Here is a 144,179-nt window from a genome sequence, read left to right on the forward strand (position 1 = left end):
GCTGTAGCCCAGTCCAATAAAACCTGTGGACTAGTAGTGAAGACCTAGTGATAGGTAATGCTAAGTCTGATTCCATTGAAGTACTCCCTTGTCATAATGCAGGACATGTTAGACCCAGCTTAAATTTTCAGTGAATGGATGGAGTCACTTTATTAAATCCTTTTTTAAAAAAAAAAAACTTCCAGGAAAATCTAAAATCAGCGGAACAAGTAAAGGCCAGAGCAAGACCTCTGCTCCTAGAGTTCATAGTTTTCCATTTTCAAACGCAAGTGAGATGAAGATAAATGGCATTTTTTATGTACAGGAGGATACCGACAATCCATTCAGCCAAATGAATGTTCCACACGGTAGCCTCTTGTTCATTCAAGAGATCCTTTGGGTATTGTCCAGCAGGTGGCATGACTCTTGCACAAACCTAATGCATAGAATAAACATGTGGCAAAAACAAAACATCCTTATAGTAGAAAAGTGAAAGGGATGGGGATGTGGGGGGAGGTGCCCCAGAAGAAATGAGCTATACTATGCTAAGTACTATCATATAAGCATTAAAGCAAGGGTGAAATTCAGCAGGTTCTGACGGGTCCTGGAGAACCGGTAGTGGTAATTTTGAGTAGTTTGGAGAACCAGCAAATGCCACCTCTGGTTGGCCTCAGAGTGGGGAGGGAATGGAGATTTTGCAGTATCCTTCCTCAGCCACGCCCACCGAGCCACACCCATAGAACCGGTAGTAAAAAAAAATGAATTTCACCACTGCCTTAAAGGCACAAGATCTGGTCTGAAAAACAGATTCTTCTGTACAGTCTTTGAATCTATACATTTAGCAACACTGCAGAGGCCATTCTTTTGTATATGCAAACTGGTGGCTTGCAATGGAGCCTCAGTTTACTCACAGATTCTCTATTTTGCTTTTGATGAAAATCCAACTTTGGTACGGATGAGTAGGATCTGGCCAGACCTGAGTGTTTAAGGGCAAAGGCATTGTGATAGCGTCTCAGTCACCAGCCCCTTGCTCAGATCCACTAAATCAGGGGCCTTTATTCAGCAGCAACAGGGATCTTTATCTCCAAGATAAATGTTCCAGTAGGATCTCTTGTGGTCTTCATAACTTCACACTAGCCTATCAGCGCTGATGAGCTGGATTAGAAGTGTCCCAGGGAAAGAGAGATAAGTGGCTCATCAAGGCCTCCCTTTATAAGGCCTCTTCAAGGGAAGAATGAAGGCTTGGAGAGATGCCCTGCTCCTGGAGTTATAAAGGGCTTTGATTTTATTGCTGTGCGTGGGCTCCAAATCACCACTTTGGCAAAACCTTTCCAAATATTTGAGTGCATTCAACGCTTGCATTTTTCAAGCAGATTTTGACCAAGGAATCCCCTGAGAAAACCTGCTAAGTTATAGACTCCCTGGAAACCCACCATCACTGGATTGCTTTGTTTTGAGACTCTTCCTTAGACCTCCTCAGAAATCCAGAAAGAAGCCTCGTTGAGCTCCTTTGAGCTTTTGAGCTCCCTAGTCAAAATTCGAACTTAGGGGAAAAAATGAGAAAGGTAAACTAAATAAAATGCTTTTTTTTAAAAAGCGAAAGTGTAAATTTAGGGTCCCTATTTAGCTTTCATCTAACTCTTAACCCTATCATTCCCATAGGTCAGTCTTGCTTTCCATAATAGCTGCCTGTTCAGATAATTACTATTGGTAGCTCCTGCTACTCAGGGTGGGTTTAAATTTTTTTACTATTTTGAGCATGACTAGGTGGGCAGGCATGTGACTGAGTGGGCATGGCCAACTTGACTTCCCTCATGCACACTCAGTCACATAACCCTATCACCAGCAAGCCATGCCCACCAAAATGGTGGTAAAAATTTTTGACAAGGAGGGGATGCCAGGCTGGGGCTCTTTGCTGTCACCCGGCGCTGGGGGAGAGCCGAGCAGCCTGTTCTTGAAGTGGTGGCTGTGGTCAATGGGTTTAGCCCTGGGCTCTCGCTCTGTCTGCCTGGGATGCTCCATTTGCTCCGTCTGCTTGGGAGATGGAGCCCAAGGAGGAAGGGAATGGCCATTCTGGCAATCTCAGGGCTCCCAGAGTGGCCCATGTGTGCAGGGCGCTTGGGTTGCTCCGGCAGTACCTGATCTGGAAGAGGTAGTGGTTGTGAAGCCTCGGAGCTCCCGAAGCAGCCCATGTGCTCAGGGCGCTCGGCTTGCTCCGGCAGCGCCTGATCTGGAGGAGGCGGTGGTTGCGAATAGGCTGAGGCAGGGCGAGCGTCCAGGTGTACCAGTTCGGGGGCATGGCTGGCCAGACAGCCATCACTACCAGTTCGGCGACCCAGGTCCAATTACCACCACTGGTTCTCACAAACTGGTACAAACTGGGAGCAACCCACCTCTGGTGCTACTCCATTGCTATTATTGACATATTATCCAGTTCCACTATAAGAACTGTATATTCTCTTAAGCATTCTTAAATGTTTACAGAATCTTCTTTACATCGAGAAGAGGAGTGGGATAGAAGAAAGATGGATAGAGAGGGCGGGAGAGAGGATGGGAGGGAGGGTGAGAAGGAAGGGAGGGAGTGGATCGGGAGAGAGGAGTGGTAGAGGGGGAGGGGAAGTAGGGTAGAGGGGGATGATGGAGGGAAGATAGAAAGTTGGAGGGGGGTGGAAGAAAGAGGTGTACGGAGAGTGGAAGAGGTATATTGGGTTTCTATTTTTTCGGGGTATTGTTGACAAGAGGAATTGCTGCGATTATTGTTTAATGTTGTATGGCCCCGGCTATGCACAGTATATATGTGAGTGTATGAAAATGAAAAAAATGGAAAATAAAACCCTTTTTCAAGATAGAATCTTCTTTACATCAACTAATGAATTGAAGAATGTAATATCTCTTATGCTGGAAACTAGAACAGGAAAAGCAGTTATAGAAATGAGAAATATTGCAAGTGATTAAGAGATTAAACGAAGATTCTCCTTTGAGAATATGGAGTCATGTTGCACAGCTAGTTGTGTAAATACTTCTTTATATTTCTGTTGTATAACAAAAGGCTCTTGACTTCTTCCACTTTAGAAGAAAGAAGCAATATGCTTATACTATATTGATGGGTTCGGCTCCAAGTGGGGAAAAAGACACTGGAGACATGGAGGCTGCTTGGAAAGATGGTTTATTGTTGGACAGGGCCACATGGCTTGAGCCCTGAACAGAAAAGGTGATCACATGCTTCAATGTTGGTGGAGAAGAAGGGAAGGGCTGAAGGAGGGGCTTGCTAGGCTTTTTATAACCTGTTCAGTCTCACCTCTCTGTTTCCTGTTCCTGTGTAAGAAATGTATTCCGATTGGGTGTCAGACTCCCATGGGGCCATGCAGGGGCTACTCTCTAGGCTGTGTTTTGAATCCAGGTATGGATGAGTTCTCAGATGCCATGTGGTCGGTTGAGTAAAGGGCCAATATTATCATGCCTTTACTCCCATCCCCCCTGGGGCTGCAGTGGAGAAGTCTTTATTATGTAAAGTGGACTAGCTTGTCTGTGTTAATGGCCCATTAACAGTGGGGATGGGCAGAAAACTACAGGCAACTATTCTGTCTTTTAAAACACTTTCTTTTCATCTCCAGAGAAATATTCTGCCTTTTCAATATTTCCTAGGATATTTCATTTTTCTGGGAGAGGGCTGGATGATAACTTCCCACAATATAATACAGCAATGCTGACTCCTGTACTGTATATGTGACTTACCCATGACCAGGTGGCCTGATGGATGGTGAGGCATTGAATGTATGTGTCAGCACTCCTCCATTGAATAATTAGGAAAGAAAACCACGAGACTCCATTGATAGAAATCAAGTGTACTTTTACTAATTATAAATGATTAGAAGCGTAGCAAAGCGAAAGACTGATTATTTAGGCGCGAAAGCAAATGATATATAGAATAACCCATTCCTCTTCCCTTGGCATCCCAGTTACAGTCCAATCATAATTCTCCCAAGTGTCAGGTGTGAGATAACTTCGAAAGGCATCACCCAGATGGAATGTCGGTGCTGTTGGCCTTAGCGGGAAACCTCCTCCACATGCGCAGCAAGACAGGCAGCAACTCCAGGACCTTCCTCCAGCACAATTAGTATTCCCCTCCCAAATACCATGCCCCCCTCCCCGTTTCAATGGCAGCCAAAGCAGCAGCAAAGCAGAGGCTGACAGTATGTTTATACATATTTTTCCTACCAATATCAAATAATATTTTTACATGGTTCACTAGACTAGAGGACCATCAATATTTTGATCTAAATAACATTTGTGGAATGAGGAGAGACAAGAAGGCAGAAACGATACTATCTCTGTCTGCCAAGAACATTAGCATTGTTGTTTTCCTCCAAGAGGGAAAGAAAAATAAAGTTTATTTTAAGATGAAGAAATCGTTTGGAGTCTTGGCTAAAGTCAAAGAGCACAGAGGTTAAAGGGGGACAAATGTGGTGAGATTGAAATATGATTGAAATTCTTTCCAGCAAAACACAGAAACACATGACAAATTTTTAATATTCTGAAGCTACGCTAAGTGACTCCATCTATTCTGATGAGAAATTGGTCAGTGATAACCAAAAGGCTTTTAAAGCAACAATAAATCAACCAGAGGAAGTGTGGTTGAAATGCTGAAATGCTTTTTCTTTCACGATTGTCAGGAAAACAGATTCTTCCCTTAAGAGCTACAGAAAGGCTTGAAAAGACATGTGATTGTAATCCATGTTCTTGGTTTCAACTGGGGGTTGTGCAAAGAACTTGATTTAATTCCTCTGAGCTTCCATTTTAAACATCTGCTCTTTTTGCATAAGGCTAGGGCAGAATGAAAACAGCTGTATTTTAACTGTCTGAGGTCTATGGAGTTAACATTGGGCAGCTGCACTAAACTAAGCTATAAATCAAACCATTCCTCCTTGAAGTCTCTATAGGAGGAGGGCTACACTAATTTATGGTGGCCAAAAATCAGGAAACCATTTTGTTTTAGGGCATATGCTTTAAGTGAAAGAAAGAATCTTTACATGACAAAAATACAGAGCAGTAACAAGAAAATATTTAAACTCTGGTACCTAGACAGAAAGATGGGAACAATGTTGATGCTCAGGAAATTTCCTCAAACCCTAACATCCACAATCTGATATGGCTAATTTATTCTTCTGGATAGATAATACAATGATAGATAGAATACATTGAAGTTATAATTATCCAAGACCAAAATAGTAGGCTTTCAGTATTGATTATCCTTCAATTAAAATGGAATATTGAAGGAATATTTGCAAATTGTAAGCATCTCATGAATAACAAAAAAAAATGCTGCACCAGTATTGCACCAAATAAGGTTCTTATTATTTTCTTGGGTAGACTGACCAGATATAACATATAACATTAAAATTATCTTGGGTATCTCTAAGCAGATTATTGGGTTAAACTGTCAGGGATTTCCTTTGGGCTGGAGACATTGGGAGCTATTTTCTGGTCTGGATGTTTAATAGTTCTTGTGATCTGATTCTAGTGGAAACATAGCAGTATATTTCTAAGTCTGGTTGACCAACAGAAGAACAATATTTAATAATAAAGTATCCAAATAAAAATTGGAGTTAACATTTATATACTGGTAGTTCTCCGCACTGGCTTTAGTGTGGACCTCATAAAACAGAAGAAAGACAATAGCCTACTCTTAAAGCACTGAATAATCTTCCTTCCTTCCTTCCTTCCTTCCTTCCTTCCTTCCTTCCTTCCTCCCTTCCCTTCCCTTCCCTTCCCTTCCCTTCCCTTCCTCCCTCCCTTCCCTTCCCTTCCCTTCCCTTCTTTCCTTTTCTGCAGTATGAGAAAAAATCTCTGGAGTAATACAACACAACCTCTGATCTCCTTCTCCCATTTCAATAGCAGGAAATATACAAGAGGGGAAAAAGGTATTTTATAAATGATAAACACCAGCATAGACCAAAGAGAGGAATGACAGCTGGTGGCCTTTAAAGCATCATGATTATTAATCTTATGCCTCCAACAGATAGTGTAGTTAGAACTGAAAGGCAGAAGGGAAATTCAGGTAAATTGCCATTACATCAGAATTAAAAGACTGCTGCTATCATTTTATAGATTGCATTCAGCTATTCCAATTCCTACTATATAATTTATTCCAAAAAAGGGCTCTAGGATTTGTATCCATTCCCTTTCTTGGCACTTGAATCCCAAATTCAATGTTTTTCATATAAGCTGTAGCCACTGTCTCTTAAGTCCTCTTAAGTTTCTACAGACACAACAAGGCATTACATTTCCATTTCCTAGAACAATCATTTAAATTGCAAGTAATATATGTATGCTTCTCTCCATGCCTGAGAACCCTTATAAGACAGACCGGGGAAATGTACTCACAATGTTTAATGTTTCAGGTCTTTATTTATTATTTAATCAATTTATGTAGCCTTCCTGTTCCACAGGTTTATTATGGGAATAACTGTATAATAGCAGGGTAGTTGCAGTAGGTTTTTAAACCTTACTGTCTCCAATCTCAGGTAAATCTTACCAACTACTCAAGGAAATTGTGTCTATTCAAACTTTGGTATGGAGAATTGGCTTTCAACATTACAGAATAATAGTAATTGAGATACCCAAGATAATTTGAGAGGGGGGGATAGAGCCGAGGTGGCGCAGTGGTTAGAATGCAGTACTACAGGCCACTTCAGCTGACTGCTAACTGCAGTTCAAATCTCACCGGCTCAGGGTTGACTCAGCCTTCCATCCTTCCGAGGTGGGTAAAATGAGGACCCAGACTGTGGGGACGATATGTTGACTCTGTAAACTGCTTAGAGAGGGCTGAAAGCCCTATGAAGCGGTATATAAGTCGAACTGCTATTGCTATTGCTATATAAATGTAATGAATAAATGTGAACAGATCTCTGAGTTTTTCAACCTTGGCATTTTTAAGATTTGTGAACTTCAACCCCCAGAATTCCCTAGCCAGCCATGATGAACACTATACTACTAGGGAGCATAGTGTGGTTCTTTTATTTACTCTTTTATATTATTTTATTGCTGGATATTATTTTATCCAGTTTCATTTCATTTGTATATCTTCCCAGGTCATCATCGAGGTGCATTAATTGTTCCATCCTGCTGGACCATCAAGTTGCTGGCAATGTAACTGTTTGAAATAGCAGCTCCCAGTGTAGAGATTCCTGTTGATGAGAAGGTGATAAGGAAAATATTAGAATGTGCAGAAATGAACAGATTAATATTAGCAATTAAGGAGAAAGAGCAAACTGAATATTATATGATTTGGAAATGAAGAAAGCCAAAAAAAAGTAAATACACTTAGAGATATAAAGATGAAAAGTTAGTTTGTGCATGATGAGAATAATCATGTTTAATGTGAATATGATATTATTACTAGAAGATATTAAGAAGAAAAATGGAGAATTACGTAACATTAAAATGCTCAATATATTATAATACTAAACTTAGGGAAACAATGTTAATATGAATGTGAAAGATGCGGCAAAAGAGGAATGATGTTGCACAGAGATATTTATACCCAGACGACACACTGCTTAAGGAAAGATAGAATGTTTATTTTTTTGTAACTAAAAAATAATAAATCTTTAAAAAGAAAAAAAGAAACAGCAGCTCCCAGGATTTTCCACTGTAATTAGTCAAATTCATAGACTGGGTTGGGACTTTAAAAAAAAAACCTATAATGTAAATACAAAGACTAAAACACACTACAAAAGGAAGAGAGAAACTGTTTTGAAGAGAAATGTTATTTCAAGTCAATTGTATTTATCAATATTTAGCTTCAAGGGAGACTTTCCTGCTCAAAGTGGGAAAAGGTCTTTGCTGCCAGATTTGCTAATGGTGAACTGAGTTTATACAAGCCGACACAAATGATATACCAAGAGGCCTGGGATTCCTTGTAACAGAAAATGAATTGGACGTTCTTTGGAATCATTTTCTTTTATAGACAAAGACATATGACTGATTGAGGCATATATTTGCTTTATAATTCTTTCATGGGTGTTCTCTACTAGTTGGCTGAATATATTTTAAAGAAATGTGCTGAGGAGGAGGGTGACCAAGAAATTACCATTTAAGGGTTTATTACAGTTCATTAATATAGGATTAGTGGGAATCCAAAACTGTTTAAACTAAAATAATCTAGCATAATCCCACAGCATTAGGCCAATGATTCTTAATAGTCTTTTAATGACTAGTAAATATATGTAAGGATACTGCCATGCATGCAAGTTCCCCTATTGTTACTTTAATCTTTGAAGATGCTTTTAAATAGCTGGGAGACAAACTTAATCTTAAATGTGTTCTTTAAAAAATGTTAAAGATATAAAAGTCCCTAAAATAAGGGTATATCTGAACTGTCAATCCTTGGAAGATCACAAAATGGCAGCAACCAAGTACAGCTTTCTTATCTTGTGGTTGTCATCTATGATTATCCAGATTTTGGCAGCCCCTATCTGTGAACTTTGCCTTGTAGCCTCCTGGGTTGACTGTATCTTGGAGAGCTAACACCATGAATGTTCATTGTATATGCTAATGTCTCCATACCAAGAAATGGTAATCTTCTACTTTTTAAATTATATTTAGATGTAGCTGAACGTTTTTTGGCCCAGCACTACAGATAGATAGAGCAGAGATCCCAGTGTGCCCCACACTGTCTGCTGTGTAGATATCTGCATAACAGGCGTAAAAACTCCGAAGGGACTGTCCTTAACTTCTCAGGCTGTAAAGGAGACAGTGGGAGACTTGTATTTTCAGATTTGCAAGGTTCTATTAAAGTAATATTAGCACATATGTTTCCTGTCTGATCTACATTGTTAACCTTATGAGATAGTCTAGACAACAAGCACACCCAGGAATACTAGCTCTAACTTTATCGTCAGTTTATATTAACATAAATTTGTAAATCAGGAAGTACACGTCTCTTCCTCATCACACTTACAGCCAAAGAAACTAGGGGAAGTCTTTTCGAGACATTTTCCACCCCACTATTCATTATGTAGATTCAGCTGCCACTTGCCTGACTGCTGTCTAGTCTGCAGCATTTCATCCTGTCTCCCAAGGTCATTCCCACACACCATCAGATTCACCCTCCCTCACACACACATGAAAGAGTATGTGTGTGAATAAGCTACCTAGAGTAACTGAGAATAAGTGGACAGCCAATATAAATTTTCATAAATAAATGGTAAGGGTTTTTTTTTTGGACTTGTTTTCTTCAAATGCTTCTTAATAACTCGGAAATACTAGAGGTACAATAATACAATAGCAGAGTTGGAAGGGATCTTGGAGGTCTTCTAGTTCAACCCCCTGCCTAGGCAGGAAACCCTATACCATTCCAGACAAATGGCTATCCAACATCTTCTTAAAGACTTCCAGTGTTGGGGCATTCACAACTTCTGGAAGCAAGTTGTCCCACTGATTAATTGTTCTAACCGTCAGGAAATTTCTCCTCAGTTCTAAGTTGCTTCTCTCCTTGATTAGTTTCCACCCATTGCTTCTTGTTCTACCATCAGGTGCCTTGGAGATTAGTTTGACTCCCTCCTCTTTGTGGCAATCCCTGAGATATTGGAACATTGCTATCATGTCTCCCCTAGTCAGTGGTGGGTTTCAAAAAAATTTGGAACCTCTTCGGTAGGTATGGCCTGCTTTGTGGGAGTGGCTTGCCAGCCATGTGACCAGGTGGGAGTAGCTTGCTGGCCATGTGACTGGGTGGGAGTGGCCAAGATGATGTCACTGAATTTTTTGCTCCAATGGATGATCTACAAAAAGATATAAAAAAGAAAATTTATTATGTTGTGTACTTACTACTTAAATAATATTAAAATAAGTACACAAAACAATAAAAAAATCTACTTACAGAAGGAAGATGATTGTCCTTGCCAGTCTTCAATATCACTGAATCCAATGAATTGCCTGCACAAAGAAGAGACACAGAAATGAACTCTTTCATTGCATGCACTGTATTAGGATGGAACCAGGACACAAAATAATAGAAAAGGAAGATTACTGTCCTTTTGTGTGATGAAGTCATCCATTGACCACATTGCTCCAATGAATGCCCTGCACAAAGAGATACAGAAAGGAAGACTTTAATTGCTTGCACTACTATATTAAAGATGAAACAAGCACACAAAGCAATAAAATAGCTACTTACATAGGAAAGATGACTGTCCTAGCCATCACACTCTGTTGCCTCTTCATCCTATTAAATAATATGAACTGCAGAAGAAATAAAACAATATTGGACGCGATTGTGGTTGTAAACTGAGGACTACACTACAGGTAACAGAAGGGACCTCTGTTTTCACCCAACAATGTACAGTCTTTTCTTCATTTGATGAACATCCTCAATTTTTCCATCAAATTTTGCTGTTCTAGGATCTATGTTCTCCAATCTCTTCTCAATTCCCTCTGTTACTTCTAATAATTTTTGAATTTCAAACATCTTCCCTATCACCCTCTCTTCTGGACGGTTTAGGTCCAAAAAGACCATCCAGCAGCAAAAGTATTGACTGCGACCTTGGAGCGCCAAGATCGCATGTCATGTCGTTGCGACATCAGCTCCTCCTATTTTTTTCCCTTTTTTGAAGATGGGAACCACATCAGCTCTTTTCCAGTCCTCTGGTAGTTTCCCAGTGCTCCAGGATCTCTGAAAGATATAGTTCAGTGGTTCTGAGATCTCGTCTGCCAGTTCCTTCAGAACCCTGGGGTGTAATCCATCCAGTCCTGGTGATTTGAACTCATCTAGAGAAGACAGGTGCTCACTTACCATTTTCTTCCCTATTTCAACGTGTTCCTAATCTGATTTTTGTGGTGCTGTTTTTGATAGGTTAGACTGGTTTTTCTCCCTTTGTGTAAAGACAGATGCAAAAAAATGAGTTAAATAGTTCTGCTTACTCCCTGTTGCTTGCCACCTTCGTGCCACTTTCTCCCAGCAATAGACCAATTGTTTCTATTGTATTATCTTTCCATTTATAGGTGTGTAAAAGTGAAATTTAACTGGCAAATAATTGAATTAAAAATACTATGATTGGGTCAATTAATTCTTTTGTTTCCCACCCATTTTTATAACAGACTAACAGATATAGTCTGCCTCTTTTTACAGTTAAGAAAAAGAAAAAGAAAAGGCCTTTCCAGGCTAATTAACTTTATTCAAAGGCATAAGCTCTTGTGAACTTATGCAACATATCTATAGTGATCATACATCCTTTACTATAAAGCAGGGGTCCACAACAATTGGTCTACAGACTGGCATCGGTCAGCGGCCTGCCAGGAAGCAAGGGAAGTCCCATCCACACATGGGCGGGATCCAAATAATCCAGTCCACCGAAAATCCTCCCTCCATGGAACTTGTCCCTGGTGCCCAAAAGATTGCTGCTATAAAGGGCAGTCCTTTATTTCAGAAAGCCGTCCTTTATTTATCTTTTATTAATTTATTTAATGTAATCATGTCTTTTCTGAGCTTAGCTCTTGAATTCCCCTTTGTAAAGTAACTTAAACTTTTTTTTAACCCTTATGAATCTTTATTTGTCCTATAAATTTTTTTCAAGAAAGTATGGCTGCTATAAGCATCCTGTTTGTCTTTTACTAAACTCCCTTCCATTTCTGCCTTCTTCCCGCCACCCAACCTGTCTCTCCAATGCAGTGTCCTCTTTTGCGTTGGGATTTTTGCTTACCACCGAAAGTTCGGTATGGCCCAGAGCCAAAAAAAATATGTACACCTCTGCCTTGAAGAATTTAGGAAGATAAAGATTTATATTCCCACACTGATAAAATTGCCTTTTTAATTTCTTATTTGTTTGATTTATCACATTTGGACCTTCTCTCTTCAAAGCCTTGTGTAATTTATAGTAAATATTAAAACCTCATATCATATTAAAACCTCATATCATATGAAAACATTTGTTCTCCACCTACAAAACAAAGAAAAATCCAATAAGGGGGAAAAAAAAACATTAAAAAGCCAACCACCCAAAAAAAAAGCGTCTTGAAAAAAATAAAACCAAATCTTGACTTATGTGGTCAAGTGGTTTCAACTATCTTTTGTACCAACACTGAGAGGTGCTCAAATAATTCATTTCTTTGACTAGTCATTCTTTTGACATTAAAAAGTGTTTGCTAATGAATATTTATGTATTTACTTATCAAATTTATATGACGAAGATGGTAATATCAGCAACCACACAATTCTTGGGTTGATGCTATAATGTATTAGCACTTTCTGACTCACTCGGTTTTACTAGTGCTTGAAAACCTGGTGGTTTTAGAGAAATTGTACAAGAGTCCACAGACAATAAACTCTCCAAAAATATGCCTTGTTCCTACCTACTTTGGGCACTAGAAGCTGTATAAGTTGATACTATGCAGAAATGTTCCTTCAGACCCCCAAGTTTTCCTTCCTTCTGCATTATACTTGGTTGTCCAACTCTGTTTCATGATGCTTTCAAATTATTATGGTGTTGTTGCAGATAGCAGAGAGTTCTGCAGCTGTTCTTGTCTCTCCGTCATGCTGCTTGCATGAGATCATGTGTGGGGCTTTCTCAAGCCAAACTAGATGATTTCAAAGCTGATGGAGAAACAATAGCTTCTCCTGAGATTTAAGTGAAGCCAAGAAAGCTGGAAACAAAATGGGAGTGTTTCTTTCCTCCCAGATATGGGGGGAAAGCATGTAATCTAATTTTTCTTCTTCTGCGAATAAATTGCTAGAATAAAAAAAATGATTTCCCCCGTCAAATTGAATTTCAAAGGTTAAAAAACAGAATTGCAGAATAAATTTTCAGCAAAGCAGTGATCCATGAGCTCCATTATAATTTCTCTATTATAACGAGAGAAAAATATAGAAAAGTTAAGCGTATAAAATTAGGGACAAATTTTAATTGGCTCAGTTTTGTGAGGAAGTTCTAATTAATAACCCCAAGGAAACATTTCTGGGACATTGTATCTGCTTTCTCCTTGCTATACAATGTTATGACAGCTCCACATCATTCATAGATACTAGCTGTGTAATTAAAGCCATAACATTCCAGTCACCTCGTGAATAGTTGAGTCCAACCCAGTTCTTTAGAAAAGATCTGTTTCTGTTCTCATTCTTCTGCCCACCTACAGATCCTGGCCATACAAAATAGTTTAAACTCCTTCCAACTTAGTGGCAAAAGCCATAAACATGATGCTTTTTGAAAACTGGCGAAGAAAGTTAACACCCTCCCCTCTTAGAAGAATGGAATATTCTAGGAAATATTAAAAAGGCAAAATATTATACTTCCCTGGGTGAGAAAAGGAGAAACATGTTTTTAAAGACAAAGCAGCTTCCTGCAGCTCCCTGCCCCCCACTTCAGTTCCAGAGTGATGGGATTAAGACATGGCCCTCAGGACATGATAGGATTAGCTCTCTACCCATCTAACAGCAGGGCTCACTGCATTGCAAAATCACCTAGGGACATTCCATCAGCCCACAGTTCAACCAGACTTAACTCAGATAAACTCCTAGGATTTGCACGTGACCCCTACAGCAACCTGCCCTTACATAGGAACAGGAAGTTCTAAGGCGGGGCACAAGAGAGGATATAAATCTCTCTCTTTCATGTGGTCAACTACCCAGGATTTCAAACCCATGTGGTCCTGTTCACCATTAAAACCATCCTCCCAAGCAGTCTCCATATTTCCAGTGCTTTCTCCCCACTTTGAATTGAACCCAGATGGACATTTCTTCCAACACTGGTCAAGTTGATGATTAACAATGGCAATGAATTCTATTTGAAGACAACGTAAATGTTGTTATTGTCTATGTCTGTTGAAACTTTGGAGTTGTTCCATTGACGTCACTTATCTTAAGGGCATGTCTTCTTGCTCCCTCTTTGGGTTCGGCCCTTTTGCCTTGACTTTCAGGCTATAAAATATTCTTCCCTAACAATCAAGGAAATAGCCTTTATATGGCTGGCATATTTTCCTGCTTATTTTCTGTATCTCTCGGACAGTACTTAAAATTTGTACACATGTGCTTGATTCATTTGCTGCTTCCTATGAATGCCCTTCTGACAATGCTAAGCAGATCCATCAGAGAAATCATACTTTATATGGAACAACATAATGCATCTTTGTTAGCTGCAATAGTCAATTTTGTAATAATAGTCTTCAAGAGAGGCCATAGTTATAATCCTACAGTAAACAGTTAGAGAGACAGATATACATATACAAAGGCAATAATTCATTCCAGTTTATTTGCTCTAGTTTTGAACTGGTTCCCCCACCTCTTTTTTGGTACAGATTGAGCTATATAATCTGCACATCCTGTTGATGCAGCCTTTGCGGTAGCCAGTGCCTGGGATCTGGCCAACAATTGTCCACTTTTGGCTTCTATAGGCATGCCTCTTCTCTTCTGGCCACTGGGTTCCTCCCTCCATGGCCTTTTAGTTTTGGCAACAGGAGAGAAAGGGCACCCTAGTTCAGTAGAGGCGTCTGCCTATAATATGCATAGCTAGTGTTTCACAAAGCCCTGATCAGACATTTTGTAGGTTCCTTATCTATACAGATCTACCGGTCTTGGTTTAATTAGATTTCCTTTTCTTTTCCATTCTTTTCCATTACTTTTAGTAAAAGAGTAACAGAGTTGGAAAGGACCTTGGGGATCTTCTATTCCATCTGTCCTGCTCAAGGAAGACACCCTATATACCTTCTCTCCTTGATTAGTTCCTATCCATTGCTTCTTGTCCTGCCTTCAGGTGCTTTGGAGAATAGATTGACACACTGCTAGATCACCCCTGATCTTTCTTTGCTTTTTTCTTTTAAACAATTTTTATTTATTTTTGAACAAGGACAAACAAACATAAAAATAAAAAAAACATCTTCCATTACAAATTGGTGAGAGCTAGGCCCAAAAGGCGGCCTCGCCTTACCCTGTCCACCCTAAGGCAGCCCTTTGGCTGAGTGCCTTACCTTTGCAGGCAGCTGCGGTGAGCAGAGTGGGAGAGGCACGGGGTACAGCTGGGCTGCGTGGTCTGGGTGAGCAAGCATGAGTCTAGCCAGAGAGTAGCTGGGCATGGGCATGACTCTAGCCACCAGCCAAGGTGGGCAAGGTAAGATAGGGTGGGCTGGGGCAGGGTGGGTGGGGCCAGCCAGTGTTAGGATTTGCTGTTTCGCCGAAGTTGCAGAACCAGTTCGACTGAACCAGTCGAAACCGGGTTGAAGCCTCTCTCTGATAGTACATGTGCAGAGCCAGGCATTGTGGCCTTTTTTAATTGACAGATGGAAAGTTTCTCAATGTACAGATTTTCTAGGTGCCATCCAATATTTTGGATATGGCACTGAATGTTCTGAAAATGACTAGCAACTACCTGCTTGTTTTCAACTATCTTTTCAGTTCTATGTTTCCACCAATTTTTCATTACTGATACATGATATTTTTTACAAATGTTCCACTGAATTGTTTTGGTTACTCTTTTATGTTGTTGATTATGATCAGTTTGGGTGATTTTCTTGTACGACCTGAATATATGATCCACTCTCTTTTGCTTTGCACAATCTGCACAATTGATTTTTTTTTAATTCTGGCTTTGACTGCATTCCTTCAAACAGCTTGCACAGCCAAAATCAAGCCATCAGCTTCTTTTTCAATGAGCTCCACTTCTCCCCTGCAAAGAGCTTTTGCAGAAATTAACCATTTAATGTTTTTCTTTGCAAGCATTCTGCTTTTGTTTTCATTACTTTATTTCGATATTCAAGTTTTGTTTCTAGTACATTCGGTAAGTTCCAATGTTTAACTTGCAGCAATGTTTGTTCATGGTGGCCTTTTACATAATCAGCCAATGCATGATGTTCTTCTTCAACAGTTTGTTTGACTTGAAATAAACTTCTGCCCCTATTTATGCAGGGCAGGTATAATCTATCAATATCACTACAAGGTTATAATACACATCATTAATTTTCTTGTTTTTCAGTTCAAACTATGCAGTTCATTTTGTGTTTGGTGAATAATGCTGGTAGTGCATCATATCAAAGGTATGGATGGGTGGTGTTTATTTTTTTTGCAATTTTCTCAATCTCTGAATATATATTTTTACTGATCAACTTGTCCATACTAGTTGTTATCCAATTGTAAAATGTCCAGATATTTATAGGCTTCATCCAGATGTCTCCTGATGATTTGGCCATTCGGCATTTCAATTCCAATCCTGTTTGTGATTTTACCCAGTGTATTGCTATTAATATTGTTTTTCACTATTTTAACTCACTATTATTTGCTCTTTTTCTATGCCATGCTTTTTCCACAAGGAAATAGCACAATGAGTATGAGTACAGCAGGGGTGGGTTGCTGCCGGCATTACTGCTGGTTCGGTGCATGCAAAATTTTTGCCCAAAACATTTTAAAAAGAAAAAATAAGAATTTGTGCAAAGAAAATAGTTCTGTGCATGCACAGAACCAAAACTCAAGATGGCGGCACCATATGAGAACCGGTTCAGGGGTGTGGCAGGCCTGTACTCCAGAGGTGAGAGGAACCCACCTCTGGAGTACAGGTAGTGATATGAACATTTTCATCAGAGTTTTCCTCCTCTATACGTGTATGTGCTTCTGCCATCTTAAGAGTAGTCTTCAAATGTTACATGAAGTAGATCCTAGCCCACAAAAGCCAACTTTCTCCTGTTACTACTTAAGGATGTCATATGTCACCTTGTTATTACCAAGAAAGAAATCCTCATCTAATAAATGCTGTCTTTGTGACAGATCTTTCAAGCCGTTCCTCATGCTTGAAAGAATTGGATTCTTAAATATAATTTTGTCTGAGCCCAGGAAATTCACAAATCAGCCAATAAATAAAATAAAATAATAGAATGTTTGCTGCCAAAGTGGCTACAGTAAGTCTCAACCAACCAATCTACTTAAAAATACATTTTGCTGAATTTTCTTCTGAAGAAACCAAAGTTTACAGTATCTTACAGAGCTTGGCTTTCGGTTTTTGAATGCTTTTAAATTTAATGGGAAAAATGACTTAATGATGACACCCAATTTTTTTGCCTGATGGGGCAAATTGTGTGAAGGAAGAAGGAAAAAACAGAGTGGATCTAAACGTTCTGTTTGTTGCAGGCTTTAGAGCTGACAGCAAAAGCTTCTCAGAGCATGTATCACACATAATGAACACTTAATCCAGCATTACCATTACCACCCAAGACTTTCAGGAAAAATATCAGTCAAGTCATAACCACACCTATGAAATAATAGAACAGGCTGACATGGCAGCCTGTGGTTATGAGTTATGATCTTAAACCCTTTCCTTTTGTCCTCGAGACAGAGAGTTCTTTCAAATGGAAAACAAAAAAACTCAATGAATAATGTAGCCATACAGCTAATTGCTAACCACACTGCTAATGAAACAATGTGCAGTGTGGAAACAAGGAGGAAAAATACATGAGATATTTGCACCAAGTTCAATGAATTCCAGGGTCATGCACAACCAGGTGGAAAGCTCTCTTATGCCGAAAAAAAGAACTTCATGCTAATGCAGGATTGGCATAAATCAGCTGCTCCAGTCAAATAGCTGTCACTGTTTATTTCCCCACCACCACCAACTGTGATGAGTCAGGGTTGATGCCAGAAGTAGAGTTGGTGGAAGCCAATTTCCCACCACTTCCTGTCCCTATTATGTCATCCTTGTAAAGGCAGGTAGGAGTGGGTGAAATGTAACATGAACAAGCATTACAAAAAAAACCCTGTTTTTGTAAGATCTTGGGAAGGTTTTTTTTGCCTCTATTCCTGCAATTGAATGGAGGATTGAACTAGGTATTGGTTGCAGGTGAGAAACTGTTTTGCTCTTTTTGTTTCCTTTTTGGATTTTTGATTGCCTCTTTCGAATGGTATGTAAATGTTGTTTATGTCTATGTGCTTGTTGATGGCCAATTTGTCTGAGCTCTCTTAATCTCACTAGCAATGAACACTCAGATGAATAGAGAGTAACACCAAGATTATCATTAGACTAATAATCAAGAAGCAAACAACAACCCAATTAAGGAGCCATCAGGACTACTCCCACCCAACACTGACAGGTAGATAAAATGAAAGCAAACTTCAGTTCCTTCTAGCACTGATGATATTATCTAGTTCAGTAATGAAAAGTCTGCCAGAAAATAACCAAGCTCAGAGAGTACCAATGATCCAGGAGCCATGGTGGCACAATGGTTAGAATGCAGTCCATAGCCAGGAGTTTGATTCTGACCAGCTCAAGGATTGACTCATCCTTCCATCCTTTCGAGGTCAGTAAAATGAGGATCTAGATTGTTGGGGCCAATATGCTGGCTCTGTAAACCACTAAGAGAATCTAATAAAGCACTGTGAAGCAATATAAACACTATTGCTATTGACCCCATAGTTCAACCCTAAACGACAGATATTATCTTCTATTAGAGAATGGCTAGGATATGGAAACAGGAAAGCACACCGCTCGCTCGCTTGCTTTGGGGTGAATATGGTGCTTATTCCAGGATAAGTGTCCAAACTCGTGGAACTTTTTATTTCTCAAGCAAGAATCCAAAGAAACCAAAATCAGTTTGAAAAATTACAAATCAATTGTTTTAAAAGGCCCAAATATAGTCATTTTCTCTCTCGTTTTGCATTCCCTTTTGTGCAACTTCGGTTTCTGGCTCCCACCTTAAATCCCTCTTGACCAGGTTTGCTATCGTCCCATTCTTTGCGCAGTGTAATCCATCTTGTAGGAGAGCTCATCATGCAGGTAATTTAAATCAAGTTCCCAGAAACTAAATCCTTCCCGTTGCACATTTGTGGGTCCTGAAAGTGACAAAAGCCCTTTATTCCTTCTATAGCAAGGCAAAAAAATAATTGCTAATAGTTTCCTTTGCTTCTCCCTCAGCCATTGTCCTCTGTAAAACAGAACACAACCCCTTTGGAATCTGTTAGTGAAGACCTGAATACTTACATTGTAAAAGAAAGCCTTTCAGAAGTCAGCTAGATAGGAGTGAGCTGGCAGGCAATCAGTTCAATCAGCCTCTGATTAATTTACACCATGAACTTAAGCCCTCTGGAACTTAATATCTGAATGGTGGTGGCGAGGAGGTGGCCAAGAAAATATGACTGAAATACTGTAGGAAAGGTGTATGTTTCTTAAGACAAACTTGCAAGCAGAAAAAGACATGGGAGGAAAAAGAGTACACCGCTTCTGACTGTATACTTGATCATATGTTACAGAGGTGGGTTCCTACCAGTTCGCACCTATTCGGTAGAACCGGTTCATCAAATCTACCAAACCGGTTAGAAGAGGTTCCACCAGTGGACCCAGGAAGCAGGCTACACCTACAGAAGAAGTTCCAAAAATTTTTGAAACCCACCACTGGCAAAGATCTTGTAACTTGACAGCTTTAAGACTTTCATGCTTCAATGCCAGAGTTTCTGAATATCTACTTGGACCGACCTAAGTACTAATTCATAATTTCATATCGGGTCACATGGGTGGCAAGCCACTCCCACAAAGGAGGCCACACCCACAGAGTAGGTTCCAACAATTTTTGAAACCCGCCACTGATATGTTATCTAAACAATGGAATGTTTATTTATTTATTTTATTTTTCCGGTTTCTAGAATATTTTGATGCACAATAAAGTGATTCAACCCAGAATTTTCACTCGAAGAACAAATGGTCAAATTCAAATTATCCCGCTTCTTATGTGAAGACTTAGCTCACTGAAGGAGGCTCTAATGCTGAGAAAGTGGGAAGGAGAGAAAAGAGGACAACTAGCAGCAAGGGGGATAGACTCAGTTATAGTAACAGTGGTGAAGCATGCATTGATCTGAAAAAACAAGTTAGAGGTAGACTGACATGTAGAAATTCTATCTATGTGATTTCCAGGAATCCAAAGCAAGCTTGATGGCATATAATGAATCAACAATAAACTGATTACGCTGAACAGCTCTTAGATGGTGCTTTCGTCAGCTGAGAAGTTTCTTCAAAATATATTTCAACAGTGTTTCAGTGTCATGATTCTATTTAGTTTGAAATCCATTTGATAAATTACTAGTTGAATTCTGACCAGGGTCATTCTTATGCCCCTTAGTTGGGTTCTGTCTGGTGTCAGTGATCAAATCTGATTCTTGTTTCATTTTAAAAGTGGGATAAGGATGAAATAAATTGATACACAAGCAAATATATTATGTTTGGCCTATGTTGTTGTGTGCATCATTTCTCCTCTAAACAGTATTTATCAGCTTAGCAGATCCAATATTCATAGAATCATCGAGTGGGAAGGTCCTAGAAGTCTTCTAATCCAAATTCCTGCTTAGTTTGGGATCTATAGCATCTTTAACAGATGACTACCCTGCTTAAAAATGTCCAGTGAAGAACTAATATAGTATCCTGTTCCACAGGATGATAGCTCATAGAGACAGGACATTCTTCCAGATCTTGCCTGAAGCTCCTTCCTTGTAATTTTAATGTTTCCTCTGTTTCCTCTGTGATAATAGAGAAGAAATCTACTTCCTCTTCTTTGTGACAGCACTTCAAATATTTAAAGACTGCTATTATATCTTCCTTGGCTCATATTCAGATTTTTTTTAAAAATCATTCCTCATAGTGCTTACTTGTCAAGGTCATGGCGCTTGGTTTTTTTATCCTTGTAGCTTGGGATATAAGGGGGCAGAAGGATTATAGGTAGACCTTGGATTACAACCACAGCAACTGTTCCAAGTTTATGATGGTGCTGAACAAGGGGTACTCATGACTGGTCTTCAAAGTTCTGTCCATCACAGAATGTCCCAAGATGATGTGATTGTGATTTAGACACTCAGTAACTCACATTTATGATGGTTGCAGTGTGACATAATTGCCACAAGCCAAGTCAACAGGGAAATTGGCAAAAAAAAAAAAAGTTTGCAAGTTGCTTGGGTAAATTGCTCCTGCTGCTTTTCCTCCTGAGGAGCCCCAGAGATCTGGTACTCTGTGTTCTGACCTAGCCTTAGCAAGCTGTTTACTTGCAAGTAAAGACAAACCCCTTTTCAAACAGGGTAGGAACAGTCTTTTATTCACGTGGATAAATGAAAAATCAGTTGTAATTAGTCCCAACAGACCTGGCCAAGAAATCCAAATTGCTTGTGGTCTCCTAAAAACAAACGGTTGTCTGCGATAACCAGTCACTCCCAAACCCCTACTAGTTATTTCCCAGCCCTGGAGGGGCTGGCTAGCATCTATGACTACTTTTCCTTGAGAGCCGGCTTATTGTTTTCCTTTGCTCACCTCTCCTTTCCTCTCTGCGCATATGCACATTTGGGATGGGCCCCATTTGTTCCTCCCCCTCACTCAGCTGAGGCACTGAAGATAGCTGCCTCTCCACCTGGGGAAGGACAGACAACCCCAGCTCTGCCTTTGTCTCTAATGGCCCAGGCATTTCCTCCATCTCCTCCTTGTCTGGCTCTGCTGTTAGCTCTGTTGGCAGCTGATGGGCCACAACACTCTGTAACCATCTGACCACCCATCCACCATACCCCCACCTCCCCTGCGGTACCAAATCACTGTCCCCATACTCCTTGCCTGGGACTCAAACTACTTCCTGCTTAACAAACTGTGGAGTCTTGGAGTTACAATGATGATGACAATTGGGACTGCCAAGATGACCATCACTAAACAATGTGGTCACGTGACATTGTGCTGTGTAACAGCATCACTTAGCGATGGCAATCCCAAGCTCAATTGCCATCGTAATCCGAGAACTACCTCCATAGGAAGCAGTCCATTTACAAAGCTGCTTTTAACAGGCCAGTGCTAATGACCCTCACTAAGAATCCAGCTGGTTTTATATTGTGACATATAAGAAACTGAATTAGCATATCTCAGAACAGCATCTCATTTTCTATTCGTTTAATTTATGAACCTGTTAAAAAAACTTCATTGATCTTGATGCAAAGGACATTTTCTGCTTCATCCTAATCGAATTTATTTTCCAGAGTTCTTTAATCTAAGGGCATACTGGTGCATGGCAGGGGGAATTGCATCAGTCTGTGTCTTTTTTTAATGTGAAGTCTATAGAAAGTTCGTTCTGTTTCATTTTGCATGGAATAGCTTGAGAATCAATGTGTGATGCCTCTAAACTTAATTACAAGACTGAATATAATATACAGGTATGTGTATCAAGTCACTCGCTTTTTGGAGGTGAGGGAATCACTGCTGTATGCATAGAGGTTCCTTCTTATTTGCCTGCAGTTACCTTCCTAATAAAAATAAAGGAGTTTAGCTGAAATGCCTTGTTGGTGTCATTTCTTAAAGCATGAACTATAACATTCTTTGTCAGCATTTCAGTTTTGGTATATCATTAGCAAATTCTGTTTTCCACCCATCCATTACATTATTAACTATGGTAGGTAAACACCCTTCAAATGTCTGCATGGAATAGGAGTGGGGACCTCATCCTTTCTTGCAAGCTTTAATTACGAGTTTTTCCCTTCCATCATTCCTTCCTCTTCTTGCCATTTCCAGAACATAGGCACCTGCCACCTAAAGACATGGACCCAGAGTCATATTCAAATGCTGGTGATTTCATCCCGCAATGTGAACTAAAACGGAATAAAATTTAGATGTAACATTTGTGAGTGGGATGCAGATACTGGCATATACAAGTAGTTCTCGACTTACGATCACAATTGACCCCAACATTTCTGTGGTTAAGTGAGACATTCGTTAAGTGAGTTTTAGCCCCATTTTACGACCTTTCTTGCTTCAATTGTTAAGTGAATTACTGCAGTTGATTAGCTGGTTGTTAAGTGAATTTGGCTTCCCCATTGACTTTGCTTGTTAGAAGGTCACAAAAGGTGATCATATGACCCTGGGACATTGCAACCATCATAAATATGAATCAGTTGCCAAGCATCTGAATTTTTATCACATGATCATGGGGATGCTGCAAAGGTCATACATGTGAAAAACGGTCATAAGTCACTTTTTTCAGTGCCGTTGTAACTTTGAACGGTCACTAAACAAACTGTTATAAGTTGAGGATTACCTATAAACTATTGAGGTGCTAAGGTTCACTGTCTTTATCCAGTCATCTTTTCAGTGATCTGCAACGTCTTTGACTGTCCTTCCTTCAGTCCAGAGGTGGTATTCAGCCAGTTCTGACAGGTTCTAGAGAACTGGTAGCGGAAATTTTGAGTAGTTCGGCTGGCCCCGCCCCTGCTGCCTCCCAGGCTCCCAGCTGATCTTCTTTCGTTGTCCTGAACAGGAGAACGGAGCTGGAAAGCAGGTTAGTGGGGGGGGGGGGGTAGGGAATGGAGATTTTGCAGTATCCTTCCCCTGCCACGCCCACAAAGCCACACCCACAAAGTCACACCATGCCCATAAATCCACGCCCACAGAACCTGAAGTAAAAAATTTTGAATTCCACCACTGCTTCAGTTAAGTCCCAAGGAAACTGATCACGATGGAATTCCTCGCATAGGGCTTTTCATAGCATGAAGTGCAGGCATCTGGAGAGGTGTTCACCGGGAAAGCAAAACTTTTGGATTGGGCAACAATAAAGCAAATTCTAAAGTACAGAAAGAAATGTGAAAGAAACTCTAAAGCTTAGAACAAGGTAGGGTAAAAAACAGGAACCCTTTTTGCAGTAAACCATGGGGGAATTGGGGGCCTTATTTCCACAGAGTATCAATCAAGGTGAAGGTCATGTCACTCCATCAGGCTGCATACCTCCTCTTTAGGACAGCATACACAACACAAACAGGACTGAAAAGTACTGTTGGTTTGTGAAGCAAGACTGGTTGATTATTGAAGTGAAATTGATTTTTGTTTACTTCAATTTAATTTAGCTCTCCAACCTTGTAAAAGGCCAGATAAAAAGCTGGAAAGGCTGTGTTAACAGTTCGCTGGCTAATGGGACAGTCAACCTTAGTAAGTCATCTGACCATTTTGCTATCTCATTCTGACCCTCTGCCAATCCTTTATCTGTCTACCAGGCCTTTAGAGAAATTCTTCTGTTCCTTTTGCTAATGTGCTCCAGTGCCATGTTTTTTAACTGCTGTGACTAGGAGGAAATACATGCAAACTCTTGTTAATTTTACATTGTGCAAAGCATTTACCATTCTATCTTTCCCCCCCACCCCAGCAATGAAGCATATATTATGTGTCGATGGCCAATTATGCACTTGGACTCAGACAAGCAGTTCTATGTTGTTCTCTTTCATTCCCTTCGGTCAGATGACCTCTTTACACAATCTGATTTATTTCTAATATATGTGTATATGTGACTTTAGGGAGAAAAGTAAATAGTCTTTGAGTACTCCAAATTTGGAAAGCTGGCAGGAGGATCTTGGATCCCTGGTGGGGTGAAAACAGAAACCATGCCTCAAAGGCATTTAGCAGCAGAGGTGTTGGGTATTTTCTTTGGAGTCTTCTGTGCCTTACATTAATTTGCAGTGCCCACAACCAATCTCATTATCAGCTGTGGTTGAATCCTAAGCTACCTCTTCCACTTCACCACAATCAGCATCTATATTATGTCACTTTATCCTTGTCCTTCTAGGAAAAGGAGTGGCTACTATCAAGCAGTGTGAGGTAACAAGAAAAACAAGGGAAATGTCTTACTAGTCATAGAATTATAATGTATAGCTCAAAGAGCATCACGTAAAGTGCAATGTGCATTTCTTAACTGGTGGGACCCAATGTAAACATAGTATGTCTATGTCTATGGAATTTTGAGGGTCAGAAAGGGAGGCAAAACTTATATTATGTACATTAATTATATGCATGAAATATACATTAAACTTAGGTTAGAATTATATGCCGCCCAGAGTTATTGGTCAAGATGGGTGGCTCTAGAAACTGAATGAATGAATTAATTAATTAATGAACGAACAGGTGTGTGATGGGGAAAGGAAATGGAACAGACACCAGCATGGATTCTGTACATTAGTTGTACCTTTGGTGCAATAGAACTCATATAGTTTTGAAAGAACTTTAGCTGTTGTCAGCTGTCTTAATTGACAATGTTTTCAAAAATAACAGTTGGGTTTGAATTTGGGTGTGTTGTTTTCTACCTGAACACAGCAGTTTGGAAGGATGGTGAAATGGGGCCACTCTTCTTAAGTGAGATGATCTACTGCAAAATAGAACTTCTATCGCTTACGTATTTTGCATATTAAGGGCATTAAATAATGTTCCACAACTACTGTATATGCATATTGAGCCTGCTTTCACTTTTGAAAGATAATTTTATTGAGGATTACTGTTAAAAAAATATAAATTAATACAAACTACCGGAAATACAAAATGAAATTGAAAATGTAGAAAATAAAAAGAGAAGAAAATAGAAGAAAAAAATAAAAATGTAAAGAAGTAATTCTTTACATTCTTATTCCCTTTCATCTTTACAAATAAAAACCATTTTGATAGTTTATTACCATCTCTTTAAAATGGTTGCTTTTTCCCATACCTCATCTTTTGACTGTAAACAGAAACATAAAACCTCATAATTTGTTCCTAGTGAGCAAATATGTAGTAAGGGCTATCATAAATAACTATATATCCATTTTAATCTTCATCAAATAAACCAATGCTATGTTCCTTTTCTGTACTTTAACAATCTTGGCTTTTAATCCCTTCAAATAATATTCCCAAATTTTAATTTTTTAAAAAAATCTTGGTCTCTTTTTAGCAAACCCTACAAAATTTTACAGATCTCTTTTGTAAATCCAGTAAAAGAGAGTTATGCAAATCATTCATCTGGCTTGATATTTCTATGTCCTTTTCCAATATCAAAATAATTGGTTTCAATTGTATATCCAGTATATCATATTTTTCCATATCATTTTTACAATTTGTGCAATGAAGAATTAAAACATCAAATAACATATGAGCATAGCCATAGAAGAGAGCATTGTATTCTGATTAGCAAAATCTGTATTTTTTTTTCACTAAAAGATTTATTCCTGACATTTGATTTCAGATAAAAAGGAGGAGGAGAAATTTCAGGGCATTAGTGGAACTTAGCCAGGTATATTGAATTATTAAGATAAAATTTCTATGTTTACTGTATATCAGCACTGAAAACATACAGAGGATGGAATTTTCTCCTTGATAGCAAGTGATATAACTAGTGACAATTTGTTCATTGTTTCAGCATTAATATCTCTCACACTCACAAAAACAACTACCCCAGGTTGCAAAAACACTTAGATCAGCTTATCAGTAGTACATGATCTGAGGCACCAATTTAAGCTTCTCTTATTATATAGCCAGAGGATAATTATGTTATGCTGAAAAGGAAAGCTAATCTGATAGTATTAGTTCACTGTGTAATCTTGTCCAAACTGTATATTAACAAGCTAGTACTCAAGGCTTATCTCTGTCTCTGTCATCACATCACTACTAAGAAGATACCTTCATACCCTTCACAAAATATCTAAAACTTATAAAGCTTTCAGTTCATCTCCTGACTGGATTTGCCCATTGTACTAACTAACCAGGCCATGAACAATTTTAAAATGGCTGGATTTGTATAATAAATTATAAACCATGGGTTAAAACAACAATCACAACATGTTGAACCAAAAATGGAAGAGAAAACTGGATTATTCTCATCTGAACAAATCTCTGTCTTTTTTAAACACACCTATACCATTGTGGAGCTTCTGGCCTATTGCTTTGGATTTTGCTGCTATTTTAATTTTCTTTAACTCCTAATGTATTTGCAGTGGAGATGGTGATCCGGTAGTATAAAAATAGAGACAGTGTTGGGATGAGTTGATCTAAACCTGATTTACCCACTAAGTAAATTCTCACAATGTACTGAACCAGTTAGATCCCGACAGGCTTGAACCACTGGGCCCTATCTAACAAAATGAAATTCAATGTAGAAAAAAAATAATGTTTTACACTTTGGCAAGAAAAATCAAAAGTACAGGTACAGACTAGGTGAAACGTGGCTCAACAGCAGTAACTGCAACAAGAAGGATCTTGGAGTGTTAGTGGACAATCCCTTAAATATGAGCCTGCAATGTTCTGCAGCTGCCCCCCAAAAACCCAACACAATCCTAGGCTGCATTAACTGCGGCAGAGGTGGGTTCCTACCAGTTCACACCTATTCGGTAGAACCGGTTCGTCAAATCTACCGAACCGGTTAGAAGAGGTTCCACCAGTGGACCCGGAAAGCAGGCCATACCTACAGAAGAGGTTTCAAAAATTTTTTTGAACCACTGGTCCCAAGGACCACTGGTCCTTGGATATGATTATTCTACACTATCATGCTCATATTTATGAAACTCAGTGCCTCTGTGAAAGGTAAGGATGGTTCACCCACAAATGCGCAAACAACAAAAGCGCGCCTGACTAAACCGCGGTGACAAAACCGTGAGTTCTAAAGCGTGCTGACGAATGTGCACTAAAGCGCGCCAACAACAGCGCACCAACAGAAGCGCGCTGTAACCCTAACCCTAACCCTAACCCTAAACCTAAACCTAACCCTAAACTTAACCCTAAACCTAACCCTAACCCTTACCTTAACTTAAATTGCGCTTCTGTCGGCGCGCTGTTGTCGGCGCGCTGTTGTCGGCGCGTTGATGACATCACGGTTTTAGCGCCGCGGTTTTGTCGGCGTGCTTTTGTCATTCGCGCATTTGTCAGGTCATGGGTAAGGATGACTACTGCATTTGTGGTGCAATCAGAACATTGTGTGTGTTGAAGTTGTTTTAACGCAAACCAAAGATGCCTTTTAAAAAACAAGTTTACATCATATTCTTATGCATGCCAGTGCTGTGTGTGAGGTAATTTAAGGTGGTCCTGACAAGTGTTGTTGGCATCTTCATATCCGGTCACATGGGCAGCAAGCCACTCCCATCCAGTCACATGGGCAGCAAGCCACTCCCACAAAGGAGGCCACGCCCATGGAGTAGGTTCGAACAATTTTTGAAATCCACCACTGAACTGCGGGACAGCATGAAGATCACAAGAATTGATATTACTGCTTTATAATGCCTTGCTAAGACCATACTTTGAATACTGCGTTCAATTTTGATCACCGCAATGTAAAAAAAGAGAGAGAGTTGAGACTCTGGAAAGAGTGCTGAGAGGAGCGACAAACATGATTTGAGGGAGTGGGGGATGATGGTTAAAACAAATGAACAGTTGCAGGAATTGGGAATGGCCAGTCTAATGAAAAGAAGAACTAGGAGTGACATGATAGCAGTGTTCCAATATTTGAAGGGCTGCCATAAAGAAGGGTCAACCTATTTTCCAAAGCACACGAAGGCAAGGCAAGAAGCAATAGATGGAAACTTAGCCTAGAAGAGAGAAGCAACCTAAAATTAAGGAGAAATTTCTTGACAGTGGAACAACTTGCCTTCAGAAGTTGTGGATGATCCAGCACTGGGTGTTTTTAAAAAGGGACTGGACAACCATTCATCTAAAATGGTATAAGGGTCTCCTGTTTGAGCAAAGGCTTGGACTAGAAGACCTCCAATGTCCCTTCCAACTTTGTTATTCTATTATTACCTAATCACACTGGCTGAGTTTGAACAACATGTTGGGCTAGCCATTTGCACACACAAAAGAGAATATCACCGAAATTACAGGAAATTCCTATGGTCCTATACTAAGGCCTATTCTTTTACAATATTTAATTATGGTAAAGTTGTTCAGGCTAGCAGAAGTCGTCTCTGCACATTAAAGATAGTGCATAGAAACAGGATGAATTACCTCCCACTCATTTGCTGTGGCTGCAAGTAGAATCTTGCTGTTTTTCAGAACGCCTGGAGCAAGCTTTTATCAGCCTGTCATTTTTGCTAGAATTCATGGTTGCTAAGAGAGACCTGTGCTCAAATGAGACGGCCACTTGATGTTTCTGCACTGAAGAAAAAAGGTCATGGTTACCTGAGTTCAAATTCACCATTCTTATTAATGGAGTTTCTAAAACAGTATTTTTTCCGGGGGGGGGGGATTAAATTGGAAGATAACAATTTGTAGAAAGCTTAATGAAGATCTGAAAACTCCTAAAAGGAGGAGAAAAGAAAATTAGGATTGCTAAAGAAGAGGATCCCAGAATATTAGATAAAACCCCATGCCCTTGGAGGGGAAGTGCCCCCCTCCATTCTTTGCTTTTCTTCCCAAATATACTTTTTAATTCCCCTCCATTCTTCTGTCCTTCAAAAAGGGTACAAGACTTTGCTCTGTCATTTGAGGAGGGGGGGAGAGAATCAAAGAATGGCATGCAATTATGGGGATGATTGGTATCATGATGGTGTTCCCCCACCCCACCTTTGAATTTTTTAAAAGGTTTTATACTGTAACCCTTCCCTTTAAATCTTGTTTTTAACTTTGTTCTTATACATGCTTTAGTTCTTCTTTTTACTAGACTAAACATTCCCAGTTCCTGCAACCTTTCTTCATTTGTTTTAGCCTTTAGCCTCCCCCCCCCCCCAAATCATCTTTGTCACTGTTCTCAGCACTGTTTCCAGAGTCTCAACTCTCTCTTTTTTTCATTGCAGTGATCAAAATAGTTAATTCAGAGTTAACTAATTTTTAGTGGTTTTTTTAAGTGCATTAAAAGTGTCAGTGACAATGGCAGGTGTGTAATAATAAAATTTGGGAAGTGATACGTTTTCAGGTCCTAAATGAACTTGCACATCTTTGAGAACTGGCATTTGACAATGTAAGGAAAAAAAAACCCTTCCCAGACCAGAAAATTATATAAATATATGCACGGACATAATCAAAAGTCTTATTTTAAATCCAAGAAAAGTAATCCTGGAAATAAAAAAATAATTAAGAAAGAGGACATTAAAAAAAAACAATCCTCCAGCCAAGCTTAGTCTTTTTCATTGCTGAAACACAGAAAAGTCCTTGGCACACAGATAATAGAATAAATAATAAATCCATCCACTTACAAGTATTATCTGAAAATATTCAAATGACTAGAGAGCATGTTCTTCACCCCCAGGTGGCTTCCTTCAAGAAATGTAAATGTTTTCCTGATCAGTAATAAGCTTCATGGAAGCAGAGTGTGCTTCTAGAACAAATTATTCCTTCCTATGAGTACAATCATATTTAAATTTTATTGCCCTGCCAATTTCGGGGCACAGGAGGGCAGAGGGAAGTAGATCAGGTTTATCAAGTAGGGAATTTGGGAAGGAAGAGTATTCATTTCATTGGCTTCTGCTAAAGATTTTCAGTACTTAATAGAACAATTCACTTAATTGTGAAAACAACCGCTTTTGATTTCTTTTCATTTTCTTTTCATTTGTTTCCAAAATACCCTTCAAACCTTTGAGACATCTCTTTTATAAATCCACAATAATAAAGTTATCCCAGTCACTCTACTGGCTTGAATATTCATATCTTCTTTTTAATTATTAAGAAATCAACCAATTTAATTTAAATATCCATTGTAACTTAATCCTGTAATTTTTAAATTCAATTTAAATCAGCCTCAACCTCTGTCTTATCTAGTAAAATGTGTTCCCCTTCTATAACATCTTTTAAATCCAGTTTTATGATAGCAGACAATCTTAAGGGTAACTTCTGAGTGCATTGTTCCCATATATCCCTAAATTCATTCAAAATTATATTGTGCCCTATTCTATATTAATGGGTCTCTTCACCTTTACTTAATCTTTATTTCTGACTGTTCCCACTAGTGTACAACCTTCAAAGTCCAATCTTATCTGGGTTTTTATCCCCTAATCAACAGCATTTTCTCACAGGAAAATACAATTTCAAAATCTTTATTTATTTTTTCAATAGAATTCTAAACTATCACTTTTCCCACAGGAAGAATTATTTTAATTTTTCAAAATCATATTTCAGATCCATCCCCATAGTTTGTATATAGCTTTCCAAAGTCAGCACTATAATCACCTTTTTTCCTGTTTATTCAAAATGAGAATTTTTAAGTCCGTGAACTTGCATAAAACTTCTTTCACTAAAAAAGAGACTCACAGAATGTAATGCAGTTTGCCATTTGGAAGGTTCCTAACAACCAAAAACCAGTTAGCAAGCAATTTGCAGAAGTTATTAAGAAAGGAAGTATGTGAATCTTGTAGCCATAAAAGCACCAGATGGAACAAGGAACAAGATGGTGATCCCTCAGCTCCCAGACCCTTAAACCACTACATTGCAGTATTTTCCCAGGGAGCTACTGCACAGAATGCATGTGGGCCATCCTGAGTCCTCTCTTGTCCAGAGGGGAATTCTCAGAAGCCATTCACTGGCTCTTCATTCCGCAGTGGTCATCAGCACTGCTCTCAGTGAATTGTCTTTAGTTCACGATTGCTTCCCTGGCAATCTCCACTGCATTTTTTTTTCAGGAATTGTTCTATTAAGTCCTGTTCATGAGAAATGGTTAAGTAGGTTTTCTTCTATTGGATAAATGCGGAAAATTACATATTAAAAAACTGAGAAAATAATGAATTAAATTATATCCTTCTCTCCTTCATAATGTTTATTAAGATAACTGGTTCCATACTAATAGAAGCAGATCAGAGGCAGGGACATTAAGCAAGATCATTAGGAGGGATGGAAGTTAAGCCTTCATTTCCAGCTTTGGATGTATGTGGCAAACAGGTGTTTGTTTTACTTCTGCATCTATGAATAGCATGAGAAATCATCCTGGACTATTTTTGTGTTCTTCTAAAGGTTTCCATAAGGCTCAGGGAACCGATGTCTCCAAGAGAGTGGTAGATCTGACAGAATATCACACAAAAATAGGTCAAAACCTGTTCTCTTTCATTCCAGAGAACAGGACAGAGAACAATTGTTTTAAGATACAGGAAGACACATTCTATTTGAATTTTAGGGGTAAAAAAAAAAACCCAAGTAAGAGCAAGAGACATTGTACATTTCTGAGAGGTTCATTGGACGCAATGATCTCTTCCAATTCTATGATTCTGTGGGAAGCTCCACCCCACCTCAGAAGAATGAAATATTTTGGGAAATATTTAAAAAGGCAGAATATTATATTTCCCTAAAGGAGAAATGGAAAAGAATATGTGTTAGAAGCAGAAAGCAGCACCCAAGTCTTTCTTACTGGCCCACAGCAGATGCCAGCACTTAAGAGATAAAAAGCTTATTGAAAGAGAAAGACCAGTATCTAGACAGCTCTATTCAAAAGCAAAGCAAATACTGCAGTTAGAACTCCATTCAAGACAGGCTATTTTAAAACCCCATGGCAGAATGGTAGGATTAGAAAGCAGGCTCTCACCCAACCTCCAACACAGGACAAAAGCCATTAGCCAAAATAGGAATTGCCCAACATCCTTTCAGAACACAAGCCCCTTCATTGCACCACTCTCAGAGCAGTCCAAACTTCAAAGTCACAGAAACCTGGGAGCTCAGATAAACAATAAGCCAGAGGTTGACCAGATTAGCTCAGACAAGCACCTAGGATTTGCATTCCCTCTTTTGCCTATAGAGCCAGCTATGACCCCCTACATAACCCCTACATGATCCCATAGGAATCTGACAACAGCCAATAGAATATTAAAGGACATGTTCTTGCACAGGAACAGGAAGCTCAAATACAAAGCCCCAACAAGGTATAAAATCCACCCACTCTCAACTCCATTTTGTGAGCTGCCCCAGAACCCTGGTGGTTCTGTTCACTAATAAATGGACTTCCTTTTCAATCAGCCTCCAGCCTCCATTTTGTTTCCAGCGTCTTTCTCCTGGATTGGAACTGAACTAGATGGATTTTCCTTCCAACAATTCCTTAATTTTATAATGGAGATATGATATGTAGTGGTACTGATCACTGGACAGTACGATGAGCATCTTTCTGAGCACTTTAATTACAGTTAAATGCCAACTGTAAGTTTGACTTGGCTAGAATTCATAGTGCTGTCCTGGAACATTGTGGAATTTGATAGGAAATCTATTGGTCATGCCTAAAAGATTTCTAGATCTGGTTTTGTGAATTATGCCACTTGAAATGGCAATTTAGATGTAAATTGTATGACTTGGTCTGGTTCTTTTTTATTTATTAGAATTATTTCCTGCCTCAAAGCAACAAATATTACATTCCTGCACCAAATTTCTTTATAACAACAATCCTGTGAGGTGGGTTGGGATGAAAAGAATAGCCCAAAGTTACCAAATGAACTTCTACGTCTGAAAGAGAATTTTACCCAACCCACTCCTATTGCATCTCATTGGCTTCAAACAAATTCCCATCCTTCCCCAAACTAAGTCTTTTTTAAATAGACATTTTGGACTACAATTCCCACTGCTGCAGCCAAGTCCAGTTAGGGAATACTGGACACGCATGGTGTATCTAAATGCACACCTGATTTTTAATAAGAGAAGCGTGAGAATAAAAATATCCCTCATTTGCCTCTGCACAATTCTCCTCCTCAATAACCGTTCCACTGAGTTCAATGGTGTGTATTCCTATTTAGAAGATATATGATGCAAGTAGTCCTTGATTTACAACAGTTCATATAGTGACCGTTAAAAATTACAATGGTGCTGAAAAAAAAGTGACTTATGACCATTTTTCACAGTTACAACTATTGCAGCATCCTCATGCTCACGTGATCAAAATTCAGATGCTTGGTGGCTGGTTCATATTTATGACGGTCACAGTTTCCTGGGGTCATGTGATCACATTTCCGACAAGCAAAGTCAATGGAGAAGCCAGATTCATTTAACAACTGTGTGACTAACTTAACAACTTCAGTGATTTACTCAACAGATGAGACAAGAAAGCTTGTAAGATGGGGCAAAACTCAATTAACAAATGTCTTGCTTAGCAACAGAAATTTTGGGCTTAATTGTGATCGTAAATTGAGGACTACCTTATTCAGTTACAGCAGAAGAGATCCAGGGTATGATTTTCTTCTGCCTACAAATTTCAGAGTCATTTTATTCTAAAGACCATCTTCTAAATGACCCTTTGGAACATGCTCTGTTCTCAGATTTTCTCTTTAATTCAGTGCCACTTGTTGAATGAAGCATTAATTCCAATTTACAGGAATTTAATCTTAAGGATTAGTCTTAAGGATCAGGGCAACATTTGTCACCTCAGACTTTGAGGAATGCAGAAGCCACATAGTTAATATCAAAAGGACCAGCCCTCGTCCCTGCTGCTTCATGATTGGCTACCCATACTTAGCTTCATCCTTTTTATACTAGCTGTTGAGCTGAAAGGTGATAATGTGTTGACACAGAGAGAAAGCGGGAGAAACACAAAGAGCATCTACAGCAAGCAGCAACCCAGATTTTTGTGGAAGTGAGGCCGGGCAAGGGGTGCAGGAGCCCCGTCCCTCTTGCTTCCCAGCCATGAAGGGCAGACTGAAAGGACCCTGGATCCTCTCTTTGCTCTTGGCTGGTTTATTTCACCCCAACTGGGGGCAAGGACAAGAAGAGGTAAGACATCGTAGCGCTGTTTCAAGGAGGGAGGTGCCTGAGTTGTATAGAAGAAAGATATCATCAGACCAGACAGGTGATGCTTTCTGGTTTTACGTCTTTTTGCCTGCAGAGTGCAGACCCAGAGGTTTACAGTATTTGGGATAAGAGTAATGATGCAGACATCTTAGGAATCTATAGCTACTAGCAGTCCATCCGAACTGGTTAAACGAGGGTTAAACGACTCCTCCAGAGTCACGCTATTAGGAAGAGAAAGACTGAGATGAATCCTAATTTAGCTTAGCCAACTGGCATTATTTTATTTCAGCGTTGTTATTGTATTGTCTATTGCAACCAAGTGCATCTGGGGGCTGGCATTTATTTACTACAATAAGACCCACGTTTGAAGCTCTACTGTCAGACTACATCAAAGGATAAAAAGGGTTATTTCTCCCAGTATGAACCAGCAGCTCCCCAACAACCATGAAAGGTAATGAGGGTGTTTGCCTAACAGTGGTTTAGCCTGCCGTCCTTTCACCCCTGACATTTTCATCTGTTGGCTACCATGAAAGCAGTTTGTGACCTCAGCAGGCTTGTTTCAACAAGACGGAAGATACGTGCACTGATGAAATAAAGGCAATCTTGTAAATTTCATTTAAGATTAAGGCTCTGCTGATGCTGCTGGCCCAAGCACCAGGTAAACCTGGGCTGCAAATACACTTTTGCGTAATGCGTTCTACCTCGCAGGGTGGTTGTGAGATAAATGAAGTCATTTTTTTTTCTTTCAAAAGTACAATTCAGCATGATGTTAACGATGATGGGAAAGCAAAGATGGAGGCATCTTTCTCAATGGCTTTGCCCTACCTGTCCAAGCAGAGAAAGGGAAACCCTGGAAATAAGAAAGGAACTCAGAACTAAAGAGCTCTCTGGTCAGGCAAAAGGAAAAAGAAAACTATTCCAGGAGTGTGCTGCAATTAGCAAAACAAATATGGTGGAACAACTCTTCTACGTGGCCACCTGCATTTAGCACAGTGGACAAGATCATCCTCAGAGGACTTGTTTACACCAAGAGGTGTGTTATTTGCAGAGGCAAACTCTGGCAAACATTGTGACTGTGCTGAGGTCAGGAGAGCAGTGAAAGCTGCCAATGCTGACAGAGGAAGTTTAATGGCTGATCTATCATGTAAACTAGTGTTTCTCAAACTCAGTAGTATTAATATGCACGGACCTCAACTCCCAGAACCCCTCAGCCAGGCTTATAGCAAGTGGAATATTATATTCTCAGTGTACATAAACTGGCAGGTAAAATATTGCATTCTCAGAGTGCATAAACAGGTCCTCTGGAGCCAGAATTCTTTAATAAGATTCGGGCTCCAGTTTTAAGCAGTAAAATCTATGTGAGAACAGAATTAACATCTCAAAAGTTTTGTGGCATATTCAAGGATAACACTTTTGTTATAGCATATTTTTCCTGAATTACCTGGAATTTTTTTTAGTTGTTCAAGTACTTAGGATTGGGCTAAGAACATGATTATTACTTCTTTGGAATATAAATTTGAACCTTTCCAAATCTATCGCCCACCCTTACACATACAACTGGTTGTCGACTTACGACTGCAATTCTGCTCAGCATTTCTGTTGCTAAGCGAGACATTTTTTAAAGTGATTTTTGCCCCACTTTACGACCTTTCCTGCCACAGTTGTTAAGTGAATCACTGCAGTTGGTAAGTTAATAACACAGTTGTTAAGTGAATCTGACTTCCACATTGAATTAGTTTGTAGGAAGATGACAAAAGGTGACCACGTGATCCCAGAACACTGCAACCGTCATAAATATGAGTCAGTTGCCAAGCGTCTGAATTCTGATCACGTGACTATGAGGCTGTTGCAAGGGTCGTAAGTGTGAAAAATGGTCATATGCCACTATTTTCAAAGCCGTTGTAACTTTGAAAAGTCCCTAAATCATCTATTGTAAATCAAGGACAACGTATGTGTATAACATATTTTCCCTCTTCTAATTGTTATACTTGATTTCTTTTTTTGTCACCTGAATTTTTTTTTCAAAAAAAATCAAAGTATCATTTCATAAAGAAGAGTGAAAAGAAGAACTGTGGGGCTAACTGGCGTTCTTCGATCCAGGTTGCGCTGTACTTTCCCACATTTCTACCAATCTGCCTCTCTGGGTGGCACCAAAGTTGGGTGGATATCAGTGGTGGGTTGTAGGCGGTAGGCCCCGGTTTGGACGTACCAGGGCCTGCCCGGAGCACCAGTTTCGGTACGGTGCTCCGGAGGGATCACCCACTCACCTGTCATCCTTACCTGTCTTTAAACTCTTCGGCGCTTCTGTGCACAGCACATACAGCACCTGTACACTGCTCCCCTGAGCAGCCAGAGTGTCACGGAGGTTCACGGAGGCGTCGCTGGAAGATAGAAGGCATGCGCGCGCTGCACACATGCACACTGCATGCGTTCATGTGGAGGACACCGGGCCCCATTGCAACTGTACTGGTTGCAACGGGATCCGGAACCCACCACTGGTGGATGTATACATGATTTACAATAATGACATTACCCTTGAATATACAAAGATGAGTGTGCAACTCATGGTAGAGTCTAACCTATACACTCAGCTGGGAAAAAATACTGAGAGTCTCAATGTTTGAGAAGTTTCATAATCTGTCGATCATGAATTACAATTTCTTACAGCCATTACTCAGAAAAAATTAGTAAACATGTCTAGAACTGTGATGGTATGGACTTTAATGATGATATAATATGCACCCCCTCACACACAGGAAATGCTAATGCATTATAATTGTTCTTAATGTGTACATGACTTGCTACCAAATTGCCTTATTATTTTGGTTCTGAATCAGATTTTGACAAGACTTCAGTTATCTCATCAACATGAGGAACCAAGATCTTGCCCGCGTGCTCCTAATTCTCAACCGATCCCAGATCGAGCCAAGGTAGGATCTTCTAGTGTCTATTGATTCCTTAAATGTTTTAGGAACAATGTACTTTGGCCTACTTGTATATTCTGGAGTACTAGATGCTCTATTTAGAGAAGAATGTAGTTACCAACTCTTTCTTTAACATCTTGAGCACCATATAGGAAACTAGGCTGTGGTTTTCTAATAGGCTCACTATTGAGGAAAACAATGCTGGTCATAATTAAGATTTCCTAGGTTTGCAAATAAACACTCAAACATAAAATAGAAACTAGAAACTCAAAAGAAAATAATTATGATGACTACTTTTTCACACTGCACAAAAAGTCTTCTTTATATTTAGGTTAATTCACATTTTTAAAATTATTTTGGTCACATTTCAGATCTGAGTCTGATTTGCAAATCTCCATTGATCTATGGGTGGGGGGGGGGAGGAGGAGGAAAGAGTTCATGTAGAATCCTGGGAATTTACCGATTCAGACTTTTTTCTACATGTTTTACTTTAGCCCATGAAAGCAAAATCCATCTTGCCTTGCATTGTTTGAAAAGTGTGTGTGTGTGTGTGAGAGAGAGAGAGGGGGGGGGAGGGAGGGAGGGAGGAAGAGAGAGGGAGAAGGAGAGGAGAGAATAGTGGTACAGAGGGAGAGAGAAAATGAAATTTCATCTTGTTGGCATTTTTCCCAGAGTAAAATAGGAAATCTTATTTCTTGAAACTTTTCACCAGTGCCTTTTCTTTCTCTAAAAACAATTAGGTCAAGGCAATAGTATGAAATCGCAACTTTGAAATTTGGCTGGCAACTTACATTATTTCAGTTTTCCTGCTGGTCAGTGTCAGATGCCAAAATCTCCCTCCCAAATAAAAAAAAGAATTGCTAAGCTACATAAAAATTGAAATAAAATATTCTGAACAAGAGACTTGAAGTAATGTGCTATAGGTTTTAAAATTTCTTAATTTGTGTAATTTACGGACTGATACATTGCCTGTTAAACTACAAAGGTTGAGTAAAGAGAAAATGAATGTTGTCGAGTTATTCTTTAACCGAAGATTGCTTAGACGTCCAACACTTTACCATGACACTGGCCCCAAAATGGATATTATTTTAGAAGCGTAGAAATTTGACTTTGTGATCTAGCTTTTTCATAAGTCACAAAGTCTACTTCTGGACATACCAGATACATCATTCTTAGGCCTAGATGTCAAGGGATATTGCACACATTACTGCAAGCACTGTACACAATAAGGAACTACAGGTTAAATTAATATTCAAACTTAGCATGTTAAGCAATCTTATAACCTTAATCCTTATTTATTAAAACTGAATTAAACATATATGGTATTTGTCCAGTATGCATTAATTTTTTTTTAATTTTTTTTAATATAAATATCTGGAATAATCCAAAGCCTCTGAATTTTCATATTTTATTAATCCAAAGCCTCTGAATTTTCATATTTTATTAATATACTTCTTTAAGATATGAAATTCCTCTGAGGCTGAACATGCAGTCCCCACAAATGTTTCCCAGGCATTTTAATGTCTTCCTAACAGACAAAACTGTCATGTTGATGAAGAGGCATCAGTTCCAGCTTTTCGGTATCTCAAATTACAAATTTAGTCATTCATTTTGGATCATGTTTGCAATTATTTTGCCAATTTGGTAAAAGGAAAACAAAAAAAAAGTGCATGAAATGGAACAAAGATTTGTGTGCATGGTTGCTGTACAATTTATCGAAGGAAATGTTTTAATGGGAACAAAATGCCACTATTTTTGGTGAAGAGAAAGGACGCAAGAAAAAAAATGCAGTTCTGTTCCTATTATTTCTACTGATCTTCAAAACCAGAGGTGGGTTGCTCCTGGTTTGGCCCAGTTCGGACGAATCGGTAGTGGCAGCAGCGGGAGGCGCATGTGCAGAAGTGTCACGAGAGAGAGAGAGAGAGAGAGAGAGAGAGAGAGGGAGGGAGGGAGGGAGGGAGGGAGGGAGGGAGGGCCGCAGGAGCAAACTGGTAGTAAAACCAGTACAAACCCCCCCCCCATTGTTCCAAACCTATAGTTATATTTAGCAGTAGTGACACATAGCAGGAAGCTATGCTTCAAAGCGTTGAGCACTTAAAGACAGAATGGTTTGCTCTCAATTTGACACACTCCGGATACCTTGGACTTCAGCTCCCATAATGACAGTGGTTTCTGGGAATTATGGTTGAGAATTATGGTTTAACGCTTTTCTCTAGTAGAGGAAAGCTGATGTAAGGTTTTTCTTTTTTTCTTTCCATAGATCCTACATATATAGCTGGTAGGTTAAACATGACATCATGAATGGTCCAACACTGGAAATTTTTAATAAGAGTTTGGACAACCATTTGTCTGAAATGGTGTAGGGGTTCCTGCCTTAGCAGGGGGTTGGACTAAAGAACCTCCAAGGTCCCTTCCAACTCTGTTGTTCTAAACCTCTGACTTAGTACTAGAAACCTCCTGAAGTAGTTCCATGAAAGAGAGAAGTTGTAGCCTCTTTTTTCGTCCTTTAAGTTGAAATGTTTCTTATATCCACCTGCTCCTAGATTGTGCTTCTTGCCCTTTACACATTCACTGTCTTGCAAGGAGAAGATCTTATTAGTATTATTGGAAACATATATTGAGTTATTGCCCCAACACATTGCTTTTCCTACTGATGAAAGCTTCTGATGAAATTTGAACAGCCTGTTTCATTTCAGTGGCTGGAGTTTGCATTATAGACAAGATACTGAACTGAACTGGAGTTGGTGTGGGAATCTGGACCAGATGTTAGAGCTCATGGAAGTAGGACTATTATGACTTGTATTGTCTTCCAGGTGGATTGCTATGACTCAGTTCAAGGATCAGCCCATGATTATGGGGCTCTGTCTATAACTGGTGAATACATCGCCTTCCGGAATTTTGTGGGGAAATATATCCTCTTTGTAAATGTGGCCACTTTCTGAGGACTCACAGCACAATATCTTGGTAAGAACTTGAGCTAGGAAGAGAAGCACACTCACACAATCATAGGTGAGTTGCTACCAGTTCACATTGGTTCGGGCGAACCGGTAGTGGACATTTTGACTGGGTCGCCGAACCAGTGGGGCTGGCTGGCTAGCCATGCCCCCGAACAGGTTCTCTGGTCACCCATGCCATTGCCAGCATGTTTTTTATTCATTTTGTAATGTTCTGCGCATGTGCAGAACAATTAACAGGCAAAGCGCATGTGAAGTGAACCAGCAGTAACGCTGGCAGCAACTCATGCCTGAACACAATCTATTGGTAAAGTAAGCAGGCAGGAGTGGGATTTGGGGGTTCTCCAAACTGCACAGAATTTTAGCTAGAGGTTCTCCCGAACCCTTGCGAACCCCCAGCAGCCCATTCCTGTTAACAGCCCTCTCTAAGCTGTTTACAGAGTCAGCATATTCCCACCCCCCAACAATCTGGATCCATATTTTACCAACCTTGGAAGGATGGATGGCTGAGTCACCCTTGAGCTGGTGAGAAACAAACTGTCAAACTGCTGGCAGCCGGCAGTCAGCAGAAGGAGCCTGCAGTACTGCATTCTAACCACTGTGCCACCACGGCTGACCATATGATGGTCAGATAACAGTTTTTAAAGTTTTCTTCCTTGAGAAAGAACAAGATAGGGATGGACCATCTCTTTACTGCCTATTTAGGCCTCTCCTTTACAGCCACCATGAAGATTTGTCAGGTCAAGGAGAAAAAGAGCTGCTAGGCCCTATGCTGTGATTTTTAAAAAATGTCGTTTCAAATTAAGAAGGCAAAGATTGTGGCTGTGTGAAATGCCTTACAGAAAGTTCAGCAATGCTCAATAAAACGTTCATTAACTGTTAGGATGTTCAAAGTACAGTCCTATTGCTGAAGTATCCTATTGCTTTATCTCACAGAACTGAATGCACTACAAACTACACTGGGACCTGACCGACTGGTCATCTTAGGCTTCCCATGCAATCAATTTGGAAAACAAGAACCTGGACAGAATTCTGAAATCCTTCAAGGAATAAAGTGAGTTTATGCAAGAAATGCCTTCCTGACTATGCTACTCATATAAGATTATGTTAGCTTTGCCAGATTTCCCAACAGCTAGGTGGTTGTCTCCTTCTGTGGCTTTACCATTTATTCCCTAATGGGCTTGTATTTGGGTAGCCTATGTCTTTCCCATTGCTAGACTCTTTGACCTGTTCCTAAGCCAGAAATGATTATTCTCCAAGCATACATCTCAGTCTCTTTCACAAGACTTATTGAGAAGAAAGAGATGGGAGTTACTTGTAGGATTCTGGCAAATGAATTTGTTTTCATCGAAAACCAGTGTCTCCCAAAAGTTAAGGTGGAACTTTTCTGTTTTCTTTTGAACTACTTTCCTGTACACTAGAAAGCCACTTAGTATTTTCACTAATAACTTGAACTTCAGCTAGTTAATTAAACAATGTTTTCTTATGCTTTTATCAGTCTGGAACCAGCCATTATATGTATCCTTTCTGCATCTTAATGAAAATTGGGCAACCAATGGAACGCTTCATCCAAGAATAGATGAGAATTTGGTACCCATGGGCCACACTTATATAGGGTAATTTGGGGGATACTTGAAGACTGGTAAATTAGTAGAATGATGAGCTGATACTTTCACAAATCATATTTTTAGGAAGTTCCTCAACTTTGTCATGGATTAGATGCACTATATCAAACATGTCATTTTTGTTTGACATCATTACAAAAGTTTTTTTTTAACATTCAGCAGTTTGCCAACAGTTTCAATACTGTGAGTTGTTGGGCCTTCAAGAGTTGTGACATAAAATAATGGGCACTGCAGGTTTCTTACCCATGATGCAACTCTTTGAACTTTTCTCCAAGCAATGGTTTCTAAAAAGTCATATTAATAGCTGCACAGGCAGATACAAGGGCCCTTGGTGGCAAAGGCACTAATGATCAATTCTAACATAGAAGTGAGATGTTCCCCTCAGAACAAAGTAGGTCGTTTCTTGCTGCATTCCCTCTGAAAGGTTCTATTAATGTTCTTCTTTTGTTCCAGACATGTCAGGCCAGGGGGAGGTTTTGTCCCCAATTTCCAACTCTTTCAAAAAATTGAAGTAAATGGGGAAAATGAACAGAAAATTTACACCTTCCTGAAGGTTTGTATTGGCTGCATGTTTCACCGATGATGGACAATATTTGGAAGATATTAAGGACAAACTTCGGATGCCTCAATCTTAAAATTTCACCTACTTATGCAATGTTCCTGTAGGCATGTGGATAGTGGGGAAAAAATTTCCCCATATTTTCATTTGTTTCTCCCAAAAATTTCCTCTGGAGGGCTGGAAAATCTGGGTGTTGTAATACTGGAGAGCTGCAGAGAATTAGTAAAAAATTAACTTTCTCCCCTGTGATAATTTGAAGTCTTAATGCAGCAGAAAATCTTATTCAAGACAGAGCAATGTTGAACTCAAAATATGTGTGTTACTTATGCAAACCAAAATTAAGATGGAATTGCTTAGAAAGTAAGGGATAGCTGGATTTTAAGAATCATTCTACAATGCTACAAGAAATCAGCTTGGAATAGAATATATAACTTCATAATAAGGATCATTGATGCTCCCTTTGCTTTATTGTTTTCTTGCAGAAATCTCATTACCCAAACTAGATAACATCTCTGACGATGTTACCTTGTATGAGTAATAAAATGTCTGCAAGAAAACAATCAAGTTCAGAGTGTACCAAGGACTCTTCATTTCAACCCTGAGTTACAAATATTCTCCTGTATTGGTAACTTTGTAATAAATATTGACTATAAGCCTTAGAAACTCAAATATCAAAGTATGCTGTCTTTATAGATTTTGTTCCCAGTTTTCTAAATTTATCTCTCTCTTCATGCTACCAACCCTATGACCATTAGATTAAAGATGAAAAAAAATACAATTCTAAAAACACTAACAAAATTTAGCTTTTTTTTTCCTGATAGAACTCCTGTCCACCAGTTGTGGAAACTTTTGGTGACCCGGCAAGACTCTTCTGGACACCTATGAAGATCCATGACATTAAGTGGAACTTTGAGAAATTTTTGGTTGATCCTCAAGGAAAGCCGGTGATGAGGTGGTTTCACCGGACAAATGTTTCCACTGTAAAGAATGATATCATAAGATACATGAGGAAAAACGTAAATGGATAGACTCCATACAAATGAAGATGGATTCAGGCGGGGGTGGGGGGGAGGCAGGCTGTAGACATATCCAGACATATTCATTTTCTTCTGCCAAACAACTGAACATCCAAATATCCTTTATTCAAAGCTAAAATAGGGTTGTTAGGATTTGCCTTACAAGGTGCCAATTTACATACTAATAATTCTAAATATTAATATCAAAATTCTTAATCTTAACCTATTTTCAAGCATAACTTTATAAAATCTCAGTTTACTCAACGATAGCAGGATGGAAGCAATATGTATTGGGAAACCATTTTAGTAACTTCTGATACTGCTTCAAACTTCTGTAACTTGAGCATGAGTAACAAGATCAAGATAATATTTTGATTTTTGCATCTCTAGTGTATTATGGTACTAAAGAAGACTATTCCTCCCTTTCATTATTAACATATTGATGCAGAATATACTGTACAAATTTTAAAAACAACAAAATTAAGATGTCTATGGAGATTTCAGTTATAGGTCCCAAAGTTGCTTTTTCAAGAGGCAACTGGACTTTCTGGTTTTTCTTTGAAGAGGTTTCATTTCTCATCAAAGAAGCTTCTTCAGCTGAGAAGTGAAATGTCTTCAAAGAAAAAACAGAAAGTCCAGTTGCCTCTTGAAAAAGCATCTTTGGGACAACAAAATTATTTTTTTTTAAAAAAAATTACAAGCTAAACACTGGCCTATTGTGTCACAGTATTAAAGTCAATCTAGTTTATTTTTAGCAATTTAAACACATTTTTAACATTGGATGAACATGAAGTACTACATTCATTAAGGGTTTCCCACTTAATTTTGTTAAGTTAAATTTCATCTCTAATATAGATGAAATTAATACTTTTGGCATCTCTGGATAAAGTACAGTTTACCTCCCTTCCTCAAAATGTAGAATAGAGACCCCTTCTGGACAATTTATGAACTGGAATTTCTTAAATAACTCTCTTTCTGACAGTGGAGGAAAATAGGGGACAAAGGATTTTGGGGCAAGGAAAATGCATCAGAATGATGGTTAGATCTAAAAACTCTTTACGAGTGGGACCTGGCCTAAGACTGTAAGGCAGTGGAGTAGCTCTTTAGTGCATTCGGCTACTTCACTACAACCTTTGCAGAGATGTATTTCTTCCTTTTATTCCCAAGATCCCAGCCTCTCTAACCTTCACATCTTCTGTCTAAAAACACTGCCTAATAAAAACAGTTAATTCTCAGTGCACTTCTGTTGTGAGAGACTCTTTCAATGCAGTTCAACCCTCCATTTTACTACTTTCATCATGCAACCGTTTTCATATTATGAAAGAATCGAGATTTTAGGTTTGACCGTATCGGATACATCGTATTGCTTCTTGGAAAGGCGATGTGTGTATACAGTTACACACTCTCTTTCATACACATATATAAGCTATATAGGCAACCATTCCATATTCAACGGCAGAAGCTGAAAAAGACTGCTTTATATGAGCTGCAGGATGCCCACTAAATGACATCATAGTCTGCTGCACTTTTTTCGTGCCTTCTAGAAGTTTTTCTGGATTTTGATACCTCAGATCTGTTAGCAGTCATGTTTGCAGGGTTGAATAGAGAATTTCTAGGTTGATATCGCTCACAATGCTGGAGTCAAGATGCCATGCACCAAAAGCACATGTATGAAGACACTACCGTGTTTTCCTAAAAATAAGACAGGGTCTTATTTTCTTTTAACCCCAGAAATATGCAGTCAGCCTTATTTTGGGGGAGGTCTTATTATTTTTGAGGTGCAGGAGGCGTCAAGGGTGGTCACCTCATGGCTGCTGCTGCGTTGCAATATTTTCAGGGGAGGGCTTATTTTAGCTCAAAAACCGAATTAGGCTTATTATCTGGGGAGATCTTATTTTCAAGGAAACGGGATATATTAAGCTAAATATATTTTTCATGATTTAAACCACAAATTCTTAAGGGTAGAAAAGGCAGCAGTGCTTTCCCCTGAATTTATTTTCATAATAATAGCCACATTCAAAGAGAAGAAAAGATCCAGCTGTGTATGAACACTTTCCTTCCCCTTTACCAACATTGTACGGAATTGTTTGGGGGGAGGCATACCACATATCTTTGTCTCCTTTCATAGCAATCTGAAAGGTATGCAATAAAAACAAGCATTCTACAAGGAAAATATTTCATAAGAACAAAATTCAGATACAGAACTCCAGGCACTGCCCACGAAAACTTGCATTTTATTAAACTGAATATAGTTAAGCGTTGTGGCCCAGCAGGATCCCGTTGAGCTGCTGATGGATTTGGATAGTGAGGAACCATATGAGTCTGCCATGGAAGATGTGGAGGATCCTGTGCAGGGTTCAGACTCAGTACAAGGACCAAAAAGGCTGTTTGGCCACCAGGAGACGCCTGAGGCATGGAGCAGTGGGGAGGATCAAAGGCAGTTTGTCCCTGATGCTCGATTGAGAAGGGCTGAGAAATGCAAGCAACTCCGTAGGCAAACTCATAGAAGACAATTACGCACAGGTGGTTATGGATGGGCCCCTCCCAAGAGGGTTTATAAGTGAGGCGTTGGGAGGGGACATTTGCAGGAAACAACCGTTCGAACTAGTATTGAATAAATCTGTCTGTATTCTAGCCGTGTCATGTGGATTATCTGTGTTGCTTCATTTGAACTTTCTGGGTTGCTGCCAACCTATTATCTTGAACGTGAGTTGCCTGGGCCCTCAGCCAAAGGATTTGTTATCGCATTAATTAAATAGTGGCAAACAGCCAAGCCTGTGTTCTGGTTTATTCACAGGCTGGGGCGGGGGGTGGGGTGTCAGAACAGTTAAGGTAATTTTATACAATTTTTCAAAAGCTTTTTTGAAACCAGAATGTAGTTGGTAAAATATTGGCCTGCATAAATACATAAAGACAACTTATACTTAGAACTTCTCAAAATGTTATATAAAGATGCCTCCATGGAGAGCAGTGTTTCTCAACCTTGGCGACTTTAAGTCCTGTGGACTTCAACTTCCAGAATCCCCCAGCCAGCACAGCTGGCTGGGGAATTCTGGGAGTTGAAGTCCACAAGACTTAAAGTCACCAAGGTTGAGAATCACTGATTTAGAGACTGTAGACCAGGGGTGTCAAACTCAAGTGCTTAGATCTGGCCCTTGGGGACTGCCTGGAAATAGCAAAGGACTGGGCCTACGGTGCCTCTGCTAGCAAAAATGGGCTCCCCTGCAAACTGTTTTGGCCACTGCAGGAGGCCTTCCAGGCCCAAAACAGGGCCTTTGGAATGCTGCAGGAGGCCATCCTTCACAGGTTATAAAAGGGAAGAAAAGTTAAAATATTTTATCTTTCAGGCTTGCAGGATTCTGCTACTATAGCCTATGTCAATAAACTATAGTTCTAGTCTTCCTATGGAGTCAATTTCTTGATCTGGTCTCTTTCTCATAAGGTGATCAAGTAGATCAAGTAAGTATTAAAAAAAACCAAAATCACAGAAATGTATGCCTCTCTATTTTTATAACTCTATAATATCATGTGTACGGAGGTATGGTCCTGTATCAGGCCCACCGTGGCCATGGCCAGCTCCACCCCCCAGCCCTCTGAGGTCAAACACAACCCTGATGCAGCCCTCAATGAAATTGATTTTGACACCCCTAGTGTAGACAGGCCAAAAATCCTATTATATCTCTTCTTTCACATCTTCCTACAATTTATTCTATAATAATTGAAAGACCTAGGACAAAAAGTAAACTCAGTGAAAATGTTTTTATTTAAAGAGGTTTTTACAGATTCTTCAAACACTGCATTTTCTTTGCACCGTGAACATTCTGAAATTAATTTTCCTTTTCTTTATTTCATAAAGAAAAAGAAAACACTCAATTATTTCTCAATTATGTGCTTACTGGTGAACATGAATTCTGTTTTCGAATGAGCATATATATTCCATGTATGAGAGCAGCATGTAATTGTAACAAGCAATTTATGTCACTTCTAGTGCTACACATTTTGAAAAATGCTTGACTGGTTCAGCATTTTGTATGATTGCTCGAAGAGATCAGTAATCTGGGGGGAAAAAAGACCATTCTTCATACCTGCCTCCCACTTAAATCATGGGAAGGCCAAAGATAACCTTTCACTAACAAAAGGAAATTAGAACTGAATTGTTAGATCAGGGAACAAATCTATCTAGTCCACCAGTCTGGTTCAATAGTAACTAGGAATGGGACGAAACAGAACCAAGGAAGTGAAATCTGAAGCCATTTTCCACTGAGCAGGTTAAATAAACATATATAATTCTATTAAGCAACATGCATGCAATGATAAACTGGTATATTATTCCAATTAAGACGGAGCAAAAAAGGCTGCCATATTTTAGGGGTAGGTAGAAGGGTAATTAAAGCAGTATTAAACAGTTTTCAACTCAAATTAACATTCAGTGGGGCAAAAATATTTATTGACAACTGCAAGTTTTAATGTGCATGTGACTGTTATATATATAGATATATAATTCATTCAATGTAGGAAAAGTATCTTTCATTCTTATTCCTATACATTATTTAGACAAACACAGGAAGATTTTTTGTTTTCCTCTGTCCTTGGGTGAACACTGAATCCCAAATTTGTACAGGCCCAAAGCATGCTTCCACAGCCAACAAATGCAAAACTGCCACATCCTAGATATACAGCTGCCCGACTGTAAGAGAATCAGCTCAACATAGGTCCTGTCAATCCAGAATTCCTAGTCTTCACTGCTGGGCCTCAATGGTTACAGCTGAATCCTTAAATGCAGGAGCATCAAATGCCGAGAGTAAACAAGACCTGGCGATTTCAAAAAGAGAGATTTCCCAAAAAACTCTAGGTCACGGTTGCTTCTTGGTAGCCGTTCAGTTTCAGAAAATCCTGCTTATTATCCCCAAGTATCCAAGTGCCATGGATCTTTTTTTAATAAGCAAATAAAGGCGACCAATGTCCAGAAGGAAAGGCGTTGAGATGGATTAACACATGATGCTGTTTTGCTTCTGCATCTTACACGTATCACCACAAAGTTAAACGGGTCTTTGAGCTTTAGTTAAGCCGAGACCTGTAGGGTCTGAAAAGCAAACATATGTATTAAATCTTCAAATCTTCTACAGATAGTCCTCAATTTACAACAGTTCATTTAGTGACTGTTTAAAGTTACAACAGCACCGAAAAAAGTGACGTACGACCATTTTTCAGAGTTATAACCTTTGCGGCCTCCCCATGGTCCCGTGATCAAAAATTTTGTTGCTTGCAACTGGTTCATTCTTTACGACGGTTGCTACGTCCTGGGGTCAAGTGATCCCCTTTTGCGACCTTCTGACAAGGAAAGTCAATGGGGAAACCAGGTTCACTTAAAAGCCGGATTACTAACTTAACAACTTCAGTGATTCACTTAACTGTAGCAAGAAAGGCTGTAAAACGGGACAAAACACATTTAACAAATGTCTCACTTAACAAGAGACATTTGGGGCTCAATTGTGGATGTAAATTGAGGATTTCCTGTATTACCAAGGCCCTAATTCTCCTACTCAAGATTTGCTAACTTTACACAGCATTCCAGGTGAAATGGATTTGTCACCCAAATCCTCTCTCTCATTTATTAAATAATACTCTCGTTTCCAAAGCCAACTTTGGAATTCAGAATGACTTGACTGATATACAATAACTGACATACAGAAAAATTTGAATGCCTTTGTGTGTATGTGAAAGCACACGTTAAAGAATTCACTGTAGCTATAAAAGAGCAGAAAAGTATATACTCAGAATTGCAAGTGATGGCTCTTCTCTCTCCAGATTTAAACATGCAACCAAACTAGAATGAACTTAGAGCACCCTGAGATCAAATCAAGGAAATGTCTGAAGGACAGACTCATAATGATCTAATTTAAAACAGTTGTGAAGACTCTCCAAACGATATACAAATCACCGTCATGCCAAAATTCCCCACGTGAACCCATTAAGAAGCGAATTGATCCTAAAAATGAGAGCTAGATACAGCAGCACTGAAAAAGATATTCTAGTATGCCGTGAAAGAAATAGAAAGCTCTTACCAGATTCCTTGGTAAACTGTTTCACACCATCCCCTCCTTGTGTGTTCTGATTGTGTGCTATAACACATGCCGGAAACCACGTATAATCTGGCTATAAGAAGCAGGGAAAAGTAAAAATAAAAATACAATACAATACTGTATAATAGAGATGTGTACAGGTTTGCTGTTAGTTGTGAAGTCGTGGCTGACCCATCGCGACCCCAAGGACAATGTTGCTCCAGGCCTTCCTGTCCTCTACCATCCTCTGGAGTTCATTTAAGCTCATGCCGACTGCTTCAGTGACTCCATCCAGCCACCTCATTCTCTGTCACCCCTTTTTTCTTTTGCCCTCAATCTTTCCCAGCATTAGGCTCTTCTCCAGTGAGTCCTTCCTTCTCATTAGGTGACTAGGTAATGACTGATCACCTAGAAACCCTTCAAAGGTACAACAGAGCTACTTATGATTTTGAAGTTTTGATAGTCGCAACACCCTTCCCCTTCCTAATGATCACATTTTTGGCACTTGGCAACTGGCTCATGTTTACAGCTGTTTGCTGCATCCCACAGTCATGTGACCCCAATTTTCAGGTGGGGTTGATGGGTTCTGGTGTTTACTTTCTGCTGCTTCCGGGAAAAAGCACCCATTGTTTAAAATGGATTTGCTTTATGACCACAACATTTTCTCAATGGTCGTTTCAAAAAAATTAGCAGTCATAAAGTCATATCATCAGGTGTAGTCATCTGGTGACCCACTTAATGACAATCATGACTTACAACTGTACTTCCAGGTTCATTTATGTTCACAAGTTGACTAGCTGCAATTCATTTCAATTTGAATTTTTTCCAAGTTCAATCCTCCACCGCTCTTTTGAGCATGAAATGCTTTATTTCAAGCATGAAAAATATTCATATTCAAATATTCATGGGAAATTGGCTGTTTTATGCTTCCTGGGACTCATGAGAAGGACTGAATATCATTCAGCCAAAATGGACAAATATGTACATCAGACAACTGCTTTATGCTTAAAGATGGGACGTTTTAAATCAGAAAAGGGGTGTTTCAATCTCATAACAGTTTGAATTGGAACATCTCTGTTGTATATTTTCTACTAGAAACTTCCCAGGTCTTCATAATGAATGGCAGCAAATAGAAGAAAGCATCAATTGTTGAATAAGGAAGTTTATATTCTTGTATTTCCTTCTACACAAATTTTGACACAGAACCTGGGAATTCCAATTCTACCATTTTTTCCCCCTTTTCTTTTGGATAGAAGAAAATGCCTGGCAATTACATGCTGTTCTTATTGCTTCTAGTCCCTTCCACTGATTCTTCACATTTTATTAACTCACAGGTTGGACACGATGATAATTCTGAACTGGAGGATGCTCATTTGCCATCGCTGGTGGTGGGTACCGGATCTGCCACTCCTCAAAACCACGATAACCGGGTGGTGGGACTGGAGGAGAGCATTGAAACTGGTACATGGGGCAGACTGGGGTGATTTGTCCTGGCTGCGGCTCAGGATGCAATCTGTCACCAGAATGCTGCAAGAGAGAAAGCAGAAAGTTGAAAATGAAGGACCTTTGTGGAAATCCTAGGTTATAAAGGTTAATGATTTATCAACCTAATCAAAGCAGGTTGTTTTGGTTTGGCCTGTTTCTTTTTTATCCCCTTTTAAAACCAACTAAAGAAACATTATGTCCCCTGTGCAATATTCAATCCATTCCTAGGATAAGGAAGAAAAAATCATCACTAGAATAGGCAGCATATAAATATGCACACCCTTCTATTGACAGATGATAGACCGACAGACACAGAGATAATGAAAGGTGGGGGGAAGAGTACTCTCTCACTGCCATAAGACCAAGACAAGAAAGAAAAAAAAAACAAATTAGGCCTGATCTTGGTTACAATTTAAATTGCACCATCTTACTATATAAAACAAAATTCAATAAATTCTTAAAACAGGACACTCTCCAAATGTATTGGACTTCAATTCCTAGAATTTTAGGAATGGCCAGAGTAACTGGACTATTCTGAAAATGGAGGTCCACATTTCTGAGCAGTGCACAAGTTAGGGAAGGTGTCTTTAGATCAGTCCAGCCTGACTTTAGATATGATTTTATTATAATGCAGTATGAAGAATTGATAGACCATGTCAAGCGACTATGACATATATTCAGTATTGGGAAGCCATAATATTAAGCCAGCTGGCGTTTGCATTTCCATAGTACAGTATCCCATACCTGTTTGTGCTGTTTAAGCAGTTTCTTAAACTTATCCTTTTCTTCCTTCTCCTTATGGCAGTCCCCTTTAACGATTCGCAGCTGTTGTGAGATAGAGGAGGGGAAAAAAGAATATAGGCTTCCATGAGCATTGCATTCTAGAACTCAGAACAAGCAGACCAATAGAAGTATTCTGCTCAAATCTGCAGTTTAGCCAAACTAGATTCTGGGTGCCCATTGTGGACCATTAACTCAGTAACAAGTTATTTTTATTCTATACCTCTTGGAAGAGAGGGAGAATATTTTCATAGGGAGCAAATGAAATTGGATGGTAACACAAGAGACAAGACTAGTACAAGTACACATGAAACTGTCCTGACAAAAATTGCACTGACCAAAAGAATAATTTTCTCTAATAAGTAACTACAAATTCTTATGGGTTCGAGTGATTTACAAAGCAAGTATTTAAACACCTTTTAACTCTACTTACTGACCTGCCTTTTCAAGTTCCATTTAAAACCTCTTTTTAAAAAGCTGCCCGAGTATGCCCTTTAGTGCATTTTTTTTCAATTTCTTTAAGAATAAAACAAGTGGCAGAGGAGAACTACATAATCAAACAATAACTCATGAGATGCATTCATTTAAGAGAGCAGATATTACACAGGAGAAGGAGATTGAGAGAAGATTTGGGTGGACAAGCCTATCCATGAACCTATTGTGGCTAGGATTAGGAGGGGAATGGGGAGCAAGAGAAAATATAAAGAGGGAAGGGGAGAATGCTTGAAAGGACCAAGAAATAGGGGAAGACACCAGAAGCAACTGGTAATTGCTCAGAAGGCTGTATCTCAGTTTTCTGGAAATTCTGGTAAGCATATCACAATAACAAAAAGTATTTACTTTAGATTACCCAACAGAGTGGAGTTTTGCATGAATCAGGGCCAATGATCTAGATTTCATCTCTCCCATAGAAGCCATCTTCAAGGGATTCCATGGAAGAGATTAAATTTAGATCAACAGATTTTTCAAATGCAGGATTATTATTTTGGTTTCCTACCTGATTATTAGTCAGGGTCAGCTGCTTTTGAAGTTTTTCTAGCTGCTTCTTCAGCTCCTCTTTTTCTTCATTCATCCTTTCCCTGTCACTCCGCTCCCGCTGGAAATCCTCCTCAAAAATCTTCACCTGGCAAAAAGAGAGGGACTTAAATCCTAGAATCAGACACTTACATCCCCAAATGTTCTACATATTTCAGGAAAACACAAAATGCAGAAGCCTGAATTCAAAACCCGTGCCATAAGTTTTGTAAAGCATGTGGTCATCTGACAAAGGAAATTTCCTCCTAAATTCACAAAATACTTTCCGTTCTGGTTTAATCCATTTTTACCCTATTTTCCCAAGATTCTATTTTGGAGAGAAGAGGAGAGGGTGAAGGCGAAGGGGGAAAAAAGGGGAAAGGGGAAAGGGAAGGGGGAAAAAACTAATGTTGTGAATACAATAAGAACTGCCTGTTGTTACTTTTTAAAAAATTATCTTTAAAGATAAAACATTTTCAACATACTTTCCAACTGAAACAACACACACAACTTTTCAAAATGGCACTTAAAGCAATTAACAATATTATTTCTGATACTAATAGTCAATTAATGCGATCCACCAGTGAAACTAGTACAGTATTAATACATAAAGTCCTTGGCTTAAAACCACAACTGGAACCAGAATTTCTATTGCTAAGCAGGACAGTTGTTAAATGAGTCGCATCTGATTTTATGACCTTTTTTGCCACTGTTGTTAAGAGAATCACTTGAGTCAATCACAGACTTTGATCCTTACTTGTTGTTTCAGAAGCTCGTTCTGGGTCACCACTTCCTGGTGCCGGAGACCTGAGCTAGGATCAGTAGGGTTTTTCAAGGCTGAGGAGGAATGAGGAGGTGCTTGGAAGTTCAGAATCTCTTCTAGGGCCTGAGGAAAAACAAAGGGACTGTCAGAAACCTCTCCCTGGCATAACATGTGTTATTTGCAGCAATGGCAAGAGATATAGCATCGTTCTACTGCCTTGGAAAGACCATCAACCGCAGGGAAAAGATTCACACAGCTTTAAAAAAAAGCAGAAGAGAAACCAGGTACAAATCCTCTAAATTCTTTAATAAGGTCTACCCACCTTATTTAGTCGGAGAATCTCCTTCTCCTGGTACTCTCTTTGCCTTGTGACTGGCGCCAACTGATCCTGAAGAAACTTCACCTTGTGCTTGAGCTCTTTCACCTCCCCACTGAGTCTCTCTTTTTCTGCCTTGAATGGAGTGGAAGGGAGAGAGAGGAAAATGTACAAAAGGAGAAAGAGCTTTCCCTCCCATTCCCATCAGGTGTGGAACAATGAACCACCTCTCCTGCCTGAAAGCCACTTCAGAAGAAACGTGAGGGGATTAAGGACAGGGTCTGCCTTCACAAGCATGTCAGTTTATACCAAAAAGCCCTTGAAGCTTCAATACCTGTCAAATGCAACTGGGGGTCATAACTGTCATTCTCAAATATCCCCCCCCCCATAGAAAAACTCCTATCTACTAAAAAAAAGGGGGGGTACTCGGTGTCTCATTTGTGTCCTGAACCATACATAGCAATATGAAGACTGATGGAAAGAAAGAGAAAAAGTCCCAAGAGAGTAAAGCACCTTCCAGAAAATACAAAGAGAAAAATTGAATCTAAAAGTAAGAGTTCCCCATGGATTTTAAAAAAAAAAATTTGGTAGTTACTACAGCACTGTAGAATTTGAGCTGCAAAAGCCTCTTTTGTCCACCAGAGGGCAGGCCTTTGCAGTACTTTATGTGTTACTCATCTCTACAAGGCCTAATGAACTGAGATCTATTTAGGTAGTCCTCGACTTACGACCACAAGCAAGCCCAACATTTCCGCTGCTAAGGGAGACATTTGATAAAGTGAGTTTTGCTCCATTTTACAACCTTTCTTGCCATGGTTATTAAGTGAATCACTGCAGGTGTTAATTAGGTAACACAGTTGTTAAGTGACTCTGGCTTCTCCATTGACTTTGCTTGTCAGAAGGTCGCAAAAGGTGTCACCGCAACGTGTCATAATTAAATGCTAGTTGTCAAGTGTCTGAATTTTGATTATGTGCCTTCATGGGTGCTGCAATGGTTGTAAGTGTGAAAAAGAATCAAAAGCCGATGTTTTCATTGCTGTTGTAACTTTGGTCACTAAACAATCACTAAACAAATGGTTGTAAGTTGAGGACTACCTGTAGAAGATATAGAAATGACTGATTCTGTCACCACTTTCTACTACCAATAATCTTTTCTGAATGTCAGCTTTGTTATTTGCATCTTGGCATTTTTAAGGATTGGAGACACATTCTCATAGTGAGTTAATACAGAGGAACTGAAGGCGGGCATAAAAGAAACATGCTTTTAATGCTACCTGTCTGTCAACCCATTTAGATTTAAATCCGATGCAAACGCTACTGTTTTAGGAAGAAACGCAAATGTGTTCCAAGTGGGATTTTGGACTCTACCTCTTCTTCTTCAATTTTGGATTTTGCCAAGAGAAGCTTGCGGTCAAAATCCCTCTGTTTCTGCTCCCGCTCTGCCTCCAACTCGGCTAGCGCCTTTTGGGAGTCAGCAAATTTCTGTCGTAACTCTGTTATCTGTCGGGATGGAAATTTTTAAAAATGAAAAACACCATCATGCATTTTAAAACCAATTTAAAGGCTACATTACCCAAAGGACAAAACCATGTACATGGTACATACATACATACATATATGTGTGTGTGTGTGTTTGTATGTGTGTGTGTATAATTTTAAATCATTCCTGCATTTAATGTGCAATTTGGGGAATAAGTGCATAAAATTTGGCAGAGATCCTATGACATATTTTACAATGTAAGTGGTCCTCAACCTACAGCCACAATTGAACTTCAAAATGTCTGTTTTTACTTGAGACATTTGTTAAATGAGTTTTCCCCCATTTGATGACCATTCTTGCCATAGTTGTTAAGTGAATCACTGCAGTTGTTAAGTTAGTAAAATGTTAAGTGAAACTGTCTTCCCCATTGACTTTACTTGTTAAAATGTTGCAAGGGATAATCATATGACTTTGGGACACAGCAACGGTCAAAGGGAAGAACCAGTAGCCAAGCATCTGAATTTTGATCGCATATCATGGGGATGCTACAGAGTCATAACTCTGAAAAATTGTCATAAGTCACTATTTTCAGCAACACTGTAACTTGGAACTGTCCCTAAATGAACTGTTGTTAGTTGAGGACTACCTGCAATACCTTGTTCTGTCTATATTATTGTTTATTATAAAAATAAACATACAATTTTTTTTAAAAGCACAAAACTGCATACCTGTATTATTGGATTTATATTTTCTAAGTCTATAGTTAGCAGCTCTGATAAGTGTAATATTCTTTTCTCTTCTTTAAATTCCCGGAAGTGTTTATATCTTCCCAGGACAATAAAAGAAAAGTATCTTAAAGCAGATTTCAAACAGATAGCACTGTTGACTCAACTTATGACTCAACTAGCATTCCTGTGTATTCCTTCATTTGGATAAGAACAAGGCCACACTCATCTTGTGTTGTGCTATCAAAAACATCTCAGACAGAGCTGCCTGGGAGCTTTGTCATTACCTTCTGCTCATACTGCTGCTTCATGGACCGGAAATGGTGGTCCCATTGTTTATTCACCTCCAATAGCTAGAAAGAAAGAAAATGCATCGTTATTTTGGACATATCCCCTTACAGCCTTCCTCCTCTGACGCAAGCAGTCACAAGGCTGAAACATAACTTTCTTTTTATTTATTTTTTAAATCAGTAGCCCTATATTCTGCATGGAGTCATTCAGGTATCACCCTTACTGCTAAACTTGCTAGTTATCACTATTCCAAGGCTTTCCTGGACAGGAAGAGGGATTACATAAAGCAGAGGGCATACTTAAGAGGACACATTTAGGAAGAGCTCTGGTGATGGTTAGATTAGGACCATGATGGCAAACCTATGGCACGCGTGCCCGCAGAGTCCTCTCTCCGGGCATGCGAGCCATCGCCATTGCTCAGTTCCTCCCTGCATGTGCGTGCGCCTCCTGCCATCCAGCTGATTTTGGGGTCTGCTGCGCATGGGGAGCGCATGCAGGAGACGCATCCTTATATACATGGGGCAGTGGGGTGCATGTATATGGGTTGCGCGTGAATGCATGGGCGGGGTGCATGCAGGGGATCACACATGCATGTGCGGGGGCAGGGCACAGGCATGGCTCACGCGCACATTGCATTATGGATGTATGCATGCACACTTTTGGCACTTGGCACCAAAAAGGTTAGCCATCACTGGATTAGGAATGTAATAAATAAACAAGCAAGAACAGCAAGTAACATGACAGGTTGGGAATCCAGAGAATCATTCAGAATAGTTCTGGAGTAGAAGGTAAATAACCTCTATTGTTTATCTAGTAGCAGTTATCACCTGATATAAACTCTTTATAATTCTAAGGGGAAAAAAACACCTTGTATTTGGCTTACCTCATTGCGTTGATGTTCGAGTATCTTCACTTTCTTCTCACTTGCTCCCACCAAGCTCTTCCCTGCTGCTTGCTCCTCTGTGGCTCCCTTCTAAAAGGCAGATACATATCAGACCTTGAGAAATCATCCAAAGCAGCCAGCTCAATATTCAGAAGTTGGATCTATGCTTCTTTTTCCAAAATCTACAATCTAAGGTACTGTGCATCTCAGTTCCACCTTTCCCCCAACATCCTGCACATGACAGAACTGAGATGGTTACAAATACCAGTGACCTCATAAGAGAAGTTGCCATTTGACTGTTTCTCTCATAAACACCCTTAAATCTTCTATTTCTGAAAGCAGGAATTATTGAGCATAAAAGATTCCTCCCTATTAGAGATTCATTGCAGGAAATGATGGGCGAGACTGGTAGCCTTTTTATAATTTAAGATATTATTCTTTTATTTTGATTTTGTTATCTGTTATTTATTGTAAACCACTGGATTTTGATCCTGAATCTGTCTCCATATGCATTTAGTAAAATACATGTTATGCATTTTTTTCTTAAAATTAAAGATTCTACATTCCGAATAAATGCTATAGTTAAATCACACACCCTTGCAGCATTGCGTCAAAAGATGAAAAAATATGATTATTTGATATTTAAGCTAAGATTATATTCATCCTTTAGTTTTAAATACACGTTACCTTTAATTTTTTTAAAAATCTATCCCTTTTACTGTAAAGCTGACTTTCAGATATAGCTAGGCTCACATTACTGAGAGATAACTTCAAGCAATTTGAGGCTAACTTTTATCAGCACAGGGTATGTGATTCAATCTAGGCTAAAATTTTCTTACCTGTTGCTGGCTGGCATATTCTATATTTTCTGCTTTCACGCTTTCCTTACTTCCCGTTATCACCATTTTTCTGAGTTCCAGATTCTCACTCCTACATTAGAAAGACATCATTATCATTAACAAACACAGTATTACATTTTAAGGAAATCATTTTAAGCATGTAAAGGCAGCTGTCACAGTAGTCATCATTCAGAATAAGATTTACTTAAAGATCATGGACCAAAAATATCCTCATCTCACCGAGGATAATGATAACTACACTGAGTGTCCGCTAACATTCACATGCAACCTGCCTCCAAATGCTATTCATTGTAAAATTTTGAGTAGGAGAGGAATATATTCTTCACTTCCTGCTGATGAGTTTTTGACATGCAATATTTAGAGTAGTGGCCTACAATCTTTTGGGCACCAGTAACCAGTACTGTGGAAACACATTTTTCTGTGGCCTGGAGGAGGCATGGATTTGTATACTGCCTGCATCCCACGGATGGGGCTTCGCTTTGCATGGTTGGGGCCTGCCAGTGCCAGTCAACGGACCAAGGGTTGGGGATCCTTAATTTAGAGGACACAGAATGCTGGAGGAGATAATCCTTTAGTCTGATCTAGCCCTATTTTCTTACATCACTATGATGATATGTACTTATTTTTTTTCCCCGTATCAAGAGCCGAGGTTAAGTGGTTAAGAATGCAGCTTTTTCTGCTGACTGCTACTGACTGCAATTTGGCAGTTTGAATCTCACCAGGCTCAAGACTGACTAAGCCTTCCAGCCTTCCGAGGTGGGTAAAACGAGGACCCAGATTGTTGGGGGCAATATGCTGACTCTGTAAACTGCTTAGAAAGGACTGTAAAAGCACTGTGAAGCGGTACAGAGGTCTAAGTGCTATTGTTTGCTATGGAGCAGGTCCTCAAAATAGCACCATCCTATTTATTAGATTTCTATTTTGCATTGCCAAAGACATGCTCAAAATATCTACAAGGAATTACCATGTTTCAGTATAACATCAGTGGGGGAAATTCTATAATTATATTACAGAAATTATTTTTAAATGGAATGTTGTGATTTGGCTCCTCCTTCAGCAATTAAATGATAGTGACAGAGTTCAATCTTATTAAACAGGAGGAATTCAACCTTTGAAAGACACTTATGAAAGATATGAGATTTGATAGTCAACAAAAGGATTAGCATACATACTACCTATGTATGTGCACAAATACTCATAGTCAACCAATATTTACATTTGATATCAACTGCGCTTTAATAGAGCTCAATAGGCACTATTAAAAATGTCAAATTTTTATTTTTTAAATATTTCATTGTGACCTTTGCTTGCTTTTATTTTTGAGACGCTATCTAATTCTTCTCTCCTTCTGTATGTCCATGCAACCCTATAGGTAGGTCAAATAGAGAGCTGCACCTACGTCATTTTTCTCTGTTAGCTAAACAACCAAATATATTTATTTTCAACTGCAGGGAAATTACTAGTCTAAATTAGTACAGAATTAATGGGCTTGGTTTTTCAATAGGAAATCTCCGCTTGCTTTTGTCCTTCCTTGTCTCAAAGTAACTTAAAGCACAATTCTTATTGCATTAGTCTATAAGAGCTCTATTACTGCCTAAAGAATAAAACAAGACTCCTTCAATTTTTATTATAAAAACAATTCCAGAAATGTTCTTATGTATATGCTATTTTAAGCTACTGCTGGAAAGGCAGAATATAAATTTAAGGAAGAAAGAAAATGAAATAAGATATGTAACTCAACATATATGCATGCCATATTGTGAATTTAAGGCTACGTTTACTCTAAGAATGTTGGTTTGGTTCTATCCATCCATCCATCCATCCATCCATCTAACAATCCTAGAACATAGGTTGCTCAGGGAGTGTAGAATTCATATCAGCACTGGGTACCAAGGGCACTATCTAATGGAGAATTTAACACATAGCTTTTTAAAAAGAAAATCCAATTGTTAGCCCACGTTTCTAGCTAAAAGATAATGTTTGGCCTGGAATAATCATGGTATTGAAGGTAGGGTATTCAGAAAAGCTTCATTTTTACTAGTTGAAACCAGTAGGATACAAATGATATCTGTGTGACTAAAACCAAATTATACAATGTTTCCATATAGTTTCCATCAAAAGTAAGGAAGGTTCATGATACTCTGGATCAAGCTCTTGTAGTAATTCTCAAGTATATTCACAACTGTGAAAATAAACCCTGTGCCTCTGTTTCTATAATTAGAATCTTTAGAACCATTTCTTTTTGGTCAGGGAGAACAAGTGAGCCGCTATCATGCTGGTCTTGTTGTATTCGGGTCTTTTCCTGTGTAAGATTGAGATTGTCTTGGCAACATTTCGGCGAGGTTTTACTCGCCATGTTCAGGCTGGGTTTTGGGCTTAAAGTGTGGTCAGAGCTGCCGTCTTTCTATAAATCTTGGTGTGTGTGTGTGGAGTGCGGGCTTTGTTTCAGTAAGTGGAATGATTGGTCATGTGGTTGTATCATGATTGGTAGATTGGTGCTGATTGGTGCTGGCTGTGTGTCCGTTGTTGTTTCATGTTGTAACGGCCTGGGTGTTTGTTGAGTAGGGCTGGTTTCCAGATGTCTAGTAGGCAGGAGGTATCGCCACGTTTATTCATGTTGTGGGGATGTTTCTCTATTTCGATAGCTTCCATAATTATTCTCTTGTTGAAGTGTTCAGTTTTGGAGATTAACCTGGTTCCTTCAAAATTAATTTCATGTCCTATAGCTTTAAGGTGCTGGGAAAGGGAGGAAGTTTTTTCTTTTTTTCTTACTGTGTTCTTGTGTTCTGCGATGTGTGCATTTATTCTCCTATTCGTTTGTCCTATGTATGTTGCAGGGCAGATTTTGCAGGGTATTTCATAGACTCCTTAGTTTTCTAGCTGGATTTTGTCTTTGGGATTTCTTAAAATGTTGGCTATTTTTTGGTAAGTGTTGAAGGCTGTCTTGATATTGTGTTTGTGGAGAATTTTGCTGATTTTATCTGTGGTGTCTTTGATGTAAGGGAGGAGGGCGATTCCATTGTCCTGTTCTGTGTCTCGGTTTTTGGGGGGAGTCTTCCTTTGGATTAGGCTGGTAATTGTTTTTCTTTGGAATCCGTTGGAGATTAATACATTTGTGAGAGTGCATAATTCAGTTTTCAGGTGGTCTTTGTCGGCTAGGCATTTGGTTCTGGAGATCAGGGTCTTGGCTACAGAGTTGATCTGTGCAGGGTAGTAATGGGATTGTGCGTTTAAGTAGCGGTTGGTGTGTGTTTTTTTTCTGGTAGATGGTGTGTCCTAGAGAGCCATTGGGTTTTTTGTAGATTAGGACACCCAAAAAAGGAAGTTATTTGTTTGCTTCTATTTCCATAGTGAATTGTATTTTGGGGTGTAGGCTGTTGAGATATGTGAGACAGATGTCCAGTTTTTCTTTCTCATGTGGCCAGAGTGAGTGAGACCTCACCGAAACGTTGCCAAGACAATCTCAATCTTACATGGGAAAAGACCCCGAATACTATATATATATATGGAAATTCCCTTAGAATTCTCTGGGGCTTCCCACCATTGTAACTTTTTCTATAGAGTACTGGCCACACTGCTGCTCCTTCCTATTCAGGTAGATTAAAGTGGTAGATTAAAGTAGATAAAAGAATAAAGTTGATACTAGAATCAACATGTGTAGTAGTACTGACATATCTACTCCAAGATAAGGGACTTTTCCCCCCTTTTTCCCAGTGTTATATTTGCTCACCAACTTATTTCTTTCCCACCCGATGTTCACTCACCTTAGTTTCTCAGATATCTCGTTCCTTTGCTCTAGTTCCCTTTCCAACTTTGTCCTCAGCTCCTCATTTTCATTCCGCAACTGTTCACACAATGTCTGTTAGAACAAAAAAGAGAAATTGAGGAAGAGATACAGGAAAGAAAGAGATAGATAGAGAGAGAGAGATATAGAGAGATAGAGATAGAGATAGAGATAGAGATAGAGATAGAGATAGAGAGAGAGAGAGAGAGAGAGATACCCTGTTTCTCCAAAAATACGACCAGTCCTGGAACTAACACCTTGCCACATTTTTTGCATGGGCAAAAATATAAGCCCATCCCCAAAAATAAGCCCTCTGGACAACCCCCCCCCCTCCAGCCAGGCAGAGCACCGCTCACCCACCTAGCGGTATCCCGAAGACACCAAACCGCAGGAGCCAGGGGGGAAGGCGCCTCTCTGTCTGGAAGATTCTTTGTCCAGAAGACTCTCTGTCTGGCAGCTGGCCCACAACCATACAGCGCACTCCTAGAGGAGCTGCTGCTGGAAGACTCGGCAGCCGGGTTTTGGAGTTTGGAAGCCGGAGAAGAAATTATGCTCGGAGTGCGGTGGCAGCAAGCATGCCTCCCAGCCTCATCATGCCCTGGTTCTGCAGGGAGAGCTGGGCCAGGGCATGATGAGGCTGGGAGGCATGCTTGCTGGGGGCGGAACAGGCGCTCGTGCAACCCCCTTTTCCAGCCGGGCAGAGCTCCATGCACTGACCTAGGGGGTATCCCTAATATCCCAAGCCGCAGGAGCTGGGGAGCAGGCAGTGCGCCACGTGCCTTGGCACCTTAGGGATACCCCCTAGTTCAGTGAATGGCGCTCTGCCTGGCTGGAGAGGTGGTTTGTCGGGCAGTTGCTTGTGAGCATGGTCACCACATGGCTTCTTCACCTCTGAGGCTGTCCAGCAACCCCAAAACAATAAGCCCTCCTCCTATAATAAGCCCAAGGCAATATTTCATGGAGCAAAAGAAAATAAGACCCTGTCTTATTTTCGAGGAAACACAGTAGGTAGGTAGGTAGGTAGGTAGGTAGGTAGGTAGGTAGGTAGGTAGGTAGGTAGGTAGGTAGGTAGGTAGGTAGGTAGGTAGATAGATAGATAGATAGATAGATAGATAGATAGATAGATAGATAGATAGATAGATAGATAGATGATAGATAGATAGACAGACAGACAGACAGACAGACCTATGCTTTGTACCATATTTGTCAAGAGCCATTTGAATGTTTGTTGAACCATATAGCAATACACATAGCAATAGCACTTAGACTTATAAATCAACAAAGATGATTAGAGGACTGGAGACTAAAACATATGAAGAATGGTTGCAGGAATCGTGGCACGACATAACCGCGGTAGACTAAAGCGCGCCGACAACACCGCGATGTCAAAAGCGTGATGTCAAAAGCGCGCCCACAACAGCGCGCCGACAACAGCGCGCCCACAGAAGCGCGATTTAACTTAAGGTAAGGTTTAGGGTTAGGTTTAGGGTTAGGTTTAGGGTTATTTTTAGGGTTATGTTACAGCGCGCTTCTGTCAGCGCGCTGTTCTCTGCGCGCTGTTGTCGCGCGGTTTTGACGGTGCGGTTTTGTCACCGCGCTTTAGTCTACCGCGGTTTTGTGGTTGAACCACAGGAATTGGGTATGCTAATTTAATGAAAATAAGGACTAGGGGAGACATGATAGCAGTGTTCCAAGATCTCAAGGGTTGCCACAAAGAAGAGGGAGTCAAACTATTCTCCAAGGCACCTGAGGGTAGGAGAAGAAGCATTGGGTGGAAGCTAATCAAGGAGAGAAGCAACTTAGACTGAGGAGAAATTTCCTGACAGTTAGAACAATTAATCAGTGGAACAACTTGCCTCCATAAGTTGTGAATGCCCCAACACTGGAAGGTTTTAAGAAGATGTTGGATAGCCATTTGTCTGAAATGGTATAGGGTTTCCTGCCTAGGCAAGGGTTGGACTAGAAGACCTCCAAGGTCCCTTCCAACTCTGCTATTGTATTATTGTATTATTATTATTATATACCTGTTCTGACATAAGGTTCCGAAGAGTATGAAGCAACTCTTTGTCATGACAAAAACCTCTTTTATTAATTTCCTGTGAATTCTGCTCATTCACATCCAGTAAAGTCTTTCAAGGGAGGATTTACAATAACAGACCTTATCTAGCTTGGAAAGCTGACAGGCCGAATCTGCAAAACCTGGCAAGGAATCTTGGAGAATCCCAAACCAATTAAGTGAACTAATTGTCTCCTGCAAACTTCACTCCCCTTTCGCTCCTTTTTTATTTCTTCTGGGAGGGCCATTCATCATCCACCTGTGGCCTTATGGCACGGGTGGGTTCCTGCCAGTTCTAACCTATAGAAGAGGTTCCACAAATCTACAATGCCGTTTAGAACTGGTCCAGCTCCCTCCCCCCCGCCCGTCTGCACATCATCAAGATGAAGAGCAAGAGGAGTAATTCTAGGAGTTGAAGTCCACAAGTCTTAAAGCTGTCAAGTTTGAACACCCCTGGGGTTTTTTTTTCTAAAGGGTTAGGAGTGCAAGAGTCTTGTAACTTGACAGCTTTAACACTTGCGTGCTTCAAATGCCAGAGTTTCTGCACCAACATTTTGATTGCTAAGCAAGAGTGTTGTTAAGTGAGTTTCACCACATTTTACAAGTTGGTCACGCCCATGCATTCACATGGCTGACAAGCCACTTCCACCCAGTCACATGGCCGGCAAGCCACTCCCACCCGGTCACATGGCTGGTAAGCCACTCCCACAAAGCAGACCACACCTACAGAAGAGGTTCTAAACATTTTTGAAACCCACCACTGCCTTACTCCCAAGTCAACCCCTATTCTTTAGCTGTTCATCTGGCAACTCTGCGCATGCGCACACCGGGAACAGGCACCAGCTGTTTGTTTGCCTCACTGATGTCTGACTGTGAAGACAGCTGTTAATAGGCATATGGCTCTGGACCCCTCTCTGCCTCCAGCACTGGCGGCCACAACAATACCACTCCAGAGGGCTTTATAGCATTCTGTGAGTGATTTACAGGTATTGCCCCCAACAATTTAATACCTCATTTTGCCGATCTTGGAAGGATGGAAGGCTGAGTCAACCTTCAGCCAGTCAGGATCGAACTGCTGCCAGTCATCAGAACTAGCCTGCAATACTGCATTCTCACTATGCCACCACATATATATTTCATTTATTGTTTTTATTTCATAAAAACAATTTCTCAAACAAACTGGTCTTTTTTCAATCTGCATCTACACATCTAATTTAAAATAGCAGAATAACACACATAATAAAAAAGGAATATGGTATAAGCACCTCAAGTAATCAGAAAAGTTACTAGATTGCAAAGAGTTAAAAACATCTCCGTCACACAATGAAACATCCAAAGGCTGGAGAGAACAAAACTGTCTATTGATTTGTCTTACAATTAAATGGCCTCTTTGGGAAGAGTATCTCATAGAAGCAGCGAAGCTAAGAAGTTTTAGTAGCCATGTATTGCACTGTAACATTAGAGCATGGAGAACAGAGCTTCTAAAGAAGTAGGGGGTAAAAATATGGATTTATTTAGGTCTCATGAAAACAGAGAATGGTTTAAATATTTTCAAAAAGCTTCTAGCAAGAGGTGGCCTACTATTTTTTCTTGGTACCTATTTTTTAGTCTGAATTAAGCACAAATTTCACCACCTCTTTTTTCAGATGTTGACACAAATATCCAACTGGATTCTTTCAGTTCCTTACCCAAGAAGCTCAAAATGGAGCTGAGAAACAGTGAGAAATCTAATTTCATTTACAAGTAACTGATAAGTACTAGATCTCCTCAGACCTAACTGGACACCCTCACTGAATATTAAAATTGTTTATGCTTCAGAAATCCAGAAGTGCTTCAGATCTCATGGAAGTACAGCATTTCTGTGTTACTCATGAAAGCAGCTCAATTTCTATATGAAGTTAATCTGCTTTAAAGAATAGCACAGAAGTCCTGCATGTATGTATATTTATCAAATTTTAAAATGTGAGAATATAAGATCTCAAGCAGTTCTTCCAAATAATTATTGAAAGTTTTATGCTTTATGCTAAAGAAGGAATGTACTGAATGGTTATGGACTGTTGTGATTTTATATGACTTTTGCTAAAATCTATGATTGCAAATACATGTATATATAACTGTGCACACTTTATGCTACATTGGTTTGCTCTAATCATGAAAACTTGGATAGAAAGAAAGATCAGGATTCAATCCATCTCTGAGAAGAGAAAATTTCTGTATTTGCCAGGATCCCAAATGGAATTCTACACATCCCAAATATATAGAACCCTTTTTATAATAAGAGAAAAAATTTTATTGACTTCAAAGGGATACGGTCTCTTTTACTCTAGCCTGGCCTAGCTTGCTCTTTTCATCCCCATGGGCTACTGGTAGTTATTGCTAAAGTTAAGTGACATGAGCAAAGCCATGTCAAAGCGGCCCCCAAGAGAATTTCTTAGAAAAAAGGATAAGCTTCATTTCCAGGGGTGACACAATTGCTCCTGCCCATTTTACTAATAGAAAGTGTATATCACTGGCAAGGAAATATTATTATTCTTTTTATCCAAAGGTTTCACTGATTAGTTTGTAGCGTAGAGGAAAAGAGGGTTTTTTTATGCTTTAAACACCTGACTGACAAAGGCCACATCTTATAGCCCTTGAAAGTTTCACATCCTTGTTGGAAACTGAATGAAAGAATGAACAAAGGAATACCTTTGTGCTTCCTAATTGTCATCAGGGAATCTTTAAATGATGATTATTTAGCAATAGCAATAGCACTTAGACTTATATACCTCCTCACAGTGTTTTACAGCCCTCTCTACATGGTTTACAAAGTCAGCATATTGCCTCCAACAATCTGGGTCCTCATTTTACCCCATTCCATCGGAAGGATGGAAGGATGAGTCAACCTTAAAGTCAGTGGGAATCAAACTGCTGAACTGCTGGCAGCCGGCAGTTAGCAGAAGTAGCCTGCAGTACTGCATTCTAACCACTGAGCCACCACAGCTCTTATGGTAGGAACCGCTTTAGGACAATGGAATGTCACCGGGCATGACAACATGATTTAGAGCAGTCACAGAGTTTGCAATAAAATCTCTGCCCAGCATGAGTTCATGGTAGGGACGCAGGCAAATAGAATCTAAGCTAAGAGCAATAAAACTGGACCAAAAGGATTTTATTCATTTTCTCAAAAGATAGATGGGAGAGAGCAGTATTGAGGATGTCACAGACATAAAAGAATGAGGGGGGAAAAGGTAAAGGGCCATAAAGGGCATGATAAAACCAGATGAGCTGGGATGGTATAGTATGGTTGGGTGCATAGGGAATATTTTTACGAGATAGCCTGTACCCCACCTGTTATGGCCACTTAGGGGAGAGGAGAAAAAAAATAAAAATGAGATGAGAACTCAGGAATACAGAGAAGCAAATGAATTGTGCACATCTACCAGCAGCCTTCGAACCTGAAGAATGGATGTCCTCTGCTCATTCTTGTGCACTTTGGAGGCCAGGCGGTTAAACTCGAGAGCCATGCGCCCCAGATGGGCGAAAAGCTGGGTTTTGTCAGACTCCTCAGCGAAAAGACTGAGTGTATTCTCAAAGCGCTGAAGGTGGAGCATAAGGTTGGTGTCCTCGTTCAGAAGTGGCTCTACGTCCTGCGGAAAACAATTCAAAGTAGAAAATTATATTGGAAAAGCATTTGATAATTTTTGACTTTAATTAAGATCTAGAAAATTCCTAAAATATGAATTACTTGGTGTTATTCTGTTCTGTGCTTTTAAAAAACCAGTTTTGTTTGTTTGCTATGGGAGAGAAACTGAAAAAGATTTATGCTGTATAGGGAGATGGAAGACAGATCTTCCGCCTCATCTATGTTCTCCTCACACACTCACATAGATAATTGCTTTTTGCCCCTTAAGGTCCTTTTCACTTAAGCGGAGATAAGAAAATTGTCCCATTTGGAGATTGCTCTGGAGAAAACCCAGTGTATTATGAAGAAATTCATTTTTCTATACTGGGCATAAATCTATCAAATCTATTGTAGCCCCTTTCCAAATTGTCTCTTTCCCCACAAAGTAAAAAGCCCATCACATAGAACATACTTCAGACACTCTTGATTCCTCTTTTCTCCATATCTTCAACCCAGTGGTGAAATTCGTTTTTTTTTTTTTACTATTGGTTCTGTGGACGTGGCTCGGTGGGCATGGCAGGGGAAAGATACTGCAAAATCTCCATTTCCACCCACTCCAGGGGGAGGATACTGCAAAATCCCCATTCCCACCTTGAGGCCAGCCAGAGGTGGTATTTGGTGGTTCTCTGAACCATTCAGAATTTCCGCTACCGGTTCTCTAGAACCTGACAGAACCTGCTGAATTTCACCCCTGCTTCAACCTATACAATAATTCAATGTAAGGGACTTGGAGGGGGGTGTCTCTTCAAAAAAGGAGGGATTTTTCTCTTAAAACTGGATTACAAATCCAAGGCTAGCATTTATTTCCCTCTTCAATGAAGACATGTATCTGGGTTGATGTTGTGATTCTGTGGTCTATACTTACCTTTGTCAGTAACATTTCCAAAATGACTCATTACAGAATTTTTACCTCTTTTACACCTTTATGATTTCCCTGTTCCTGCTTTCCCAGACAATTTACCATGCATACAAGCTAATATTTACTTTCCTTATACAATTTTTTGAAACTCAAGAAGCTGGCAGACATACCTCCATTGAACATAGCAAGGTTTCTCTCTTTCCATAAAGAAAAGTCAGTTTACAGATTCCCAATCAACCAATCTAGGTTAAGTTTCAACAGTCAAAACCTCTCAGTTCAGGACCGAGTAGAGGCTGAATTGGACATTTAAGGATTATTGTTGCTTGGAATTCCCACTGTTGCTGTCTTTAGGACATATTTTTGTTGTCATTTGTGACTGAGCTATCCAGAGCTTGGTTTCAAAACTAGTTTGCAAGACCAATCCTAGAAAACCTTTCCCCCTCCTCATTGAGCAACTCTAATCCATGCCCCATTTAGGATGATAGAAAATGGTTTTTATGGGCAGACTGTTTTGTGCTGTGAATCACAGATTACTTATTCTAGAAACTAAGCATGCTATGTACTCCTAGAAAGCTTAACTCTGACTGCGCACTGCTGGAATGCTCCTTTTGCCTCAGCAAATTTCCTAAACAGACACAGGGAAAATAACAATAAAACAGCCTGCAATGACCTCTGCTCCAAATTACATTTCCAGATAAGATTCCCTGCAATCTCAGACCTCATCAAAGAAATTCAGAATACTCACACAAAGCTAGAAGTGGGAGAGGAGACAATTGTTTATGCCTTACTTGTAACTCCCTACTCCTCAGGCCCCACGTTCCCTTGCCGAAGTGGGAGAGCAAAGGCACAATTCTAATTGCATCATTTGAATGGAGACAAAAGCCATTGCATAACTAGAGGTTTGTTTTGTGAGAGCAATCCCATTCTGACAAAATATCCGCCTCTATTTGAAGAGATATAGATGCCTCCTTCAGACTTTCCCCATCCAAATAAAGGATATGGAAGATTCTGAACAAGATTTCCAGCCCGAGGTTACCATTTTCCAACAGAGGTAAAAGCACGAAACAAAACATACAAAACCATTTTTTTAAAAATCCTTAATTTGAGGTTCCCTAAAGGTCTCATTACTAACATGTCAACATGGCCACATCCATGCTAGCATCCATTAACAACCTGGTCCCAGATCCTACAGAAGAGCTGGGTCTTTCCAGCCTTCCAGAAAGCTGAAGGGATTGAGGCTGCCATATCGGCATGGGAGAGGGGCTGTTCCATTAAATAAGGTAGCATGAGAGAGAAGGTCCATTTGCTGGAAGCCTCCAAGTGACAACGCTTCACCGATGGGACTGGAGCATGCCGATCTTGCTGAAATGGGCAAAAACCATCAGGGATGTAAAAGTAACCACCACTGCTTTGAATTGCATCCAGAATCCTACTTCACTACTACTTTCACTCTAATGGACGATCCTTCCACATCTGGACCAATGTTTCTTCTCTCTCAACTTAAGAAAGCCTTTTCCCACCTTTTCTTCTCCAGTTCCAGGACTTTGTTTTACAGTTGCATTAGCCATTTTCATTTTCAATATTGCAAGTGGTCTGTTGCTCAGGTATATCTGACAGATGGACCCTCCTAAACTTACCTCCTTAATTTCAGGAAGCCTGCCAAGCCTTTGCTACTGGAAGCTACAGTTCATTCTTCAGAGTTTTGACCACATAGGACTGAGCCTTTGCTCAACAGCAAGCCCAGCCAGCTTGGATTGCCACCTCACAGGCAGCCCATGCAAAAGGAATCTTTGAAAGTGAAAACCAGGGAAATGCAACGTTTTACTGAGCACCTATAGCTGACTCATGATCTCCTCCCCTCCAGAGGCTGCCCCAATGAACTTGGTTCAGGGAGAGAGAAAAAATCCAGTCTTGCAAGAGACTTTGCCCATTTCTCTGCCAGATGATTCATGAGGAAAAGACCTCAAGGAGGAACCATAGCCTGTATATCTATCTTCAGTCTAAGGTCTTTATTGCCTTGTAAGGCACAATATAAGGGACTTTCAAGGGACATAACAATGCTCAAAGCAAGATTCTCATTAGATTTTTATCTACTTCTCCCTGGGCAATTTCCCCCCAAACTCATGTCCTGAAGATGTGGCAGACTAACACTTCTGTAATCTGCCGATATGGCAAATAACCAATCATTATGTGTAAGAAACAAACAAGTTGATTTATGGGGTTTTTTCAGGGTGAGGTGAGGAAAATTACAGATGTAACTGTACATTTGTAAATGTAGGTCCCGTGGGTTTTTTTCCCCCTCAGATATCATAGCTACATTAAAGTACAATAAAGAGTATTTAGGCCCTCTGTTGCTGTGGAAACGGAAGTCTTTACCATTTTTATGCCATTGCCTAGCACTTGATAAGTATCTTATTACAGGTGCTTTTTATGGTTTTAGTCTGTGAGATTCCAGAAATGCCAAGCTAAAATCCAAGGCCTTTCTCCACTTTACCTTTAATTATGGGAACAAACATGCTCTAACAATTTCTTTTTCTATGGAGACCCCAGGCCTTTGGGGTCTTCAGCTCATCCCCAGTACATGTGAAAGAAGCTCAAATCCTTTTTAGCTCTACTGGTGTTAAAGTAATATTTTCCCCATTATTCCAACATTGCCAATGCTCAAGCTACACATAAAACATTGCTCAAGCTACACATAAAACCTATCAACTTTTTAAAAAAAGATTTTTATTAACAAACATGTAAAATACACACACACACACAAATTAGACGTACACCACATTTGCACAATACAGTACGAACAGGAACTTCCTGTTCTTTATAATAGCAATCATCAATCAATGCCGCTCACCTTATATTATTTCCCCTTCTATTGTATTTCATTTGGATTTCACCATTCTTAACCCTCTTATTTTACTCACAACTATTGTTTTTTGAGTTTTATTATATTCCTTCATTGATTTTTGTTTCTTTCCTCCATCCACCTATACCATTTATCCCATATCTGGTAGAATTCTGATTCTTCTTTTCCCTGGATTTCTTTAGTTAGTTTATCCATTTCGGCACATAGTCCATAACCTTTCTTATTATTTCATCTTCGCTTGGTATTAATTTGTTTTTCCATTTCTGGGCAAAGGCAATCCTTGCCACCGTAATTATATGTAGTATTAAATACTGGATTTCTTTTTTGTATTTCACAGACATAATTTCTAATTAAAAAAACTTCCGGTTTCCATTCTATTTTAACCCCTGTCATTGTCTCCAGCCAATTTTTGATCCTTTTCCAAAAATTTTTAGCCTCCTCACAGGTCCACCATAAATGGTAATATGTTCCGTGTATTGATTCGCATTTCTAGCATTTTGGGGAGGTATTTGTTAAGATTTTAGCTAACCTTGTTGGTGCCAGGTGCCGTCTGTAAAACATTTTGTACTGGTTTTCCTTGTATGCAACTGATAGTGTCGTTTTCAAATTTATTTCCCAAAATTTTTCCGATTTGTCTAATTCAATATTATAGCCAAAGTTCTGTGCCCATTTTATCATTTGTTCTTTCACAATTTCCTCTTCCATTTTATACTTCAGGAGGAATTTATCAACTATCAACCTATCAACTTTTGTCTTCTAGTAACATTGAAAGGAGTGGCTAGAGAAGGGAGGTGCAAATCAGCAACATATATGCCAATATTATTTGTGGGGATTTAAAAACAGGGAACTTTCAAGTCAGGCAAGATCTCACAGTCTAGGTGTCTCAGACTGATATATTGTTATATGGGAATTGGGTACGTCTAGTCTAGTGAAAAGAAGGACTAGGGGTGATATTATAGTCGTGTTCCATTATTTGAGGGGCTGCCACAAAGAAGAAGGGGTCAGGCTATTTTTCCAAAGCACCAGAAGACAAAACAAGAAGCAATGGATGGAAACTAATCAAGGATAGAAGCAACCTAGAATGAAGGAGAAATTTCCTAACAGTGAGAACAATTAACCTGCATTCAGAGGTTGTGGGTGCTCCATCACTGGAGGCTTTTAAGAAGAGATTGCACAGCCACTTGTCTGGAAAAATATAGGGGGTTCCTGCTTGAGCAGGGGATTGGACTAGAAGATTTTCAAGATCCCGTCCACATCTGTTATTCTGTTAAATTCAGATGAGAATTTCCTAGATTGTTGTATTCACAATTAATTTCAACAAAGTTTGTTGTGTGAATCACCTTTGGTGAGATGAGCAGTTATATAAATTTGATTCATTAATGAATAAACAAAACTCCACCCACCTACCCCTTCGACAACGTATTGCCCCTTTAGACACTTAGTATGGGAATCCTTTGCACTTGCCAATGCTCCAGAAAATCTTACTGCAACAACAACAAAAATGAAATTTTTTGAAAGAATCTAAAATAATCATTTCATCATCTCTTCTAAATACTTCCTGTATTTCCACATGAACTATTCACACACATTTCCAAACATATTATCATTAAAAATCTAATGCAGTTTTTAAAAATCGCATTGGTATCTAATCTTGCTTCCTGTTCCAGAATCCGGGAGTTCCTTTTTTTAAATGTCAGAATGGTGAAATATTTACTCATGAGAACTCAACTGTGATTTAAAACACACATGTTGTGTTTTAGCTACACTATGTAGCTACGCTATGTAACTACGTATAAACAATCTCTGCTTGCTTTATGGAATTATAAAACCTGAAGGTGGATCATGACATTCCTGGACCACCATTAAGGTTGTTATTACAATAATTAATTATAATTGTTTGTAATAATTAATAAAGCTATGTGGTTGCCTGGCATTTATTATGTGTTTACCTCTGGATCAGGAGCTGTACAGTCATTACCAAATAGATGATAGATAGATAGATAGATAGATAGATAGATAGATAGATAGATAGATAGATAGATAGATAGTTTATTTATATGCCGCCCTTTTCCCTGGGGGGACTCAGGGCGGCTCACAATCAAAAGGGAAGGGGGGACAGACTTTTACATATAAGACAGTACATGATTAAAAACGCAACATTCATACCATTCGGGCGGGTAACAATCTTTAGCCCCAGGCCTGATGGGATAGCCAGATTCTAAGGGCTGTGCGGAAGGACTGGAGGGTGGTGAGGGTACGAAGCTCCACGGGGAGATCGTTCCATTGGGTTGGGGCTACCACTGAGAAGGCTCTCCTCCGCGTGGTGGCCAGTCGGCATTGGCCAGCGGATGGAACTCGGAGGAGGCCTAAACGATGAGATCTAATGGGTCGTATGGAGGTGATCGGCAGTAGGCGGTCTCTCAAGTACCCAGATCCACTACCATGAAGGGCTTTATGGGTGGCAAGTAGCACCTTGAAGCGTATCCGGAGATCGACAGGTAGCCAGCGCAGCTCGCGGAGGATAGGTGTTACGTGGGTGAAACGCGGTGCACCCACGATCGCTCGCGCGGCTGCATTCTGGACTAGCTGAAGTCGCCGAATACTCCTCAAGGGCAGCCCCATGTAGAGCACATTGCAGTCCAGCAGTCCAGCAAATGTCCAGCTAAGGGCCAGTTTGCTTAACATAACTAAGTGCTTAACATAACTAAGTGTCTGAGAAAAGTTGCTTTGTCCATTTCTACCCCAGCCAACAGAAAAACAAAACATCAGCAAGTTTGGAAATGCAACCTCCCGATTATGCCTGACAGGCCTATGATAGCTCTTTACCCCATTTAGTAACTTCACTGTTGATTTCTTGTCTGTTCCACACCAGTCCAGATTTCGAAAAAGTGGGTATGTTTTATTTTTATAATAATATAGTTGCTTCTTTAAACCTTCTGCTTGACTAGCCTCACCCATGCTGGCCCGGTAGCAACGCATGAAGAGACTCGCGCTGTTTCAGCTTTAAAAAAAACCCGGCTAGGAGTTCCCCCTTCCTCTGCTTAAGAGCCCTGAAAAATACACAAGCAATACCAAGTAAACGGGACTCACCTTTGAGAGCAAACATGAGACCTCTGGCAGGATAAAGAACTAGTAACTGTTAAGAAAGAGCTATGATAAATTATATCCAAGGAATCCTTCCATACTTCCTGAAATAGAGACCGTGGAAGGCCTTGTTTTAAACTGGAGCAATATGGCAGATAAAAGGGAAACTAAACCCCTAAACAAGATGTATTTACTTTAGAATGTAAACATCAGAAGGTTTGTTAGGATTTTGAGGGTGGGGTGGGGTGTTTGCCTGTATCCTGATTATACTCCTTGGAGGAAGAAAAGCTGCTCTGTCTATGTACAGGACTGAGAACCAGCAGGGGGCTGTGCTTGGTGGATTTCTCCTCCAATAATCCACAGCACAATTGTTCCAGAGGAACCCTGTGCCTTCCCAAGCACAGGAGGAGGCTATGATCATGCTGAGGATTATGAGCATGGTATGCCATCATATGTTGTTGAGCAAGAAACATGTGGGGCATTTCCAAATTATTATTTAAGACACTAATTTTCCATCCCAGCCTAAAGATATTGCTAGTAGAAAATTGGCTGTCCAGAGTGATGGCCCTGGCTTTCATTCACTGCAACTCATGCTCAACAATCACTATAACCACACTGCTTTTGTCCTCTAGTTTTATCATATCCTATTTCAGCAAATTACTATTCAATGGGACAGCGTTTAGAAATCAAGGCACTGCGGTATGGATGGTGCCATGCTTCAGATCTCAAGTTGAAAAGGTCTTAGTGTGGGTAAGGAATTTAGGGCGTGTTAATTTTTTTCTACGTTCAATTTCCAAACATTAAAGGTGCTCAAAAGTTGTGACGTGTCTTGGAGATTGTGAAGATATTTTGGTTAGTGTAATATAATTTAGATGTGCTTGGTAAGTAACTACATAAATATCATAACTTTTAAACATTTTGTTTGTTTCATTTAGCATGCTGTACCACTCAGGAGCTTTGTCAAGAAGCTATAAGTTTTCCCGGCCTTGCAAAAAAAAGCAGGGCAATTCCTGGAAAAATGCTTAATTGAATTAAAGAGGCACTCATATTTACGAGATAAAGATGCAGATCTCTAGCTTAGTGTAGAAGCTAAAATTGCAAAGGTGTCCAGTGTTGGAAGCAGGATCTTAAAAAAAATGAACAGTTCAAACGTGGAATTTCTAAAAAAATAATTAAAAATATAATTTCTAAATGCCAAAGATGCAGTGACCAATCCACATTTCAATTTATATTACGTCCTGCAACAAGCAGCAAAAAAATATTTATACCCTTTCACACAAATACAGTTATATACTCCCCAAGACCCGATATAATAAAAACTATGTTTTCTGGGATTGTCCAAAGCAGGGGTAGTCAACCTGGTCCCTACTGCCCACTGGTGGGCGTTCCAGCTTTCATTATGGGTGGTAGGGGTTTGCTGTAACTCTGCTTTATAAATTTTATAAAGTAAAGTTACTTCCATACTTTATAAATCACCATTACTGTGGAACCAGTGGGCAGTTAGAAAATTTTACTACTAACAGAGATACAAAAGTGGGCGGTAAGTATAAAAAGGTTGACTACCCCTGGTCCAAAAAATATAAAAGTAGGAAGAAGTAGACAGCAATCTCTAATGGTTACATAATTCAGGAATCCCAGACTTTTTCTCAACAAAGAGAAACCGCTGGTGGAAATGGAGGGGAAGATGCAACTTTCCTGTGAGTGCTCATCAATAAACCCTTTCAGGCAAATTAATTTTGTCCATTGACCTGGGTAATTAAGTTTTTCAGGAAACAGAGCTCTAGGAAACCAATTGACAGTAGCCACAAAATTGGAGAAGGAGGCAGAGTCTGTACTTCTTCCTTTCAAAACATGAGAGACTAGGCTCTGTTTTTGGCAGGAGAGAGAGGAGAAGTTCCTGATGCGGAGTGGTGAGGATTTGAGGCCCTGCAAGCCATGAGTTTTGCATGCTGAGGAATCAAATGTTCTGATGTCCTGCACTGTGGTTCTGAAGCCAGCCCAATTTCCCAAGATTACAGGAAATGGGGATGCTACATAAAGTGGCAGTCTTTGCTGGTGGTGAGAAGGGGAGATCCAATGCACTCTATGATGAGTCTTGGTCAGAAGAGTCAACTGGCAAGAGTCTCAGCTCTACAGGTCTTAAGTGCTTGGCTTGCAAAAGGCCATTTCCTCCCATAAGTGCAAAGCGGCGTAAGGCGTAAGACAGATCATTAGACCAAATGCAAATTTGACTTGAAATCAGTCCAAAGGAAAATCCTCCACTCTTAGGAATAGACATGTATTAAAAATAGGGGGGGGGGGGGGTGCATAGGGAAGATAGTTACAGAAATTAGGAGGAGAAAATGGGTATAGGTTGCAGGTATCTAATTCTTACTTTAACATAGAGGGAGGAGGGGACTTCTTAAGGGCAAGATTTTTATGACAGTGGAATAGTCTACATATGGAAGTTGTGGGTTCTCATCTCTGGAGATTTTTAAGAAGAGTTGGAGCAGTCACTTCTCGGGACTGGATTAACTGGCTTCTACGGACTGCAGAGGGATGAACTAGAGCAAATCTGCCAGGATTTTTCACAGTCAGGGAAAGTGGTTGCTGATATTTCTGCCATATCAGCAGAAGTAGCAACTACAACAGTGAACAGATATTGGTCTGGAATTGATACAGAAACTGTCCCACACTCTAATGCAGTGGTCCCCAACCTTTTTATCGCCGCGGACCAGTCAGCCTTTGATAATTTTACCGTGGCCCGCTGAGCTATCAATCACCTATCCACCATCTATCTATCTATTCTAGCTGGCTGGGCAATTTGGGGAGTTGAAGTCCAAAAGTGTTAAAGTTGCTGAGATTGAGAAATGAGGATGAAACAAAAGGGAAGAGAATGAAACAAGGTCGTAGAGAGAGATTGCAAAATGAAAGGGCAACTTCTCTTTTTATTTCCTTCCACCCCCACCACCCCCAACGTGCCTCTCTGGCAATTGGCTGCCCAGGAGGTGGGGAGGGGAAGATGTTTCACAGACAGCTGCCACCCGCCCATCTCTCTCTCTCTCTCTCCGCCTCCCCATCTGACCTCGGCTGCTCCACGGCGGAGACCCCAGAAGGCAAGCAAAAAAAAAAAAAAGGGCTCAGGAGTGGGGGAAGAAAACAAACCCCATCACGTTCCTATCTGTGAAAGCTCCCCGCTCCCTTCCTGGGCAGCCAATTGCCAGAGAGGCAGTGTGTGTATGTGTGTGGGGGGGGGGGTTGGCAGCCCGCGGCGCGCCTAGTCCGCTGTGGAACGCGCTGCCACCCGCCCAGCGCTCGCTCTCTCTCTCTCCCCCCCCTCCAATCTCCTGCTTCTGCTTCGACCGGCCAGCAACTTGTCCCCGCTTGCCCGGGGACTGGCCTCTGATTGGCTGGTGGGGAGAAAGCCTCGCCAGGGAAGGAGGCGAGGACTCCACGGTGACGTCATGGGGACGGCGCCCCCAGGTAGCGGCGAACCGAACGCGCTCCGTCTCCACGGGCTACCAAGGCGGCTGGGCGGGCGGCCGGGGTGGGAGTGGGGTTTGGACCGGAGAGGCGGCTCTCGGGTTCGAGTCCCGGGGTTGATCTCAGACTGCGCGTGTGGGTGAAGAGGCAGCAGGGATCATGGCCCCCGGCCGCTGCAGCGATCATGGCCCCCGGCCGCTGCGCGGCCCGGTGCCAGGTACTCCACGGCCCGGCACCGGTCCGCGGACCGGGGGTTGGGGACCACTGCTCTAATGCATCATCTAAGCTAACTGGTCAGTTGGGCTGCAGTTTGAGTCCTGATACTGGAGCAAGAAAATGGTTAGCTGATTCGTGTTTATGGAGTTACAACAGAATCTGCAGGCATTGTTCAATCTCGAGTGTTGAAGCAAAAGCTTTCCTCCCGCAGCGTTGGGAAGACGAGGAGGCACATCATGCTGTCAGATTTCACCCCAGATATGACAAGAGAATCTCAAGTCTCCAGAGACTCGGTTCCTCAGTCAGGAACTTGCTTACAACACAAGCATCATGGATATGGTGGAGGCTTATGGAAAATCCAAAAATAAAGCCGGTCTGGTCTTCCTGCCTTTTCGAGTCAATGAATTTTCGGCAGTTTTTCCAACAAGGGGAATGAGCTTGATCTGCTTATTGTTGACACAATCTTACTCAAGCAACACTGGTTCTTGCCCCACCTTTCTCAAGAAAGGCTTTAAGATCTGTGCCCGTGATCTTACCTGCCATTCTGCTGGGTGATTACCTAAGCTTGTAAATGTACAGTATATTGTTACCAAAGACAAGGAAATAGCTAATCTGCTAGAAGCTTTGCATATATAATTAAAAAGGAGGGAAAAAACCCTCTTGACAATATCACCTTTAGATTATTTTCTTACACTATGTTCTAACAGTTTTTGTAAATCCGTTCTGGGAAAGGGCCAAGTAAAGAAATCCTTTGGCACACAACAATAGCAATAGCACTTAGACTTATATAGCAACTCATAATGCCTTACAACACACTCTGGGCGGTTTATAGAGCCAACATATTGCCCCCAATAATCTGGTTCCTCATTTCTTTGACCTCAGAAGGATGGAAGGCTGAGTCAATCTTGAGCCGGTCAGGATTGAACTCCAGGCTATGGAGAGAGTTTGCCTGCAATACTGCATTTCAACCACTGCGCCACCAGGTTCCTTATGTATGATTTGTATAGTTGTGTGCTTTTGGGGGGCAAGAAAATATCAATAGTAATAGTTATGAGCAGCTGATGGTTCTAGACAGAAAAAGCCAGCTCCTTGGAAACAGAGCATACAGGGCAATCACAGAAACTAAAGCAGCAATGAGTGGGGCAACCAAGCACATTATGTATGAACGCACTACACCTCCCACTTGTACAATTGGTAGGATTGATCACCTTCTCCCTTAAACCGAAGAATCTCCCTTGTCTTCACCCTTTGTCCGCCATGAAGAAAAAAAAGAATGGGAACATAGGTACCCTTCCCCAAATGATCAAAAACGCATTTGGGCAGTATTTTGAATCTTAACAATGGGTTACAGAGGAAAATTTTCTCTTTTTCACACACATACACTTCTGCACATATTGTCTCTAGATAGGATGCCTGACACTGTTAATTAAAATGTTAAGACTATTAAGCTCATTAAGAATGAGCTTAAAGTTTTTCTACAAGATGCTACATGGTGCAATACACTTAAGTATTCCATTCTAATTTTTTTTAAAAAGTAATCTGTCAAATCCAGGTAGATATCAAAGTTAGCCTGTTTTCTGTTAATTGCTCCATAACTACCTGCTCCTATTTTCATTTCTAAAATTGCACAAGGAAGTTTTGAGAAACGTTTCATTACTTACAGATTTCCTACTACTCTCTTGAGAGGACCTCTTATCTTCATTGCCAACAATTTCAAATTCAGATGAGGATCCCTTAAAAGAAAGAGACAGGGGAAGAAAGCACATGTTTTGCTTTAAATTATGTAAACCAGTGGTTAGATAGCCTCCGAACAGATAACAAAACAGCAACCTACAATAAAATGTTGTAGTATAGTTTTATCTGTTAACCTGTTAAGAGTTTTTGTCAAAGCAGTGCAGCCAAGTAGTCACACACTGTACTACGATATACGAAAGACTTATCGTATTTTTCGGACTATACCTTTTTCCTTTTTCCCTCAAAAAAGAGGCTGAAAATCTGGGTTTGTCTATACACTGAATACAGCATTTTTTGCCTCCCGAAACCCTGCCTCTTCACCAAAATGGCCATGCATTGCCTTTAGGAGGCTTCCAGAGTGCTCCTGGGGGCTGGGGAGGGCAGAAATGAACAAAAAATAGGCAGTTATTTGCTCACTTTTGTCCCCCCCGCAGCCCCCAGGAGCACTCCTAAAGGCTATGCATGCCCTTTTTCTGACAAAAAATGGGCCTGTTTTCACAAAAAACGGCTATTCATGCCCTTTTTTGGGAAGAGGTCTGCAGAGAGCAAAAACTTTTTTTTTTTAATTTGCCTCTTCAAAATCTTGGTGCGTCTTAAACTCCGTTGCATCTTATACTTCGAAAAATACAGTAGCTACCCAATCTCCCCACCCTGTGCTTTTTCAATTAACTATCAACAACTTTTGAAGACTGAGATTTTGGGGTAGATTTTGGGGAAGAGTTACATAGTTTTATATGGTTCACCCACAAATGTGCGAACAACAAAAGCGCGCGTGACAAAACCGCGAGTTCTAAAGCACGCTGACGAATGAGCGCTGAAGCACGCCGACAACAGCGCGCCGACAGAAGCACGCTGTAACCCTAACCCTAAACCTAACCCTAAACCTAACCCTAAACCTAACCCTAAACCTAACCCTAAACCTTACCTTAACTTAAATCGCGCATCTGTTGGCGCGCTGTTGTCGGCGCGTTGATGACATCGCGCTTTTAGCGCCGCGGTTTTGTCAGCGCACTTTTGTCGTTTGCGCATTTGTCGGGTCACGGTTTTATATATTTCTGTAAGCCTCATGCTAAAGGTGCTTTAGCCCAGTTCTGGCGACTTAAGAGTCCATTTCAAGTCAGAATAACAGAAGTCATGTGACATCTAATTCCAAGTGAAATAAATAAATTGCCCCAATCATTATGGTCACTGAAGTTACTATTAACTGCTATATCTTCATTGCATTCTAGCAGACCAATTCACTTCCTAAACGTCATCCCCCAAATAAACTGAGGCATCAACTACTGTATATACTCGAGTATAGGCCGACCCGAATATAAGCCGAGGCACCTAATTTTACCAAAAAAACCTGGAAAAGTTATTGACTCGAGTATAAGCCTAGGGTGGGAAATGCAGCAGCTACCGGTAAATTTCAAAAATAAAAATAGATACCAATAATGTTTTTGAATATTTATTTCAAAGAAAAACAGTAAACTAGCGGTGTATTCAATGAAATACTTCACTCACCTCATGATGCTGATGTCCCGCTGTGATGATGTCCCGTGCAGCCGCGGGAGCGATGTCCCGCCTCCTATGACACACGGCACAGTGATTCCTATCATTGGATCACTGTACCAGAGGAGGTGGGACATCGCTATGTGGCTGCTTGCCATAACAAGGAGGAGGTGGGACATCGTTGCAGAGCGGCAGGAGGGGGAGGAAGGGGAATCGTAAGACAGCCCTGCATTACATTAGAACGTGAGGAGGGGGGATGGTGCGGTGCGCGCTGCGCGGCAAACTGACACAGAGGGAGGGGAAACTCACAGGGGCACTGGGCCATTCACGAGTGTCACCCAGTGGCATGGCCCCGCCCCTTTTTCTCCTCCATTTCGGGCAAATTTTTCACTGACTCGAGTATAAGCCGAGGCGGCTTTTTTCAGCCCAAAAAGTGGGCTGAAAAACTAGGCTTATACTCGAGTATATACAGTACTATGTACCATTTGGTTCAATTGTTTATTTGTGGTTATAGCTATAAAAATACTCAAGGCTGATTTCTTACATTGGAAGATGGCTTTTGTGCTGCTTTTTCTTGGGTCTTCTCACCCTCCACTGGAATATCGGAGGACGAGCAAAGTTCTGGAATCTCACCTATAAAAAGAGTGAATTAGTGAGCCTTGGAGTCCTGATTCTGTGAGCAGAAATAAGCACAATGATAAGAAAAAGAAAGGAAGGGGGGAGACATAGATATTTGGACCGAATAACAAATCCATGGTCTGCAGTTACAGGAAATAAATTCTGAAGTTTCACAGCAAACACAACCATTATTTGCACTTTAGCAATTCCTTGTTTAAGAAAACCCCAATCAGATATGCCAACAAGTCTAAAGTCCTCTTCACCTTTTTCTTATTAAGAGGTTCTAATAAGCCCTAAAGACTAACAAAAATCCACATGTCAAATTATCTTCCCATATGGTGAAAGTGGCTGGTCTCTAGGGCAACATTTGTGTATGATGCAAATGTATATAAATGACATTTGATCAAAGTCAGCTGGAATTTCCCCCCTTTCCTCCTGAGCTTAACACACTGTAATATTGAAAGATCAAAATTATTCCTCAGCTTTTCCATTTGCTGTAAATTTACCTTTCAAAAGGAGATAATTATCGTGGTTAAAAAACCTCTTACATATTTTAAAAGTTACTTAAAATACAAGTATGTACACTCTATTGAAATAAATTGTACACTAATTATTACATTTTCTAAGATTAACAGAGGCTTCCCTGCGAGCCTTTTCATTTGGATCTATCATTTTAGTCATGCATTTTAGCCTTTAAGCAGTACTTCCATCAAATCTCTATCGCACTATGTGTCTTTCTAGAGATCTGGTTACAGTTATTTTGATGCCTGGCAGAAAATTGTAAGTTACATCTCCAACAACTATTAAAAGTATTCAATTAAACCATTTAAGATATGTTTCCTTTAATCCCATGACTAAACCACGTGGACACTTGACTGATTTTGTTTTTTCAAGAAAATATAGGCTTGGGTTTATAGCATTCTCTGATACAATGTTGAACAAAGTTAAAACAACCCCACCATTAGGGACCATTCCCTCGACCATAAAACATTTAACTACTCTAAGCAAAAAAAAACCCACCTATATAATATTTATGCTATATAAGGCACATACATATGGGGAGGGGTATTCATTTACTTGCTCTACTTGTTCGCAAATGTGAGCGAGCATGTACCCAGTCCACACATGCTCTCTGCCCTCCGTGCATGCACTTTGATTACGTGTGCACTTGCATGCATGCACGTGGCTTGAAAATATGCCTAAATAGGACGGTATAGAGCCGGGGGCGGGCCCACCTGCAATTTTCACTACCGGTTCAGGTGAACTGGTCCGAACTGGCTGAATAACATCTCTGTACATACATAGTACTGACATCACCATACAAACAGTTTACATATTGAATGAAAGAAAGATACTTATTATGGGATAAGGGCTTACATAAGGATTTGATTTTCTTCCAGGAGCCAGAGATTACTTCAATCCATACATTTAGTTATGTTTCCTATTGCATAAGGAATCTTTCCCAACCATTTGATCTTTCAACTGGGGTTTCCTCAGATGAGATTTTCTTAACCTTTAGTCAGCGTCTCACAACTAAGGATAATGTATGTATAGCAATCTTCCACTAGCTCCACTTCCTCCTGCTACTGCTAGCTCCTTGGATAAAGGTTTCAAATATTTCAAATATTGCTACAAATGTCCTTTGGCCAGATGTCCCTCCTTCAATTTTTTCCCCCTTATGACGTTAAAGAGTGGCTTCATATTCTGTTAAGCCTCTAGTTCCAATCTTCCGGTCACCTCCCAGGAGGTTCCTCTTAGACTCAGAAGGCTGCTCTCACCTCCATTCTGAACTCTATTCCTTCCAGCTTTCAAGTTTGTTCCTGCAATAGGCTGTCATCAGCTGACTTTTCTCTGTTCATGTTTGGGTTTGACACCTGAGTGCTATACAACAAGACAAGCTCTCGTTATTTGACTAATCAAGAAGAGAAGCAACCTGGAACTAAGGAGAAATGTCCTAACAATGAGAATGATTGATCAGGCTTGCCTTCAGAAGTTGTGGATGCTCCATCACTGGAGGCTTGTAAGAAGAGACTGGACATCCACTTGTCTGGAATGGTATAGGGTCTCCTGCTTGAGCAGAGGGTTGGACTAGGTCCTTTCCAACTCTGCTATTCTGTTACTTGCCCCAGCTTCTGCCTATCTAGCAATGTGAAAGCATGCAAATGCGAATAGATAAATAGGTACCATTTCAGAGGGAAGGTAACAGTGTTCCATGCTCCTTGGCACATAGCCATGCTGACCACAGGCCCACATAAATGTCTACAGACAATGCTGGCTCCCTCGGTTCAGAAACAGAAATAAGCACCGCCCCCTAGTGTCAAGAATATCTGGACAGGGAAAACCTCTACCTTTATAAACCTGGGGGGGGGGGTGTTGACCTAGTTATGGTTTCTACAGGAATCACAGTGACTCAAGCCCAATATGTAGCAAAAGAGGTTCCATTCTCAAAAGAAAAATATACATAAACCAGTAATATCTCAGTAGTATAATTTTCTGCCAAGTTTCAGAATTCCAAAAGAGATACAAAACAGGCCATCTACATTCGAATTGAACAGCCTTCTCTCAACTGAGGGGAGGAATATGACACCACTTATCTCCTGTTTACAACACAGTCCTTTCAGCAGTTCCAAGAAGGTTCCACACCCATTTACACTATTAAAATGACCCTTAGGGCACAAATGAACCTCCAAGCGGCCTCAACAACTCTCAGAATGAGTACTAATGACCAGATGGTTGCAAGGAATATAAATCTTTCCATCCTCCTCCATTCAATCACAACTGAAGAAGCTTCTTGGATGAGAAGCGAAACTTCTTCAAGAAAAAAATGAAGTGTAGTTGCCTTTTGAAAAAGCACCTTTGGGACAACTATGATCTGAATGACTGAGAATCTCCATAGACATTCAGAATTTCCAAATTAAAAAAAACACAAATATTCATATATGGGGTGGGAAAAAAACAAAATGCTGTAGAAGTGGGGGGGAGGGAAATCACATTTTGAATATTAATTAGTCTGGACTTATTGTAATGTGTAATATAAATTCCTTTTATAAATGACTTTTCAAGGCAATGAATTTTTGATGGTTCTCAGAGTCAATTATAATTTTAATGTAAAAGTTGAAGAGGAACCGTATGCTATACAGTTGGAAGATTCACAATCAGAACTTGCAATGAATAATGACTAATAGACTTCCCTACAAAAAATAGGATGTATGTCCCTTAATAGATTACTTTCCAACAACAAAAGACAGCTTTTAACCTGGACATCTTCAAATGGGTAACACTATAATCAACATAATATATCATGTAACAACAGATGGAAAATATCTATACTGAATTGCAGAATATGTTGGGTGCCGACTGTGAATTAGATCATCTACTACTAGTCATAGAAATACACCAGTCTGAAAAACACTAGAGAAGACACTGTTTTAGTGGGATACATACTACAAACCCACTGCAAAAGAATACAACATTGAGATGAGAAAGAGAATCAAAGGGCCGCACCTAGTTGACAGAAAGCTCAAGGATTTGTTGGATTTAGTTAAAATGTTTGTAAAAGAGAAAGCTAAAAAATAAATATTTAAAGCCAGAAGAAAACAAATAACACACTGGCTATCAAACAAGACCATAGCAATGACTAAAGAAAGAAGGCAAATGCCAAAGCAGATCTGTTCAGGCAAACCGGTAGCGGTGGCTGTGGGAGGCTCCGCCCCCCACCCCGACACTGCGCATGCGCAGAAGGTGGTGTGCACTTTGAAGATGAGGTGTGTTCACTCAAAATTCTGGTTAACCTACTGGGTCACAGTGTTTCATCATACAAATTAATATTGCACTGTAGAATGAATTCACAGGTACAGCACAAACTACAATCGGTAATGTCAATGCACAGAAGATGTCTCAATTGTTACTGATCTATTTTAGAACCATAGATATATTCTCTCCCATCGGGCTCCCACTCCAAATTAATTTAACCCCCAACACTGATGACATTTTATAAAGCCTTGAAGATGTGGATAAACCCCAGCTTATGGCTCTTATAGGCTGGGCGAAGTGGTCATTCTGGGTTTTTTCTGACTTGAGTTTATATGGTTTGAGTTTGATTGTCTTTGAGTGTTACTGTGCTATTATTGTGTTTATATTGCTTATTCTGTTATTATTTATACTTATTCTACTGGGTTTTCTATCTTTATTCTCTGGCCAGAGGTTTGATTGGAAAATGGACAGCTATATCAATAAATCAATCAATCAAATAAATAATTTGATTTATTGCCGAAACTCAGGTGAATTATGTACAATTCTAGAACTCTTCAGAACAGGGCAGAGCGGCATAGGATAAGGGACACTTGAAGAATTCATCTATCAGACCAATTTTCACTTTCCAAATTAAATGTGTGAATTAGAATGAAGTACATAATTAGAATGAATGATACAGAGCATACATTACAGTACATTCATAGACATGCATATTTTAAGAAAAATGCACACTTAACTTTGTTTTTAAATATATGTTTATCTAGTATGTAAATGTGGACGTTTGTGTACTTAAAAAAAATCCACGCTGATGAAGAAACAGGATGCACTGCATTTATGACAACAGATAAAATTGAAAGGCCAAATTGAAGTGATCTATTCCTTTCTATCTCAGACAGGCAGAACCTGTCTTGACAATGTCAGCTTCTTTCCTTTTCTTAAGAACTGAAGAGAGAGTTTTGTGGCTTCAGCAATGCAGTAGGAGAAAGTGCATCATTTTGAAGATTAAGCGTATAACTTTTCTTTTAAAGTTTCAAAGCAATGAAAGTAAAGCAACCTGCCACTTATTGACATTTGAGCACAGATGCTCTAAATTATCCAGAATGGGGTTATTATAATTTGCTCTACATAGGGATGCCCACGAAAACTTCAGCTGATCTCAAATATAGCAGCCATTGTGCCTACTAGGAAATCTCAGCACTGTTATGTTATACAACTGCTGCATTGGGTGCCAAGATGTTCTCAAGTGCAATTCATGATGCTGGTTACAACAACACTCTATATGCTAGATGGGTAACAAACCACCTCTCCCTCATAGCTTCTGTTAACCCTGTCCAGTACTTCAGGGGAAAGGTTGCTATCCCCACCCCCATTATGAGGTCTAACCTGAAGATGGTAGTGATGCCTACATTGGAGGAGAAAGAATGGGGACACCAGACATTTGCTTTTTGTGTTTATTGCATTTATTGGGATTGACCATTGGCTTACCTGAAAAAAGTCCAAGCAAGGGTTAAATTCTGTCTTCTGCCCAATGGACTGGATTGAAATGTCTGACCATGCCTCCTGGTCTCCCGGTATGTTGTTTTTCAATGAAGGCATGGTCCCGAAAAGGTAAGTCAAAGTCAATGCTCCATCCTTCCCAACAACGTCCACAGACAAAAAAAGAAGAGCAAATCCGATGAAAGTGAGAAAAAAAAAAACCAGGGTGGGATTGGACTCTCCCGCAGCAGACAGAAAAGGACCCTTCAGATAAGTCAATGGTCATTTTCCTGTGTGCTGCTTAGAGAGTCAAAGCAAGGGATATACCCAAGCAAAATATGTCCAAGGGTGGGAACAAAAAAGGAGTAACAACCCAACCCTAATGGCTCTCAGAAATAACGGAATGCAACACTCTCCTGCCAAAGGCAGCTTCTGCAGATGCAAATTTGTCCAATTTGTAATGTCTGACAAATAATGATGGGGACACCCAGGTCGCAGATCTCCTCCACCGCCGCCTGAGTGGCCCAGGCCACTGTTGTGGCCGCACTACATGTGGTGTGCAGTAACTCGAGAAAGAATGGGTCTGCCCTGCTGTTCGTAGGCAAAGGAGATGCAAGCCTTGATCCTTCTCCCAATGGTAGATGAGGTGACCTTTCGACCCAACAAGGTTGGTTGAAAGGTGATGAACAAGGCCTCCGACTGGTGAAGGGGGGCTGTGCGTTTGATGTACCTCTTAACTACCCTCCGAACATCGAGCAACATCCCTTGGGTGATTCAGGTGTGGACAAAAGTCTGTAAGGACAACTTCCTGGGCACGGTGAAAATACTAATTAACCTTCAGCACGAATGACGGATCGAGACAGAGAACAACCATGTCTGAGTGGATGCTACACAAATCATCTCAGACCAATAGGGGCGCAATTTCTGATACTCTGCGGGCTGAAGTACTGGCAACAAGGAAGGCAGTTTTAAGAGTGAGGTGTCAGAAGGATGCATGACCTAGTGGCTCAAAGAGAGGGCAAGCAAGAGCCCTGAGGACAGTGGCAAGATCCCAGGAACGATAACAATGGACGACCTGGGGACTCAGGTTGGAGGCTCCACACAGGAAACTGTGTACTTCCGGGTGCCTGTTGAGCGGTTGATTGTTGCCATGTGAGAGCACGGTGGACAAAAGCTGCAACTTGGTGTCGTAAGGTGTTAGCGGCTATCCCTCTATCAAGGCCCTCCTGTAGAAACTCTAGAGTTTGAGGAAGTGAAGTGGTAGTTAGTTGAAGATGACGCTTCGTGCACCAGCTAGCAAAGGTGGCTCAGGTGGCGTCATAGATCTGTGTGGTGGAGGGTCTTCTGGAGGCTTGGATGGTGTTGATGACCTTGGTAGAATAGTTGGCTCTCCTCAGGAGGTCCCCCTTAAGTGCCATACTGAAAGTCCCTTTCAGGAAAACTGGGGATAGCCACCACCGGAGAGAACGAAGGACTTTGGTAGGTAGACGTACCTTGACCGATGAATTGCTGGTCTTCGCCCTCTGCATTGGCAGGAGAAACCATTGCAGATCTCTCATGTGGAGTCTCGCCCAAGGAATGATCGAGAGACACGAGATCATCTTCCCCAGCAACAGCAGCAGGATGACAATGCGAGTGCTGGGGGAGAGGCAGACTCTTTGGACCAGTTCTCGGAGACTTTCAACGCGGTCTGGTGTCAGGAAGACTTGGCAAGATGAAGTGTCTATCACGGTCCCCAGGTGCAGAATCCTGGTGACTGGAGCCAAGTGGTTCTTTTCGAGATTGATGGTAAAGCCGTAGTTCTGTAATGTCCGCATGATGATGTGTAGATCTTGTGCTGCTTGCACCAGCGACGAAGACTGAATCAATATGTCATCTAGGTAGCACTGTAGGCAGATTGGTCGCATTCTTAAGTGGGTGGCGACTGCAGACAGGATCTTTGTAAACGTCCGTGCGGTTGACGATAGGCCGAATGGAAGAGTTCTCTATTGAAAGTGGGATCTGGAGTAGAAGAATCTTAGGTAGCGCTTGTGCTTGGGTCTGATGGGGACATGAAGGTATGTCTCCTTCAAGTCTATTGATGTTAAGAAGACTCCCTGTCAAATGCAGCCCAAGATGGATTGGAGGGACTGCATTTTGAACTTGTTGTAAGCCACATATTGGTTCAGTTTCTTCAAATCTAGTATCGCTCTCCACCCCCACCCAAGTTTTGAGCACTAGAAATAGAATAGTGTTCTTGCCCCAGGGGAACTGTTTCTATGGACCTGATTTCCCTGAGGTGATGGATCTCGGCATCCATGAGGCCCCTCTTGGTGGTACAGCTGGGAGTCGGGCAACAAGTCAAGTGGTACCGGGGGGGGGGGAAATTCCAGAGTGAGGCCTATCCGAATCGTTTGGAGCACCCACGCATCTGAGGTAATCTCCTCCGATCGGGTGGCAAAGAGTTGCAGCTGTGCCCCAATGGGAGGATTGGGATGGTGGTCACTTGTTTCGATGGAAAGGTTTGGTTCCAGACCCTCCCCGAAAGGGATGACGGGAGTAGGGCTGCTAACAGGCCCTATCCCGAAATTGATGTCTATTCTGGTTGCAATCCGTCCCCTGAGCGTAGGAACGCTGAAAGGAGGAATTGTTAATCGGAGGATCAGCTGGGCAGGAAGTCTGCCTGCAGGAGGAGGAGGACGACCTGCGGTCTGGTTTCCTAGAAACCGAAGGCATCACCTTCCGTTTATCCTTGTTCTCAATCAAAACTGAGTCAAGGGCCTCCCCAAATAACTTGCCCCCTTTAAAGGGGGCAGAAGCTTCCATTTTGAACGCATGTCCGCATTCCAGTGCCAGAGTCATAGGAGCCTACGAGAGGTGACATTAGAAGCCATGGCCCGCGAGGCAAACTTTGCAGCGTTAAGGGTGGCATCTGCAGAGTATTCCACCGTGGCCACAATTTTGTTTATGCCATGCCACAGTCTGGCGTACCCTGTCAGGAGTCTAGTAAGTAACTGACGAAGCCAGGCTATAGTGGCCCTATTAAAGAATGAGGTGGAGGTGGCTGCCTTAATGGCCCTCTAGAAAGTCAGGTGGCAGCACTGAAGAGGAAGTGAGAGCTTGAACTGGAAGATCAACAGAAGGAAGCTTAAGAAGCTCCTCCATGGTGGGACCCACTGAGTAAAGGTGTTTGAGACCCAGAGTCCCAGGCTGGACCCACTGGCACTGGACTACGTCTTTAAAGAGTTTGGGAGAAGGAACAATCTCCTGGGCGGGAACCTTCTCATCAAACAGGCCTTTACTGTGATCCGTGGGATCCGCAGCGGCCTGGTCCGGGGAAACCTCCACCTCCATGTGGGTGGACACCTTTGCCTTAATAGCAATAGCAATAGCAGTTAGACTTATATACCGCTTCATAGGGCTTTCAGCCCTCTCTAAGCGGTTTACAGAGTCAGCATATTGCCCCCAACAATCCGGGTCCTCATTTTACCCACCTCGGAAGGATGGAAGGCTGAGTCAACCCTGAGCCGGTGAGATTTGAACAGCCTAACTGCAGAACTGCAGTCAGCTGAAGTAGCCTGCAGTCCTGCATTTAACCACTGTGCCACCTCGGCTCTTTTATTCTTAAATAGAATAGCCTTAAACAAGGATAGTTGGAACAAGCCAGTAAAGGCCGGTTTATCTGGGATGATGTTCTCATCGTCTGATAACTCATGTCCCCCAACAGCTGCCTCATCCCACACTAGTCAGCACTGGCCACCGATGGAGGTGGAGAGGGCGGCCTGTGGGATCACTCCCGGGAACCCTGAGAGGGTTGCGGAGCTGGAGGAGCCTGTCGGGCTGGAGGGGCCCGGGGGGCTGGAGGGGCCTGTGGAACGGGTAAAGGAAGCTGGGGAACTTGTGGTTGCAGTTCACGCCTCTGGAGACTCTCAGCTATTCCCTGGCTGATTGCTGCAGAGATGATTTCCCTCATTTCTGCTGATAGGCCTGGGCCCTGGTCCTCCACTGGGCGGCTCCCCGTCACAGTGGGTCTGACTGTGGGATCTCTGGCTAGGAACAGGGGAGGGAGAGCCCTCCCTCTCAGAGACCAACTCACACTCAAATAAATCAGCACACACCCCCAGGGAGGGAGAAGGAGACCTGGACCCCCCAGATAGGGAAACATCCCGGAGAAAAATTTCACTCCCTGATATAGAAGGAGGAGGAAGGGCCCCCCACTAGATCTTGACCAATAGGGCTTCCTGGCTGATCTGGCTGGTGCCACAACCTGCCTTTGGGCCTTTGCAAATTCCTTCTCCAGGGCTTTCTGGTGCCTGATAGCATATTTTTCCTGTGCTTTCATAGGTTTTCCGGAGTAAGGATTAGTGGCCCTGGTCCCCCCAATGGCCTCCCTTGCAGCCCTGCCCGCCTTCTTGAGATAGGACCCCATCTGATTAGAGGACTGGCCTGCCGGAAGAGGATCCAAGGAGATTTCATCTGCCATGGTGGGTAATGCGGGTGTTGTGCTTGTCGGGCTGAGAAGTGAATTGATTGCCGCCAAGTCCATTGATGGATGGGCAAGCGTGCACTGAAAGGACACAAAGAACGCTGCTGGGGGGAAGAGATGATGAGAGATGCCATCAGGAATTGAAAGGCGATGCGTAGAGGATGGCCGCAGCCAAAGACCTCTGAAATTTTCGCCTGGTAACCCGCCACTGTTGCCAAAGAACACGGTAAACAGAGCAGAAGGTGGAAAGTTTGGTGCCCCAAAATAGCCACTGGAAGGGGCTGGCCAAAATGTCGGCGCCCAAAAGACAATCATGTTGTCCTGGCTCCGCACGGAGGAAAACCGACTGCTGGTTGCCTCTTCGTCGCTGGAGAAAACCCAACAATGTCTTGGGGTGTCTTGCCATGCGGGTTGCCAACTGGACGAGCCCCAGCGGTAAAGAGCCAGTCGGCTGCCTCCCAGCACCTGGAAAAAAACTCCGGAACGCCTGGGGAATCAAAGGTGCTCTGTCGGCTCCTTGAAAGGTCTGAAACCTGCAAAGGAAAGTCTATGACCTGAACTTAAAGAACTAATTAAGGAAATAAAGGAGAAAAAACTTCAAAGGATACAGATAATAAAGGTAAATTTAGAAAAAAATCTCAGAGAGAGAGGGAAAAGACATCCTAATGGGTAATGAACTAAACTGAAATACTGAACATACCGGGAGACCAGGAGGCGTGGTCAGAAATTTCAATCCAGTCCATTGGGCAGAAGGACAGAATTTAACCCTTGCTTGGACTCTCCAAGCAGCGCACAGGAAAATAGGTTTGTTGTTCGTTATTGGATTTATTTTTTTTATTTTTTTTGCTTTTTATTGCCATTGGACGCCACCTAGAGTTGATTTCCCCCCCCAAGATAAATGGCCATAGAAATCTTTTAACTAAATCAAGTTAAATAAATTATTCATCGATTTAGCCACTTGGCTGCTCCTGGTAGCATTAACCCTTTAATCTAAGGGTTTCCCCACCTTTTACTTTTTGAGATTATTTTTTTCTCCACTGGATAAAACCTAGGACACTTTCCACTGCTCTGTTATGCAGCTATGATTCAATTCCATTGTATTCATACACGGAACTGTTAGAAGAGCTGAGTTCATTTTATGCAAACTTTCCTATTTGTGTGAATGCTTTTCATACATCACAGTGTAGATTGGAGTGTATTTTACTATATCTGATTCATATGCCAGAACAGGGAAAGGCACAATTGCAAATTTATTTTTCCTGCCTCCACTCAAAACTTCTTTTTTTCAAATCTTTTTTCAAATTTCATTCCCTTTCTCTCACACATTAATGTACGAATTTAGGTTTGGCAGAGGGACATTCACGTATTTGTTCTCATATTCTCATACCTGCTATTTCTTCAAATTTTTCAAAAGAAGAGGCTGATCTTAGCATTTCGTTGTCCTTCACAAGGTCTTCCACTTTTTGACGTAATCTGGACGCTTCTAACTGGGACTCTTCTAATAACTCTCCTGGCAAAAGAGAAAAGGTATCATTCGGCACATCCTGATCCATGCTCAAATCTTTTTTTCTAGCAATACATCATATCTGTAGTCCAGCTTACAATGCTCGCCCCATTGTACTGCATTTTAATATAATGATTATTTGATAGCTTATCATTTTCTGCATAGAGATGATCCTTGCTTATCAGCAGAGCAGTCAAATGTTTATACACTGACAAGATAGCTAATTAAGCAAGTATCTCTATGTAGAAAAAAGGTAACCTTTTCACTTTACACAAGTGTCTCATTGATGTACAACCATAATTCAGCTTTAATGTCTTAGAGCAGTGATGGCAAATCTTTTCAGCATGCATGCCCTCATCGGGGGTGCATCCCAGAAGAAAGCTGCCAAGTGAGCATGCATGCGCTGAAAACCGGAAGTTCATTTCCCGGCACGTGCATACTCACTTGGCAGCTTCTCTTCCGGTTACTGGTGCACATGCGTGCATGATGATCAGCTAGCCAGAGCCCATGCGCACAATGGAAACCAGAAGACCAGCTCTTCTGGTTTCCAGCACTGCCGCACACGTAAAAAACAACTGATCATTGGGCGTACATGCGTGCCAGAAACCCAGAAGAGGAACTGGTGACATTGCGCGTGCCAGCCAACATGGCTCCATGTACCACTTTGGGCAAACGTGCGATAGGTTCACCATCACAACTTTAGACTGAGATCATGAGATTATTTATTGATTTGATTTTTATCCTGCCTTTATTATCTTATATGTAACTCAAGGTGGCAAACATATATAACACAGTACTCCTTCCTCCTCCTATTTTCCCCACAACAACAACCCTGAGAGGTGGATTGGACTGAGAGAGTGTGACTGGCCCAAAGACACCCAGCTGTTTTCATGACTAAGGCGGGACTAGAATTCATAGTCTCCTGGTTTTTAGGTCAGCCTCGTAAGCACTACATCAAACTGGGTTTCTGGAAATACGTGTGGCTCTGTAGGGTGAGGTAAGAAGGTAGCAATATCAACAGAAACAGAAGCCTATGAGGATGCTTTCGTTTCTTTTTATTCAGAAGTGCTAATGGCAATGAAAGCATTAAACATGTAGGTCATGTATGTTTGAATCCAGAGAATTTATCATGCCCGGTTTACATGCAACACCTTACTTAAAATGTCTGGCTGCTATCATAACAACTCTTCATTTTGTATTATATAATGCAAACAATGTTATTTTGTATTGGTACGAAAAAGGAATACATCTAGCGGCAGAAGCTGCTGTTTTCCTTATAAAGCTAGCTAGATAGCTGGATAGCTGGATAGCTAGATAGCTAGATAGATAATCCCATAAATATACTATTTCTACTTGAGATTAGGCTTCTCTTTCACCATGAAGGAGAAGAAAATCACTTCATACCTTCTGCTGCTGCCTGAGTTGATTTTTATCTCTTTTGCCTACAAAAAGTGACCAATTACAGCCCATAAATCAACTAATGAGTGGGAGGGGGTGAGAAATGCACCCTTTTAATAATACAAATATTAAGATTACAAATTGCACTTAAGTTACACAATTACTTTTCTTCTTACTTGAATTACATTTGCTGTGAGATCACTCCTGCTTATTTTCTACAATAAATCCACCCAACCAAGCAGGTGCACCTGTTAGCAAAGGGCCTCTTATGCTTCTGTGAAGTTGAAGATTTGAGGGGTTTACCAATAAGAGCTAGATTAAAAGCTATTTTTCTAAAGGTTGCCACACATATGATGGCATTCAAGTCATCAACAATAATAACAAGGAGTCAATTGTGCTTCCATTTCATGCTCACCGTTACCTAGAGATTTAATCCCCTGCATATTCTCCTTAAGTTTTGCATTTTCTTCCACTAGCTGTTCGAAGGCAGCAGATGCCTTTTCCTGTGTTCCCCCACCAGGGTCATAGATTCGATAAGGTCCCTTGCTTTCCATGACTGCAGATCAATTACTGAGTTTCCAGGTATTTCTGCCTGATGTGAAAAACAACAAGAAAAAGTTAGCATTCCCAAAGAGAATTCATCTCAGAAGGTTGAAATACTCAAGAGCATGGGACAGTTTCAGTCGGTGTATCAACAGTCGCCAATTACATCCTGCCTGTAGATTAGGGCTTTCATAGAAACAAATAATCTGAATTTAGATTACATTTTTTCTGAATACTAATTTCTTGGTCAGTGATAACCATCTAGATCATGGGTATAAAACTTGCGGTGTCACATTGCCGTCATGTGACATTCTGCACTATTTTCCCTTTGTGGAGCTGAGGTGGGTGTGGCCTGTATGTGAAGCCACTCATGGGTCACCAGTTTGACACCCCTGACTTAGATCAATGAGGTATGGACATAAAATGGTTAGGAAACCCCCATAGTAACCAAACATTCCCGGGGGGGGGGGTATTGTTGAAATTTTTCTGCCTTTCTCCATATAGAATTCAATAATTTTTATCCATAGGGATTAACAGGAACTTTAGAGAACAGTAACTGAGAAATCAAAACAAAAGCTACGAGTGACGCAAAGAGCCATGGTGAAATCATGCTCAGCATTACAAGACCAGATAGAAAGACCTGCACATGGATTAGAAAACAAATGAAAGTGTACAATATCATCAAGAGAGTAAAAGAATTGAAATGGAAATGACTGGTCACATAGCAAAAAAAACTGATGGCAGGTGGACCAAGGGCAGTCATAGAATGGATCCCACTTGATAAAAGCGTTCATTCTAATTCTAAATTAGAATTTAAAATATGGGTATTATCAGATATGAACAAACCATTGATCAATACAAGCAACAAAAAAGTAAGTGATAAATAGATAAGTAGCGTCTATAAAAACAGGAAAAATATTTTTCTAAGTTACTAAGAAATATATAAGGCTAATATTTAGATACCACTAATCCATTCCAGCATTTATGACATGTAACCCTGATCTAAATTTTATTGCTGAAGTAATTTTGGAAAGTCCAAAGAACCTTGCGATCAAATGTGCTACAGTCCCATGCATCTCCCCCTGACTCAATTTTTCTGACATTGGTCACCTCCCGATTCCAGTCATTCTAGCATCTTAGGAAGAATGACAATTCTCAAGAAACAACTGCAATTGAGGAGATCCAAGCTTTTAATTCCTGATGTTTCACCAATGTCCTCCTACTCACTTCTTGAGAACTCTAGAGGTTTCCCCCCCACGTATGTTTTCTTACATAGGCTATGAATTGCATCGTTCACATTTATGCTGTCACATGTTGCTCAATGTTTCAGATTACATACTTTTTCCATTCTGATTTATTTACAAAAAATTAATTTGCATTCTGCATTTATACTTCTGATTTGCACATTCTCCATGAAGGCTGTTATTCTCAGGGCAAGCAACTGTGACACAGAAACAATAATCAGCATTACATTATCCAATACTTCTAACTCAAAAATCTCTATTAAGCAATATACCTGTAACATTTTCAAATAGGTGAGAAATACTAAACAGGGATGTAGGAATGTCTTCTAAAATTCATTACAGTTTAAAGATTTTGGCACTGAAATTCAAAAATAATGCTCTAAGAAATCTGAACTCCTTTTCAATCTAATCTGCATTGCATTAAGGCAAGGGACCAGGCATATGTTTAAAAAGCTGTTGGAGTAGAACACTTCATGTAATGATAAAATTGTAAGTAATATAATGCTGGATAAGACTAAAGGTCCATTCAGTTCAACATTCTCTTTTTCATGTTGAGTAATTAGATGCAGTGGGAAAGCCACAAAATCTGAAAACAAAACATACTTCCCACTCATGTCTTCAGAAATTAAGTTGCCTCCAACTGAAATAATATATAAGCATCATGACTTTTCTTTCTGCCTCTTTCTGATAAAATCCTCCACGCTCTTCTATAATCTCAAAACAAAATGAAATCAATGTTGTGTATGCTCCATCCATTTTGCTGTATTAAGTCAAGTATAGACAGCAACTTTGATAGCTGGAGATGATAGGACTTGCAGTCCAATAGGTATATCCTAGATTTATTGGACATCGAATTAAGGAAAGTTGTTTAATGAGCAATTCTAGGCAACTACAGTATATTTAAATTAAATCCCATCAAGGTCTTTAGCACTTCTCCAATAAATCATTCTTTGAATACACATTTTTACATTACAGTATATTCAACGGCAAGTTAACATACAGGACTATTTTTTATTATTCCAGTGTGCAGTTCTGTTTCAGTTCAGAGACTCAGATCACTAACATTTACATTGGGAATGCCTCATTTTAAAAACCCTGGCTTAATTTCATATGTATTACCTCCGAAAATTATCTTTAAATCAGTTAGTTATCCTTTGAACTTCTGAAGAACGTGGCAGTTAAATCTTAGCCAAATTTGTAACCTAAAAAACTCTATGAAACTATTACAAAAGCAGCCAATAACAAAAAGGTTCTAAAATTTTCTTCCCTCTATGACAATACCTACATGCTTTTGTGCTTTGTAATCTCATGCAAATCCAAATACTTATAATAAGGACTCCCGTGATGGATGACTACAAGGATGCAAAAGGCACTTATTCTATATCACTAATACTTTCCCCCCCAATCCATGCAGAGTATTTTTAGTTAGGGTTGTTGAAAAAAATATGTTATGTAACTGACTAGTCATACATTTAATGAGAATCAAAACAAAGAGCTACTTACACAAACACAACTTATAAGTAATGTGCATAAATAATTGATACAATAAGTAGTTGAGCTGGTTTTTACAGTATAGCTTTTAACAGCAAATTCAACTAATCCTCCACAAAGTTCTCCACCAGCGATTATTTGAAAAATATTCAGCAATACTAGGTACTGGCAAGATTCAACCCTTGCAAAATCCTGGTTTTAATCCTGGTTTACTGAATAGCATACCATTAGTTAAGAGCTCACTATGTGCTAAGCTAGACTATATTCTTCAAAAAACACACTGAGTTCATTCAAGACACTTAGCTTCTAATAAACAAAGCAAACCAGATAATGGCTATGGGGCAATTAATTGGATGGGGATGAAAAAGGCTCCCCAGACTCATAAATTCTCCCATTTCCCCTCAATCTTGGAGACAAAAGGAAAGAAAAGCTGAAGAAACAGAATGATAAAACGCTGAGTATCAAATGTTGGGAGCCGAAACGCTACAGAAGTAGTTCTGCTCCCTTATAGCAATAGGGTGGCCACTATTAGAACAGAATACGAAACTTGGTTTTAATTCTTGAATTGCAAAATGTGAAAAGTGGGCACTAACTTTAGACAGACTGTAGTGGTTGCCTCAGGCGGCTAAAGATGTGGACATAAGCAAAAATTCCTAATTGCTCTTCCTAAACCCCAGACCTAGACCCTTCTGCATAAATAAAAGGCTTAGTGGGCCACCAAATCCACCTTGTTCTTTATTTGCTTCAAGCATTAACATTTCCTGGATGTGCAATGACACAGCCAATTGTAGCTATCAGGAAATGGGATGGCAATGTGCATTTTTATTACCGCACAAGAAGAGATGGATGTGGAATTTTCTTATTTTGGCTTAGTGCACATCCAAATTGTCCTTTCACACTGTAGCCTCTGGTGTCTCTTTGTGTACATGCAGCTAAGGGGTGCCACTGTCTGCTCAGCCTCAAAAAAACAAAACAAAATAGGCCTTCAACAATGAATGTCTTTTATTAGGTTTTTTTTAAAAAAAAATAACCAGACTGCTATGCTAGTCACAAAAGGAGAAACTGGAGAGATGGGACCATTAAAAAAAATGATTTCCAGAAAGCAGAATTAGCAAGCAGCCTCTGTCACCGAATGACGGTATCTAAGATCTTTTCTTCAGAGGCATTTCCCAGTTTACATAACCCGCCTATTGGGATTCAGGAATGCTGGGGATTTTCCAGGTAAGAGTTGAAACCTGACAGAATCAACAACTAGAATAGCAATTAAATTTTGGGTGGCTCAGAGAGAATATCCTGCTCTAGCAAACAGGTGATAGTTACAACCTGGCCTATCATAGTTCACACAAATGGGAGGCAAAGATATACCTTAACTTTCTATTTATCCTAATAGTGTAGTTGCTAAATATTTGAATTTGAGTTCTTCATCTTTACTTTTGTGTTGTATAGTAACATTTATTTGTAGAGCGATTAAAACCAGCAGATGTTCTCTTGATAGGTTGGCTATCAAGAAGGAAGGAAGGAAGGAAGGAAGGAAGGAAGGAAGGAAGGAAGGAAGGAAGGAAGGAAGGAAGGAACTGAGCTGATAATGTAGAAATTTGCTTTGCTTTTACTGTAATGTGTGTAATTCATGGTGAGGTTTTGACATCTTTTGGAAGGACTGATAACACTTCTCCCCCCACCCACTTTTTATAATATTTTAATATCTTTATATTTGCAAGCACATATATTTAATATAAAGAAGTCAGTCTTTCAGAAACTACCATGAAATATTCTTCTGAAGCTGGATCTCATTGAACAGAAAAAGATTTGCTCACTGCAACCAAACACATGTGGATATAAACCAAATACATAGGTTTAGATCTGGGACACAGTTAAATTTGAGTAGTCAAGAACTCAAGGTTAGGGTTAGGGTTAGTAGGAATTTCTCACTCTTTTTTTAGTGCCCTAGGAAGATGCAAGTTGGTAGATGAAGTTCCCTGAAGCAACTGTGCTAAATGAAGAATTAGATTCATTTTATTAGTTTCTGAAAAATCTGCTTCTCTAGGGAGGGAAATCCCAACTTAATGGTAGCACACATATTTTACAGCCAGGAGGTGCTAGTTTCCCTTGCCATCATAACTATGTATAGTAGGGAAGAAAACCTCAATAATACCAGGCTAGATGAGTCAGTGATCTGATTTTTATTTTTTTTTGCTCAATTAGCAGGAACAAATGGTTGGATAACTGACAGTTCTGATCATATGCTTAAGCAAATCTTATCTTTTCCAAAGTGGGTTTGCAAGATGGTCCAGTGATGGTATTGTCACAGCCAATTGGCCTCGAGAATGAGTTGAATCTGAAGCCACGCCTTTGGGCTCCTCTCCTCTGACTCCAGTTTCAATCCAGTCTGGCCAGCATAGAAACTAAAAAAACCTTGACTCCTGAAAGAAAAATACCATTACTGGACCCTTCTCAAACCAGCGTGGCTTCCTGCCTTCCAGGGACCCTACCTCCTCCTTTCATAAGTTCCCCGTCGGTGGCTTGATGTTTTCGAATTTGGGAGGGTCCAGTGGCTGGGTGACCACGAGGATCCTGGAGGCCTCGTGATAGGCACCGGAAGGGGCTAATGGGCTCTGGTTTCCAGCCCGACAGCCCCTAAAGCCTGATCGAACCACCAGCAAACAGAGGGAGCGCGGAGGAGAGCGCGGAGAAGAGCACGAAGCCCTCAGCGCCAGGGAAAGCCACGGAAGTGTCTGGGAAGACGCGCGGTGGAAGCACAATCTCCCTGAAAGCCGCAGCAGCAGCAGAGGGCACAAATGCAGCAAATTCAAAAAGAAGAACTGCGAGGGGAGAGAGTCCGGCTGCTGCAACTGAAGAGGAGGTGAGGGACGGATTGGGCGTAAGCGCAAGGAGTGGCCCTAAGTAGAAGCACGATGGTATACAGGGCCCCTTCACCTCCTAGCTGGCACAGGGACGACCTTCAACACAACATAAATTGGCTGGAGCTCCGGGCGGTCCACCTCACCCTACGATGGTTCCAAACCTCAGGAGAAGGTCACCACATCCTCGTCCTAACAGACAACATTGTAGCAAAGACGCACATCAATCGACAGGGGGGCACACGATCCAGAGTGTTGCACACTGAGGCGATGGCGCTGGGATACTGGGCGGAGAAACACCTGCGCTCCATCCGAGCGGAACACATCACCGGCGTCGACAATCATCAGGCGGACTGGCTGAGCTGGGAGATGTTAGACAACGGAGAATGGAGTCTGTCCAAGGAGCTCTTCTAGAGGATCTGCCAGAGGTTCGGGAGACCAGTGGTGGGCCTGTTTGCCATTCTGTCCAACGCTCAGCTGCTGCGGTTCTTCTCTCAGTTCCCAGCTTGGGGAACGGAGGGGGTCAACGCCCTTCACTCCAGGTGGCCGGTTGGGCTGCTGTATGCTTCCCCCCCTACCTCTCCTTTCCGGAGTCATCCAGAAGTTAGTCAGAGAGCAGACAGAAGTAATCCTAGTGGCCCCCTACTGGCCCAGGAGGGCCTGGTTTGTGGACCTGCTGAGTCTGTCAGCAGGGAGACCGTGGAGGATTCCCTGGGGGGAGGTGAGATTGCTACAGGGGAAGTTGGTCCATCCAGATCCACAGTGGTCAGAGATTGAGTGGTGCTCAATCTCTGAGAGGTGCTCTCCTATCCCAGAAAGTGATCAGGACCATCGAGGCCTCCCGCAGACAGTCAACCAACTGGATTTACGATTCCACCTGGGTGATGTTTGTTTCCTGGTGCCAGGACGCCCACGTGACCCCTTCCAGGGCCACGGTGCCTCATGTATTGGAATTCCTCCAGGAGGGTTTGGACAAGGGCCTGTCCCTAGCCACGGTTAGGAGACAGCTGACAGCACTGGCCATAGTGCTCCCTGGGGAGGGCCCCACTCCGCTACCTCATTTGCCCTTAGTTAAGAGGTTCCTCAAGAGGGCGGCCCACCTTCGTCCACCGCCAGTCCACAGGTTTCCTATGTGGCATCTTCCCATGGTGCTATGGGCCCTTATGGCCAAGCCTTTTGAACTGCTCCGGACAGTCAGCTGGAAGCTACTCACATGTAAGGTTGTGTTCCTGGTGGCAATCACCTCAGCTAGGCGAGTATCGGAGCTGGGGGCCCTCTCCTCCAGGGAGGATCTATGCATGTTTCACAACAAAAGAGTAGTGCTACGCCTGGACCCAGCATTCCTGCCCAAGGTAAACACAGTCTTCCACCGGGTCCAGGAGGTGGTTCTCCCGGGCTTCTGTCCAGACCCTGCCAGGGAGCGTGAGCACAGGTGACACCGCCTAGATGTAAGAAGGGCATTACGGATCTACTTAAGGCAGACGGCAGAGTTCCGAAAGTCTGAGGCTCTGTTTGTATCGTTCCAACCCTTGTTGCTAGGAAAGAGGGTTTCCCCATCCACCATTAGCCGGTGGATCCATCTGGCCATTGCCCTTGCCTATGAGGCACAAAACCTGCCGGTTCCGGCCAGAATCACGGCACATTCCACTAGGAGCATGGCCACTCAGTGGCCTGGGCCTCTCAGGCCCCTATAGAAGACATCTGCAGGGCAGCAACGTGGGCTTCCCCATGCCCCTTCATCCGGCACTATAGGCTGGATGCCTTCGCGTCTTCTGATGCGGCGTTCATCCGCAGGGTCCTGCAGCAGGTCCTGTCAGATCAATGAGGGCCCACCCTATGGGACGGAAACTTGGGTATGTCCCATTTCTGGACCATCCTGCAAACCCACTCTGGAAAATGACAGTTGGTCTTACCTGAACTGTTATTTTAAGAGGTGTTTGCAGGATGGGCCAGTTCCCACCCTAGGTTAGATAGACAGTATTGAGGGTGGAGGTGTCTCCTTTGTGACTTGTTTTCAGGATCTCGGGAGCGCATACTGCATTGAAAATGGAGTCAGAGGAGAGGAGCCCAGAGGCATGGCTTCAAATTCAACCCAGTCTCGAGGCCAATTGGCTGTGAGAATACCATCACTGGCCCATCCTGCAAACACCTCTTAAAATAACAGTTCAGGTAAGACCAACTGTCATTTCCTTTGATGCTGAATGCCACATTGTAACAGCCATTGACTTTGTTCAGTTGTTTCACAGAAGAATCTGGCAAGCCAATGCTGGAAATGGAATGATAGATCAAATTAGTGCTTGATTTAACGCAGCAGGATGCTTCTTATGGTCATATGATAGATACCATTTATGAGATATAAATGTTTAAGCCCTGTGTACTGTTGGCTTATTTTAAAAAATGGTATGCAAAGAGAGAGGGGGGAGGGAGGGATCCATGAAAGCATAATTTCTTCTGCACTAAACAAAGCTAGCCTTAGGTGAACATTCACATCATGTTATACAATTAAATTATTAATATATCAGTCATTTTACCTAACTCTTATAAAAGGGGGAAATTAAGCACATGCTAATTTGTAGCCCCCATTTTTTTTTAAAAAAAAGTCTGTAAACAGGTCTCCTGGCTATAAAATGTTTATTCAAACCCAGAAACAGAGTTCTTCAAACCATTAGGAAAATAGGAATCCTCTTGCATTTTGGTATCTTATAATTAAAAAATCCACAGTAACACAGCTCAAAAATACCATAAGCATTGGAAAAATGAGTACTTCAGAATAAACTTAATATGTGAAATTCTGGAAATTCTTTTCAGAGGGAGCCTCTATTAATCAAGATATATCATATAAACTAATGTTGCATTTCAAATATCTCTATCTACAACAATTTGTTGAACCCAACAGTTTCTTCCTTAAAAAGATGACCAGTAGCCATGAAATAATGGTAGTTTCCAATCCATATATGATGAAATGGATTCCCATTTTGGGAGATTATGGGGATTCTCAGTCATCCAAGTCATGGTTATCCTAAAAATGCTTTTTCAGAAGGCAACTAGACTGTTTTTTCTTGAAGACGCTTGGATGCTTCTCATCCAAGAAGCTTGAAAAGCACCTTTCAGAGGGTTTGAGAGATCAAGATGTCAATTTATTTAATGACCTCTCATATTTCTGAATATCACACTCAAGAGTATCACCACTACAGAGCTGTTTTGGTAAGAGCAATAACCATTATAGCTCTATTTTGTATCCTAATATCATGCCATTGTCAGATTCCAGTTCAGAGGAGGAGTTGAAACTGGGACTATCCAATGGGGATGACACATCTCCTCTGAAATGTTTGGCGAGTCCAGGGGCTGAGGACGATGCTATCCAAGGCCCCTCCAGCATTGGGGGGGGGGGGGTTCAACTGAACGGGGAGCTGCCTGTCCACACAAACATGGGGGAGGATCAACTGCAGACAGGAAATGGTGTTGAGAGGCAGCAGATGCCCTTTGATGAGGAACAGCTGCCTCCCCCACTCAATCCACGAGGAGTGGAGTGGAGGCAAGCTCAAAGGAGTCCTGTGAGGCTGCTGGCAGAGAAGCCACCCCGTCCTGCCTCACAAGGAATACCTACCTAACTTGGTCTGATTTAAGCAGAGGCTGCAGGGAGAATTCTTTGTCGGGAACAATTGTTTTGTTTCAGCTTGTACTTTCCCAGCCTTGAAAAAACCCTGATTTGAATCGTGTTTCTGCCTTGTGGACTCTGGACCTCACCTTGTGGATCTTGAATCTTGCATACGACTTATGGACCTTGTGTTGTGAACCTGCACCTTGTTTTTGGACTTCCTCTCTTCCTTTGTGAATTGGCTTTGGTGGCTATTTGGGTTATGTTTGTGGGACTGTGTTGCGCTGACTGTGGGTGGCTGTCTTCAGAGAAGTTCCGGATGGAGCTTCACCAGCCATTGTAGGACCATTTGTCATGGAATTAGCAGAGCAATAAAGGATTCTATCCAAGCCTGCCACTGCCTAGGCGACTTGAGTCGTAAGACCTAGTTTGTTAAATCCTCTAATAAAGTAGAAGATTTTGAGACATTTAGGGCTTTACTGGCCCATACTTAGACATTAAAATGAAGATGAAGATACCATTGTTCTTTTGGCCAAATGTTATTTATTGCAACCACTCAAATCTCAAATATTCAACCTCAAATCTTACTAATTGATCTTAGTTACAAACTTTTTCCAGGTTTGGTGCAGAAAAATCACCTAATTCTTTCTAAATCTGGATTCCCAAAGTTCATAAGGATCAAGTTGGAGTTGGCATGTTACTGCATACCACACCTCTCCTGTAGCTAATAGAGTAGGAGGGGAAATTCCGGACTTGCCAAGCTGGTTAGGCCTCAACATTTTCCAAGGAAATTAAATGTGCCAATTTCAAGATGGCACATGAAGGCAAGTTCCAGTGAAGGAAACCTACTATTCACTAATCCCAGAAAAAAATTAAATAAATTTAATGGTATAAATTTAAATCCTGAATATATATTTTTAAAAAGCTTCTTTGAGAACTGAAGTTTCCAAAAAGAAAAATGAGCAGAAATGTCTCCCCCACCTTAACCTGTAAAATACTGAATTTCTAATAAGATACATCAGACTCCTTAGCAACTGCCTGAATGAAACTAATTCTTTTCAGGCAATATCATCACACTTTTCTTTAGCAAGGTTTATTGAGATGAAAAGGATGGGGTTACAAAAATTTCAGCAAGTGAATTATTTACCATTTACAATCAATGTAATAATGGAAACTCCAGTTTTTTAATAATAGCAATCTCGTGACCCACTAGGGACATGAATCTCTTCACTGGTAACAGAGCAGCAGCTGGTATCTGGCAGTTTACAAAACAGTCTTCCAAACAGTTTACAAAATATATGTTTTATAAACAGGTACATGCAAAATGTTCAATGTGTGTTCAATCCGTGAACTATGCACGACACAGCTGGTTTTGCATGGTCTATGACTGAACTGAAATACAGTATGTATGTTTTGGGTGTTTAAAACTATATACAGAATGTAATGGGAGCATTATATTCTTGATATGGACTGACATGGATTTGTTTTGGGAATAAGTGATTCAGAGGGTAAGAGAATCTTGATGTCAGTAGCTGAAGGTTGTGGGAAAGGAAGGCATCGAGAAGATCAGGAGTCAGCAGGCAGATGGGATACGTTGCACAGAGAAATATTAAAAAGAAGGGAGAGACCATTTAGCTATGGGATCTGATTTTGGCTGAAACTAGAACAAACATTTTTCTTTTTCCTGAATTATAACCAATTTAAAATAAATTAGCTGAACTTCCAGAATGAGATTTCAGGCTGGCTGGAGAATTCTCGGAGTTGAAATCCACACATCTTAAAGTTGCCAAGGTTGAGAAACACCACTGTGGATATGTTCAGCCGAAGGTAAATCCCTGCTTTCAAATTCCATACAAACTTTCAAGGGAAAACACAACTGCATTCTGCTTGCTTCATATCAACTGAACACAACCACCCCAACAACAGACTCCTGTAGCAGATGGCATAAAAACAACCCTTTTATCGGCTTGGCACATGATATATTCATCAATATAATCCCACTTTGCCAAGCTGAGAAAGCAGATCAGGGGGGAGAGTATAGATTGAGGTTCAGCTGATAATGAAACAGAAGGCATATCAAAACTATGAGAAAGAGTCATTGGTTCATGAGTAATCTATCTATTTCTGGAGATTCCCAGCAGCTGACTGGAAATTGATCAAGAAATATAGTCAGTCTATGTTTGCATGCAGAGAGAACACTTAAATGCACTAATCTTGGAGAGTAGATAACATTTTCCATAATAGGATATTTTCTTTTGAAGAATTGCTGACCCAGAGATCCTTTTGGGGATTAGGTTTGTAGCAGACAACTGCCAAACATGACAACTGAAACCTTACAATTACCCCAGTTCGAAACAATGTGGCTTCAACACTGAATGATGAAGCTACTGTCCTTTAATGATCTTGGGGGTGAGAGTGGGGGGTTGAGGGAGGAAATCAGCAAATACTGTACAGATTGTACCAGATTAGTAACTGAATCCCACAAGATAATCAAGCATCAAATCTATATTAATGCAATGTTCATGTTCTCATCTTGTTGCAACTGACTGAACTACCTGAACATCAAAGGTTCCAAGTATCTCACTGAGCAGCAATTTCTACAGTCTTAACTACAATGAAAACAATATATTATAAATTATTTTACTAATAATGGCCTGCTGGAGTAGCAATTTGCAGGAACCAAAAATATCCTAATTACAATTAATCTATTTGATAACTGTATAATTCCATTATTAATTACCATCATTAGAAAATAGATCTTTGGAAAATGAAGAAGGAACCATCACTCAATTTAAAACACCAAACAATCACATTATTCACATACCAGTCAAGCAGGAAGAGATACTTAATAGGCTACCAGTAGCTAGATAAACTCTAGGGGTCACTAAGATTGCATAACCTTATTCTGATATCTGGTTGTTCTCAAAAATATGGGGATAACTTCAAAATGATGCTCACGTTGTTAACAAAGGGCATATATCTCTCTAAGCATTTGTATGAAGTTTACAGGACAAGTTTTAACCTACTAGATATATAGCAATTCACTGCACAATGTCCAGAGTCAGCATATTGCCCCCAACAATCTGGGTCCTCATTTTACCAACCTCGGAAGGATGGAAGGCTGAGTCAACCTTGAGCCAGTCCGAATCAAACTGCCGAATTGCTAGCAGTCAGTAGAATTAGCCTGCAATGCTGCATTCTAACCACTGTGGCACCATGGCTCTTATACGCAATAACGTTTTAGATACCTACTTGCAAAATATCCAGCATAAGACTCTTAGGCTAAAATTTAGATTGATTTATAGTGCAATGCTATAGATAACAACTGCTTTCCATTACGCTTATTTCTGTAAATACTTAATTTGCAGGAGAATGAAGAGATCAGGAGACTACATCTGAAAGCAAAATATACTTTGTTTTTCAGTGATAAATGAATATCTCTCTCCTTTCATGTGGAATTTAATCGAAGTAAGTAGAAATCATTAACTTGATCAGCTTTAGTACTGATTTTGATTCGTCTAGTATGCTTCTGTAACTGATATAACACCCTGAACTATGAACTGTGCAATGAAGCTAATGAATGCATTTAAGTTTCCATGAGTATGCCAATCAGATTATTAAATGCCTTCCACTGAAACTAATTAGAATTTCTACTGTATTCCTATTCATAATAACTTGGAAATAAGCCCAGTTAGTGCATTACATCTCATACATGAGATGTAGTATGTGACTATACTACATGGCATAGCGCCAGGCTATCTACAGCTTCACCCCGTTACCAGTTTGTCCCACTTGTTCAGGCAAGAAAGGCATGCTACAGAACACATTAGTCAGAGAACTTCAACTGGTGAGGTCAAGGAAGAAGGCCTTTTCTCCACTGCCCATGTTTTGTGAAACATCCTGTCCTCAGAGGTGAGGAAAATCCCCAATCTCTTGGCCTCCCACAATGGGGTCAAAACTTGGCTGTGTAGCCTTGCATGGGGAATACAGGGGCCCACACAGCTGTGAGGTTGGTTGAGAAACCCTCCCCCAGCTCTGAGACCTCTCATCTTGGAACTGTCCATCTCATGCAATGTTGTTTTACATTTTTGACCTTAAATTATTCAGTTTGTAATGTTTTATTGTACTGATTAAAATGTACACCACCCAGATCCCCTTTGTGAAGGAGATGGGCAATTAAAAAGGTAGGTAGGTAGGTAGGTAGGTAGGTAGGTAGGTAGGTAGGTAGGTCGGTCGGTCGGTCGGTCACCTCTAAAGTCCTTACAATATACCGTACTTCCAGCAGCAGGCTGAAAATTTTATGTATGAATGAATGAATGAATGAATGAATGAATGAATGAATGAATGAATGAATGAATGAATGTATGTATGTATGTATGTATGTATGCATGCATGCATGTATGTATATGTGTGTGTATTATATAATTATTATATAAAGTAATTATATACCAACCAAATACCAAATTTAAACAGCATTGCAATAGTAGCAAAAACAGCATTCATAGCAACAAATAAAATAAACTCGCATAAAATATGCTAAAGAAATATATACAGTATATATAAAAGTTGCACCACCTACAATATACCAAAATCACCAAAAAGACTCTAACCTACCAATGGTGTTTAGCCCATACCATAATGGGCCTCAAAGATCAAAGTCATTATGGGTCAAAGTCATTATCTTGAAGTGACGCCCAGTTGTGAAATTCAACAGGTTCTGACAAGTTCTGGAGAACTGTTAGTGGAAATTTTGAATAGTTCGGAGAACCAGCAAATACCACCTCTGGCTGGCCCCAGAATGGGGAAGGAATGGAGATTGTGCAGTACCCTTCCCCTACCACACCCACCAAGCCATGCCAACAGAACCGGTAGGAAAAAAAAATGAATTTCACCAGTAGTAGGTCCCAAAATGCACTAGAACTTAATGAGGATGGTTAAGGGCTGGCATAACTTCACTCATAACTCCTAATCTCAATTAAGAGTCTCACAGTCATGAGCTGAATTTAGTAAAATTTAGTTTCTACTTGCATCCAGCTCTTTGCCAAGGAACAGTTGTCCCACGGAGAGTCCTAGTGGACAGTTCTAACAATCCCATTATACAAAACCAAAGGAATCACCACCATGTGGTAGAAATACCACAGATAAGGGGTGGGCAATTATGGCAACTTTACGACCTATGGACTTCAACTCCCAGAATTCCTGAACCAACCATACTGGTTTAGGAATTCTGGGAGTTGAAGTCCACAGGTTGTAAAGTTGCTACAGTTGTCCATCTCTGCCATAGACAGAAAAGACTTCCATGTGAAAGCCCTGTTGGCTTATCCCACAGAGTAACATAATCTAGGACAGTGTTGCATAATATCCAACTGGATGCTTTGGGAAGTGAAGCTCACCAGACTGGACTATCAGGTGATCCTCCATTCTAGTCACCTTCCAGCAGGCGGTATTTATGATATGCTGCCTACAATTTAGAAAATAGTAAACAGCTATCAGTATTGACCACTGATATCCTGATTTTCCATGAATCTGTCCAGGCTTTTTTAAAATTATTCAAACCAGCTACCATTACCATAACTGTGACAGTGAATTTCACAGTTTAACAGTGAGTTGTGTGACAAAGTTTTCCATTCTGCCAGTTGCAAATGCTTCCCTCATTTAGTTTCACTGGTACTTATTTTACTGAAATGCCAATAAAATGAGTCCTTTCCTGTCCTATTTTTTATCATTTCCTCTGTTACGTTAGTAAGTTTTCTACTTATCGATTCATTTTCGGACTTCTGGAATACACACATCTGTTTAACATTTCCTATAGCAATGTTTTTCAACCATAGCATGTCTAAGATGACAGGACTTCAATGTCCAGAATTCCTCAGCCATCCCTCCTCAGAATTCTGGGAGTTGAAGTCCAGACATCTTAAGATTGCCAAGGTTGAGAAACACTGATCTATAGTGTTCAGGTCCTGATAGAATTGGTCCTGGTAGAAGGCCCAGTTCATTACACTTTTTTTGGGATGGGGGGAATGCATCTTTTCAATTTCTTAGTCTAATTCAAGAGTGCTGGGGTTTTCTAGTAGATTTTCATTCAAATTCTCCTTAGATTTTTTATTTTTGGATCAGCCAGGATCAGCTGGTGCCGTGACAACTGTAGCTAGAATTAATGATGACTTTAAAAAAAAAAAAGCTGAGGGAACTTATTTGGAAAGAGAGATACACCTTGGCACTTTCAAGACGAAACACTCCCCCTCATACTAAGATCATGAGACAGCCATGTCTGCAGGTGCAAAAGAAGAAACCACAAAATAATTCTGCCCACCTATTCTCTGCTTCACCCACTGAAATGACACTGCAGCCTCCATAACAGGATTACTACCACCCACTTTCAGCAACACTACACATAATACAAAATAAGAGGCAGCACCAGGGGGATTTTTCTCCTTCGTGTTAGAAAACTGAGTGGGGGTAGATGGCTAGAGTGATGGCAAATAAAAGATCCACGCAGTATATCTTTTGAGATAAGATTACAGAAGCTACTAAAAGGCATTGCAGTAGATCAGGCAGTATTTCTGACTCTGCCATCTAATACAGGCAATCTTCATTTAATGGCCACTGTTGGGACTAGCAACTCTGTCACTAAGTGAGGTATCATATGACAGACACAGACTTACAACCTCACTTCTGCTGTGGTCGTTAAGCAAATCACCTATGGTTATTAGGGAAAACATATAACTACAACTTGCAATTTTACTGATGGCTTCTCTATTGTCTGCTCAATAGAACAAAGAGAACTAAAAATTAAAAATAATTGAAATTGTTTTTTAATGTTAGACAAGGCCCTCAACATTGAGAAGGGGCATGTTGTAGGTCTCATCGGGCAGGTACCTAGGAAGGAGACTTCTTTGCCACATGATTGTGGAACATCATCCTACTGGAGATCAGATTGGGTTTAGTCCTTCTGGCTTTTAGGAAGACCCCCAAAGGCATGACTTTGTCAATGGGTTTGGGGATACGATAAGAGTTGGAGCAGTGGTTGTACTGATTGTTTTGATGAATGGGATTACCTTGGGTATGAGTTTTATATCTTTTAGGATGGCTGACTTAATTAATTAATTAATTTGTTTGTTTGCCATCTCTCTCACTGTGAGGTGACTCTGGGCAGCTTATAACATTAAAATAAAGTTGTGTGTGTGTGTGTGTGTATAAAATCATAATAAAAATACAATTATAACCAAAAGATGGGAAGGAACAGAGCAGAATGTACTGGGAGGAGGATTGCTATTATAGCAGTTAGACTTATATACCGCTTCATAGGGCTTTCAGACTTCTCTAAGCGGTTTACAGAGTCAGCATATTGCCCCCAACAATAATCCGGGTCCTCATTTTACCCACATATATATTCCTTTTTTCTTGCTGTATTGTTCTGTTTTGCCAATGTTTGTATGTATCTATGTATGTATGTTTTGCCAATGTTTGTATGTATGTATGTATGTACACACACACATACATGCATGCATGCATACATGCATACATATATACAGGGTAAGTATTAATATTTTGGCATATGTCCCCAACAGTATGAAAAAGACCCAGGGATTGTTTCCAGGAATCAGAGGCCAATTCTAGGCCAGGCTATTTCAGGGGAAGCCATGATTCATAGAACATGAATGCCATCAATGAAAAATAATAATAACAGAAGCGGAGGAGGAATATCATGACCTGTCTGCTCTACCTCCTGTCCCAATGACCCAGAAAAGAGAAATGAATGTTAATGGATAATGGATAAAAATCCAAATGATTTAGCCACAAAGAAGAACCACCAGCTGGGAAAGAAAACGTATCCAAAGCTGGCACCAAACAAGCATTAAATTGGTACAGAGTAGAGACAGTGTCAACCTTGAAGCTGGCCTGAGAGAGGCCATTTTCTGGGTTTCAGTGTTACCACACAGAAGCTGAGAGTTAGGGAGCGGGGAATAGAGAAAGAGGGGATTGTAGTCGAAACAAAATACTTTCTCCTGGGAACCAAGGACATACTCCTAGTCACACCTAGTCAGAGACAGGAGGGATGATATTACCAGGCAACCGGATGGCACCATGCTTGTTTGGGGAAGGGGAAAAACATTTATTTTTAATTTGGTGAAAACCATAGGAACCTTTAGAGCCAGTTTTCACCAGCCTGTGCTAATATGATCTTTCCAATAAACTAGCTCTTTGAGAAACCTGCTTGTCTTGGAATCCTATTTATCCTAGGAGTATTATTTGGAACCCTGACAGATAATGCATCTCATGGAGAAGTGATTAGATCAGAACTCCATATCCTGAATGACTCGCTTTTTTGGTACATAGATGTCAGGGACCATCTCCTTTTTGTAATAAGAAAACAGACACAGCACAATTTTGAAACCATATCTCTACTTGTGCCCAGAGCACCTTTCATTCTCCAAATCTATTATAAATAGACTAAAGTTTATAATAAACAGTCTCTGTACCCTGGCTTCTAGGAAGTGCGTTAATGGTTACCTTCAAACCATTGTTATGCTACTGCCTAGAAAGTTCATGCTCACACATACACCTACAGAATATGTGAGAATAGGTGATCCTTGACTTACAACAGTTCATTTAGTGACTGTTCAACATCATTGAAAAAAGTGACTTATGACCGTTTTTTACACTTACAATTGTTGCAGCTGCCCCGTGGTCACGTGATCAGAATTCAGACCTTTGGCAACTGACTCATATTTTTGACAGTTGCGGTGTCCCAGGGTCACATGATTGCCTTTTGCGACCTTCTAACAAGCAAAGTCAATGGGGAAGCCACATTCATTTAACAACTGTGTTACTTAACAGCCACAGTGGCTCACTTAACAACTGTCTTGCTTAGCAACAAAAATTTTGGGCTTAATTGTGGTCATAAGTCAAGGACTACTGTACATACACAGGTACACAAGTAAGGGCAACAATCTAAATTATTTGGTTTCATCCTGACTTTTCTTCCTACACTTTGGTTAGAATTACTCAAGCAGAAGTTCTGTATCTCAAGGCTGCAGAGGGAGTCCTGGATCTCTATGACAGCCTAACCACTTCCAGTACAGGTAACCAATATAGGAATTCACCAAAAGGTTACTATAAAGAGCTGGTGACTTGGCTCATATAAATACTAAACCATAGTTTAACCACAGGCTATTGAATAAACCCCAGTGGCTAGGCTCGCCAACAACAAAATCAAACAAACTAATCTATGGGCAGATGGCCATTTGCAGCGTCCCGGTCATGTAACTGTTTTTACCAGGGTTTTGCCAAAATCCAACACTTACTTCCAGTTTTTTGCAAAATCACATCCATAGCAAACAATAGCCTCTCACTTGTGATTGCCAGGTTTGCACTTATGACTGCAAAAAAATAATAATCACAAAATCAGGTTGGTCACATGACCAACTTGTTTTATGACTATCACAACATACATCTGTAATGGGCAGTCTCCATTATGGTCATATGTGGAGGACTGCCTATATGTACTGCAATGTTATTTTGCATATGGAGTAAGAGAAATCAAACTGGGGATATGCCACATAACACCACTTTCTCACAAAACTTTCTCTGTGTCTTGACCTCCAACCTCAGCCCACAGGCCAATGGTGATGATTTCAGTTGATTTTTTTAATATAGCCTTTCACCTTAATGGCTGTATCATAACTCTATTGCTGAACATAAACTTGCCTACTGTATGTTGCCAACAGTAAAGCAGGAATAGAATCAAAAAATACTTTTAAAAGGCTATCTTTTCTTGAAAACCAGGTTGTGTGTTTTTTAATTCAACAATGATATAATGATAATAAGGTTCTGTAAACAAAACCAAAAATATTTGCAATAGACAGAGTTTTGAAACACAGTATCAAGTAATTGACAAAAATTTATTCTTACTTTCATTCAACTCAATATGCCTGGAATAAAAGGATACCTCCAAAAGAAAGTTACTCAGAAGTGAAGCTTTCCAAGATTAGCGCTTTGCAGCTTCACTACTCTGTTACTTGACTAGTTCACCATTAGTTGGTTTCACACATTATGCTAAACCTTGGTTTTCAAATCAAGTGGTTCAGTTCACACAATACTCTAAGCCCTAAAAAACAATACAGGTAATCAACTTATGATCACAATTGAGCCCAAATTTTCTGTTGCTCAACAAGATAGTTGTTAAGTGAGTTTTGTCCCGTTTTACAATCTTTCTTGCCATATTTGTTAAGTGAATCACTGCACTTGTTAAGTTAGTAACATGGTTTTAAGTGAATCTGGCTTCCCCATTGAGTTTGCTTCTCAGAAGGTCACAAAAGGTGATCGCACTGCCACTGTCATAAATACCTGACAGTTGCCAAGCATCTGAATTTTGATCACGTGACCATGGATGGGAACGCTGCAATGGCTACAAGTGTGAAAAATGGTCATAAGTCATTTTTTCAGTGCCGTTGTAACTATCAATGGTCATTAAATGAACTGTTGTAAATCGAAGACTACCTATATTATATTTTAGGAAAATGTGTGATTATGCTTATTCTCCCTGATTCTGAGAAATAAGAGAATGAGAAATTGTACCGACAAACCAAAATAACATAACTGAAAAATAATTGGGAATTTGTTATAGCAGACATGGAAACTAACTCTGGACTATTCAGGGGTGGGCTGCTGGGGGTTCACAGGGGTTCAGGAGAACCTCTAGCTATGATTCTATGCAGTTTGGAGTAACCTGCCCAGGAGTAACCATGCAGCCCATTTTGGATGCAGGTAAGTGCAGGGCACACGTGGAGGCTCGGGGAGGGTGAAAAATAAGCCTACCAGAAGTTCGGGAAGGCCGGAAATGGGCCATTTTGCCCTCCCGGAGACTCGAAGAAAGCCTCCAGAGCCCGGGGAGGGCAGAAATGCCCTCACAACTGTGGTGCAGGAGCCCACCTAGGTCATGCCCACTATGGCCATGTCTACCCAGCACCGGGGTGGGTTTCTCACCCCGTTCCAACCAGTTCGGTTGGAACGGGGCCGGCGGCGTCCTCATGCACGCGCGCAGTGCACGCATGCGTACTAGCGTCTGTGCGATGCTCCAGCTGCTCCTGGAAGATCACGCAGGCGCTGTATGCGTCCTGCGCATGCGTGGAAGCGCAGAACTCGTCAAAACCGGGTAAGAAACGCAGGCAGGCGGGTGGACCCTTCGGCGTTCCCGGAAGTTACTTACTTCCGGGTTTGCCGACCAACCGGTTCGCGGGGACCGCCGCGAACCGCCTGAAAGCCACCCCTGACCCAGCAACTGGGCAGAGAACCCCTTGCTAAAATTTTTGAAGCCCACCCCTGGGACTATTCCTCCCCACCACCACCACCACCAAAAACAATATTTAGACCTAAATAGGATTGGAAAGAAGATCACAGGAAATTCCAGGAATATAGACTAGACTGAAAAGAAGAAGCCATCTCCCTCATAATACTCTAGTAGCAAATCACTACTATATTGTTACCAAGGATATTTGAAGATGTACCTGCTTACATTGTTTTCCAGTTTCTCAGTTTGAGGCTAGATCCGTGCCCCACCTTCAATCTGAAGGAGATGCTATTTTTACTAATGAGATTTAGCTTTAATTCCCTGCTCACTAGTAGCTATTCAACAACTGTGACCATGACGTGATCAACCAACAATTAACTTGAACCACTGTTTATATCAGTGGTAGTCAACCTGGTCTCTACCGTCCACTAGTGGGCGTTCCAGCTTTCATGGTGGGTGGTAGGGGTTTGCTGTAACTCTGCTTTATAAATTTTTTAAAGTAAAGTTACTGCCCTACTTTATAAATCACCATTATTGTGGAACTGGTGGGCGGTTAGAAAATTTTAATACTACCAGAAATACAAAAATGGGCTATAGGTATAAAAAGGTTGACTACCCCTGGTTTATATAATGAACACAATCAATTGGACTTACCCATCCTACTAAGCAGACTAGCCACAAGCCATCCAAACATAATTTAACATTAATTACATGGATCTAACTCAGTCTGGGAAAGAGAAAATAAAATATTTCCCACATATCCAAACCTGTAATCTATGAAAGACAAGTCAGAATAAAAATACTGGGAGCATATATTTTTTAAAGGTTACAATCCTGTACATGTTTATCTGGGAATCTGAATATTTCAACTTTGAACAAATAGGCATATATGAAAAGAATTGGGCCCCAGATGTCAGACACATCAGTTGCTCCCAAACAAGAACAGTGCTTAGCAAATGAGTCAGTAATTTAATTCATTTACATGACACCATAATCTGATGTGATCTTTCCACTCATGCATCTCAAAAGAGTTGCTACATACTGGAGAACTGACCTTTTAACAGCAAAGAGAAATATGACAACAGAATTTAGGCTGTGCACTTGGACAAGGATATTTTTTTTAAAAAAGACTCTACATTCAACATCAAAGGAAACAGTCCCTCCCTTTTTTTCCTAATAACCTCCCCAAACCTCAATACAGTTACAAAATCCCTGTTTATTACCTGCAATACAAATAAATGAGATTAAGAAATGTCCTTCACCAGAAAGTGGTCCAAATGACAGAATTCAGACCTGCCTCTCCCTGCATCCCTTACAGCGATACTCTTGTTTATCCCATGCTGAACTGATCCTGTTTTGCCTTTATTCCCAAATCCTAAAATACCCGGAAATGTGAGATGCGTCGTATGTCTGTGTGTGTGTGTGTGTGTGTGTGTGTGTGTGTTTAATGTGTGTGTATGTGTGTGTATGCAATGTATGTATGTATGTATGTATGTATGTATGTATGTATGTATGTATGTATGTATGTATGTAAAAAAAAGAGCCGTGCCATACATAGAGCATCTCGAAAACGTACCGAAAGCACCCGGGATTCCATCCTTCCCACCTTCTCCTTCCGTTTAAAAGAAAAGCAATGAGCTCGAGTTCCTGCAGGGAGAGGGGAGGAGGTGAACTAGTCCTACCTGCTAAAAACTGTACGGATCGAGGTCCAAACAGCTCCGGGACCTCCAAAGCTTTGCATCACGGACATCGCTTTTACTTCCTCTCCTCTGCCCAGAAGGAACATTGACTCAGATCCGCCCATTTTGGAATTTCCCAAGCATGACTGACAAGCCACTCAGCTAATCAGCGAACGTTCCCCTCGGTGGCCGGTAGAGGCACAAAAGTGGGGGAACCGAAGCGGGGAAGCCCAGATGGGCTGGCAAACGTCTCAGCGTCGGGGGTTGTGCTTCGGTTCCGCGAGTCAACAACATGCCCTTCTGACGTTAGGTCCCGAGTCCGCCCTTCAACGCTGAGCTTGGGAGCTTGCTTAGTGGCGACGGTCTTTTGCATTAACAAGAAATATGGTTGCTTTGCCCTTTGTGGTGCGTTCCTCGCTGATCTTTCCCTTGGGGTTTTTTGGAAGTTTGCTCAGTTTTACATTTCAGTCTGTTTCTCCATGCTCCGTGCCCTGCTCGAAATAAAGCACCACATTCGTTTTCCAAAGCGTTTGTGATCGGAATTAAATTTAGTTCGGGAGGCAGCAAACTGAAAAGCCCTGGCAAAATATATTTCCTCCTCTTGCTAGAGTGAATGTGCAAAATAAATGTAATGTTTCTCTTTTCTTTTACAAAAGGGGAGAGGTTGAAATCTCCAGTCAGTTAAATATGGGCTAAGATCATATTTTTTTTTAAAAAGATAGGCACTCAGGATCTGCTGGTTAAAGTGTTACATAAGTTATATGCAATAGCTTGGTGTTGCAAAACAACCTTGCTGTCAATTATATTCAGGGATTTTTTTTTTCATTTTTCTTCTGCTTATACAAGTTTTACACAATTGCTATAGCTCAGCACCACTTCAACATGGAATTGATAATGGGGAGGATCATGCTTTTTTTTTTTTAATTATCTGCATAGATGCTGACAGCAGGAAAAAGTAGGAGAGCAATGTGACTGCATAGGGCAGTGATGGTCAATGTTTTTCTGCTCGGGTGCCATAAGCCCCCCCCCCAGTATATGTACGCACGCACACACACACATATACCGCACATGCCTCACTGAAGCATCCGGACTTCTGGCAGGCCCGGTTTTTGCCCTCCCCAGGCTTCAGGAACTTCCGGTAGGCCCGTTGGGCCCGTTTTTCGGCATCCACAGGCTCCGGAAGCTTTCCTGAAGCCTGGGGAGGGTGAAAACTGCCTCCCCCAGCCATCCAGAAGGCCAAAAATCAGCTGGCCAGTGCATACATAAACTCTGGAGCTGACATAGGGCAACACCTCATGTGCCCTCAAATATCGCTCTGCCTGCCACCTATGGCACAAGTGCCATAGGTTTGCCATCATGGGCATAGGGAGTAGACTTCTATACTTTTTTTTAAAGCAAATGCTCATATTGTGGTGGTAGAAAAATGCATCTGTCAAAATGCCATTATTTGATTTAATATGGGGTTTTGGTTCAGGAGTTTTCACCCTAAGGTACCCAGAGCTTCTGGTCACCTAAGGTTCCCACGGCTTCTAAAATATAATATACAGGAGGGATTGTTTCTATATATGTGACTGTTAGTGCTAATTGTCAAAAAACATTTCACTTGCCCCTTCATAATGGATTTTTCCCTGCAAAGAAAAAAACAAAAGCAATAAAAGGACTTCGGAGAACAGCAAATGGAAGTTGGCTGGATTCAGACTTCCATATCGAATTCTCTGAATGAGGTAAGAGGGTTATAAAATAAAAGCCTTATTATCTGAAAGCACCCAGCATTTTTTGGTAATGCTTATTTATTTATCGAACTTGTAAGCTGCCCATCTCGCCACAGGCAATCCTAGATGGCTTAAAACGTTGAATAAAATGCAGTGTAAAACATTAAAACAATAAAGATCTTAAATTTAGAAATTCAATTAAAATAAAGCTAAGCGGGATAGAGAGGGACAAGGAGAGCAAAGTATGCACAGGGAGGAGGTGGAGGTGTTTATGCTCCATTAGCCACCCTGAATGTGTTACACCTCCATTAAGGACTCAGGCTAGTTGACAGCCATGTCTTCAAGACTTTTTTGAAAGCCGAAAGGGTGGGAGATCAGCAGATCTGACCTCTGGGGTCAAGGTGTTCTAGAGATGCTCTGCCACAGCAGACAAGGCTCTTCTTCTGGATTTTGCCAGTGGAAATTCCTTGGCTGATGGCATCTGCAGCATGTCCCTTCTGCCAGCATGGGTGGGGCAGGCTAATCCCATGAAGATTTGTTTGTTGTTTATTGGTGTTGTATGCTGCCCACTCCCGAAGGAGTCCGGGCGGCTTACAATAAACAAGGGAAGGGGATAAATAGACAAAACAACACTTTAAAATACACAACATTCATAGTTACCGTGGGGCTGGGTATTTCAACAGCCCCCCGGCCTGCTGGAGCAGCCAGGACTTAGTGGCTTTGCGGAAGGCCGGGAGGGTAGTGAGGGTCCGGATCTCCACGGGCAGGTCGTTCCAAAGGGCTGGAGCTGCAATAGAGAAGGCTCTCCCCCGGGGAGTCGCCAGCTGACATTGGCTGGCAGATGGAATCCGGAGAAGACCTAGCCTGTGAGATCTGATCGGTCTATGGGAGGTAATCGGCAGGAGGCGGTCTCTCAGGTACCCAGGTCCGATGCCATGTAGGGCTTTATAGGTAACGACCAGCACCTTGAAGCGGGTCCGGAGACTAATGGGTAGCCAGTGCAGCTCGCAGAGGATAGGTGTAACATGGGTGTACCTGGGTGCACCTGCAATCGCTCGCGTGGCTGCGTTCTGGACTAGTTGAAGTCTTCGAACACTCTTCAAGGGCAGCCCCATGTAGAGCATGTTACAGTAATCCAGTCTTGAGGTCACAAGGGCTTGAGTGACTATCTGAAGGGCCTCCCGATCCAGGTAGGGTCACAATTGGTGCACCAGGCGAACCTGGGCAAATGTCCCCCTGGTCACAGCCGACAAATGATGTTCTAAAGTCAGCTGCGGATCCAGGAGGACTCCCAAATTGCGAACCCTGTCTGAGGGGCGTATAATTTCACCCCCCAGCCTGAGAGATGGAATAATTGGCCAATCTTTGGGAGGGAACATCAATAGCCACTCGGTCTTGTTGGGATTGAGTGCAAGCTTGTTCATGCCCATCCAGACCCTGACAGCCTCCAGGCACTGGCACTTCACTTCAACCGCTTCACTGAATTGGCACGGGGCGGACAGATACAACTGCATATCGTCCGCATATTGATGGTATTTAATCCCGTGCTGGCGTATGATCTCACCCAGCGGCTTCATGTAGATGTTAAATAGAAGGGGGGACAGGACTGAACCCTGCGGCACCCCATAGTTAAGTGGCTTAGGGGTTGATCTCTGCCCTCCAACCAACACCAACTGCGACCTGTCCGAGAGGTAGGAGGAGAACCACCGAAGAACGGTGCCTCCCACTCCCACCTCTCGCAACCATCGCAGAAGGATACCATGGTCGATGGTATCGAAGGCCGCTGAGAGGTCAAGGAGCACAAGGATAGAGGGGTGACCCCTATCCCTGGCTTGCCAGAGATCATCGATCAGCGCGACCAAAGCAGTTTCCATGCTGTAACCAGGCCTGAAACCCGACTGAAAGGAATCCAGATAATCGGTTTCATCCAAGGACCATTGGAGTTGAGAGGCCACCATTTTCTCAACAACCTTCCCTACAAAGGGCAGGTTGGAGACTGGACGATAGTTGCTCAAAATGGCTGGGTCCAGAGAAGGTTTCTTCAGGAGGGGTCTCACCACCACATCCTTTAGGAGGAGTGGGAAAATTCCCTCCCAGAGAGAGGTGTTAACAATCGTCCAGATCCAGCCGCGTGTCACCTCCCTGCTGGTCGAGACCAGCCAGGAGGGGCACGGGTCCAGTATACAAGTGGAGGCACTCACCACTCCTATGGCCTTGTCCACTTCCTCAGGAGAGACAAGTTGAAACTCAATCCATGAAATACGCTCAAGACCTTCCCCCGGTACCTCGGCTGGTACCGTGCAATTGGAGTCCAGCTCTGTCCGAATCCGAGCGACTTTATCCGTTAAATACTGAACAAATTCCTCAGCTCTACCTTGTAAAGGGTCATCCGCATCCCTCCCTTTCAAGAGGGAGAGGGTTATTCTAAACAAGGCGGCTGGGTGCGATTCAGCGGATGCAATAAGGGTGGCAAAATGCACACGTTTCGCTGCCCATATTGCCACGAGATAGGCTCTGATAAAGGCTCTCATCAGTGCTCGGTCTGACTCAGATTTACTGGCCCTCCAGCAGCGCTCTAGGCATCTCTTTTGGCGCTTCATCTCCCGGAGTTCCTCGGTGAACCAAGGGGCCCTCCTGGATCTGCTGCCTCGGAGAGGTTGTAAAGGCGCAATCCGGTTTAGAGCCCCCGCCGCCGCTGTATTCCAGGCAGCGACTAAGGACTCCACCGGATTGTGGACGAGAGTGTCAGGTATTTCTCCAAGCGCCGTCTGAAATCCCATCGGGTCCATCAGGCGCCTGGGGCAGAACCACCTAATCGGTTCCACCTCCCTTCAGTGGGGGATTGGTTTCCGAAAGTCAAGCCTCAGTAGGAAGTGATCAGACCATGACAAGGGCAAGGTCTTGATGCCCTTCAACTCTAGATCACGTCTCCACTGCTCTGAGAGGAATACAAGGTCAAGCGTGTGACCCGCTGAATGAGTCGAACCCCGAATTACTTGGGTCAAGTCCATGGCTGCCATGGAAGCCATGAACTCCTGCGCCCCGTCAGAGCGTTCACCAAGTGTAGGCAGGTTGAAATCCCCCAGCACCATAAGCCTGGGGAATGCTACCGTCAACTCGGCTACTGACTCGAGGAGCGAGGGGAGGGCTGTTGCAACGCTGTTGGGAGGTAGGTACGTTAGCAACAAACCCACTTGACCTCCAAGGTCAAACTTCATCAACAGGGACTCACACCCAACAAGCTCTGGAGCAGGGATTCTACGAGGAACTAAAGACCCTCGGACGATGACAGCCACTCCCCCACTCCTTCTCTGAGGTCGCAGCTGATGAAGCACCAGAAATCCTTCTGGGCACATTTCAGTGAGGGGGACTCCTCCTACTGGGCCCAGCCAGGTTTCAGTAATACATGCCAGGTCTGCCCCCTCGTCTAAAATTAGGTCCCGGACGAGGGGAGATTTGTGAACCACAGACCTGGCACTTAGCAACAACAGCCGGAGACCAGGGCCCTGACAATTCTCGCCATCTGGCCCTGGAGTGGAACTAGCAGGGCCAGAAGGAGGGATCTCTGTGACATAGTGAACCCTCCTTCCCCGGTAATGGCTAGCCCTGAAGTTCCCACCGTACCTGCCCCTCCCCATCGTGACCGGAATGTTCCAGCCCACTCCCGCACCCGTAGACCCTGTTTCTCTACCCCCCCCCCCCGTAGCCTCCGCTCTCTCTGGCAGGCCATTAATTTCAAACATTTTAGGACGGGAGATAGGCCTGGGCCCCTTACCACTTCTGCAATGGCACTCAGTGGAGGAGGCACCCGGTTGCTCACCCAGTCCCCTCATGCATACACAGTAACTCACTCATCCAGTCCCCACAAATCAATTAAAAATTATAAAATACAATGACAATAAAGGATAAAAGTGGGCACAAGCATCACATATACATCACATACATACCACATACATATCCCATACAAAAGAAAGAAAGAAAGAAAGAAAGAGAGAAAAAGAAAAAGAGAGAAAAAAGGAAGATTGCGCAGCTGTTAAAAAATGTGCAAGTTCAAGTAGTGCAAATAGCTCTTAACGTTCAAGATGGTTGAAGTGACTGAAACCCAGCAATGGTCCAAAGGAGGCGTACAGGGCGGTGTCTCGTATCCCCCTCTCCTGTAAGTCTGGGAAGGTCCAAAAAGTCCGGGTCGGTTGAGGGGAGCAGAGGGCCTTCCTACACACTGTGAGCACCCCCACTCGTCCAGGGTCCAAAGCACTGCAATGAATGGAATTAAACAAGTGCTGTCCGAAATAATATTCCAGAGGCAGTCGCGAATAATGATAGTCAAAGCGACTGGGGCTGAGGCAGCAAGCCCAGAGGCTTGCAATTAAAGGAGACTGAATGTTCCGAAGCCCAGATGGAAAGGAGCCAGATGGCAAGCGGGGGGGGGGGGTAGAAAAAGGCTCCACATCAGCGATGATAGGCTGAAGGAGAAACTCACCCAAGGAATATATATATAGCAATATAGCAGTAGACTTATATACCGCTTCATAGGCCTTTCAGGCCTCTCTAAGCGGTTTACAGAGAGTCAGCATATTGCCCCCAACAATCTGGGTCCTCATTTTACCCACCTCGGAAGGATGGAAGGCTGAGTCAACCCTGAGCCGGTGAGATTTGAACCGCTGACCTGCTGATCTAGCAGTAGCCTGCAGTGCTGCATTTAACCACTGCGCCACCTTGGCTCTTAAGAAGGAAGAGGTCCAATCAAGCAACAAACGGAAGGAAAAGGTGGCAGCGTTGATGTAAGGGCTGAATCAAACAGTTAGGGGGTGGAAGGGGCGTCCGGAAGGGCCATGGTGGCGGCAAATGCAGCCAGCCACCAAATTCGCCCGTCCCCGGTGGGCGCACAGGTCGTTCTCCCCCCCTTCAGGGTGATGGCTGTGCAAAAGGGTCTCCAGGAGCTCAACAAGCCAGCACCTTGAAGCGGGTCCGGAGACTAATGAGTAGCCAGTGCAGCTCGCAGAGGATAGGTGTAACATGGGTGTACCTGGGTGCACCTGCAATCGCTCGCGTGGCTGCGTTCTGGACTAGTTGAAGTCTTCGAACACTCTTCAAGGGCAGCCCCATGTAGAGCATGTTACAGTAATCCAGTCTTGAGGTCACAAGGGCTTGAGTGACTATCTGAAGGGCCTCCCGATCCAGGTAGGGTCACAATTGGTGCACCAGGCGAACCTGGGCAAATGTCCCCCTGGTCACAGCCGACAAATGATGTTCTAAAGTCAGCTGCGGATCCAGGAGGACTCCCAAATTGCGAACCCTGTCTGAGGGGCGTATAATTTCACCCCCCAGCCTGAGAGATGGAATAATTGGCCAATCTTTGGGAGGGAACATCAATAGCCACTCGGTCTTGTTGGGATTGAGTGCAAGCTTGTTCATGCCCATCCAGACCCTGACAGCCTCCAGGCACTGGCACTTCACTTCAACCGCTTCACTGAATTGGCACGGGGCGGACAGATACAACTGCATATCGTCCGCATATTGATGGTATTTAATCCCGTGCTGGCGTATGATCTCACCCAGCGGCTTCATGTAGATGTTAAATAGAAGGGGGGACAGGACTGAACCCTGCGGCACCCCATAGTTAAGCGGCTTAGGGGTTGATCTCTGCCCTCCAACCAACACCAACTGCGACCTGTCCGAGAGGTAGGAGGAGAACCACCGAAGAACGGTGCCTCCCACTCCCACCTCTCGCAACCATCGCAGAAGGATACCATGGTCGATGGTATCGAAGGCCGCTGAGAGGTCAAGGAGCACAAGGATAGAGGGGTGACCCCTATCCCTGGCTTGCCAGAGATCATCGATCAGCGCGACCAAAGCAGTTTCCGTGCTGTAACCAGGCCTGAAACCCGACTGAAAGGAATCCAGATAATCGGTTTCATCCAAGGACCATTGGAGTTGAGAGGCCACCATTTTCTCAACAACCTTCCCTACAAAGGGCAGGTTGGAGACTGGACGATAGTTGCTCAAAATGGCTGGGTCCAGAGAAGGTTTCTTCAGGAGGGGTCTCACCACCACATCCTTTAGGAGGAGTGGGAAAATTCCCTCCCAGAGAGAGGTGTTAACAATCGTCCAGATCCAGCCGCGTGTCACCTCCCTGCTGGTCGAGACCAGCCAGGAGGGGCACGGGTCCAGTATACAAGTGGAGGCACTCACCACTCCTATGGCCTTGTCCACTTCCTCAGGAGAGACAAGTTGAAACTCAATCCATGAAATACGCTCAAGACCTTCCCCCGGTACCTCGGCTGGTACCGTGCAATTGGAGTCCAGCTCTGTCCGAATCCGAGCGACTTTATCCGTTAAATACTGAACAAATTCCTCAGCTCTACCTTGTAAAGGGTCATCCGCATCCCTCCCTTTCAAGAGGGAGAGGGTTATTCTAAACAAGGCGGCTGGGTGCGATTCAGCGGATGCAATAAGGGTGGCAAAATGCGCACGTTTCGCTGCCCATATTGCCACGAGATAGGCTCTGATAAAGGCTCTCATCAGTGCTCGGTCTGACTCAGATTTACTGGCCCTCCAGCAGCGCTCTAGGCATCTCTTTTGGCGCTTCATCTCCCGGAGTTCCTCGGTGAACCAAGGGGCCCTCCTGGATCTGCTGCCTCGGAGAGGTTGTAAAGGCGCAATCCGGTTTAGAGCCCCCGCCGCCGCTGTATTCCAGGCAGCGACTAAGGACTCCACCGGATTGTGGACGAGAGTGTCAGGTATTTCTCCAAGCGCCGTCTGAAATCCCATCGGGTCCATCAGGCGCCTGGGGCAGAACCACCTAATCGGTTCCACCTCCCTTCAGTGGGGGATTGGTTTCCGAAAGTCAAGCCTCAGTAGGAAGTGATCAGACCATGACAAGGGCAAGGTCTTGATGCCCTTCAACTCTAGATCACGTCTCCACTGCTCTGAGAGGAATACAAGGTCAAGCGTGTGACCCGCTGAATGAGTCGAACCCCGAATTACTTGGGTCAAGTCCATGGCTGCCATGGAAGCCATGAACTCCTGCGCCCCGTCAGAGCGTTCACCAAGTGTAGGCAGGTTGAAATCCCCCAGCACCATAAGCCTGGGGAATGCTACCGTCAACTCGGCTACTGACTCGAGGAGCGAGGGGAGGGCTGTTGCAACGCTGTTGGGAGGTAGGTACGTTAGCAACAAACCCACTTGACCTCCAAGGTCAAACTTCATCAACAGGGACTCACACCCAACAAGCTCTGGAGCAGGGATTCTACGAGGAACTAAAGACCCTCGGACGATGACAGCCACTCCCCCACTCCTTCTCTGAGGTCGCAGCTGATGAAGCACCAGAAATCCTTCTGGGCACATTTCAATGAGGGGGACTCCTCCTATTGGGCCCAGCCAGGTTTCAGTAATACATGCCAGGTCTGCCCCCTCGTCTAAAATTAGGTCCCGGACGAGGGGAGATTTGTGAACCACAGACCTGGCACTTAGCAACAACAGCCGGAGACCAGGGCCCTGACAATTCTCGCCATCTGGCCCTGGAGTGGAACTAGCAGGGCCAGAAGGAGGGATCTCTGTGACATAGTGAACCCTCCTTCCCCGGTAATGGCTAGCCCTGAAGTTCCCACCGTACCTGCCCCTCCCCATCGTGACCGGAATGTTCCAGCCCACTCCCGCACCCGTAGACCCTGTTTCTCTACCCCCCCCCCGTAGCCTCCGCTCTCTCTGGCAGGCCATTAATTTCAAACATTCTAGGACGGGAAATAGGCCTGGGCCCCTTACCACTTCTGCAATGGCACTCAGTGGAGGAGGCACCCGGTTGCTCACCCAGTCCCCTCATGCATACACAGTAACTCACTCATCCAGTCCCCACAAATCAATTAAAAATTATAAAATACAATGACAATAAAGGATAAAAGTGGGCACAAGCATCACATATACATCACATACATACCACATACATATCCCATACAAAAGAAAGAAAGAAAGAGAGAAAAAGAAAAAGAGAGAAAAAAGGAAGATTGCGCAGCTGTTAAAAAATGTGCAAGTTCAAGTAGTGCAAATAGCTCTTAACGTTCAAGATGGTTGAAGTGACTGAAACCCAGCAATGGTCCAAAGGAGGCGTACAGGGCGGTGTCTCGTATCCCCCTCTCCTGTAAGTCTGGGAAGGTCCAAAAAGTCCGGGTCGGTTGAGGGGAGCAGAGGGCCTTCCTACACACTGTGAGCACCCCCACTCGTCCAGGGTCCAAAGCACTGCAATGAATGGAATTAAACAAGTGCTGTCCGAAATAATATTCCAGAGGCAGTCGCGAATAATGATAGTCAAAGCGACTGGGGCTGAGGCAGCAAGCCCAGAGGCTTGCAATTAAAGGAGACTGAATGTTCCGAAGCCCAGATGGAAAGGAGCCAGATGGCAAGCGGGGGGGGGTAGAAAAAGGCTCCACATCAGCGATGATAGACTGAAGGAGAAACTCACCCAAGGAAGAGGTCCAATCAAGCAACAAACGGAAGGAAAAGGTGGCAGCGTTGATGTAAGGGCTGAATCAAACAGTGAGGGGGTGGAAGGGGTGTCCGGAAGGGCCATGGTGGCGGCAAATGCAGCCAGCCACCAAATTCGCCCGTCCCCGGTGGGCGCACAGGTCGTTCTCCCCCCCTTCAGGGTGATGGCTGTGCAAAAGGGTCTCCAGGAGCTCAACAAGCCGGGCAGGCGAAGTCAGAAGATGTTGCAAGCACTGAGGTCTAGTAGGAAACGCCGCCATCATCAATACGCCGCCACCGCCGCCATCAAGCGGGAGAGATCGTTGCGAAGCCGCTGAGGGTTGCGAGGCCTGAGATCGTCCGAGAGTGATGACCTCCCCAGCAAACTGGCCTCTTCGGGTCCCCCAGATCTCAGTCATCCCCGGGGACCTATCCAAAGGGTTATACTGCCTGCTTGTAAGGTTTCCCAGCATTTTCTCCGTCAGCTTGAAACGGAGCAAGAAACGGAACAGCCATTCCGAGCTCGCACATGCGCAAGGTGACCTGATTTTGGAGATAGCCTGGACCCATGCCATGCAGGGCCTTAAAGGTGATAATCAACACCTTGAATTGGACCCTGAAGCAAAGGGGGGCAGATTTAAGTCTCTCACAATTGCGTAGAGACTCCAAACTGATGGTGTATTTGACCTCGTTCTTAGGCTCAGCCTGGTCATCTACAACAGCAATGTAACATGGACCACCCTAGGAGCCCCGAGAGTTGACCATGCAGCTGCGTTTTGCACCAGCTGAAGCTTCCGGATACTCTTCAAGGGTTGCCCCATGTAGAGTGCACTGTAGTAGTCCAAGCATGAGATGACCAGGGCTTGAGTGACAGAGCGCTGACACACAACACAAAGTTGTGGAAAGGCTCTCCTAGCCACAACTTCACCTGCTCATCGAGCAGGAGTTGTGAGTCCAGGAGAATCCCAAGTTACAAACTGGGTCTGTCTGGGGCAGTACAACCCAATCCAGAACTAAAGTTAGGTTATTTTGGCTATGACAAAAAGATGCTAAATAGAAAAGTTTGGAGAAAAAGATAATTCCAGATTCCAGGATAGGAATTTGAAATGTTCTGTCTCTTATCTGTTGAAAAAATAAACATTTGCAATGTCACAATGAGTTCCTGGGAAAAAGAGAAGTAGGTCTAACAGATCTGGGCTGCAAACCTCCAGGTGGCAGCAAAGATCTAAGAGTTTTTGTACATAAGTCTTTGTTGCCATCTAGTGGTTACACAGAGCTTTGTTGCTCAAACATGCTAGCCCTCAAAAGGACATGCTGGCTTGGTGACTGAACCAGTCACTCACTCTCAGTCCTATTCATTTCACAGGCTTCTTGTAGGAAAATAGGAGGAAGAAGGAGCATTAAATATCTTCACCACCTTAAGTTATTTATAAAAACAATAAAGATGGAATATTTTTTTTAAAAAATCCAGTTGACATGGATAGGAGATGAAGGAATTAAAACATAGGTAACAGTTTTTCATATCACAGATAGTGTTAAAAGCATGGTTTCCTATTAGACATATTAATAGTGATTTTTTTCTTATGAAAAGAAATATCTTTAATAGCAGGTTCTTTCTTTTTTTAACTCAACTTCTAGTTTGAGATACATGTACTTGGAAGTAAATTTGACTAAACTCGGTTTTATCATTTACGAATGTTTATTTATGCAAATATGTGGATGCCACTGCAAATCATTTGTGAAACTGCTAAGCTTGTAAGCATTTTGTTATTCTGACCTTCCCCACAGAACTTTCAACAATTTCCCATGAGAAAGAGCTTGTGAAAATGATGTTTAATTATGAACCTCTAGTGCCGTGGTCATTACACTAGGGGGTAAATTCTATAGGCATGTTGTTCTGAAAGAGTCCTCAATACTCTTATGTGTTCTGCCAGCATTTTGTATTTCTCCACTTATGTGGACCATGGAATCATCACTGCAATTTTTTAAAGCCATGACATAACCAGGTTGATGATACATTGCTTTTGGGTGACATCATACATATACTCTTATGCCTATTGGAATGCCAGCATTAGTCAGGAATTAATTTTTTAAAAAAATAAAATATATATAAGATCACAAAATCTCATGAAAGTTTAGAGTTCCGTTCTGCAGTCTTGCGAGAATGTAGCTGAGAATACCAAATTTTGACAGAATTGCTAGTATTGTAGGACTAGGATTATGGCTATTAAAATGGTTGTTTTATTTCATGTGAGTTCACATTAAGGACAGTATTTTGTGCATTTATCATGCACCTGGGATCACAAGTTGCATGGCCCTCTGGTAGATCTAGAATTTTGGGGGTTTCTTTCTTGAATTTTAACAAGTGCGAAAGTTTATACCAGAGGCATCACATGGGAATGTTGTAAAGCAGGGATGAAAATTTCATAATCTATCCAGAAATTCATGATACTAGAAAATGGGGCTGATGTTATTGGCAGGTTGAGCCAGGTGGCTATTTCCTTTTATGACCCACCCCTCTCATTTTTCTTCCTTCCCTGTTCAGCAGGCTGGTCCGGGCTTTAGAAATTAGGCTAAGGGTCCAAGGTATCTCTGTATCAGAGGCTTCCATGAAGCAATGAGAGATGTGCTCACTGGCTTGGTTTATTGTGAAAACATTTTGGTTTGTAAATAGCTGTATAATTTCATAATATCTGACCTGAATTTGACAGACAGACAGACAGACAGACAGACAGACAGACAGACATACATACATACATACATACATACATACATACATACATACATACATTGATTGTAGAAGCATTAAAGCAAACTGCTTAACTGAAAGAAATGTATCTGAGAAAATGCTTAACTCATTATAAGGGTTTATTAAATTTAAATCTGACTTTTTTTTTTTCTTCAGGAAAATGTTTCAGTTGAGCTTAATTCTGAATCAAGCAAGAAATCTCAAGCATAATACAAAGTTGGGAAAACAACTGATGATTATTAGTTTAAGAATCTCAGTCAGGTTTATTCTGGGATTAGTGTAAATTTAGGCTACCAATGGAGATCCTACCCTTAAGGTACATATTTGGCTTAGAGAAGTTCTCCTCCTACCTGTATCTTATGTCCATCTGTATGGGGGCAGGGGGGGAGTGAGGTGACATTCCAATAGTTGGAAGTGCTTTCCAGGGCATAAAAGACCTTTTTTAAGATGTAACTTCAAATGGTCATTAAACTACAGATCATAAGCTGAAGATACTTATGGGGAAAACTAGAGGGAACTAAAGATAGAATTCAATGAGAAGAACACTTAAATTTGAGTTACACAGAATGGAGCGAAATATTTTAACATTTGACATATTGAAGAATATTCTTGAACAGTGGACACAGAAATCAATTCCAAAAGTATGTTCCTCTATATATAGACTATGTTTAAAAGATGTTATGGAAAGGAACGGGTTCTACTGGGCAAGGCTGAAGCTGATCTGAAAGTGAATTTAAAAATGACAAGCTACAAGAATGATACAGAAAAAGATGCTACACTGGACATACAAAGAGACTAGGTGCTGTTTTAATAATTAAAAGGGATAAACAAATCAAGAGAGTGACCTGGATAACCTTCCTGCATTGGATTTTCAGAACAAGCCTATTAAAGTTTTATAAAAAAAGGACAAAGAGAAACTGAAAAGAAATTGTTTTAAGATATTATTTGAAGAAACTAAATATCAAGATGATTGGAAGTAAAAGGAAGAAATATAAAGTTGGCTTACTTTATCAGAATTAAAATAGACATGTTGTTATCTCTGGTAACCCCTTAATGAGCTTTTGCTAATCAGGACTAAAATGCCAAGGATTTTTAAGGATTTGTTTATAGATAAGGAGATATAAGAAGAAGAGCATTTGTTGATTAGTTTTTTATTGCTGTAGTTGTAATTTTTAGCAAAATTACTATTAAAAAAACAACAGTACTAAATGGTTATGAACAGGAGATATTGGGTATGTGACATCCAAGAGAATACAGGTAGTCCTTGAATTATAAATGAAATGGAGTCTGCCCATTCCATTTGTAACCTGAGGATTCGTGGGAGTGAATCTCATACCTCATACTCCCTCCTTTCGCCCTCAAATTCGCTAATCAAATGTGCGGCTTGTTAAGTGCACATGAGATATTTCAGGATGGGAAGGCCATGGGGGGGGGGGATAGTGATGGAATAGGCCACCTGCTTAAGACCACCCAAAGCCTCCGCAACCCACTGAAATACCTCATGTGCCCCACAATTGTTTCCCCCCCCCAACCCGCTGCGCTGGGTCACTTACAATGTGAAGATCTAACAAGCTGTCTCTTTTCCAGCTTCTCAGCTGTCGCACCCCTCCAATGCTGCTTTTAGGCCTGAACAGGTCTCGCCCGGCAATTGCAGACCAAAATGGAGGTTTGGAGTAGTGGGCCCACCTCTCCAATGCTCCATTTAGGCCTGCGCAGTGCCCGGTGAGGCTTGTGCAGACCTAAACAGAGCATCAGAGGGAGGGGCCTGCCCCTGTGAGCCTACATTTTGGCTGACAAAGTGCAATACAAATGTTGCAGAGCCTCTGCGGCTGTTTGTAAGGGCGAACAACTGCGGTGGTGCTGCAAGATTTGTAGTTTCAGGATTTTTTCGTAAACACTAGGAAGTGCTGATCACGAAACTTCGAACATTACAACACTCATAACCCTGTATCAATCTACACACCCACCCATTTTAACAATGTTGTAATAATCATATTCTTTCTGTTTTAAAAATCATTAAAAATACCCTTTATCGATGCGGGTTGTATTTCTGAATTCACTCTGCTGACATAGCAAATCTGTCTTGGATTTGCCAGGAAACTGTCCATTGCCTCTGGAAAGCAAGAGGCATTAGAGAGACAACAACAAAAATATGGTGGACACTTCACCTTTCTGTCTTGTAATTGGTAGAGACAGACCTTTTGAAATACATAGAAAGTAAGGTATGGTGACTCGAATGTATTCATCATAGCTATAGAAATCTTATTGGAAACTGATCATGAAAACAAAAATTTTAAAAGAAATCCATAACACAGAGTTTAAAAGAGATTGATAACTTGCACAGACATCCTTACACACAGCATGCAATAGAATAATTAACAAAGGCAGGGTGGGTAGCAATTAGTTTGACAACACGGTTTGTAGCCAAGTGGCTGTTCCAACCACTGTGAGTAACACCTAATGCATTTCATCAAAGTTCTCTCAGTCCTTTAGCAAGGCAGCAACACTGAAGATAATCTATAGGTTTTCTTTTCCTGCTTGTTTCTTCCGCTCAGAATTTTAAAATGTTTTCTTTTGTTCTTTAAAGGAATTTATAATTTATTTATACTTTAAAGACAATGCCATCCAGCAAAGCCATGCTTATGCAGCCTTGCCACTAAAAATAGCCCATCGAGTAGCTCAGTCTCTGCAAAGTCACCTTCAGAAGCATATTTCCAGGGTTTCTTCTCCAGCATTTTGTTAAATAAATTATCCTGTTTTATATTCCTTTGGAAGATAACTTTGTATAAAGAGGCTTCTCTTTGTCCATCTCCTTGACACTCTAGAGCAGGGGTGTCAAACTCAAGGCCTGGGGCCAGATCTGGCCCACAAGGTACTTAGATCTGGCCTGCGAGGCCACCCTGGAAACAGTGAAGGACTGGCCTGCAGTGCTCTGCCAGCAAAAACAGACTCCCGAGCTTCGTTTTTGGCTCCCACAGCCTCCTGTAACCCACTGGTAGTGGAAACAGAACTCAGGAGGACTGCATCTTGTTTTTGCTGGCTAAGCACTCAGGCCACCACAGCTGCTCCCGACAGGAGTGACATCAAGCTGGCCATACCCACCCCGGCCCCCAAGGTCAAACACAACTCTGATGTCACCTTCAATGAAATCGAGTTTGACACCCCTGTTCTAGAGCATTTACTTTTTTCCCTAGGGATTATATACCCGTTCTTTCTTGTGTTTAATCCAAGCCCTACCATTATCTAACCTTTTATTTGAATTTCTTCTGCCTCTATTTTAGAAAACTTATTTTAGCTACACTAAGCTACTCCTAGATTGCTGAAATCAGCAAACATTGCTTTCTTTTGGTTTTCTATCGGGTAGCCCTTAGCATGAAAATCCTAAACTAAGGGGTAGTGCAATCTATTATACCCAGAGAACCATCTTGCCCCAAAGTCCCACAAGATTGAAAACCTGTAGCAAAAGTTTTCTTTGACTACTCACTCAGGCAAACCAGAGGGAGAGAGAGAAAGAGGGTCGAAAAGAGCCTTCCAGGATGCTTTAATCGACTGCAGAAAGGAAGGCACACCCAGGCTTACTTTTAGCTTGGAGATGGGGAATTCCCCATGAAGGAGGCCCTAGACAGCTTTTCTGATGGTTTTGAAAAGGATCCAAAGATAATTCAAAGGGCTCTGCTATAGCCCAGAGGGGGGGATGCTGAAGTACGTCACTGCTGCGTGAATAATCAGTTCACTGAGAAAATATATTTGGTAGATGGAATCCCATGTTTATTTGGTAGGAAGCTGGCTTTTTGTTGGTTTTTTTTTCTTCAGTACCAAAGAAATGTTTACATGTTACCCGAAACTTGTGGTCCAAACAATAGAAACTGGGGTGCGGGTGGGTGGGGTGGGGGTGGGGAATCTAAACCAAGGGAGAGAATCATTTTAGTCTTTGCAGTATGTTACTATTTCTTCCTTGGAGCTTGTCTTCTTTTAGCATCACCCCATAATATCAAATTTCCATGACAAACCTGTTGTAAGCAGTGGCTGAGGTCGCTCTTATTAGCTCAGTTTATATGACACTCTGAGCCACAGAATAATGGTATTTTAGCTTATCAGGTTATGGGAACCCAGGCTGTATTGCCAATTTGCAACTTGGCACATCCTTCAGAACCAGAAAACGTAAGCTAATTGGAGAATCATGTTTGACTCAAGGGTGACAATACTGTGTCAATGGTGCTTTATGAGATTTGCATCATATGGACTCTTTGACAGAAAATTGCCACACTGCGGAGAAACGAGAAATTCGATAAGAAAAGCAAAAGCATTCTGTAGAAAACAGAGTTTTTAAAGCCTAAATGATCTGAAAGGCAGTGTTGTAAACATGCAATTTAGCTCTCCTTTTACTTGTGTTTTTCGCTGGGTGGCCTTGAACAATATTTCAGGCTCAGCTGGAGAGGGGCCATATGCCATGGCAATAAAAGTCAAGATGGCAGCCGCAACAATATAATTAAAATTTTTATATGTGTGATTTTTTTTGTCTTTCAGATATGGGTTCACTCTGGGTTCACTCTTTGCTGGATTGGCTGGATTGCATTGAATTGCATTGCAATTTTCAAAAACATTTTTTATAACTGCCCATCTTTTAACCAATTCTGGCCAGCTTCCAGTAAAAAAATTAAGAGACATATAAAATCATTTTATAATATAACTCTAGAGCCTAAAGAACGGGCATTGCCTGTTGGCCTGGGGACCAAATTGTGGGGGGGGGGGGGCGCGTGGGGACCACACTGGAGGTGGTGATGGGTCAATGGCAAACTCCACCCCCTCCCCTTGCTCTTTACTCTCCACCTGTTCATCTTTTTGGTTATCACATTGATGAACAGGGAGTCCTCAACTTATGACCACAATTGAGCCCAGCACTTCTGTTGTTAAATGAGACATTAAGTGAATTTTGCCCCATTTTGTTAAGTGAATCCCCCCAGTTGATGTTAGTTACACGGTTGTTAGTGAATCTGGCATGACCATTGATTTTGCTTGTGAGAAGGTTACAAAGGTGATCACATGATCATGGAGAAGCTACAAGGATTATAAATGTGAAAAATGGCCATAAGTCACTTTTTTCGGTGGCATTGCAACTTTGAACAGTCACTAACTGAACTGTTGTAAGTCGAGAACGCCCTGTATTCCTGTTGTGTCTTTTTCATTGTTTATTTTATTTTTCTATATTTTACTTCTGTTCTGTTTATAATCTTTTCACTTCTTTTTATTGTTATAAGCTGCCTAGAGTAGCCCCACTGTGAGATAGGCAGAAAGTAAATTTGGCTAATATAATAATAATAATAATAATAATAATAATAATAATAATAATAATAATAATAATAATACGTTACGACGTCCTAGGCCCTGGGTGGGGCCCGACTAGTTAACCAATGCCAAATCCGGCGAAACCAACTGGCCGCTGTGATACAATTGTACAATAATAATAATAACAACAACAACAACAGCAGCAGCAGCAGCAGCAGCAGCAACAGCAACAGCAACACTCAGCCAATTAAAACATTAAAAATAGCCCTGCGCCTGTGTGCATCCTGAAACAACTCCCAAATGTTTTCCTGAACACTCCCTCTGATCCAATGCTCTGCCGCCACCTGGTGGCCAACCAGTCTCTCCTCGCCCTGCTCAGAGTCGACACCCTGTCCAGGGTCCTCCACCTCCTCCAAGGCTGACTCATAAGCCCCCTCGCTGTCGGAGTCTGGCGGCAGCTCCAACGGCTTCTGCCGGGCCACAACAGTATATGTATATACTACTATAGTATAGGTCAGGAGTCCCCAAAACTTGGCAACTTTAAGACTTGTGGACTTCAACTCCCACAATTCTCCAGCCAGCATAGCTGGGAGTTGAAGTCCATAGCTGTCTGGAGAATTCTGGGAGTTGAAGTCCACAAGTCTTAAAGTTATCAAGTTTGATGACCTCTGGTATAGGTTCTCCTGCTTGAGCAGGGGGCTTAACCAGTAGACCTCCAAGGTCCCTTCCAGCTCATTTATTCCAAGTGTTATAAAAGCTCCACTCAATGCTGGTCGCGGGTGGATTTTCTTTTAGGATATGTGTTTAGTTTTTGAAATATCCCCATTCCCATCCTCTCTCCTTGCGGAATTACTGGTTATGAGTAGTTGGTTTGGCGAGCAGAAGTTTAGCCATTGAAACCACATAAGCATTTAAAAGCAGAATGTCTGTGTCGTGCAATATAATTGGCAATCTGAAGGAGATAGGATTATATTGTACGCCTTTGTATGTGTGGATATGTGCACGCATAAATTTTGCAGCAGGTTTAACAATGACCAGAGCACCTCTTGGTTAGCATAGCCAATAAGAAACTTGGCCAATAATATTAAGGCAAGTATGAGCAATTATCTGTCCATGGTGGCTTAAAAAATGACACCAGAGTTTCTTGCCATTTTTGGATGGGAACTGGATGAAAACAGTAATACAAATCTTAAAATTGAGATTTTTTTTTTTAAAGGAAAAATAGATTGTACTTCAGTTTTGCTTAGTCAACTATTTTTGATATTTAGACCACCAAATCTTAAAGACTATGCAGCTGGTTTAGAAGGGTTTAGTAGCAAAGCTAGTGTTGATATTGTGGAAATTAATGAAACTGAAAATTACAATGATGTTATTGCAGGGATGTGACTATCCAGCTAAAGTTGTTTCTCTGACATTCTAAAACTTAGATGTCTGAGTGATATCAGGATCTTTTTTTGATGGAAATTCCAGATTGCGTGATAAATCCATTTTCAGATACTGAGGAAGATGTGGTAGTGGAGGAACAACTCATAGAGCTGCAAAATGACATTGAGCTGAAGCCAACGTTTAAGAAATCATACCAAGAGTTTTGGTTACAGAAAGAAATTTCTGATCGCTATCCTGCACTATGGACAGTGGTTAAGAAGCTCCTTGTTGGGAGCCTGTCGCCGAGGAGGGCTCAACTGAGCTCCTCTCAGAGATCTGGTCTGTATATCTAAATAAGATCATAGATATCACCCCTTTTTGGCTATAAAGGGGCAGGGAGTAGCTCTGTGTGCTAGGGTCTATTCGTAATTCACAGCCTTTCTCTTTTTTTTGGCTGTGGACAGAGATTAGATCCAGCGTGAGCGGAGCTTTTATCTCCAGCCAGTTCTTCTCAGCTGCTTTTTTTTTTGCAGCCCCAGACAGGCGACCCCCCCCCCCAGGACAAAGCAAAGTTGTTTGAAGCTAGGATTAATACGGGCGGGTCCCACTCCTGTGAGATTTATGCTTTTATTACTATCTAAATACCAGCACCATTTGTCTTAGAGGCTTCTTTGTTTTAAACGGACTTCAAAATGGCGATTTCTCTCCGTTGGTGACTGATAGGGGATGTACGTAGCCGGTTTTACCTTCCTGCAGACCGCTCCTTAACAAAATAATTTTTTTTTGTTTTTTTTGGAAACAGAGGGGAGCGAAAGCACTGTTTATTTGTTTATTTATAATGGCACCCAGGTCAAAATCGAAGCGTCTCTCTACAAATGTGCCTAAAGAATCTATGAATGAACTTAAAGAATTTACACTGGAATCGCAGCCCTTGTCTCCTACGCCCTCTACTGGAGAATTCTTAACACAGGAATTTTTTTTTCCAAATGTTTAATGATTTTAAACAAGAAATTAAGGAATTTGTATTGGAGCTATATGGTGATTTAAAGTCTAAAATTGACCAAATGAAGGCGAATACGTTTGCAGCCGTGTCTGCCCTGTCAGATTATACCGCTGAAATAGAGAATAAATTGGAAAGCTTGGAGGAGGCTAATTCTAATTTGACTACTAATATTCAAATATTACAACAAAAAATTAGAGACACTCAAGAACAGCTCGTTATGATAAACTTTAATAAGAAGGCATTCACAATAAGAGTCAGAGGATTCCGCGAAAGGAGCGAGAGAATCTGAAACAGACCTTTGTTGAAGCCCTCAGCCATGCGTGGGAAGCCCGGGACTTAACTTTGATTGGCAGATTCGGAAAATCTATCGCCAGAATTCGTTGGTAGCGGAACAGCGACAGCTCCCGAGGGACATAATTATATATTTCTCCACAAAAGAATCCAGAAACGCGATCATGCAAAAATTTTACAATAATAGTTTGAGAGTTGATGGCCAGGACTTGATTGTCTTCAAAGAAATACCTTTCCAGATGTTGAGAGCAAGAAGAGACTATGCTTTTTTTAACTAAAGAGCTTAGAAATCAACAGATTCAATATAGATGGGAGGCCCCAGCCGGCATTACGGTCACATTTGAGAATCAAAGACTTCGTCTCAATTCTGTTTCGGAGGCTCGAGATTTCTATTACAAGACTTTGAAGGCGGACTTCCTGATTCACTTGGAAAAGAGGAGAGACAAGCCGAAGGAGAAGGCAAGCAACAGATCACATGGCTGCAAGATGGAGGGGGGTAGCTCCCCCTCCCTCGGAGAAGCAGAAAAGCGGAGTTCGAGGATTTAGACATTCTAAAATATTCGCCAAGTTGTGGATTGAATGGGGGTTGGCGACCTCTCTCCGGTAGAAAAAGCGGAATTTATTGGTGGGGTGATACTGAATGTATATATGTAAAATGCATGCAGAATGATTTACGCTGTTTAAATCTTGTTAGAAGGGAAAGTTTGAAGAGATTATTTTAAAATAGAAGGTAAACTGATTCTTGTTGAAAGTATTATTTGAATATGTGGAATGATCTATGCTATTAATTTTTATTAGAAGGGAAAGCTTGGTGAAATTATTTTGAGCTAAATTTTAAAACTAATGTCTGCATAAATTTGATAGTGGTAAATATCAGAGAAGCAAGGGATGAGGGCAAAATGCATGCGGAATGATTTACGTTGTTTAAATCCTATTAGAAGGGAAAGCTGGTCGGGATCATTTTAAAGTAATACTTGATCCACTCTGCTTAAATTTTACTAAGAAGGGAAAGTTTGGTCAGATTATTTTGAATTACTGTTTGAAATTAAGGTTAAGAAAGATTATTTACGCTGTTTAAATCCTATTAGAAGGGAAAGTTTGATTATTCTTCTGTAAAGTAATATCTGAATATGTGGAATGATCCACGCTGCTTAAATTTTACTAGAAGGGATTATTTTTGAGCTAGATTGTATATTGATGTCTATACAAATTTGGATAAATGTTATCTGAATACAAGGTTAAGGCAAGAGGAATGGGAGAGTCTACAGGAGGTCGGGGTAAATAACAAGAAGCAAGAGACGAGAATAAAATATAGATAGAATGACTTATACTATTTAAGCATAGATAAAGATGGGGGGCTGAGCTTACACAAAGAGTTTCTTTTTTTTCTTTTTTCTTGTTCTTTTCTTTTTTTTGTTTTTTTTTTCTCTTAATATATTACTTTTATTTTAATCCATACGAACATAAGATACTTTAGATAGAAGGCAGTGCCAGGTGTGGGTCCTGGGAAGTCGGGAGGAGTAGGGATGGGGATTTAGGGGGGTGGGTGGGTTGGGTGTTAATATAGTCTCAATAAGAACAGAATGCCTTATATACGGTTGTTCTTTTTTTTTCCTTTTTTTTCTCTTTTCTTTCTTTATATTTTTTTTTCCTTGGTTTATTTTACTTTTATCAGATTATAATAAACAACACTTGAATAAAGGACATACCCAAGGAGGGAGGTAGAGGGAAAGAGGAGGGAGGAGTAAGGAAGGAGTAAGGGGAATGTAAGGAGGGGTGTTGGGAGTAAGGGGAGAAGGAAGGTTTTGAGGGGAAAGGGAAGTCGGAGGGAGCGTTAGAGGGAGGAAAGGAAAGTGGAGGGGGTAGATGGGGTGTATGGAGGATGGAAGTGTCAGGTGGGGTTGTGAATGATGAGTTGTGTTGTCTTTTTATTTTTTTTTATTATTTTTTTTATTTTTTTTCTTATAGCAAATACCCTGTATATAAGTGATTGTAAATGGAATGTGAAAATGAATAAAATATATTTAAAACAAGAAGCTCCTTGTTGCATTTCCAACATCATATTTGGTGGAACGTGGCTTTAGTGTGGTCATCCAACTTCTCTCCAAGCAAAGAAATCGACTCCAGATTACTGAACGTGGTGATTTAAGACTCCTGCTAAGTGACTTAAAACCAGACATTGGGAAACTGGTATCACTTCATCATGCCCATCCATCACATTAAGAATTTACTGAACAGTGAAGTAGTTACTAAATTTTACTGAGTTTATTAAGTTACTAGTTACTAAGGTTCTTGATAAATGACTATCAGACTTTAAAAACCTGGTATCACTGGATGATGTTCAACGATTTTGTTGAATTAACATTAACTAAAAAGGTTTTTAAATTGGATTCGAATAAACGTGCAATGAATTGTTACAGTTTGAATTATACTGTTACTATCTTCCTTCCATCGTGCAAACCGCCCAGTCACATGACACCCCCCCAGCCACGCCCACCAAGCCACGCCCACAGAACCGATAGTAAAAAAATTGAATTCCACCACTGGGTGGGGGGCACTGAGGATCAGTTTGTAGCACCAAGGGGGTGGTGGACTGAAAAAGTTTGGGAACCACTGTTCTAGGCAAAAAAAAGGGGTGGGGTTTGGCTTCCTTGCAAAAATATGTTAAGGGAATAAAATCTAAAGAAACAAAATATATCAACGTGCACAATTGTTTCTCTGTCAGATTTTTGTAATTCAGCTCATTCCACCCATCAACATGCTGTGTGTTGCAAGGGAAAGTTATTTTGTGGGTCACTGAAATTCAAATTGGTTATGCCTGTCTTCGGGGCGGGGGGAGGTAATACTGAATCCAAATGTAATCTGTTGCTGGTTTATTTTTAAGGCCTACGTATTTTTCCTGGAAAAAGCATGTCTCAATTTTTTTTTTTAAAAAAAAAGCCATCATACAACTGGGATTATTGAGTATTTCCTTTCAGGAATCAGCCAGAAATCACTATAAGGCCACCAGCAAAACAGGAGTAAATGACCACGAGTGCTTCCAATGAGCTCTTCCCGTGAATAGGCACCACTGAAAGTTCTCCCTTTTATGAAATTGGCTTTTGAAAATACAGTAGGTGTTAAATATTGGCTACAAAATTCCAAATGACCACTTGAAGTGACTGGACAGGCCAGCCTGCCAACCCCAGCTCAACAGATTTGCTCAACAGATTTTTTAGCATGCAGTTAAAAACTTTTTTTGGGTACTTTCCTTTCCAGATGGAAAAAGTTTTGCTCATTTAGTAACTGTACTCAAAACTCCAGGAGAAAAGTCCAAGGTTTGTTATAAAGATATGGAGATACAGAGCTAAGGTCCTTTCCATAGTCTGATTAAGATGGTATTTACAGGATTGGCACAGGAAACATCTGATCCAATGTTAGTTCATTGCCTAGAAGAAGATTTAACTAACATATTTCATGTAGTTTCTAGTTTTGCATGTTAAGGTATTACTGTCTCTGGTAATTATAATTGTCTCTACCTAAGATCAGTATTGTGTGGTTTTTATGCAACTTAGAACTGATTTATCTAGTTACACATTTCAATAAAAAGGACCAAATACAGTATGGTGCTATGGAATCATTTCATTTTTTCCTCTTCTATTTGTCCTAGGACCTAGGACAAAGGAGGTCATAATTCTCTTTGCTCAGCAGGTTTATGGGGAAGGATGGTGGGTAGAGGCACTCCACAGAGAAGAAGTGACACAGATACAACTAGTAACCCACAACATGTAGGGTAGGGGATCTGAGATATGATGACATTGAGGGCTTCTATAAAAAGAGAATTAACTTTCACTTCTTTACAAGATCAAGTGTCCTGCTAAAGCACTAGATGGCAGGAAAGGAAATCTGTACAGGAAATCTAACTCATTGCTGACATCTAACAGCCATCTGGATTTCCCCGAAAATATGACAGGGTCTTATTTTCTTTTGACCATTAAAATAAGTGCTTGGCCTTATTTTTTGGACAGTCTTACTATTTTTGAGGTGCAGGAGGTGGTGAGCGTGGTCACCTTATGGTTGCTGCTGCAAAATTTTCGGGGAGGGCTTATTTTTAGGGGAGAACTTATTTTAGTGCATGCGCTCAAAAATCCAATTGGGCTTATTATCTGGGGAGGTCTTATTTTCAGGGAAACGGGATAATAGTTCCGTTTAAGAATGGAAATGGGAGGCCATTATTGTGTCATGCAGCAATGGATTCATAGTTCAACAAGCTGAAGCAAACTGGTTGGGGAATTCTAGGAATTGAAGTCTACCCCTCTTACACTGGTTGAGAAACACTGGTTTAAACTATCTGTTATGTATAGTACTTTATTCTCTTCCATTGTCCAGCTTTGCTGGATAAGCAATTGTTATAGTGCTGCAAAAAAGAAATTTGTCTCTTGTTTTTGTGGTATGCATAATGTTACCTAGCTCTGTCAAGCTCCTTACAAATCTTTTGTTTCTAAATTAAAATAGCACAAATGCCATTACTTTCTCATAGATTATTTTAGTTTCTCCTTTTTAGTACTTTAACTAATCTGCTGTATCTTCGTTTTAAAAACATGGTAATGATGACAGTATTTCAAGAGTATCTTTATTGTCCAACTACAGAAAAGCATTTATGACATTTCTTTTGAGATCATTTTTGATGAACTAATATTTTTCCACTGATTTATGAAATCTGTGATTTTTCTCTTCATGCAAGAAGTATTTCAAGACTCTTTACAAGCTGGTTATAGAGGTAATCCTCGATTTGCAATCTTTTGCTTAGTGACCATTCAAGGGTATAATGGCACTGAAAAAAAATGACTTATGACCATTTTCACACTTACAACCACTGCAGCATCCTCAGGGTCACGTGATCAAAATTTAGACACTTGACAACTGGCCTGTATTATGATGGCAGCAGTGTCCTGAAGTCATGTGACCAGCTTTGTGACCTTCTTGACAAGCAAAGTTAATGGGAAAGCCAGATTCACTTAACAACCATGTTACTAACTTAACAACTGCCGTGATTCACTTAACAACTGTGGCAAGAAAGTTGTAAAATGGGGCAAAACGTACTTAGAAACTGCCTTGTTAGCAGTAGAAATGTTGGTCTCAATTATGGATGTAAGTTAAGGATTGCCCATTACTGCTTCCCAAAGGTATCTTATAAGAATACTAATTTATTCTAAATCATTTATATTTCTGAGGAAAAAGTTATGAGAGTTTCTGATAACTCATTTTCTAAGAACAGAGTTGTCAATAGAGGTGAGTGATTTGTTCTTGTGCCTTCCATTGCTAAGATATGAAGATCAAAGACTTAATAAAGGTTTGCTTGTACCCAGGGGTTAAATCTACTTACATTTGCTACCAGTTTGCAAATGTGAGCACACATGTCACCTTTGCGCATACGCAGGATCTTCCGCGCATGCGCAGAGCATAAAAATGGATGTGATGATGATGTCCGGGTGAGTGGGCGGAACCTGGGTTAGGTTAGGAGGGGGAATCTGTTGTGCCACATGATTTATATTATATATACTGTATATTATTTATACTAATATAAATAATATGGCACAGCTGATCGTCAGAAATACTGGTTTGCCCAAACCTGTAGCTTTTTTTTAGTACTGGTTCAGGTGATTGAACCTGAACAATGCAGGATATGTAGCTTCTACTGAATAAGACAGTAATATTGCTTTTTGGTATCCTCTAATGTTTCTCAACCTTGGCAACTTGAGGGGAATTGTGAGAGTTGAAGTCCACACATCTTTAACTTGCCAAGATTGAGACACTGCTCTTGACTAAGCACTTTTTCATCCCAAAGGAAACCTTTGCTAACTTTTTGTGACATTTTGTTCCACCCCAAAGGAGGTGTCAGTAATCAGAAATTCCTGCCATCTGAGACTTCAGTTTCCAGATGTCTAGCCATGCTGTCAGTCTTTCTGGGAATACCTGGAGAAACGTTGGATAGCCTTTTTTGGTTATAGAACTAGATTAATGCTTCAATCAGTATATCCTTATAGATTCCTCCATCAGCATCAAAGGGACTATAAACAGGGCTATTTCATCAAACGCTACACTTTAA

The 144,179-nt window shown here is 41.3% G+C and overlaps 2 protein-coding genes across 6 annotated transcripts; one reads left to right on the plus strand and one right to left on the minus strand.

Annotated features, from left to right (window-relative positions):
- Positions 1-34,105: 34,105 nt before the first annotated feature.
- Positions 34,106-44,670, plus strand: GPX3 (glutathione peroxidase 3). The gene is made up of 6 exons (XM_032211229.1): positions 34,106-34,334; positions 37,190-37,282; positions 40,090-40,240; positions 41,167-41,284; positions 42,309-42,408; positions 43,236-44,670. The coding sequence occupies exons 1-6, from the start codon at positions 34,248-34,250 to the stop codon at positions 43,440-43,442; spliced, it is 756 nt and encodes a 251-aa protein (XP_032067120.1). The 5' UTR covers positions 34,106-34,247; the 3' UTR covers positions 43,443-44,670.
- Positions 44,671-47,170: 2,500 nt separating this feature from the next.
- TNIP1 (TNFAIP3 interacting protein 1) lies at positions 47,171-117,334 on the minus strand. Of its 5 annotated transcripts, none has more exons than XM_032210444.1 (18): positions 117,229-117,334; positions 94,941-95,111; positions 93,005-93,127; positions 81,850-81,938; positions 79,739-79,810; positions 67,352-67,558; positions 61,854-61,948; positions 58,069-58,159; positions 57,230-57,319; positions 56,343-56,408; positions 55,219-55,350; positions 53,857-53,985; positions 53,529-53,657; positions 52,755-52,880; positions 51,722-51,802; positions 50,825-51,019; positions 49,496-49,586; positions 47,171-48,513 (listed from the first exon to the last, which is right to left on the minus strand). In XM_032210444.1, the coding sequence occupies exons 2-18, from the start codon at positions 95,071-95,073 to the stop codon at positions 48,470-48,472; spliced, it is 1,893 nt and encodes a 630-aa protein (XP_032066335.1). In that variant the 5' UTR covers positions 95,074-95,111; positions 117,229-117,334; the 3' UTR covers positions 47,171-48,469. The 5 variants fall into 5 exon arrangements, with proteins under 5 accessions (XP_032066335.1, XP_032066333.1, XP_032066336.1 ...); XM_032210442.1 differs by having other exon boundaries at positions 94,935-95,111; XM_032210445.1 differs by having other exon boundaries at positions 67,367-67,558; positions 94,935-95,111; positions 117,229-117,333.
- Positions 117,335-144,179: the final 26,845 nt, after the last annotated feature.

Source organism: Thamnophis elegans, chromosome 2 (genome assembly GCF_009769535.1).
Source record: "Thamnophis elegans isolate rThaEle1 chromosome 2, rThaEle1.pri, whole genome shotgun sequence".
NCBI lineage: Eukaryota > Metazoa > Chordata > Lepidosauria > Squamata > Colubridae > Thamnophis > Thamnophis elegans.

What these genes read in the sequence shown, in the direction of transcription:
- TNIP1 (XM_032210442.1), bottom strand. Translation starts at nt 95,073, where the DNA reads ATGGAAAGCAAGGGACCTTATCGAATCTATGACCCTGGTGGGGGAACA. An exon ending in AAAATTTGAAGAAATAGCAG is followed by an intron (nt 81,939 to 93,004) that starts GTATGAGAATAT and finishes CTCTTTTTATAG; the next exon opens with GTGAGATTCCAGAACTTTGC. An exon ending in AGATTCTCCGACTAAATAAG is followed by an intron (nt 53,658 to 53,856) that starts GTGGGTAGACCT and finishes GTTTTTCCTCAG; the next exon opens with GCCCTAGAAGAGATTCTGAA.